Source organism: Crocodylus siamensis, chromosome 3 (assembly GCF_052110815.1).
Source record: "Crocodylus siamensis isolate JL-2025a chromosome 3, ASM5211081v1, whole genome shotgun sequence".
Classification (NCBI taxonomy): domain Eukaryota; kingdom Metazoa; phylum Chordata; order Crocodylia; family Crocodylidae; genus Crocodylus; species Crocodylus siamensis.
In genome coordinates, this window is record NC_143397.1 from 80,327,490 (window position 1) to 80,471,668 (window position 144,179).

Sequence of the window (144,179 nt, forward strand, 5' to 3'; positions counted from 1 at the left end):
GACATATTTCTGGCATTCTTCTATGTATGTTTGCTAAACTTGGAGTACCTGTGAGCTCAGTTGTTATTTTGTTGATTTCACTGTTGATTTCCGGAAAAGGGCACAAGTGCTCATGAAAACCAGAAAGTGTAAAAAAATTAAGGAAAAATGAGTAGATCTCAGTGATGGGCATGTTTTAAATTGGACAGATGCACCTTAAAATCAAATGTTGATCTTTCAGAAAATCTGAAATCCAAACTGGTTTCCAAAATTTAAGGTTTTTAATGTAGTTGTGTTGGCAACATAGTAGCAGAATGTTCTTATTAGGTTTGAAATACTATATTGTAATGATAAAACCTCAATTTTTAGCACATTATACTTATAAATAACTATTTAAGAAGCATAAGCTCAGTTATTTTACTTTTTGTTATTTGGTTTTTAGTGCAGTTCCAAAGCCTGAATTGCATCCATACAAGTCATATGGGAGCCAATTATGGTTCCACATGATGGAATTTCTGTGTTTTCAGTTTGCATTTTTAAAAACCTAGGAGACCACAGGCAAAAATCTACACTGAAAGAAAACATTAAGGGTGCAAAAGCAAGCACTCAGAAGTTGTGAAATGTCAGAATTAAGGTTTACTGTACAACATTATTTTGGCCTCCTTACAAGTATGCATCCTTATGCAATTTTCACTTAGGGGATTCCTTACTATTTCCTAACCTTTGGGTGCTTGACAGAGTGGCACCTTACAGACTAAATCAGAAAAGCCTAAGCTAACTGCCCTGCCTTTTGCCTGACTTCAAAGTAATACAGCTGAGTGCTTGCTTTTGCAATCTTAGGCCACATCCATGCATGCAGGCATGTGCAGTTTGTGGTGCCACAAACCTCCTTATGGCACAACAGACCTATTTGTGGCACCACAAACTGCACATGTTGCACATGAAGCCATGTGCAGCACTGCTAATTTGCAGTGCAGTGGCAAAATCTGCTACCTGGATTTCCTGGTAGCGAAAAAAAGACCCCAGAACAAAAAGCAGTGCAAAGCACTCAAAAATAGTGTGCACTGGGACACACACAGATACTGTTTTGAGTGCTTTGCACAGCTTTTTGTGCACGGAGTGGCTAGCTGGTATACAGTGTGCTTCAGTGCAAGGATTCCACACCCCCATTTCCACATGCTATTCCCCAGATGAGTGGAGTACAGGGTGCCTCAGAGCCTGCCAGCTACACGTGCTCCATGGTTGGAGGGGGGCGATACTTTAACTAAAGCAGCTCTGAGAGCTGCATCTCATGTATCAGCGTCCCCGTGGTTAAAAATTGTGGCGGAAGTGCTTGAACTTAAGCTCATTTGACTATTTTTAAGCACAGGGACGCTGATATGTGAGATGCGGGAGGCTGCTGGAGCCCAGTAATTGCCATGCTCCAACAGATTTGGTTAATCAAGTTTTCTCCAACGTGCTGGAATTCCAGCACATTGGAGAAGCCTCCATGCTTATGTATAGGTGCCCATAGAGCCCAGGCAGGAACCAGGAGGAGCTGGGCATGGACAGTTTGCCCAGAGCAGAACAATGTGTCCCACAACAAACAGCACGTGTAGGGGCATACACTGTGGCGCAAAACTGCTATTTGTGCCACTGCAAATGCACGCTCCTGCTCATTTGATCATGGCTTTAATGTTCTTTTAATGTATTCTTTTATATGTATATAATCAGAGCCATTCCTAGGGGTGTGCAGGGCCCCGGGCAGGATCCCGGGGGGTGGGGTCTATACTGCACTGACTGCAGGGACCCCCAGGGAAAAAGCCTGGCAAGGGCTGCTTCCCTCCTCCCTCCCCAGGCACATCCTGGCTAGGGTCCATACAAACCAGGGTGGGGGGTTAAACCCCTCAATCATACTAAGGGCCTGCCAGGGCCTAGCTACACCCATCCCCACCTCAGCTGGAGCAGGGAGGAGAGAAAAGCATGGAGGGCTTCTCTCCCAGCTTCCCTCCAGCCTTTTGGTCACTGCCAAAGGGAAGGGAGGGCTTGCTCTAGTGCCTCTGGCTTCTAGCCTGAGCCACTGCAGGCACGTGGCTGTATTTCTGAAATCCAAAAGTGAATGTCTGTTTACTTGCTTCTCAGTTCAGTCTACACAGTTTAGACTAACCTGCAAAGACTGAATCAATTCATCCTCAGGCTTTTTGAGTCTCTGTACTTAAACTGTGGTTGCATCTACTTGTGGTGGATGCATCTAACATACAGCAATAAATTTCAGCTGCTTTTGGGTGCAATGTCTACATGTGCATCCAGGAACCCAGCACTTTGAACTGTTGCAGAGTAGCCCTACTCTGGCAGAGGGTCTGGGGGTTCAGCCCCAGGCTCCAGGTGGCAAGCATTAGGCAGTGGAGGAACTGGCTGGGGCATGAGGGTGCTAAAGTGTGGGGCTAGGCAGCAGGCAGCCCGTGCACTGTAGCACTCTTGTGCCCCAGCCAGCTCCTGCCACCATCTACATGTACATTTTAGCACACATAATTACTCCACCATCCACCATAGGATAGTACTGTCGGAGACTATGGCAAAGTTAATTAATTTACTGCTTTCTAATAACAGTGCATGTGTAGATAGTGATGCTTTACTGTGGAGCTAATTAACCAACTCCACGGTAAAGTGCATGTGTAGATGCTCCCAGCAATAGTAGCTTGGTGACCAAGGTAGTAGTAAGCTAAAGCTCACAATAATTGTGCTTATCATAACTCTTATTTATGACTGCCACTCAAATTATTTTGTTCACAGAAGATACAACAACTCTTTGTACACTGTTTACAGATAGCTGTCCCTAAAAACAATGCCAGAACAATTCAGATTTTGGCCAAGGAATACTTTGAATTCTCATCTATGTGATTTATTTCTGCAGATTGCAATCAATAATTGTCCTGAGAAGTGTTATGCATATTATTGCAGTTTCTGAAAATTGGCTGTCCACCAGAAAGAGGCTAACTATAATATTATATTTGATAGTTAGTCATAACAAATCATTGTATGAATAGTGCATATGCACATGCATGTATGTTCCTTTCACAATTCAGGAAAACAGAGAAGGTGCTTTGTTTTAGATGCTTAAGAATCTAACCGCTGCAACTTAGAAATAGAATCAATAGTGGCTGACAGTATTTTAAATTTCTTTCGAATCACAGATACAGTTAATTTTAAAAACTGAGAAGAAATTTTCTCAGACCACCAGAAGCAGTATTTTTTCCCTCTGGAAATGTCATTTTAAAATGGAGAAGCATAGATCAAAGTAAAATTATTAGTAGGCTGAATTGCACTAAGAACAAACATCAACATTGAATTCAACTCAAAAAGTAGTGATTTATGTTATGACACACCCAATATTGAGATGGGCTGACAACAACAAATTTCTATTTTAACAGCTAACATCCTTCAACAGAAATGTGCTTTTTTTTAGTATTTTTGCAGTATAATACATAGATATAAATTTCACCCATAATTATGCCAAGATTTAAAAATGATTTTTTTTATTTCCTGTAATCTTTTTTTCTTTTCTGGGGCGATTATTGCACCTGTCCAGGGGATAAACCACTGTCCTTGCTGCCAGCTGTGCTTGTTATCTGATAGATGGCTTTTATTTGAAAATTTAAATCCCCCCTCAGTCTCCTCTTCTCCAGACAAAATAACCCTAGCTCTTTCAGCCTTTCTTTATAAGTCATGTTTCCCAGACTCTTTTGCAAGTAGTCCAGTAAACAGTGGCAATCTGTTGACATCTTTCTTGAAGTATGCAGCCCAAAGCTGGACAGGAGCGGCCTCACCGATGCCAAATAGAATGGAAGGCTCAATTCCCTTGATTTACAAGTGACACTCCTATTAATATAGCCCAATATGCTGGTGGCTTTTTTTGTATCAAGAGCATACTTTGGGCTCATTTTCAGCTTATAGTCTACTGTAACCCCTATGTCCTACAACCTAAACAATCATTGCCCAAATATGCATTTATATGTGCAATTATTTTGTCCCAAATTCAGGACTTTGAAAAGTACATACACAAAAGAATCTCCTAAAGCAGCAGTTCCCAAACTCTGACAGATTGCGCACCATCAGTTGAAAATGATACAACCTTAAGTATCACCAGCAAATTTTTCATACCACTGCGTACCACTGATAGGTTGTCTGTGTACCACGGGTAGTACGTGTACCTCAGATTGGGAACCACGGTCCTAAGGTGTTTTGGGAGAGAATGAGCTGTGCTACTCCTGCTCCTGTCCTTTCCCCCATTCTTTGCTCAGGTCTCCCCTGCTCTGTGCAAAGGTCTGGGGAGCAGCTCCTCCATCCACTCAGATGATGACTTCAGACCTCATTTCTTATTAGTAACACAGCTGAAGACAGGCAGGAGGAGGAGGGATAAGGAAGAGATGGGAAATGACAGACCCTGCCAACCACTCTCTAGCTCCTCTTGCTGGCAAGTGCTGGGAGAGCAAGTTCCCAGGGTGATTTTTCCTCTCTGGATAGCTTGCCCTGTGAATGTGAAGTAGGCCATATAGCATAACAATCTCCATAAAGCTACATTGCTTGATGGACATGACATCTTCTAGAGGCCTCAGTGCAGCAATATTAAAAATAGACAGCATTTGCTTGTGTTCATCTTAACAAGTGATCCAGATTGCTTTGTTGCAATGATCAGTCCTTATAATTATTTACCACTTTCCCAATCATTGTCAGTCATGATTTTATGGTTGTCTTTCAGGTCATTGAAAGAAAACAGAGTTGGGTCAAGAACAAGGACCTAGAAACAGACATACTCTATGATTTCCCAATGAAAATTATGTTATAAAACCTATCAGTTAGCTAGTGTTTACCTCATTTAATGTGACTTGTTAATTTTATATTGTTCTTGTTTCTAGATCCAAATGTTGTACAATGTCAATATCAAATGCTTTTAGAAGCCTTTTGCATCAACGCTAATATTTTTTTTTAATCAACAAAGCTTAAAAACCCATTTAGACTTAATTCTCATACTCCCATTCTTTATTAATTAGGTCCCATATTATGTATTTCATTACTTCTCTAGGCAGAAGGCATGGTAGGGTGAATCCTCAGAGATTAACTGGTTCAGAAAGATGGAAGCTTTCATAAACTACAGCCTACTTCATCAGATAAGCTAACTGCAGCATCTCAGGAATAAAATAAATAGTGGCCATTAGTAATTGAAATTCCTTTCATTTATTAAAAAAGTTAACCTGAGAAAGGAAAGGCTTAGATAACTGTTAGCGTGTCTGTGTAGGGTACCGTGGGCTCCCCTGGTTCTTCCCTGCCACGACTTTGATCTTGTTAAGAAAATGGGAAGAAAAGTGATGATATGAGGATTAGTACCTTCAGAAGGACCACGCTCGGTCTATTTTAATAATCTTAGTGCAGGGTTCATCGTCAGGTCAGTCCAGTCCGATCTTGCCTAAGTAACAGGGCTCCTTCCAGTGTTCCTGTTACAATAACCCACAGTGCTTAAATAAGCAACAGTGTTTTTTGCATCTGGAAATGGGAAAAAACCCCTCTCTGCTCTATTTTTCCCCATGTTACTAGGTCTCCTAGATGTCACCTGTACAGTACAAGAATTGTATATGTGATCATTTTAATCTCACTATTTATTGTTACATTTTTCTGCAAACACACATAGTTTAGCATTATTAAAATTAAAGGCTTCAAGTTTCAAATGCTATTTGATTAAAAAGAATTGATTTATTAAATGAAAAATATATGCAAAACTAAGTCTCTGAAGCACTCTGAAGTATATACACTTACAGAATTATGTATAACAAATTATTATATAACCCACAAAACAACAATTTCTTAACCAGCAAAATCATGACACTTATACAGCTAAGACATTTGCATTCAATAAAAAAATACTACATTATGATTCATAGCTATCTATATTAGTAGAAATACTCAGTTTTAAACTATTTAGCTACTGTCTTTTCAGTCAAACTTTGGTTTATTTCTTTTTTCTTTTGAAGACCTGTAAATTCATTGCCACGTCATTCTTGATAATCCTGTTTACCACAAATATTTCCAGTCAAGTGTAGAATGAGATCTACTTGTTGGAAATTATTTAAATTGAAAAACCAGAGAAGAAATAAATGTCTGAACAGCAGGAAGAAAACAATATCACCCTTCAACCACATAGCCATATGTATGCCTATATTTCAAAGAAATAAAGAACTGAATTAGTCATTTGGTCGAATAGATCACATTCACTTTTTAAATGCACTTTTCTGTTTTATTACAAGATCAAATCTTTTTGTCAAATGCACCACAATGAAACATAAAGCAGCTACTAAGCACATCTACATGTGTATATCAATGTGCTACAATAAACTCCAGTGTTTGTCGCACTAGAGTTTATTTACACATGCACCCACAACTGCAGCATATTGAGCTTGGTCATAGTAGTCCTGGCTGGCAAGAGGTCCAGGGGAGTAGCCTACCGGTCTGGGGCTGCTGCCCCTGTTTGAACATGCTGCAGAGTGGCTGGCTGGGGCATGAGGGTGCTTCAGTAGGGCTAGCCTGCAGGCAGTCCCCATACTGAAACACCCCCAGGCTCAAGCCAGCCGGGGCAACATCTACACATAAACTGCTTTAGAGTTTTTACTCAGCTGCAGGTTAGTACTTGTATTTTAAAGAGTATTTACAAGTACTATCCTGCACCAGAGTAAATTAATTTACTCCAGTTTAGTAGGGGCACATGTGTAGATGTGCAATGTTTACTGCACAACTAATTGTTCAAGTGCACAGTAAACATCTCGTGTAGATGCACCCATTGAGTAACACTCTGATCCTGCAAACACACATGCACAGTGTATTTTGACTACCAAGAATAGTCCCCTTGATTTCACTATTACTCCCAGCTGTAAAATTAAGCTAAAGTTTGTTTGCAGGCTAAAAGGGCCTAATCTGATGCCATTGATTTAAAAAGTTGCTAATGATTTGAAAAGTGACATAGCTTCTGATGAAAACTATTCAGTTCTTGCATTTTGTCTATACCTGTTGAAAGCAAATTTGGTAACAAACAAGAAATTCTATGAATGTTTTTAGAAGGCTCTTATTTCAGTCTATGTTTTTGATGTTTGCTCCAGGTACCCTCCAAGCTAGTTCAAGCCTCTGGAGCTGGCCACCAATCAGCTGATCGGAGGCAGTAATAGTTGAGGATGTTTCTGGTATTTGCCAGTGATTCGAAAATTCAGATCTTCATAGCTGGAGACTAAATGATATCTTAGTAGTATAAGCAGGAACAGAATCTATGAAAAGAGAAAAAGTATATTCATTCAAATTTCAGAACTATGATCATTCTTATGTTTCCATTTAATTTCAGTACTGAACTACAGAAATGAATGTTTTTTGTGCCAATTTAATAGATTCTACTGGTCTGTGCTAGACAGGACATCAGACGAAATGATCAATGCCTTTTTGTTTTTAACATTAAATATACGGACCTACTGAGTAACTGGGGTTTTCTGGGGTTTTCTGGTTTGTGTCAGTTTTACTTCATGAGATTAGTAGAAATAGGTAGAAACAATTATTTAAATATATATATTTTTGCAATTCACGTTTACAAAAAACAGTAGTGACTGTTTATTTATTTTTGCTTCTATTTATTCACTTACACTTGTGGCAAAAATCCAATGCCCGGGGCCCTATAACAATTTTTGAAGAATGCACTAAGAAACAAACCTATCTGCCAGTTACCAGACAAAATCAATAGCCCAGGAAAAACAAAAAAAACTTAATAGACTTCCTCACTAAAATTAGCAATCACAATCCTGTACTGTAATTCCCCAGCTTCATTCAAGACAAATAGCCTCAAATGAAAGGTGGTTTAGGTAGTAAGCAGAGCATACCAGATGCCATACTGAAACTACTGGGATGTGCTGAAATGTTCAGGAACAGACAGGGAATAAAACATGACTGCATACTGTTTCATACACATCTTCATGACCTATAAGGCCAGATTCTCAAATATCATCTCATATTTTCTCCCTTTTTTTCCCCTCTTTCTCCAGATTCACATTCTTGTTATTACTAAAGCCTGAACTGTATTCTTTTAGAATGATGATTACTCGTGAACATAAGGCTTATTCAATTATACTGTTCTTACTCTGTAGAAAAATAAAGCCCAGCATTAGAGCACAGGATGAAATTCAGTACATGGCCATTATGCTAGACCACTCTGGGCTAGAATCCAAACTATCCAGACTTGTGCAAGACATGGGCAACTGGTGCCTCTTGAGTCTGGGGGGGCACCCGCAGAAGCCACTGGGGGTATCAGCGGCAGGGGTGAAGCTGGTAAGCACCTGCAGACACTAGTGGCAGTGGCGGGGGCAAAGCTGGCAAGCATCTGCAGACGCCAGCCCTGTCGGGGGGGCACGTGCCCTCCTGTGCCCCACCCTGCCACCAGTTGCCTATGGTGCAAGGTATTAGGATCACTAAAGTTATGTGATGATCACAAAACCCAGTCATCTTTGGCACTTTGTTTCTTCTGTCTTTTGAAGGGCTGTTATCCAGCCACTATGATAAGCACCGTCCAACAAAATATGCATGGAATAAGGATATATCATAACAGTAACTCCACTGACCATTCATTGCTTCACATTTTCATTAAACTGAACAGAAACTTTTGGGTCCTCTGGTCCAGGGTGAATTTTACATTAGTTCCCTGAAATACCCAAATGCATGGAACACAAAAATAGATGTCTAACTTAGTAAACTGTGATATTTAAAAATAATGAATGACACTTCCTACAACATGTTCAGGTATTCTGTGTATACACTATGGCAGAAGCGATGTTTTGGAAACACAGTGATTTCAAAGCCTATTATTTTGGCATGTGGCATAAAAATGGCTGTATCGAGGCAAAAGTAGTTAGATATATCTTTGTATTCCACCTCAGTGTTGGAGGTATAGGGAGAAGGTCCTGCAGAAACTAAAAATAATTGGAGAAGTAATTAATACAACTTCCTGAGCAGGTAAACAACTTGGGAAAAAGCCTTCCCCAACCTGGGGCAATAACAATTCTTGCTTTGAACTGATTGAAGAAAGCTTCCAAACAATGAACTCCAAAGTGTACAATATGAACAGGTGCTCCAGGGACAATGTCATTTTTATTGGATCATCAGGTACAAAACTGTGACAGACTGGAAGAGTCAACTGACAAATTTGGGTAACATACTTGCCAGAAGTTCATGCAGATTATGGGTTATAATCAATATGATACCTTTTTTCTGTGCTGCTTTTGTCCTAAAACAAACTGTACCATGTTTGTTGAAAGTTGGTTTCTCACTGCTTAACACCATTGTCATTCCAAAGAGAACAGAATTCAGCCTCTGGGCTACAGTCAGATAGGCTAATAGGAGCACAAGTGTTGCTAGGAAGCAACAGCCCTAAACCCAAATGTATGTAAGTCCTGAACTGAAAAAGATGAAAGCTGGAAGCCTGAGGCTAGACCATGGTGCCCTTGTAGAGATCACAGAGGGTCAGGTATACAATGACCTGCACCAGGTTCTATTCAAGGTAAACGACAGACGTCCTTCCCTAGCCAAGGTAATATACTGCATGATTAAGGTGCCAAAGGCGCACACCACATGGGAGTGATAGGGCTAGCATCACATCCAGCTACCTTTGACTCCCTGCATAAATGAGCAAGAACCTGCCTACAACTGGCTGTGTAGGATCTGATTTTCAGAGTAAGTGCAAGGCACTCAAACTCACATTTCTGGATCTGCATCAAGATGCTTTAAGCACTCTGCCACTGTGGCCCAAGAGCCAGTAAGTTAAACTAACAAAGGGCAGTGGTCACAGAATGAAATGTTCCATATCTGTAATGTCTGCATGGCACAGAGACTGAGTATGGTAAATCAGAAGAAATCTAGTGTACAGATGCCACAGTATTAGCACTCTAAAAAAATATAAAGCAAGTACAGTGATTATTTACTCTATTCATATTCACATGTGGATGCTGAAAGTGCCATTCTAATTTTATTCATATTCTAAGAATTGAACTTCTGTTCTATTCATTAAAAGCATAACATGTTTTCTGATAGTGATCCAGAACAGTCAGGAACAGTATTTTGGCAGGAATTACTTTGTATAAAATCATATAGTAAATGATATATTTGCTATCATGATGGCAAAACCAGTGAACTGAGCCTGAAAACTTCTACCATGATATAACAAAGCAAAATTAGCATCATAGTTTTTGTTTGTCAAAACTAAGATTGGAATCTGGAGTGTTTTACTCTTTAGCATATATTTTCCTATTTATTTGTATTATCCATCTATATTTGTAATGCATCACAAATATACATACATTAAACTCTTTGAAGCATGGGCAGTCCCTTTAACGTGTATGCAGCATATAGTGTAATGCAGACCTACTCTCTAATAAGGATTTATTGGCACACCATAATAGGAATGACCAATATTGAATTTTGATCCCACAATTGAGTTTGTATATGTTTTTCAGATCCAGAACTCTGGTTCTGGCTTACAGTTTATCTGAACATACCTAAAAATGCAGCTTATTGTTTTGAAAAAAAGACACAAAAGTCTCATCTAATATAACATAGCACTTTAATCATTCTAAAAAACATTGTACGTCTTGTACTCTTAGTCTTGTTGCCACTTTTCATAAAAAATCATGGTATTGCTTGTTTCTATATATAAACAATGCACATTATCTTGATGCAGCCTGAAAAGCTTGTTGAAATCTATGTTTATACCAGAAATAATAAGAAATTTATTGGAAGTTTAGCACATACCTCTTTCCTTCAGATCTTCAATGTAGGTTTTCATAAATTCTTTCTCAAATTTTTCCCGATCACGTTCACTTTCTATTTCTTCAGTTTCTTGACATGGGATTGTCTCATAACGGTTATCCTTGAGGCTTATAAGTCTGCAGAGAAAGAAATATTAACATGAAGGGGTTATAACTTCTTAACATGAACTGATTGTAATTCATTTTCAAATGATTTATTGTAGTTTTTCTCCCTTTCCAAGTAATAATTTGAACTGATCTATGGAGAGGCATGGTATTTATTAACTTTTCTTGTTTCAAGTGGACCACCCAGCACCATCTACGAATGAATCAAAAGTCCTTTCAGTTTCATTGGCCAACAACAATGGTAATTTAGAAGCACCCAATTGGAGATGGAAGTGAAAGCATTAAAAATATAGGGTGCCAGTACACGAGCCTGGGCTGCTCCAAAATGCTATAATTACAGCATATCAGAGCAGACTTGCTTAACTGAGTCTGCTGAAGTGTGGCAATTACCATGCTCCAGCCAGCCTCCGTATCTTGTGTGTCAGTGTCCCCACTCTTTAAAATGCTGGCAGGGGCGCTTTAACTAAAGCTCATTCAACAAGCTTTAAAGCATCCCTGCTGCCATTTTGAAGCACAGGGATACTGATACATGAGCCACTCTAGGTATTTTAATTTAATTAGAGTCGCTCTAATTAAAGCATACTCCTCCCACATCTGTGGAGCATGTATAAAAAATTTTGCCCATATTGGCAATGAAATGTGTTTCAGGATCCATCAATTAAGGATCACATAAATATTCTAGATAATACTATTTTTACACACAATTTTTCATAATAAAATTTAGTATATTCATACAATGGTATTGCATGCAGAAGCAGTATTTTAGCTATTAGATGCGTCTGGACACACCACAATATCTGTACCTCTCTAATATAAGTCCCCACAACCATACATTTGCTACCAGAAATTGAACCCATCCTTCCTACGTTGCACAGAATTCTGGAATTGTACCAGAAGTCCTTTAATATGTAAACTTCCAAGCATCCATTGAAAGATATACAGCAATCACTGTATATCAAATTTTTGTAACCAATGCTTTGAAAGTGAAAACAATATGGTTGCACACAGCATTCTTACTAAAGCAATGCTATGTATGAATTATGTCTACAAAATTTTGAAATTCTTGACATAGGTTATCACTCCAAGACTGCTGACAGATGTTCAGTTAAAGGCGTGATGGGATCTAATCCACAATCCCAACAACTGCGCCTCCTGCCATTCTACACATGCATAGCAGGATATAGAATTTGGGGACTGGGGAATGAGACCCCAATCGTGCCCTACCTGCCAATACAGGAGGAACCTAGGATAATGATCCTGGGGTTTCTCTGCACTGGCAAAGATGGCCAATAATCAGCTGATCATCAGCTGGCTCCAGGGACCCTCCAGGTTAGTCCGAACCTCTGGAGCTGGCCACCAATCAGCTGATCAGAGGGCAGTATGGACACTACACCAGGGCTCATACGGTCCCCAGTCAGTCCCTGCCCAATATCAACCATCCAGGGCACTCGTGCTGTTCCTAGGAGTAGGCAGGTACTGCACCAGGGAACATTTGATCCCCAGTGCAGTCCCCATGCCACATGTTCATTTTAAGGTGCAATGAAAACCAGCCACAAAATTATTACATATTTTTTGTGTAATAAATTTGTGACTGATTTTATTTTTTATTGGACCTTTAATTCCCTGAATGTGTGGCTGCATCACTCTTTAAGACATGATTAATCACTTCAATACATCTTAAGTGCAATGTCTGCCAGGGGCCAAAAACAGCAAGAAGAAAATCAATCACTAAATTTACCACAACCTTGAAAAGAAAGTGTTGGTGAGACAATAAAATCTCCAGGGCAGAGCATACAAGGTAATTAGGAGTATGTCAAGCTGCTAGGTCTGCAGCTCATGTACACCTCTACAAGATAACTTTAAAACTAGCTAATTCAGGTTCTGCTAAAGGCATAGCTGTTTAGCACAGAACCCAGTGAGGGCAGATTGTGCGAGTATTTACTTTGCTTCGTATGTGAGTTTGGCAACCCGTAAGTCTAATATCACTACCCAACCTGCTGTCAGTGCAATGTAGATATACCATCACACAGTAGCATTCCTCAGTGGTAGGTAAAAATCAAGAACCCCGTGGACGCATCTACACAAGACAGGGACAGTACTATCTTATGGTGTTGAAAATAATTGTGCCTAAATGCACATTTAAACACTAAACCAGGAGTAAATTCTGTCTGGCAGCAGAGGGCCAGACTCTTGCCTGCCACCTAGCTCCACTCTTTGGGCACTCTCGTGCCCTGGCCAGCCCCTCTGCCACCCGATGCCATGACCCAGAGCCTGGGACTGACTCCCCTGTACCTGCCACCAGCCTGGGGCTGCTCCATCCCAGCTCAAACTACTTCGGGTCCTGGGTGCACGTGAAGATGCTGCACCCAGAAGCAGCTGACTCTGGTGGAAACTATGCCAGAGTTTATTGAGGCTCACTAATTGCACGTGTAAATATGCCCACTTTTACTTACTTTAAACCTGTGGTTGATTCATAAATAGCTGTGGGCATCTCAACCAACTCTTCACCGCTGACTACCAGCATACTGAGTTTTTTCATATTGATCAAAGCCTGTGGAAGATAAGTCAGCCTGTTCCTGTGCAGGAGAAGTGTTTGAAGTTGATCTAGCCTAAAGAAGCATAACAGAGGAAAAAGGTTCAAAAACAGTATATTTTTTTATAAACTTATTTTATTAGCCACATGTATCTTATTTAAACACCACCTGCTAATATCTTCTCCTACCATCATCTACTAGAAATAATAGGAAAATATTCACATAACCCATTTTCCTTTAGCTGTCATATATTTCAACAGTACTCTTCATTAACTTCAGTGGGAAGCTTCATGCATAGCCTGACAACAGAGATGAAATGTTAATAATATACCTGTGAAGAGAATTGAGACAAGTGCCCAAGACAGATGGTCAATCAGCACTTTTTTAGTGAGGGTATGGGCACACGATGCCATGTAAGGTAACATCATGTAAAACTTCCTTCTAACCATCTCACTCTCAGGAACTAATACCCTAACTAATACTAGTTCATGATTTTTGCCCCACTCAGTTTTATGCATGTGAAATATATATGAGCCATGCAGTTGCTTTCACTAATAATTAATACTATGGGGAATAAAAGAAAAAAGAAAACCTCATTGGCAATGTGTAGGGGGTGCACATGTGGTGCATGTGCACCCCCCGAGGTCAGTGGTGCACCCCCTGGAAGCGCCAGCTGCAAAACCAGAGGTGCCACTGGAAGTGCACTTCTGGTTTCACCTCCCCACCCTCCCCCCGAATGGCAATTGGCCACTGAGGGACAACCCCCCCAATCAGCAACCTGGTACCCCCCCCAGACTCAGGAGGCATCAGTCACCCATGCAAAACCTGTTCATGTGTTTCTCTTAAATTATCCCATTGAAGTTATTGTAAATGCCAATATCTTATAGATGAGGGAAGGTTCCTTCCTTTATTTTGTTTCCTTTGCCCTGACCTTTCTTTGATACAACAAGCATTTGGGGTAAATATTTGGAAATGAATGTATAGGGCAAAAAGTGTCAAAACCAAGGGTTTTTTCCTCTTAGAAGGTGTGCTGGTTCCACTGCTAAAACAGTGATATGATGCTATTGCATAGCAGGCTCATGTTCCTTTGAGTTCTAAAACAGCTGATAAGTGATGCTGCAGCACATTTACAGTTTTTGTGATTTTTATTATGGATCTTATTTTTGGTATTTTTTTTCTTAAAGCCTCAGAGGCTAGAATCAAAAGATTGCATCAAAATATCTGTTTTCATTACTACAAGCAGGGAGTTTCCATTTCTGTTGTTATTAAGCAAGCTTGAAGCAAGTGCATTCTAAAAGTTCAGAAGCCAGAAAGCAAAGAAAAAGAAAGGAACATTTATTTTTAAAGAGCAGCCTCCATGACTTTAACCCAATTGCCTGTTGTTGTTTTCTGAGGCTGTATTCATCATTTTAAAAGCTGGGGTGGCAATGCTACATTCAAAACAAAAAAAAAAGTTTGAGGAGCAGATAGAACAAAAGCATAAATTTGCCCAAACTGACAGAACACCAGGGATAAGTCTTAAAAAGGGGACTGCCCAGGCAAAAATGGGATATATGGTCACTCTTCCTAATACTAATGCATTTTCTGGGTGTAGAGTTCTGTTTTTGGGGTGTCTTTGCTCAACTCAATGGATAATCACTGTTTTTTATAAACTGTAGCCAACATATATTTGTTTTAGTGAAGCCTAAATAAAGTTCATTAACGCTACAGGAATTCAAAGTGGGTACATTTTGTCCTGAGGATAACAGACAATAACAGATGAATTCTCTCTCCAGCTAGCTAACACCTTTCAATAGAAAATTGTCAACTTACAATTTTTTAAGTTAACCAATATTTTTAAAATATGATTTTTCAGAGGCACTCACCTTTACATTGCATTTATTATGTTTGTGGGGTGAGAGAAAAGGATTGCGATTTTGTTTTTTGATCTTGCAATCTTTTTTTCTGCTTCCCTACTGATGGATATTAGGCTTTTCAGCCATTTAAAATTTGTTGCGACTTGTCCTTTATCCTCCTCTTTGGGGGGCTGCATACTTTCTTAGTTGCAATTTTGCTATACATGTAATAAGCTCCCTGTTATTGGTTCCAGGAAAAAAGTGAATGGAGCATCATGTAGGTGTGATGTCATACTGCTCATATATAAAACAGGAAGTACAACATGCTAACTGCACAGGTGCCAGAAAATTGAAAAAATGAAAGGTTTATTTCCTATAATATATTTCAGTAAAGGACATTTTCTGATGGGACATTTTTTCTATAATATCTTTCAGCAAGGGACATTTAAATATTGTGTTTCTTTCTTCACATCATTTCTTGTTCCTGGTTTTATCTATGAATGACAATGGAAAAAAAGATTACCTGTCTATATCTTGTGGGAGATCTTTCAGGTTGTTACTGCTCATATCCAACCACAGCAAGCTTGACATGCGGAGCACACAAATGGGAATAGATGGGAACTTGTTTGCTGAAACATCCACAAATGTGACTTGCTTCAAGTTACTTAGCTAGAAGGGAACAATGCAACATTTTAGTTACAGTTCATGGAATACCTTATGATAAAATTACTCTTTGAATAAATATTATGCTTCCCAGGCCACCTGAAAAAAAGCGAGGATTGCATTATATTTCTACTTTGCACTCAGGAAAGGGGAGGGATTGTCTCCTAGATCAACCTATGGAAACTAGAAAATTTTATGAAATGCTATTTCCCTTTTAAGTAAGCATGAAGTCTGGGAAAGCAGATATTAGAACCGGATATTGGCTCTGATCTTCCCCTAGATAGTACAGAAAACTACCAACCAGGTAATAAAACATAGTTCTGATAACTAATATAAACTAAATTGCTATTTTTAAAAGCACCACTGAGACTTTGTTTCCATTGACTTTAAATAGAGTTCTTTGACTAAAAATGTGTGTAATGTATTGAAAATGTATTACTAAGAGACCACTTAAAAAATGGATCCATACCAGTTCAAAGCAGCTGAGAATTTGGGCCAATATTTTTTAAAGTAAAACTGTATTCCAAACCAAATATGTAATAAAATGCACTAGAGCCTTTTATTTGAATACCTCTCAGAGGAACTGTATTTTTGTTTACATACTAAACTTCTAGTGCAACCACAAATATAAGTATACCCATAAAAGAAATAAATGTGTTAAATAAAGCACTCTGTGTACTGAATGAATTATTCACATTACTAATATTCATAAAACTAAGCAACTATCTTAAGTGATTGTTAAAGGATTAGAACTTAATACAAAAATAAATATTTTACTGTGAAAGCAATGTCTTTCAGTTTCTAAGCATGTATGTTTTAAAATTTAGAGAATTAAAACATCGAAATTCATTTCCAGATGGAATTGTGTGCCCATCAAAAGATAGGATCATGGCCTCTGGGGAGAGGTTGTCATCACGTACCATATACATGCATTCATTGAATGTGGAGATCACAGCACCTCTAATAAATGTAAGCAGCTTGAGCAGATACAAATGGCCAGAGGCATGATCTTTGCATTCTGTATATCTAGCCTTATGGTGGTGGACATTTCAAAGAGTAAAACTGGAAGCAAACTTTTGAAGAAGTTGTTCTCAAAGCAAGTAAATAGTCAATATCCTGTGCATACTTCTGTCAAAAAAAAGACAAATGGATCCCATGCAAGATCTGGTAGCAATGGAGTAAAAACACTGCCCCAAACAACCAGATGTCCACACAAAGGTTGCCAAAACCTTCCCAAGTAACAAGATCCCTCATCTCCCACCTCCAAGAAGTCCAAACTGGTATCACCCCTCTACAAGCTTTGAAGCACTTCTACCTTCTCAAGTGACTGCAACGCTGCAATAGGTCTGTAATGTTAATGCACAATGCTGTGAGAAACTGAAATTTCAGCACCAGTAGCCTAAAGTAAACAAGGAAACCTACACAACCAAAATGCTTTATTGAATTAAATATTAAAAGGAATATTAGTATACTATGTCTGTGTTTTATAAGTATGGCAATGTTTCCATTTATTATATGGTGTTGCATAAAGACCTTTTAAATTTTATTAAATTAAATATTTAAAGTGCATTTATAATCCCACAAAAATTTGAATTTGCCTCAGAAATCTGATGGATCACTGATCTTGATAAAAAAAACTTTGGTTCAGCACGCCACAAAATATATGAAATTCTGATTATACTGTGGAGACTACAAGCCCTCAGTGGACTTGCTTTTAGGGCAATATTTAATAAAATCTGTCTGGTTTCTACATTGTGCTCAACCCAAATAAAAAAAAATATTTAATCCGTCTCTGAAATGCCACCAGTAAACCCCTGGGGCATATGACACCTTGGAAATTATGGCATCTATGTATTATATTTACTGGAAGAAAGTCTGTCTATTTTATTTCCTTTTGATGGACTGATGGATTTTTGCACCTCCTGTAACATTTTGTTTTTAAACAAGTATAGTAACCTTATCATTTTACCTTAGCATTTATTTTTACCTAAGGCTTATTTTTGTTATTTTACTTTGTTATCTTACTTTGAATCAGTCAACATATAGGCTTTATGCAAGTTCCATTTTAAACACTACCTCTGTTTGACAGTCTAACTATCTGGAAACAGTTATTGTGGTCCTTAAGTTTAATCAACATTGTCATCTTTATTTGACAAACTACCCATATTGCTTCTTATCTTAATAATTTCACTTGTGAAAAAAATAATCTCTGTAGCATTCTGTAACTCCACTGCTTTTCTTTTCTCTCTGACAGTTAAAGTTTCAGTTGAGAGAGAAGGACGCCATGTCCCTGAATTGAATGAGTTCTTTGATTAATGGGTGTGTTTTGATTTCTGCTTTATTTTCATCATTGAATAGCGATTTGCTGATAAGGTCTGTTGCATGTGGTTTTAGCATGAGCAGCCCACTGCATAGCATCAGCAAATCTTAAGGTCTGAAATTATGTCAATATCTAGTCAAAGGCACAGTTATCTTCAAGTAAATACAACTATTCCATGGTAGAAATGGAGTCTGAGTGAACACAACTTATACCAGGAAATACCAAGAACTGAACCAGTCCTGTCCTTCTCTGTATCCAAAAAAAAAAAAAGGAAAGAGAGTGGAGGGGCAAGGTAATCTAACATAAGCAAAGCTCAGTTTTGCGAGAAAAACCTAGCTCCACTGAACTCAGTGGCCATTTTGCACTCTTGTCTTGAACAGAGCCATAATGTCTCCTGTACAGTGGAAGACTGGTACCTCAGTATCTTGCAGGAAGCCCTCAGCTACCTGCAGGAATGAGATATATCTGTATTATAGGGCTCTGCAAAGCTTTGGTTGCTGATTTGATTCAGAGGAGATTCAGCCCAATCTGGCAGCCAAATCTCTGAATCTGAATCAAATCAGGAGACCAATTAAAAGGTCTGAATTGATTTAAAGCCTCCAAATCAATTTGGAAAAGATTCAGAGAAGATTTGGAGATTCGGGCAGTCCCTGCTTGCTGCAACAGGGAGCTGGACTGGGACTCCATGCCAGTAAGTAGGGAGTGAGGGGTGTGGAAAAGACTTACCAGAAGAAACAGGGAGGTGGCATGATGCTGCACTGGAAGCCAAACATGGAAGAAGTGAAACCATGGTGGACAGAACTGCCGTGGATGAAGATCAAAGATAAAAAAAACAGCTGAGCAGTAAGGAGCCGAGAACAGCTCCTGCGTCTACATGGGCATGCTTTATAAGCGTGCCAGGGCTGATTGGTCAGCCAGATGCCTGGCGCCAGGATAAAAGACCCAGAAGAAGTCAGGGCAGGGGGACTGGAAGTGGAGTCCCCAGTTGGCCTGGAGGGCCAGAACTTGTGAGCAGTCCTGGCAACAGGACCTGGTGGGTACCCCAGGAAGGGGTCACCACAAGAACGCAGGGCCAGAGGGGGCCCAAGGATCTAATTACAGGGTTGACATGGACCAAAGAAGGCAGCAGGACCCAGCAGCAGCGGGATCTGGACATGACTGTCAGCAGACAGGTGCCAAGCCCAGAGGAGAGGCGACATGCCAGGGAACGGAATGGTGTTGAAGCCAGACGCTGTACAGGCAGAGAGAAAGGTGAGGGCCGTAGGAGACGCTCGGCATATAAACGTCATCACCAGCCTGCGGCCATAAGATCCCTAGAGACTGAGTGCCATGAAGGTTCAAAACATCAACCTTGATGACACAGGTGACAACATCGCGGTTTATGTTAGGCGGGGTGTAGGTGAGGCATAGCCCCACAAAGAAGGAACAGAGGGAATGACCAATGGAAGGCACCCGGGGAGGCAGAACCAAACATCTTCCTCCCAATTATAATCATCAAAGACATGGCAGATGAGGCCCCTGGGGAACCAACCTAAAGTCACCCCAATAATCAAGCTGTTCAGCCTGAACAGTCATGGCGAGAAAAACCCAGGCACGTGACGCCTGGGGAGAAAGACATGGGAGGTTTACAAGGTGGAAGGGGACCACTGGGGGAGCCCATCCCCTGCCTAGCATCCCAGGCCTAGCATCCCTGCACTTTAAAAAAAAAAAAAAAAAAAAAAAGCCCTGCACTCACTGGCTGCTACAGCAGCCATCAGGGCCTCTGGGGGCTTGTGGCAGAGCCCCCAGTGCAGTAAAGGGTAGTAGCAGGCAGCAGGGATCACACCTGGCAGGAGATGGTGAGTTCAGGGCAGGGCAGCCATTGATGGAGCTGGGAGAGCAGACGGGATGGAGCCTGTTCAATTTGGAGATTTGGCCAATTTAGTGGCAGGTGAATCTCTGAATCTGATTTGGCCAAATCAATTCAGGAAAGTGATTCGAATCACAGAATAAAATCGCTGTCCCCTGAATCGTCCAAATCCAAAGCAAATACTAGTCATTTTGCACAGTCCTTATTGCAAAAAGGACAATTCTGGTCAGAGCTTTTGCTTTAACCATTAAATTGTTGACTCACTTTATTTTCCAATTTCTTTTGCATGCATTTTTTTAGCTTTAAATGTAATTTTTTTTATCAACACAACAATGCTTTTCAGAAGAGTATTATATCTAAAAGAGACATGGGAGGCATTCCCTCAGAGCTGTCATTGTCTTTCATGCAAATATAGAAGAAGCATGCAGTGTCTCTCCTCATCAAAGAAGGCAAAGGAACATTTTCTACAAACCACAAGATATGTGCAAGTTCTTACCTAGGCAGTACAGTTCTAGTCATCAAAGAAGGAATATTTCACTGACCCCAAGAAGAATCTTAGCATCACAGACTTAAAAGGGGCTGTGAGGGTCATCTAGTCTAATCCTGTACAAAGGAGGTAGAATTCACTGTTCCTATACCACCCTAGACACATACCTATTCAGAACCCATCCTGAGCCTCCACTGAATTCAACTGGAGCAGTGCCTTTGAAAATTAAGCAACATTTATTCCAATGCCTAAATATGGATTAAGCTTTTTGTCTTTAAAAAATCATACGTCACTTAAAGAAGAATGTGAAATAGAATGAGTAATGGCTGATTCAAGAAGGAAACAAAAAGGTCAAATACCAAAATGTTTTGAAAAATGAGAAAACTAGCTGAATATAAAATACTTATTATTGTCGTACTACTGGGAGTTGACCTAGAGAAGAAAGAAAAATGACAGCAGGCCTAGATGGTTGCTTCTAATTCTTGTTGTTTTCTATTTGCAAAAATCATAACAGCATCCAGTAATTCCAGTCCCATTATGCTAGATTCTGTACATGATGCATAACATGGTGGTTTCCTTAATATGTATCAATTCTGATCTGTAGCTTTAGCAGGCCTTTCTCTTCCACTGAAGTCAATAGCAGAAATGCGACTGATACTATGAAATGTGCAAGCAAATAGTCTAAAGAAAACAAAATGGTAGATGCATTTTGATTGGCTTTACATGTTTTATTAATTCCTTGAACCCTGTCCGACTGCAGACCTTTAGGCTAGGGACAGACATTACACATAAACCAGTTTAAGTGATCAGAAACTAGTTTAAACCTATAACAGAACATAAGTTCAGTGTACATAAACCAGTTTCAAAATGACTGAACCTGGTTTAAGATAAACACGGTTGAATGTAGTTTATTCATTTCTTCCCTGGAAAAAGCAGACTTAGCTGATCTGGGTCAACTGGTTTATGCAATGTCTGCCCCAGACCCCTTCCTGGCCCCCAGCATCCCAGATGCTTTGTAGCCCTGGGCTGGGCTGGGCTCTCTGCTCCAGAAAGCAGGGTGGGCCCCACCCACTCCTTAGCTACAGCTCCAGCAGAGGCTGTAGGCAAAGCAGGGTCTACCTGGCTTCCCACTTCCCCTCCCTGCTCAAGCAGATATTTCCCCCTGCCTCCCTCCCATCTCCCACAGCACGGACGCCACCCTAGGCATGTGGTATGTTAGCTAATGCTGAGAGGTGCCTGTGTATGTGTGTCTCCAATTTCACTGGGACAGCCAGACAAAACAGTGTCTGCTTATGGGTTTTTGGAACTAATCAACAGGTCAGCTGGTAATGTCCATTTACCACTGATAATACCACTTCCATTTCTTCCCTGGAAAAAGCTATTTAAAAAGAGCTTGAATTAATGCGAGTGGCTTTTCTTTTGTTAACAGGCTGATAAATGCTGTTATCAGCCCCGTGCTGGCTCCCTCATCTGTCAGTTTTGCAGACCTGAAGAAGCAGGGAGAAGGAGATTGCAAAGCCCAGTATCATCAACAGATGCATGCACTGCATCTCCTCCCCTCCCCGCCCCAACCTTTGCTTCAAAGTGCTAGCAGGGGCCTGAGGTCTGACAACATTCCCACCCCTTGAGCAGCGAGCAGGTGAAAGCCTGGGATGGTACAGGCAAGATGGAGGTTTACACCCCTCCCTAATCAGAGCATCTTGTTGGGGCCTGGGCATGTCCCACCCCTCCCCCCTCAGCTCAATACTGTAAAAAGGAAGGGAGGTCTACTCTAATGCCCCCTCCTCTCCTTCCACCCCCACCCCCGGCTTCTAACCTGAGCCACTCCAACCTGAGCCTGAATTTCCTCAGTCCAGAGAGAATGTCTGTGCAGTTCAACCTAGGCAGGCAGACTAACGTGCAAAGATTGAATCAATTCAGGCTCAGAATTTCTGAATGTCTGTCCCTTTTCTTACTGTTCACATACAATTGAAGTGCTGGATGATAACAGCAGCAGCATTACTCTGCCTGTAAGTTGACTCCAACAAGGAACTGAAGCCAAATCAGTGAATCTTTCCACTGAAGTCACTGGTTTACTCATACCCTTAAAATTAAGCATGTGATTATGTTCTTTGCTGGACGGAGACTTCAAGTACCAGCATCCCAAATATCAATTCCTACTGATGAGATTTATATTAATTTTTTGTGGTGCTAGAAATCCAGCTATATGCAACCTTAACACACATCAGTGCAGATGGTAGGGCAGCATGGCACCTGGAATTAGACTATATGTCTTTGTGTATGCCTCTCTGAATGAGTTAGTCTACCAGATGCCACACTGTCCTGACTTCTACCTATCTTCAAACCAATATGGCTAACTACCTCTCTCTACATATGAATGCTGTTTGGTTGTTTTTCTTTCTCCAAATCTTGTAGCACAGGAACTCACATTAGGAGTAAAGGTTCAGCTATGCTAAAGTCAATGGAAAAGTTCTCATTGTATTAAATGGGCCCAGACATTCACTCCAGGTACCTAATCTTTATTAATTTTAATTAAAAACGATACTTAGAAGAGCCTTGTCAAAAGTGTAAGTACATTATTTAACCTCTCCTAGCAATATACTGGCAGGAAATGTTCTCTTTTTCAAAGATTTATTTTAAAATATATTCTCTTTCATTACCCAGAAAATGAATAATATGTTTACTTTTAAAATGAAGCAGTACAAAGACAATATTTTGTTATGCTCTCTCTTCTGACTGCAGCAGTTATTGAAGAAACACTTTTCTAGTGGTGAAAACTTAATAGTGATATAAACACACAAACAAAAATATTTTGACATGAACAAGCACTACATCCATTGAAGTTGTCATTCTGTTTGTTAAAAACGGTCATGTTAATTTTAGTTCCTCCTGAAACACAGAGAAAATAAATCAATGTTTGCCAAAGGGAGAGCAAAAACAATCAGAAGAGGGGGAAATTTTATTTTCAAGTTCCTATAAAAGAGTAGTATTAACAAAGAAGATGACAATGGGATAAAGAACAATAAAACACTGGATGACAGCTTTCTTTTATACTGGTAAGATAGTAACTATTCACTTGAGAATGAAAGATATCAAAGGCATTTTAAAGAGATAATATTGGCAGCACAAAATAATAGGAGCATAGTGTTGGAAGTCAAATAAAAATCAAGAAAAAATATGAGAAATAAATGTTAAGATAAAGCAGAAAGACAATAATCCTGTGGCTGTATATTGTTAAATAGCAATATTCAGTGACTGATATGATATAGACATAATCATTTTGTCTGATGGATACTGATGCAGTATAATGGCAATTGTTTACTGTACCACTATTGAATAATTGTATTCTCATTAACTAAGAAATCAGGCTTTTTGGATGCTTCAGCTAATCATATATCACCTTTTCTGTGTCTTTATATGTTACAGAATAACTCAGTAGTGTAACTGGAGGCCAAAGGGGTGGTAAAAGAGGTGCCAACCTAGACGGGGTACTAGAAGGGCAGCCCTACAGTGCCTGGCCATAGAAGCCAGTGCATGGACACAGCAAGAGCAGAGCGGGTCTTTTAATCTATTGATCAGGCAAAACTGATCACCCCTTTCCCTTTTTCTTCACTTTCCTCTTCCCCTTCCCCATCCTGCTTACTCGTGGGATATAGGGAGGTGAAAAGGAAAAAAGTGTGCATCTCAATGAAAACCTTTATTTTAGATACAGCAGTTATCAAAAAGGCAAACAAAACAATGCATAAATTAAGGATACATAACTAATGTGTTACAAAATAACACTAGAAATATAATTTCATAAAATAAATCAGTAGGCTAACTTGACTTGCAATACCATATCTTCTTCTGGACACATTGTCACAAAGGTTCAACAGAAATAGAGCAAGTCAAGAGTTGACCACAGATATGAGGAAAGAGGAATGGAAGACTTCCAATAGTTTTCTTGATTTTTTTGCATTGTAGTAGCATACAGAAGTTGATGATGAAAAAAGTCATGATGAAAAAAGTTGAAATGATTAAAAACATGCAGATGAGCAAGAGAAAAATAGCCAAAACAATGAACAATAAAAAGATGGTAAATTCTTCCTCATAATGCAAAAACAAGGCAACACCAAATAAAACCAAAACGCAATAAATTTAAATTCATAAAAGGATAAAGTTCACTTTTCTTTTCATACTTAGCCTGTAGAACTTGCTGCTGCAAGGCATGACTGAACCTAAGAACTAAGCTAGATTCAGAAAAAGACTTCACATTTATGTAGATACTGAACACATCCATAGGTACATTACATGGAATAAAACAAGCAAACATCCAACATTTATAAACCAACTGTTGCCTTTCTGGCATTAATGAGAAAAAACTTATTTTATGGGCTATTAATTTTATAATGGTGCACAACAGGGCAACATTCCCATGAAATATCTGGTAGTGTCCACAGTGGACACTTCTACACATGAATTAAGGCAATTTTCCTAATACACATTAAATTTAGTATCTCCAATGTGAGATACTAAACAAATGCCTTAATGCACAATAACAAATGTGCACAGTCTATAAGTGATGTATAATGCACAGGCACCTATTTTACTGAGCATCAGCATAATCGCATGGTTTTTATGTGATGCTTTAATGCACAGTAAAAAAAGCTACTGCACATTAAAGTGCACATGTAGACATGCCCAGTAAGAGCTAAGCTAACATGCCTCAAACAATCATGGGAAAGTAGGGTTGGAAGGGACCTCACAAGGTCTTCCCAAGGCAGGATCATTCATGACTAAACCATCACAGCCAAGGGTCTGTCCAATCTGCTCTTGAATATTTCCAGGGATGAAGTTCCAAAACTTTTCTAGGTAGCCTGTTCCCATGCTTGGCCACGCTCATTGTCAGAATGTTTCACCTAATCTCCAACCTAAATTTTCTCTGCTGCAGCTTCAGGTCATTGCTCCTAGCACTGTCCCCTGCAGCCATAAAGAAAAGCTCATGTCCATCCTCTCTACCCTTCGGGTATTTTAGGACTATATTCAAATCCTTCCTCCCACCCCCATATCTTTTATTTTCCAAACTAAATAATCTTAACTCTTTTAGCCTTTCCTCAGAAATCATACTTCCCAGGCTTCTAATCATTTGTGTTGCTCTCCAATCTGTTTAAATTTTTCTTGATGTGTGGGGTCCAAAGCTAGACACTGCTTCAGAAGAGGCCTCGCCAGTGCTGAATGGAGAGGAAGAATCACTTCCCTTAATTTTTAAGTGATGCTTCTTTTAGTACAACCTAGTATACTGTTGACCTTTCTTTGTAACAAGAGAACACTGTTGGCTCATATTCAGCTTATGTAATCCCCTGGTCCTTCTCTGCAGTACTCCAGCCTAGGCAGTCATTCCCCAGTCTGTAGATATATATGTTTAAATTCTGACTACTATGATCCCAGGTCTACATTCCTCAAAAATCTTTTAAGTCTCTTCTGGGGAAGACATAAATGTGATTAATTTTCAGTCTGAAACTTCCTATTAAATGCGACCCTGAACCAACAAGGAACATAAGCATTTTTAACAGCAACAAGATAAGTTCTATTAAAATAAATATGTTCAAATGTTGTATTTGATCAAAACTTCACAAAATAAAATCACATTTCATAGCGCTTAGTCCTTTATGAATTCCCATTGCCTTATTCCTTTCTGCAAAAAAAAGCAGCCAGAAAGAATGGTCAAAGATTCCTCACAACGGATGCAAAACTTCCTTCATGCAGTTTTAATATCAACAGAAACAAAAAGCAATTAAACTGTACATCATTGATTTTTGTCAGCCCTTGTTGTATAGGATAGCATCACTGCAGCCAGAACAGTAATTCTAGAAGTAGTGTGAATCCCCACATGCTTATTAGAACCATAAAATCATAAAAAATGAAGCCAAAAAGAACAACAGAAAGTTATCTATGTACCCTCTGCTCATGACAGGATCATCCCTATCTAAACCAGCCCAAAAAAATGTCTGTTTAACCTGCATTTAAAAACTTCCAATAAGGGAGATTCCATAACCTCTCTACCAATCTAGATGTTTAGCCATCTTCATAGCTAGAAAGGTCTTCCTGATATCTAACCTAAACTTCCATTGTCACTACCTAAGCCCATTTTTTTTTCAGTCTGTTCCCTCTGGACACAACAAACAATTTATCAACATCGTATTTATAACCACCTGTTCTGTATTTAAAAGCCGTTACCTAATCCCTCTCAACCTTCTGGTGACAGAATGATCCCAATTCTTCCAAACTTTTTTCATATATCTTGTTTTCTAAACCTCTAAGTGGTTTTTGCTGCTCTCCTCTGGACTCTTTCCAACTTGTCTCTATCTTTCTTGAAGTGTGGTGTCCAAAGTGGGCCACAGGACTCCAAGTAAGGCCTCACCAAAGACGAATGGAAACATTTCTTCCCATGACTTGTATGTGATACTCCTATCAATGCAGTCATTAACATTTTTACTGTCAGCATTCAAATCAATTGCTAAGCTCTCTACTCTTAAATTTAGAACCAGATTTTCAAAGAAGCTCATTTTCCACAGTCAAAGCCAGATTGTTAACTCCCACTTAGGCATATAAATTGAAAACAAGGGGATGATGTTCAGTAGTTCCTGTTGTTCCCATCCTCCAAAGGTGACACAAAGACTTGAATATTCTCTATGGAAAAATTCAGAAAACTTTGTAAAATCTGGCCAGTTATTTAGCTGTCTAAATAAGAGTTGTTAGGTACTGAGCTCTTTTGTAAAGCTGATCCTTAATATAAGCAACAACAACACTATGTTGTTATTATTATATTTGTATTTCAGAATCTCCCACAGGCCTCAACCAAAGTAAGGCCTTTGTTATTCCATGTGCCATACAACACATATTGAAGGACTCCTTTTCTCAAAGAGTTCACACCTTGAGTAGTTGAGACTAGGAAAATGAGGAGGGAAATGGGTACACAGAAAGGTGAAGTGACTTACCAAGGTTACACAGTAGGACAAAAGCAGAACTAGAAATAACATCCATCTAGCGCCATCTTTCTGTAGACCACTCTCTTTCCAACCTTATTCTTAATGGCCATTGTCAGCCTCTAAGCATTTCTTCGATAATATAATGCAATCATGGGAGAAGATTAAAATTACCTGTTTTCTAACCACCTCATTATTTCTTATTTTATTTAAATTATACTTCAGCTCCCCAACCCCATTTGTTCTGAATTGCCACCATATTAGATTTTTGAATCAAGTACACTTCCTTCTTAATTTTTTTACTGCCTCTGGCTATTATTTAAAGGAGTATTTTGCATTACATGATTAAGTGAGGTCTTGGTGCCAGCCTCTAAAGACAAAAATCTTTCATCTGTATTAAAAATAGTTTTAGGAAGCCATATTTACTTTTAACCGTCTTCCTGCTCTTTCTCAGAGACACAATCCAAGCATAAACCAACACTCCAATAAACACATACATGATGGAACAGAAGATTTTCACAACCTGTACTTCATGAAATAAAGGTAAGTACACTTGACTCTCCAATATCTAGCCTCTAATTAACTCCAGTAAAAATATCTGTATCAAGTCTAATATGCCACCTCTGGTAGTGGCCAGGGAGGGTAAAAAAAAAAAATCACCATCATCCCAACCAAATTTTGCAAATCTTTACTTGTGAACCAGGCCTTCCAGATCCCCACAATAATCTGTTTGCGCCCTGAAGCACATTTGGTTAACCTTATACTAATCTATATAACTATCAATGTTACTGTTCATAAAATTATCCAACCCTACGTAATATCCAGCCATTGGTTTGGCTCCATGACAAGCTGCAGCAGTGAATTTCACAGGTAACCTACATGATACATAAAGAAGTATTTCTTCATATTGGTTCTGAATTTACCAGCCATTAATTTTATAACATGAGATTCACCATGCTTTCCATATCACATCTGAAATATTACAGACACAGTCCAGTGAGCTAAAAGTGCTACCTTAGTAACAGGAATTGGAACTATTCTACCATATCCTTAAGCCTACTTCATCAAGCCATTTTATGTAGGATGTACCTCAGCCAAGCTGTCCACTACTAAGTCCCACTCCGACACCAAGGCCACTAACATTCATTTTAAGGCATGATGAGATCTGATTCCTGATCCCAACAGTCATGCTTCCAACCATGCCACACAATGCATGATGAGATGTGCAACTTTGAGATCAAGGACCAGATCCAAATCATGCCCTACTTGCTAGTGCAGGGGGAGCCCAGGATCAAGATCCCGGGCTCTCCCTGCACCATCAAGTAGAAAGCCAGGTGCCCAGTGAACCTGTGTGATCCCAGGATAAGATTGCCAAATCAGTGGATCTCAACCCCAGGACTGAGTGGAGACTGCTGAAGACTCCAGTACAGTCCTGCAGCTGGGACCATCGATCAGCTGATGAGTGGTCCCAGGCTTGGGAACACAGCACAGCAAGTCTGACACTCAGGTGCTGTCTCACAGCAAGAACTACCCATGAGCTGGTTGGTGGTCTCAGCCCTGGAACCACGCTAGAGCTTGTTTAAGACTCCAGTGTAGTCCCACAGCTGAAACCACCCATCAGCTGATTGGTGATCACAGCCCCAGGACTAAACAGGAGCAAGTTTCACCCTCTGGTGTGGTCCCAGCACATTGACCACACATTCAGTTTAAGATGAAATGGATAACAGCCTCAAATTATTACACATTTTGTGGAATAATTTTGTAGCTTATTCTCCATTTTAGCATGCCAGTAATTGCATGAAAGCCTGGCCAGGTCACTTCATTTTAATTGATAAATCATGTCTTAAGTCTCACATTTCCCACAGGCCAAAGAAAATGCAGATGCTGTGCTGTCTTGGTCTAATGGAAACACAGTATATGCCTGTGTCATTTGCAGACTGATAAAGCTGCAACCAAACTAATGCAGCCTCTATTCATGATATATGAAAAATTAGTCAACATCATTATACATTTCTGACAGCTATAAAGAGTCTAATTATGTAACTAGTCTGTAATTAGCAGATAACCTATTTGGATGCATCCAGATGTCCATGGCCATTTGGTTACCTGGGAACAACTAGCAGCGGACCACCTTGTGCCGCCAATAGCTGTCTCCAGGGAATGCCTGTGCCATGTGTGCGCTGGCACACGGCAAGTTACACCAGGTGGGGTAGGGAAGGCTGGGGGCAGCACTGGGTTGGTCCCAGCAGCCTTACCTGAGGTCCTGGGGAACTCCTGGGGCTGCAACAGCAGCAATCCTGCCGCACAGAGCCTGGCCAGTAGTGGAGTGCGGCGTCACTTTTATTCCACAAAATGTGGCCACATGTGCCATTCTGCTTGTTTCTCCATGGGTTTTATTGGCCCCTGTATATCCAGAGGTCAAAAAAAAACCAAACCCTGTGCAGCTCCCTTGCAGTATGGAGAACAACTGAAAGTGCAGTATGTGGCACCGCAGATGCGTCTGCAGTGCCACATGGCCATGCTTGTCTGGATGTGGCCTATGAATGTATTCAGTAATTAATTACATATATTATCCCAAATGAAGATCAGAATCCATTTGAGCCAGCTGTATTTGTTTCACTGTACTAGTTGGCCTGTATGGGTCAATGTGGACAGAGAGCTCTATTCCTTTGTTCTCCTCAGGACAAGAAAATTCAATATTCTCTTTCCCTTTTACAGTTTAGATAGAATCTGGCTCAGATTTTCTGGCTAGCATGAATGGAAACAATCTATGGTGGGATTTTCAAAAGTGAACTTACTCAACTTCTACTTCATTCAATGGGAGTTTTACTTCTCATTTCAAATAAAGCAGAAATAGGCCACTACTGAACCTAATTCACCAATCAAAACTTATCCTGAATTTATGCAATCACAAAAAGCTTTAAAATTATATCTACGTTTTTGTAAAAAATTAATTACATTCTAGCGTTCACATTATTCCATATTACTCAGTTCCTGGAAGCATATGGTCACTGCTGATTATTCTTTGATTATACTGTAATCACAGGAGTACTTCTGCAAGTACTTCTGTGCCATCTGATGCTATTTACAAATTCTGCTTGTGGAAGAAGATGCTATTTTTGTTGAATATTCAAGTTAAAGGTAAAGTAGAGGACATTAGTATCACAATATGAGGTACACAGAGATCAGTTTTCTATTAAAGTATAGCTATTATTAGCAACTCACTTGCTCTGGTAGAGAATGGAGTGTTTTTGAAGGGTGTCATACTAGTTATAGGACTTTTGAAGCACAGTGTCAAGAATAATATCAACTGGCACAGATTTTCCTACGTCTAACTACCTAATCCTCTTTCCTAACATAGTTCCATGCTCTTCCTTACTCTCTTGTCTTTTAAAATCACTAATAAGAACTCATGCAATGCTAATGCTTCCATGAATCTCCTGTGACACCTGACACCTTTGCACCTGCCCTTTCACTTTTCACACCCTCCTGCTAATGTCTGATATTGTATCTTACGCCAGTCTCACAAAGCAGCTGTTCCTTACATTGGATTGACAGCATTTTGGCAAACACTTTGAAACTTGGCATGAGCAATACAAGAATTTGCCCTATACAGAATTTCTAATCCTTGCAAGTGAACGTGAGAATTGAACAAACAAAGGCAAAATGAAATTCTCGCGAAGAGAAATGCAACAAAGGTAAGCAACCTCACCTTTCTAAAACTGCAAACATCCACACACAAATTCTGGTCTCACTGAAGTCAATAGGATGTCTGCCAGTGACTTCAATAGAACCAAGATTTCTTACATAGAAGTATTTTGCCATTGATTTTAATGGCAGCAGGATCAAGTCTTCATTAAAGTAAAAGCCAGGGAACATGGGTTCTGAACCTGTCTGTAAAAAAACAAGTTCAAATGGTTTTGCACTAATAAAATTAACAAACAAAAAACAAGCCCCGAGGAAAGAACTGAGGCAGAGAGGTCTGTGTGTGTTCCCTGAGTTGTGAAACCACCTATTGGCTTGAGCTCCCATTATCACATTAATGAGAGTTTTGACTGAATAAAGAGCATATGACACTGAATATGTAAGAAAAGAATCACATCATCTCCCATCTCAAATATAAGAATGAAAGATACCCCAAATAAAACACATCCCTGGGACAATATTTGAAGCCCTGCTGTTCCCACACTTGCACAGGGACTGAGTCTGTCAGCTGTCAAAATGTTGAGTAGTTCCCAACATATTGCTGTTGCTGTGACTTGCCAAGTCACAATGACAAAGCCAGACCTCAGGATACCTGAAACTCACTCTCATTGTTAATTGTTCACCCTTTATATTAAAATAACTAAAAAATCTTTGTAGATGCCACCTGCTAATGAATGTTCAGAGAGCTTCTTGGGCATATGTTCTGGATACAATTGTATCAGAATGTATAGAAAATAAACTCCATTTTCTTAGTATCAAGCGTGTCAGAAATGATCAGAATGTGATAACAGATGACTAATTAAAATATTTTTCAGTCAGCCATAAATAAAACAGAAAAACTGTATCAAATGTAGCTTCATATGTTCTTTTGGGCTTAAAAGCTCTTCAAGTTTGCACTTACTTACACTGGGATTTTATTTGGAGTCTCCCATACAATATTAATGCAAAACAAAATTACCACCTGACACTGAGATTATGCCATGCAAAATGACAAGAAAACATGATCCTCCTAACCTTCTGAACTCTGGAGGTTGGATGTTGTGTAATAAAAATCAGATGTATTAATATGTGGAAAACCCAGCCCACACTCAAAACTTGTATACATGTTAGAGCACATGTTGAAGACATATAGGCACACTATAATTCCTTATGCTGTTTCTAGCAGAATTTACTGGATAAATATATTCAAGATGCTCAGAAAGATATATGCACACATGTTCTGTGACATTTTGAGAAACTATTTCTGGCAAAATATACAAATGCTGAGAGCCGATCCTCTACCCCTTTCAGCTCACTTTGCATTGCTCACGCTAACCTGTTGGGGCAGTAGCAACTACAGAAATCGTTTACTGCATAACAAGCTCCAAACGTTACGGCATACCATTCCTTATTTTTTCATTTAGATTTTTGCTACCAAATCCAAAACATTCATGTGAACTGTTCTTAAATAGTATCATGAACCCTGTTATCTTTTGGGGGTTCACAGTGTGTCTTGAATTTCATTGTACTGATATGGCAGGTGTGATTTCACTGAAAAGCCAATGCTATCCTCCATCTATGGTATTGTTGTATAGATTACATTACGGTGGTGGTAACCATCAATCCTCCTGGACCATTGTGTATGCATGACAGCCACCCAGACCTTTGATGCATATGCCTAGGCAGGAATTTTTGGAGGAGTGTAAGCTGCCAAGACCTTCCATCCTCCCTTCAGGGCACTGAGACAGAATCCAAAGATCAGACTGAGTTTAGATGTTTAGTGCCTCCATGGCTGTAGCTGTATAAGTGTCTGGGAATTGAACCCAGATGTCTTATGTGGTAGACAAGGAGCCTACCACTGAACCACAGGGGACTCCAAGAGTACATTATGCTATCTGTATATATCTTTATTGTTTTGCTTATGGTTTGGTCAAGGGAAGAGAGTAGATGGAGCTCCTGGATCTCTCTTGCTCTTGTGACTCTAGGTCAAGAAGGCTTGCCACTCCCAGACACAGATGGATGGTGTTAGGTGCCAAGGTACTGTCTGAATGGAGAAATAAACTCCTTTGTAGCAAAGGTTTCTAAGAGGAATGGCCCAGCCACTCAAAGGCATGCTAGGTATCTCAGGGAAACCAGAACTTTTGACAATACTGATTGTGGAGGGGACTGGCTGGAAGGAACTAGGCAGTTATCTGTGGGATTGGAAGGGTCAGAAAGACTCCAGCAGTAGGGGTTGGCAAAAAATCAACAGGAAGGATGATTTCTAGTGGTGCTGGGAAGACTTTCAGGAATGCTTAGTTGTAACTAGATACAAGACTAAGGAACTTCTCTTGTTTTGCTTTTCTGTCTCCAAATCTATAGTCCATTTTGCTTGTGTAAACCTTTTATCCTACATAATCAATCTTTTTGTTGTTTGGCTCCATACTAATTGCCTGTGGAAAGAGTAATATTTCAGGCTCACCCTTTCCACCTAGAGGAAAACCTAAAAAATATATATATATTTCATAACCCATCACAGTGGCCACCTGAGGCTCTGTATTCCCCCCATTGTCGGACTTGTGACAGATGGTTCCTATCAAAGATGGGCTATACAAATGAAATTTAAAAAACAATAAACAACAACAGAAGTGCCTTTAAAGGTAATGGATATTATAAACCCAAGAATGTATTTACACTAGGAGGTCTTCACTGGTACAGGAATACCAGCATAATATACTAGCAAAATACTCCTAATGCAGACACTGCTATACTGATAAACCTGACCTCTATACTGTTATAGGAAAACCAACCATCTTCTCCACCTGACTCCAACCCTAATAATACAAAAAAAGCTACTCCTTATTTTTTATACAGCTTGACAATATGTGTTGTCTAGGTAAGCTTCTTAGTACATCTTTCTCTGGCCCAGTCAATGCGATCAAGCAACTGCAGTCAATGTAGCTACTAAGAACTGGCTATATTAATACAACACCATGTAAATTGTTTCTCATATAATTTACATTCAATTTCAGGTCAAATTTATGCTCATGGCAAGACATAGACACTTTTAATCCAGAAAAGGAGGCAAGTTTCACCTGAAAAGCTACAGAACTTCTTGATCAAAATATTATGTACTTGTTGTTAATGCTAGGTATGAATTGTTAGTTTTGATCCAACCTTAAAAGTAAATGCTTTTTCCATATGAAAAAAAATTGTTTTATGATTTTAATACCACTATCAAGATATAGTGCAAACAATATATTTGAAGGCAAAACAATGCAAAAAAAATCTGCTCTTCCTACACTAATAAGGAATCTTAAGCTTTTGCAATCATATCAGTAGCATTATTTTCACTAATTCTTTTGACTGAATACATAGTCTGCTTATAGCAGATTACCTTTAAAATCAATATGATAGAAACAAAACAAAATGTGAGATTAAAAAAACAAAAGTCACCTAAGAAACAATAAAAAGAACATTCCATAAGGGACAGGAGGTCAGTGTACTTCCTTTCCAAAGACAAGACACAAACAGCAGATGTAGATCCAGAAAAGGTACAGTAGCATGGACACCTTCCCTTTCAGTCCATGATGCAAAGGCAGCAGCAGTCAGAGACTATTTTAAGTCCATGAACTGGGTAAGAATTCCCCTCTTCCCTTCCCCTCTGTACTTATTGATGCTTCCCTCTCCCCTTCATTTCTCTTCCCTCTCCACACTCCCTTGCTCACTGCTGCCCCATGATGCATCCAGATGAGTGCGCATATGTGGTTTGTGACACCTCAGAGTTGTTTGCAGCAATGCAAACCACATGTGGTATATGTGCAAGTGCTTGCCACACTGCTAACTTTTAGTGTGGTGCCAAAATTTAACACCAGGATATCCCAGGGTCAAAAAAGGCTACAGAAAAAAAAAAGGTGGTGTGGCTCTGGTTGCCAGCCAGGCTCTGATCAGCCAGATCAGCACCACTAGTGCCCTGGGAGGCCCCAGGGCCCCAGGTAAGCCTGCTGGGGCTAATACAGATGCTAGCCTCAGCCTACCCTACGCCCCACCCCTAGACAGTTTGCCTTGCACCAAACCCCATGGGCAAGGGCATGCACAGTGGCAAAAAACAATGGCACAAATCTGTGCCACTGCTACTTTTGCTATGGCAAAAGCATATCCCTGCATATGGACATGTGCCCCCTGTGTCCAGCTGACCTCGGGGTGGGGGAGCCTTCACAACTGTTCCTGCTGCAGTTGAGGTCTGTGTCAAGTCAGGCTCAGCCAGGGACAGCAGTGGTGAGCAGGTTTCTCTTCCCTGCCCGGTCCCTCAGGGTGTTCCCCACCAGCCCAAGAGCAGGTTCAGGGAAGGAAACCCATATACTGCCACCACTATTGCTTCCCCTTGTTGAGCCTGGATTCACATACAGCCCAACTGGAGCAGGACAGGAACATCGCCTGCTGGAATTCACCATCCAGCACAAGGTGGCAAAGGCATGCAGTAAGGCAGCGGCCCTAGATTTCAGGAGGGCAGACTTCAACGAGCTAAGGAGGATAGTTGGAGAAGCGCTGAGGTCCCGGAGGGGAGGGGAGCCAGGTGTCCAAGGAGGGTGGTCGCTCCTTAAGGAGACGATCCTCCAAGCCCAAAGGAAGGTAATCCCAACGAGGATCAAAGGGAGCAGGAGAGCACACAAGCCTCTGTGGCTCACCAAAAGCATCCGGGAATGTCTCCTTGCTAAAAAGGAGGCTTACACCCAATGGAAAGAAGGGGCCATCACCAGGGAGGACTATTCTGTAGTTGCTCGGGGATGTAGGGGGGTAGTTAGGAAGGCCAAGGCAGAGATGGAACTGGGACTAGCTTCCCACAGTAAGGACAATAAGAAGTCCTTTTTTAAATACGTAGGGGGTAAAAAGGAGGCCCCTTGTAATGTGGGGCCCTTGCAGGACGCATTGGGAAATTTGGTCGTCACACCAGACGGCAAAGCTAACATGTTTAACGATTTCTTTGCCTCTGTCTTCCTAAGTAGGGACCAGAACAGCCACCTCCCTGCTGGGCCCCCCTCGGGCCCCGGGGAAGGCACACCTGGGCCACGGGTTAGCGAGGATTTAGTTAGGGAGCTTCTGAGGGGTTGGACGTATTCAAGTCAGCCGGCCCGGATGATCTCCACCCTAGAGTTCTAAAGGAACTGGCCGAGGTCATTGCAAGTCCCCTGGCACAACTTTATGAGCACTCGTGGTGCTCTGGAGAGGTACCGGAGGACTGGGAGAGGGCCAACGTGGTCCCCATCTTCAAAAAAGGCAGGAAGGAGGACCCGGGAAACTATAGGCCGGTTAGTCTTACCTCGATCCTAGGCAAGCTGTTTGAGAAAATTATGCTGGCACACATCCAGGAGGGGCCAGCAGGGGACTACATGCTTAGGGGCAACCAACATGGGTTCATCAGTGGCAGGTCCTGTCAGACCAACCTGGTGGCCTTTTACAATCAGATCACCAGATCATTAGACGCAGGGGTAGCAGTGGATATAATCTTCCTGGACTTCCGGAAGGCTTTTGACACTGTCTCTCACCCTGTTCTCATTAAAAAACTGGGGGGCTGTGGTGTAGACACCCACACAGTCAAATGGGTCGCCAACTGGCTGGAGGGCCGCACCCAGAGGGTGGTAGTGGATGGGTCCTTCTCAACCTGGAAGGACGTGGGCAGTGGGGTTCCGCACGGCTCGGTCCTCAGGCCCGCACTGTTCAACATCTTCATCAGTGATTTGGGTGAGGGGGTAAAAAGCACCCTGTTCAAATTTGCTGATGACACTAAGATGTGGGGGGACGTAGGCACACTGGAAGGATGCAACAGGCTACAATCAGACCTAGACAGGTTACAAGGGTGGGTGGACGAGAATAGGATGGGTTTCAACACAGACAAGTGCAAGGTGATGCACCTCGGGAGGAACAACCGGCACCATACCTACAGGTTAAGGAACTCCCCTCTTGCCAGCACAGAGGCGGAAAGGGATCTGGAGGTCATCATTGACTCCACGATGAACATGGGCCGGCAGTGTGGAGAGGCAGTTAGGAAGGCCAACCGCACCTTGGCATGCATCCACAGATGCATCTCGAGCAGGTCCAAAGAGGTGATCCTCCCCCTCTATGCAGCACTGGTCAGGCCGCAGCTGGAGTATTGCATCCAGTTCTGGGCGCCACACTTCAAGAGGGATGTGGACAGCATGGAGTGGTCCAGAGGAGGGCCACTCACATGATCAGGGGACAGCAGGGCCTATGAGGAGAGGCTACGGGACCTGAACCTGTTCAGCCTCCACAAGAGAAGGCTGAGTGGGGATCTTGTGGACTGTTATAAACTAGTCAGGGGGGATCAGCAGGCATTGGGGGAGTCACTGTTTCCCCGAGCACCGCCAGGAGTGACCAGGAATAACGGTCACAAGCTGGCAGAGGGTAGGTTTAGGTTAGATATCAGGAGGCGCTACTTCACAGTCAGGGTGGCTAGGGTCTGGAACCAGCTTCCAAGAGAAGTGGTGCTGGCCCCTACCCTGGGGGTGTTTAAGAGGAGGTTAGATGAACATCTTGCTGGGGTCATTTGACCCCAGTACTCTTTCCTGCCATGGCAGGGGGTCGGACTAGATGATCTGTTCAGGTCCCTTCCAATCCTAGAAACTATGAAACTATCTCTGGAGCCTCTCTCCCATGGCTGGGTCAACTGGGACAGTTGCAAGAGTGGGCAGGGGAGGGAGGAGATGAAAGAGGAAGCAAGGAGGGAGGGGAGAGGATGGGAGGAAAAATTATTACTAGATTGAAGGGCTTAAAAAGAATCCACCACTGCTGCTCCCACAGCATGGCCTACCTGCCTTAGAGGGGCCTGGAGCAGGTGTGCAACCACCCCTGCAGCACTGAGCACTGCTCCAAAATCCTGTAGCCAACCCTGACAAACAAGCCAAGTTGTAACAATGCAGCTGGGTGCCTGAGTCAGCTGTGACACAGGGGCAGTGGTAACATCCAACAACTGCACAGCTGCGATGGTAGTGTGTTTTTTCCACGCCCACCCAAGTCAGCACCTAGGACAGCTGCCTCAGTTGCCTTCCCCTAGTTACATTAGTGCAAACAAGTATTCTAAGACCGAAAAGAGTTTTGCAGTCACAACGTCAAGTCAGTGGTAATGTGACTTACTAACACTTAAGATGTTGCTTTCCAGGATATTTCACAGATTACTGATGATTTTAGGGAATTCAGAAGGCAGCTTGAAGAAGACAGTCTAAGTGATCTTCTTAGAGACTCTTCTTCATGCCCCAAAAGCAAAGGCTTATGGAAAATATCTGATTCTGGAAGTGAACTGATAGCCAGGTAAGTGGTATATGGCAGAAGGGTTTGGGTTTCAGTTTTATTCTACCTTCAGTCAGAGACAAAGCTATACAACTTGGATGGGCTCCATCTTAGCAGAAGCTAAACCAGTATTCCAGGGGGCAGGCTTCTAAATGATTAAACTATTTGCTAAACTAATGCCAAAAAGGAGGGTGGATAGAAGGAACATTTATTAACATCTACCATATAAGTAGGATACCAAAGGATGTGAAAAAACCAACTGCAATCTACTAAATCATGGTAATAAGTAAGGAGGAATTAAAAATGCTCATTTGTGACCACACATTTTAACCTAATTGGGATAAAACCTAGTGGGAAGATTCCATATGATTGCAATGTTATAAGTACTTATTATAACTTATTTGGGAAAGATCAAGTGGGAAAGGGAGAGGAAGAGTAGCACTCTACATAAAAAAAACATTACTTGTTTCCAAATCACTGACAATTCAGAAGCAAATGATCTTTAATGATATTTAATGCCTAGGGTTCAATGCCCAACCACCAAAAGCAGATATTTGTTACTGACCACCAAATCTACCTACAATACATAGAAAACTGTATAATTATGTGGGACTTCAGTCTGAATGACATACGCTGCCACAAGTGAAGATCCTTAAATTTCTAGAAATTAAAGATGACAATCTCCTTATTCAGAAAGTGCTGCATGCAATACAGGAGAAATATGTATTAGAACTCATCCTGACATTAAGAGGAACTAATCACAGAACTAAAAAATTAGTGGTCACTTATGTACAAGTAATCATGATTTGATTCTGTTCGTTAGATGCAAACAGAATAATGCCCAAACCAGTAATATATGGACTTGATGCTTTAAAAATTCACAAAGATTAATATAATTATGAGACAAATCAACTGGCATGATATGATAATTGGGAACTGTTTAAGAACATTTAACTAGATTCCCAAAAAGTCACAATCCTGTGATTGAGACATAAGGACAAATACCTAAAAAACCATCTGGCCTACAAGAAAGTGGAAGTAACTGTACATATTTTTAAAACAAAATATAACAGATGGAGAAAAAGGCCAGTAATGAATGCACATCAGAAACTAGGAATGGTATAAAGTTGAAAAGGGATACCAGGAGATGTTTATGGCCAACAGGCTTAAGAATAAGGAATGGGAGGGTTAGTAAATTAGGAACAAAAAGAATGAATCAGCTCAATATTAAATGAAAATTATACAATGGTCAATAGTAATGCAGAAAAGGAAGATGTGTTCATTGGTTATTTCTTTACTATGTTTGGGAGAAGGCCAAATGATACACTCATGTCCCACTTTCCATAGGAACAATAACAAAGAGGTTAAGCAGCAGCAATTAAAGCAGAAAAAATTTTAATCAGCAAGTCTAGCTAACTGGCAAAGTGTTTGGGAAAAGCTGGCCAGGATGCTCTCCCAGCTATTAATGTTGATTTTCATTTCAATCTTGGAACAGTAGGGAAGTTCCAGAAGACTGCAAGAGAGGTGAATATAGTCTCAGTTTTCAATAAGAGTGGGTGACCCATGTAACTATAGACCTGTCAGTTTGATATTGATCGTGGGCAAAATAATGGAATATGACACTCAAGAAGTAAAGAATTCAAGGATGGTAATAAAAATGAGACCAGCCCACATAGGTTTATGGAAAACTGAGCTTTTCGAGGTAATTAGATATCTTTTTTTTCCATCAGAATACAAGTCTAAGCAAATGAATAATGCTGATATAACAACTTCTGTAAAGCATGTGACTGATATCACACATAATTGTGATCAAGACACTAGGATACCTGATTCTTCAGATGAATTTTAAGATAGCTAAATGAAAGATCTCAAGCTAAAACTGTTAATGGGAAAACATCACTGAGCAGGGGTATTTAAGCAGGGACTGATTCTTGGTCCTTTACCATTTTTATCAGTGACTTGGATAAACACAAAATTATTCACAAATGACAAACTGGGGAATGGTAAATTCAATAAACTATCTAAATTTCACCCATCATAAGTAACTGCATTGATCTATTTGAGTTTCATTAACATCTTAATATTACACTTATATTTTTTTTTTCTATCTGAGGATCCAAATGTACTTTGAGAATATCATTTTGTCACTTACCACAGCATTCCTTTACAGCAGCCTGTTATTGGTGTTATTAACAGTAACACCGTAAATTTAATCACAACAATTTGAAAATATAATCTCAGATGCATCAGAGATGGTGACATAGACAAGTTACAAGTTTTCACTGTGCTGCAGAATGTGAGCCCTTTCAAGCCAGTCAGTCTAAAGGTAGCCAGTTTGTCTTCTCTGGGATGCAAGCGTTCGCCTTGTTTACAGTAACATATTAACATGCTTCCAGATTTCATTAAGATTATCTCTTGTAGTTGGAGTAAGAAAGAGAGGGAGAGATTATTAGCTTCTCAGCTGTAATAGAAAAAAAGTTGTTGCCCTGATATACCAGGATAACTGGAAATAAAAATTATGTGGAAAATTTCAGTAATCTTTCTCTTCCTCCAGCATGAATACTGGAACAAGATGGCAGGCCAAATTCTTGTTCATTATCTTGCTGTGTGGTGCTTTCCAAAACAAAGGGCCAGAACCTGGGCCTAGTACAGAGGAATGCTGCATCAGCAAAAGTCAAAAGGGTTAATTCTTTCTGCAGTTCTTCTGTAAGAGTTGTAGAGAAAAGGGGTGGAAAAGAAGTCGTAAAGGTCTGCTATATTAGTCTTCTGCCGTGTGTTTCCTTAGGAAACAGAAACTCAGTACATTAAGAGTACTTCAAAAAAGCCTTCAATCTAGTATCCCATGGTCACCTCTTGGCAAAACTGGCCAACTGCGGCCTCAGGTCCACCATGATCCGCTGGCTGGGGAATTGGCTCCATGGTTGGACCCAGAGCATGGTGGTTGATGGAAGTCAACCGTCATGGTGCCCTGTAACCAGTGGGGTCCCCCAAGGCTCTGTCCTTGGACCCATATTGTTCAACATCTTCATCAATGCTGTGGACATTGGAGTCAGAAGCAGACTGGCAAAGTTTGCCAATGACATCAATCTCTGGGGTAAAGCATCCACACCTGAGGAGAGGAGGGCAACCCAGGCTGACCTTGACAGGCTCATGAAATGGGCGGATGAGAACCTGATGGTGTTTAACACTGAAAAATTCAAGGTTCTCCACCTTGGGAGGAAAAACCTGCAGCACCCTTATAGACTCAGCAGTGCTACGCTGGCTAGCACTATGGATGAAAGGGACTTGGGGGTCATGATTGACCACAAGATGAACATGAGCCTTCAGCGTGATGCTGCAGCTAGTAAAGCAAACAAAATGCTGGCTTGCATCCATAGATGCTTCTCAAGTAAATCCCAGGACGTCATTCTCCCCTTGTACTTGGCCTTGGTGAGGCCACAGCTGGAGTACTGCATCCAGTTTTGGGCTCCACAATTCAAAAAGGATGTGGAGAAGCTTGAGCGAGTGAAGAGAAGAGCCACATGAATGATCAGAGGTCAGGAAAACAGACCTTACAATGACAGGCTGAGAGACATGGGACTCTTCAGCCTGGAAAAGCGCAGGCTCAGGGGTGATCTGATGGCCACCTATAAGTTTATGAGAGGTACTCACCAGGATCTGGGGGAACAATTGTTCACCAGAGCCCCCCAAGGGATGACTAGGTCGAATAGTTATAAACTCCTGCAAGACCATTTCAGGCTGGACATAAGGAAGAATTTCTTTACTGTCCGAGCCCCCAAGGTCTGGAATAGTCTACCATCGGAGGTGGTTCATGCACCTACACTGAACATCTTCAAGAGAAATTTGTAATATTTTTCTTGCTGGGATCCTATGACCCCAGCTGACTTCCTGCCCCTCAGGCAGGGGGCTGGACTCAATGATCTTCCAAGGTCCCTTCCAGCCCTAATGTCTATGAAATCTATGAAATTAAAACTCCTCAGAGGAGAATCTATGAAATCTATGAAGATGGGGCAGGGGGAAGAAGCAGGGAGAGAGGCTCTGTTATGATCTATGAAGGAGATAAAGCAGCACAACTGTTGTTCAGTAACCATGTACCAACAAAAATATGAATTCAGTATTTTGCCAGAATATTTGTAGCACATGTAAAAACATTACATTTTGCACAGGTCATCACACAAACAACCACTGCTAAACCTAGTCAGGAATTTTCATTCAGAGTTATTTTCTAATAGGAAATGTGATTCAGGAAAACTGATATAGTTGCACTGAATGGTCAATTTGGCTAAAAAAATACATGTTACATAACAAATCTGAAATAACTTTTTGGGTCAGTTTGAGTTGAACTGGAACATTAAATTTTCCTTAACTGGCTCAAAATGTTTCCTTTTATATTAGTAATGTGTACGTATATTTTGTTATTTGTTTTGTTTTGTTGTTTTTAAGTACATTGCCATATGGGTACTTTCAGCCACCTTATTTTCTATGGACTGAGCTCCCTGAAGTACTCTCTCTCCCATATGGCTACCAAACGATGTCAGAATCATGTTCTGGGTGCATAATGAAAAAAAAAAAAAAAAAAAAAATCAGTGAAAGTTTAGCCAGGGAGGCTAGCCCACAGGAAAGAAAGACAGTATCAAGTTCTGTAGTTGGATTATATCATCCATGATGTACCCAGAACCACAGGATCCACCTGATTAATCAAGCATCCTGGTCATCTAGATTTACACTATTTTGTGGCAAATATCCTCTGGGGACATCAGTCCATAGAAACAATGGAAGCCCATTCCAAACTACAACTCTTTTAAGACAAGAGAAATACAATGTAATGTTAATCTGACATGAAACTAATGATGTGGGTGTCTGCAATAAAAGTGAGAATTTTAGGAATATAGAAATATTTTACTGCAAAATGTAGAAAATGTTTTGTCATTTCTGAATTGATTTCTTAGGAATTTATACTTTGCAAGTAATAATTATAACAGCAGCAGTAACAACTTATTTTAGGATCAAGACTTGTTGAAATGGCAGAATCTATCAGAAATTCTGAACTTTGCTCAGCTATACTCGCTACTCTTTAAGGATTCCTACTACTCATACACTTAATGTCTATAACATAATGCATGGGCAAAAGGCAGCAGAATTAAGGGTGCATTATTTCTGACTTTTTTTACCTTTTGAATGGTGGAGTTTGCTACAATAATGTTATTTTATGAGAAGTCTTGAGTTGCTAGGGGAGGGGCTATAGAATATGGATCTAAAATAAAGGTCTGGAATTATTTCAATACACCATATTATAATTTATTTGGCTACCATACACCTCATCTTAGTGTGAAGTGGATTTGAGGAAAATTTACTTCACTGTATAAATATTCTATTATAATATATGACACATTGGCATAAATATAATGAACAAAATACTTAAATCAGCATATATTCTTAATGGGCCAAATCCTTAAAATATGGACACATCTGGAGCTTACACTATAGCTAATATAAGTAACTGATGCTCAGCAACTATTATGATTCGACTCCATAAAAAATACAGAAAACTCTTGATACATATCATCTTTCTGTTGACTTCATGTTTTGCTGACTTGATAAAATGTTGAGCCAATGAACAACCCTTCTCATTGTGTAATAATGCTGAACCTGGAAGCAAATGGCATATCTGCAAAAATGTAGGTACGCATCCTGAAGTGCCAGATAACAGCAGTTGTCCCCACGGACTTAGAAGCTGGATATCAAACAGGTGTTCTGGGAGTGTTCTATGCATAGAAACGTAGGTGGTTTGCATGCAGTTCCACTTTGGCGTAAAAATTGCCAGCAAGGATTTTGTGGCCTGCACAATTATTTCTCCTCTAATTCAGTCAGCTTATAACATTTCTTTTCTGCACGTTTTCAAAGATGTAGAATTTTGTCTTTAAGAAAGCCCTCAGTAAATTGCTAGAGAAGCTCAAAAAGTCTATTTTTTCTATACCTGTCATAAAAAATGGATAGAAAGAGAACAGGGAGACTGATTACTGAAGATGTAATTCAGTCTCAGAGTCCTGATGATCTCATAAACCTTTATGGTACCGTCAGAAATTCTTGACTGAATTACAGGCATGTTATCAATCTTCTTGAATCTATTATTGTATATGTTACTAGAATAATGACTAGGGAGATGCTATGTACAAAACCAAGATAAAATTAGACTTTGATCATTTCTGCTGTGTGGAAGTTTGCTTTTATTTCTTCAGGCAAGTTTTACAAGGGAATATATAGCCTATTTGCTTCAAGTCACACAATTCTTTAACCTTCCAAACAGGAATTTTTAAAGGTTTTGAAAGTCAAATGCAAGCTGAACTTTCTAAATCCTTTCATGAAAAATCTTTGGGAGAGTTATTTTCCTATTTTTTCTATTTTTTATTTTAATGCGCATTAATGAACAAGCCGGTGTTACTGCCTTCCTGCTACTATTAGGAGACTTTATCTAGCTACAGGGGAAAAAAAGCCCACAAACATATACCCCAGATAATTGTAGTCATACTGGGGTCATAATGTGTCACCAAGAAATAGCTCATTTCTCCACAGTGGTAGATTTCTGGCATAAATGTGTTCATCATGTTGAGGTACTGCATGAAGTTCAAAATTGTTCTTTTCCTTTCCCTAGCTCTCCTAGATTCCAAACACAGTTCATGTTATTGCAGTATTTTTCAATCACAAAGAAGCAGTTCCTGACAATTACCACCTCACACCTAACAAACAGATATCAGACACATTACATTAGTAAACATACTGTTACTACTGCTTTAAAAAGGTGCGGTTGTGAGCCACACAAGTTAAATATTCAGTGGACTTTGAAATTAACTAAAAAACCCAGGTATTTAGTTCTGTGTGTAGTTCCAAAAAACTGGCTTTGAACAGTTGGTTCAGACTACAGCTGTGCGAAGCCTCGGTATCTGATTCAATTCAGAGGAGAATCGACCCAATTCGGCGGCCGAATCTCCAAATCTGAATCAATAAGGAAACCCATTAAAAGGTCCAAATCGAATCAGAAGCCTCCAAATTAATTTGGAGAGATTCATAGATTTGGAAGGCTTGCAGGAAACAGAAACTGAGGTTATCTTCCATATATGGAAAAGGGTGAGAGTTGGGGAAAGACTGCTCTGATATTGACATCTGTAGCTGCCAGTGACTGTGATCTTTCTCTGAGTTCCCTTCCAATCACACTGCCCTGGGAGAGGGACTTAGAAACAACATATCAAGCTGCATCTGAAGTGATCTGTGCCTTTTGTGATCTATGTCTCTCTTGGAGCATCAGCATCTGAAAGGCTCTGGCTTCCTATCTAATCTCTTGCTAGCTAGTCTCTCTTCTTGTAAATTGCATCTAATCCTTTCCTACATAACTTTACCTACAAGCCCTATTGTTATCCCTATCCATTCCTTTCAAATTATTCTTCCCCCGAAATCCTCTAATTTGTCCTTGTTAGTCTGTCTTGATTCTTATCTCCACAAAAAGAAATCTGTGTTTTCCCAGACAGTGTGTCAACACTGTGCAGGAAAGCACAACATATAGTATACACAAACACACATTTTACAGCACACCAAACATTATGAAGCGTGCTGGAAAGGCAGGTGTCAGATCTTCTGGCAGGGGAGAGAGAGGGGGCAAAGGGAGAGCTGCAAAATCCCCCTGCCCCAAACATAGCTGCACCCTCTTTCCAGAAAGCAATGAGTCTTCTGCTGCTAGTGGAAGCAAGGAGGTGGTAGCAGTGCCTGCATCTGCACCACCATAACTAACACCATTTATCAGTAGCAGCATGACATTCTCCACCCCAATTTCAGTTTCTAGCATATGCCTTCCAGTGCCAGAGAAGGAGCTGGATCTAGAAGCACAGGAGCTCAGGGCCATAACAAAGGAAATTCTGGGGAAGGAGGCAGAATCTGAGTTTCTGCTCCACACCCCGCAAAGTTCCCCTAGAGGTAGGTATCCTTTCTCTGGAAGGCACTTCAAAGGAGGTTGTGGGAACAGGTGGATCAGCTCCTCCTATATTTGTGCCTTTGCCTGGTGAAGAGGGAGATAAGGCAGGATCCCCACACTCAACCCAGAAGCAGGTGGATAGTGTACTGTGGGATCATTTTGATGTGGCAAATGATCCCAAGTATGCTACCCGCTAGCACTGCCAAAGGCAGATCAGCCAGGGCAAGGATGTGAAACTCTGCCACCACAGCGATGCTGCTCCAACTCAGGAGGCAGCACCCCCTTGCCCTTGTTCCTCCTCAGCCTAGCACCAGTGGGAGCATGCCCAAAGGGAAGTCCCCCTCTTGCTCCAAAGCCCTCAGCCCCAAGAAGCAAAGGCAGGCTACCCTGGACCAGCGGGGGAAAGATGGAGACAAAGAGGGGCACATTCCAAAAGTGAGCGAGGTCACCCAGAACACTGGGGAAATGCTTGCTCTGGATGGCCAGCCATTCTCCTTTGTTGAGCATCCAAAGTTCAAGAGGCTCATGGCACTCGTGGACACATCCTACCATGTGCCCGCGTGCACAATCTTTAGCAGAACGGTGGTGCCCTCCCTGTATGAGGCATGAAGGGAGTACTGGAGGGAGGAGCTACAAAATGCAGGTCCACCTTTGCATTTCATCTCAGACATCTGGAGCAGCCAGGGTGGAGACCATGCCTACCTCTCCCTCACAGGACACTGGTGCAATCAGTCAGGCTGTTGGTGGGCTCTCCTTCAAGCAGAGGTGATGGATGGGTCCCACAGGGCAAGGGAGATCATGGTGGCCATGAACTGCATGGTGCAGGTGTGGCTCATTGGACAGGGCCAGCTCACCTGTGGGTTCATGATCACTGACAATGGGGCCAATATAGTCAAGGTAATACATAATGCCCACTCTGTTGGCATCCACTGTATGGCATACAAGTTGCATCATGTAGTCAGGGATGCCTTGGAGGGGAACAGGGCTCTGGGTTATGGTGCCATCACTACCAGCCAGCGTATTTCAAAATCCAGGAAGGTGGGCTACTTCCACTGGAGCATCAAGCAGGACTAGCATTCAAGCATTCATTCCACTCTGCCTTAATACATACAAGGGATATGAGTTTTTCTTTCAACAGTTTGAGGTGCACTTTTACAAAAACCCCTGCACCTATCTCCTTGAAATGTGGCAGGCTTCATGCCCTCAGAAGGGGCTACCTTCCCTGCTGTTTTCATCTGAATCTGCAAAAAAATGACAAAGTTATAGGTATTTTTGGGCATGTGTAGATGAAACAGGGGCCCTAAATTGAAGCAGTGGCTTTTAAAAAACACCACCTCAATTTAGGGCTGATTAAACCCCCCTATCATGCACATACCCTGCCTCTGCAGTGGGGAGGGGAGGATGAGCTGCTGGTGGGCAGAGCGGTCCCTGGGCTGTGGCAGGAAGGCTGGTTCTTCCCTCCACGGCAGCGATGCCCCTCCCCCGGCCACACCCGCCTGCAGGCACCCAGCTCATGCAGTCTTGGGGGGCACCACAGCCATGGACAGAAGCACCGGGCCCTTGTGCAGCTCAGGCAGGCAGACAGGCTCTGGAAGGGGGTGGGAGGCAGAGATCAGGCTCGCAGCTTTTCTTGGCCAGAGCCTGCTTTCGTGGTCTGCTGTCAGGCTGTCTGTGGGGCTTCCTGCAGAGCCGTAGAGCTGCATGGAGCCCGGTGCTTCAGAGGCCCAGTACACCAGGAATTCCTAATCCCAGGGCCTGCAGGATTGGGCCTCTGAAGCCCTGGAGATCCACTCTTTGCAGAGGCATGCCCTGGGAATCCCCTCACAAGGGATCCCTTGAGTATGCATATCATGCTGCTGCTCCCTAACTTGGGGTGCACCTCTGCAAATGGGGGAGGCCCTGGTTCCCCACTTGTAGGCACATACCCCAGGAATCCACAGTTTCATAGTAGCTAGGGTCAGGAGGGACCTGAACAGATCATCTAGCCTGACCCCCTGCCACAGGCAGGAATGAATGCTAGGTTCACAAGACCCCAGACAGGTGATCATCTAACCTCTGTTTTAATTTACCCAAGGTAGGGCGAGGACGTCTTCCCTAGGAAGTTGGTTCCAGATTCTGGCCACCCTGACTGTAAAATATTGCCTCCTGATCTCTAACCTAAACCTATTCTCTTATTCAGCTTATTACCATTGTTCCTTGTCACCCCAGGTGGTGCTGGAGAGAAAAGGGCTCTTCCTATTTGCTGTTGATCTCCCCTGATGAGTTTGTAGGCAGTCACCAGGTCCCCCCTCAGCCTCCTCTTGCCAAGGCTGAACAAGTTCAGGTCCCTCAGTCTCTCCTCATAGAGCCTGTCCTGCTGCCCTTTCCACCTCTGTGCTTTCAAGAGGAGAACTCCCCAGCCTGTATGTATGCTGCAGATTCCTTCTCCCAAGGTGCAGCACCCTGCATTTTTCTATGTTGAACCCCATCCTATTTTCATCTGCCCACTTTTGTAGTCTGTCTAAATCTAGTTGCAGCCTCTCTCTCCCTTCAAGTGTGCCCACCTCGCCTCACATCTTAGTGTCACCAGCAAACTTGGATAATGTGCTTTAAACTCCCTCGTCCAAGTCTCTGATGAAGATGTTAAACAGTGTGGGCCTGAGGACTGATCCCTGGGGGACCCCACTGTTCACATCTCACCAGAATCCACTAGCAGAGGATTAACTCTTGTGTGGATAATGCTGCTGTGCCCATCTCAGGACACATCTCTGCAAAAAGGGGAACCCTGAGTTCCTTCTTTGAAAACATGTGCCCCGGAAATCTCCCAGGAGAGGATTGCTCAGATACATGTAGCATGCTGTTATGCCCTGATTCAGGACACCCCAGGGGTTCCTCCATTTACAAACTGTCCTGCAAGACTGGGCCCCTGAAGCCCATGGAGTGGCAGGGGCCCTCATCCTGTAGTATAACAGGAGACATCTGTTTATGGCCACACTACTGTTTATGGTTTGGAAACTCACTATGGCTCTTCTAACAAATCAGCATCCCATAGAGAGGGAGGTACAAATTAGGATATGACTCAGATGCAGTTGTCAACAAAACACTTCTGCTCCAAGACAAGTATCCACTTACAACCTTCTCCTTCCCATCAATATTATGTAAAATCCATTTTGGCAACTTCCCTCTTTTATACCGCAGAGCCTGACTAGCATTTAGTACTTGCAAACTGACACTCAGCAGCTCAGTCCTGTTCTATTATTAAGCCATTTTCAGGGCATGTAGTTCCCACCAACTTTGTGCAAATTCCCTTTTGGCACGCTTCCTGCCTTTATGCACTAGACGCACATGAGCAGGATTTGGTTACTTCAGAACTGATACTCAGCCTTGGTCTTGTTCTACTACTGTTAAGCCATTGCAGTGACATTGGGTTGGATCAAATAAGGGATTTAGGTTCTGTAATGCTCAACTCACAGGTACTAGATCCCCAGTGTGGAAGAGAACCCTGAATTAGAGACCTAATGTCCCCATACAGGACATGGAAGGATTTAGGCACCTCAGAAATACAGTAGTGGTCCATAGAAAGACATTGGGACCTGCAATAGCAATATGTCCCGAGTTGGATGTTAATCTGGCTATTTGCTGCTGTACATACTGAAAAGAGATTTTGCTTTAAGACAGTATTTGCAAGTACAGGCAACACAGAGACTCACCACAACGAAGCTACCTCAAACTGGTGAAAAGGAAATGCATATCTACACTGGTCTGAGTGTAGTGTATTGCTGAGGCTGCAGGGAGGTGACTTGGGCCACCTGGGATCCAGAATCTAGAACCTGCTCCTGATAAGCACCAATAATTATTGTCCCAAAGGACTGAACAGGGCTCACACCTTTTAAAGTACAGCCAGAAAAAATGATGATGATCTCTATATTTTATACAACCGTCTAACAGTCGGCAATCATCTAGAAAGTGGGAGATTAGATTCAATTCTTGTCTCAACTTTATGGATTCAAGCCTACATATCTCACATCTGCCCAAACCACTGCGCAATAAAGTATTATTGGCAGCTCATGTTGAAGTTGGACCACCATATAGAAAGAAATGCAAGATTTATGGGATGAGAAGGAAAACAAGCAAATGGGATCCTGACACTTCAGCCAGTGTTTTGAGCTAGTTTCTTTTCCCCAGCTAGGCTTAGGTACGACCAGGTGCCTAGCTTTCAGGACATTTTTAGGTAAGAAAGGAGAGCCCCTAAGATGTTTAGACAACTCCAAAACTAAAAGGCTGCTAGACAGGGATTTTGAGGTATCGTGTATACAGATAGAAATGCAGCTTAGAGCTGTAACTCACCATGTTTTCTGCAAATCATTCTGACTTACATTACCCCAGACCAAATAGAAGTTCACTGTTGATTCCTGCAGAGAGAGGAATCCAGCTATGGGCTGGGAGCCTGCAGCCAGGTTCCCATAGCAATGGCACACACTCTCTGCTAGCTCTTGGTGTTTTCAGAATGAGATGGCGGAGGAAGACAACAAAGGTAACTTGTTTTGGGGGCTCCCCAGCTGGTGCTGAAGGGTGAGGTGGGTGAATCAGACCCCCCACACACTTTGGCGAGTCTCCGATACTCCCACCCCACCTTCCAGGGGGCCTGAAAAACCCCCAGACTGAACTCCCTCCATTCCCTTTTCCCCCTCCCATTCTTAGAATAGTGACAGGCTAGGAGCTCTGCAGACACAAGTTACAGAAGATGCTACATTTTGAAATGTCTTTATCTGATACCTCATGTAATGAAGGGTCAAATTTTCACCTGATCGGTCATTTCAAAGCTGTTTGCAGCCATACACTTGTGTGGCCACAGCTATACACTGCTTTCTGTGGCCAGATCAGGTGAAAATTGTCACTTTTGTGTGCACCAAACGTCCACCTAAGTCCTGTCTGAGTCAGTGAAGTCATCTTTTGAATCTGGTCCATGGCTACTAAAATGTATTGTTAAAGTATGCAAGTGGTAGTATTCTGGTGCATTAAGAGTCTGTAAGAAAATCTTACCGTGATATAATAAACATATCTTACAGATCAAATAATCCAGTTATACGAAATAAAGTTGGAAGTCTTACTTCAAATGGGAGCTCCGTTATTTCTAGATTTCCAGATAAATCCAGTTTTTCCAGATTCTCACAGTTTCCCAGTTCTGGAGGGATACTTTTCAAATTATTAAAACTCACATTGAGTTCCTTGAGTTTTTTTAAACACCCTGTTAAAATAAATAGCTAAAATCAGTAAAGCAAGAAACACAAAGGAACCTAGCAGCATAAAATGTATATTCAGCTTAGTAAGAATTGTAGCAGAGAAATAGCCATTCAGTAAGATATTTAGTGAGAAAAGAATTTGGTTGTGGTTTCAAAAACTATTATTTACAGAAACTATTATGGTCTCTTTCCTGAAAGATGTGGCATGCTCTTCACTACTAATGACTTCCTAAAGAGTCTGATCGTTTTATTGGTGTCAGTGACAAAATTTGTACATACCTCAATAGGAATTGGAGCAAGTGCAAAACCAGGTCCTTAGTAATTTTGGCAATTTTTAAAGAAGATAGAAAGCCTGCTTTTTGCCTGGAAGTTATAGTGACAATTATGACAGCTGTTACTTATCATGACTTATTTCTCTTATTCAAACTTACTGGAAGACATTTAGGAGCATGTCTATACAGCCTCTGCAATACACCAAGTAAAATGCTGCAGTAAAGCATCTCACTCTACCCCATATCCACATTGTGCCTGCTGTCCCAGGACCAATGCAATATAGGCAGGCTAGTGTGGCGCTGGAAGCATGCCAAACAGGTTTCTCGAAACCTTACTGTTGCACTGCCCACACAGGACTAAGATAGCTTCATTACATCAGTTTGGGGATACAGTGCATGTGAGATAGAGTAGCATGCCACACTATGGTGCTCCCTAGCATAATCCTGAAGAAGTATAGGCTTTTCCCAAGAAATGACTCCTGTTATAAAGGTTAGGGACAGAAGTTACACATAAACCAGTTTAAGTGATCAGAAACTGGTTTAAACCTGTAACAGAACAGAGCTTCAGTCCACATAAACCAATTTCAAAATGGTTGAAACTGGTTTAAAATAAACCTTGTTGAACATATACTGGGTGAAACCAGTTTATGAAACTTCTGTCCCAGACCATAGCAAACGTTATGCACTTCTGATGTAATCTTCACCAGTTTCCTTGGTGATCATGTCTGGATAAGAAAGATAAGGAGAATATGCCTTCAGCGGCACTGACAATACTTTTGGATATGTTCATTCACATTTTACTTCCTACTCAGCATGTAGTTATCATTTTACATAATCCTCAATAAAAAAGGGTTTTGAAACCCCATTAAAGCATACTTTATATTTTGACATGCTTGAAGAAAGAAGAATGTCATAGGGCTTAAACACACAGGGCACAGCTGCTCTTAAATGTATTCATAGCCTGGGCCGCATTTTAATAAGGCAAACTGTTTTGTAGAAAGTTTTCCTCCTGTATAATCACCAAGATGAGCTCCCCTCTTATTAGTGATCAAATACATCCCTGTAACAAATACAGCAATTTCTTACATGGAAAACCAATAATAAGAAAAATATCATCTCCTAAATGCAATTCAGCAGTTGGAAATAATGAGAAGAATGGCACCATGTTATCCACAAGTTCTCAGTCACTAAAGTGGAGGGAATTTAGTAAAAAAAAAAAGTTATCTAGAATCAGCACTAAACTCAACTCTAATTGCACTTTATCCTGTTAATAACTAGTTCGAAATTGTATGTATGCATTTTGAATGTGACCACATGGAAATCTAATGAATAAGTCCTCTATCTATAGTTTATCTCAAATTTTGATGAGGAATCTATTGTTTGAATCCTGAACTGGATGCAATGTGGTATTAATTTAACTTTTGGTTTAGTTTTTTATATTTGAAAAAGGAACATTTTAATAAAATATATCTATAAAGCAGAGATTCCCAAACCAGGGTGCCATGGCACTCAAGATAAACGCAAAGATTTCAAACAGGAATCCATAATGTTAAAACATTTTGACCTATTATGGTCTTTTGAGTTCTCTGAAACAGAAGGACTGCTCCATTATTTTTCTCAGTCAAAAAATGAGCGAAAACAAAGAGCTGGCATTTTCTGCCGGGTGCCCAAAAGGCGTGCTTTTAGATTCAAGGGGTGTCTGGAATCTAAAATGTTTTAGAACCACTGTTATAGAATATCAAAAGGGCTTAAAGTGATCCAATAATAATAAGATTACGTTAACGAACTGATACAAAGTCAGCTAAATGTACTTCTTAGAAACAGTTAGCATCGCAGCTGTTCATCCCCTGTATATCATCTCAAACCTAAAAAGGGACAAGGTATTTCATATATATCTATTTAGGCCAAGACAATAAGACCTTCCTCCATCAGACAAGAACCTACATATAGACTAAATCTTGAAATTCTCAATGGACGCTTTATTGCTATCTACTGTGCAACTATCATTAAGCAGAAGCCTAGGACAGAAGAACAATTCCACATATTTTTCCCAAGGAATTTCCACAGCATTTTCCTATTGGTGAAGGAGATTTGGAAGCTGAATATGATTACAAAAATCCACAGCCCCCAAAGCTTGTAAACATACAAAATTTCATAAAGACCACAAAGAGTTACCATGGAGAGGTCCATGCCACCTTACAGCATTGTTCAACTATGACCATTCTGCAGGATGCTTCCAAACTTGAGATAGCTCCAGATCCCTAAGTAAGACTAGGAGAAATACCCCAGTACAGAGAAAGACTACAGATCCCAAGAGGAGATAATACACCTGCCTCCATCTCACCCTGACTTAGCTCCCAGCTAATGAGCTCCATATCCTCAGTGAACTTTCAAGAAACAGGAGCTGAATGAGATGGTTCACACAGAAAACACACCTAATTCTGATTAAGTGGAATAACTTGTACTTCAGTTTAACTAATTCTTTTACATACACAGAACCCCTGCTGACTTCCAGGCACACAATAGACATTTTAGTTCAACTGGCAGGGATAGAAAATGACCACAGACACTGATCTGGTAGTGCAATATTATCCTACAAGATTCTTTCATCTGGTATAGGAAGATGATCGTAGTAGCTCAAGAGGGTTAACAAGCAAAGTTTTTATCTTTATTTCAGGTCCTCAAGCACATACAACAATATAATCTTGGGGTATCAATTGTAACATGATGTAAATAAATGACAATATTATTTACACCATTTACCATGTGTTGCATCTAAATTCACCTCATTAAAACAAAAATAAATCACTGAAGTGTGGATGTCTTGAGATGGGACAGATTCAGTGTGATGGGAAAGATTTCTGTTAATTTGAACCCAATTAATTCCTGGCTTTAAATGGAAGCAATTGCCATTTAAGTCAGAGAAGGACTGTGTTCATTTATACCAGGGATGAATTTACTAAACCTAGACGTTTCACTGAGCTAGTGTGGTATACAATGGATGTGGCTAGCACTCGCATTCACTCCCCAGCTCAAAGGATCATTATACCTGGGTCAACCAGAAGAAGTGTTTGGCCCAAGTCTGGCCATGCCCCTAACTTCCTATAGCCAGTTGGTAACCTGGCAGGCTGGATGGACTGGCTCTGTGGGTTGGATCTGGCCTGAAGGCCTGATATTTGTTTCCCCTGTATTAGGATATTTTTGCTATCTGGTCTCACGGTTTCTATCCCCAGTTCATCTCCACCAGGGCTGATGATTTATTCTGCAGGCCCACCCTAAGCAGAGTTAGATTACAAGATGCAAGGGCCCTGTCTGTATGAGTATTTCTTCCAACAGTGGAGCAGAAACCATGGGAGAACTAGTATGATAATTTAGCAGACATCTTCTAACAGTCTGAGTAGAAAAGGGAACGGCAATAGAGTAGTTAAGCTGTCTTGCTGTATTTGTGAATTATAACATACTAAGGCTGTACTCTTTCTTTTCCTGTTTCTAACTGATGAGCCAACATAGCTTATAACAGAAATTCTTGCTGTTTTTCTCAAACTGCACAATTTGCACATTATACTATTGAATTCTATCCCATTTCTATTACTCCAGTTCTCAAGGTCATTCAGTTTTCCTGTACAACATTCCAATTCTTCTCGGAATTGATGAGAGCTCCAATTTCCCTTCATTATCAACTTTCTGGTCAGCGCATTCTCTTTGTGCCCAGGTGATAAGAAAAATCATCAGTCCCAAAGTCAATCAACAAGAAACTCCACTAGTAAACGTATTCCAGCCTAATAGATCCATGCAATTTATTGCTATCTCCTCATTAGCCAGTTCCTTACTTGCCCTATAGTTCTTAAACTAATCCTTATCTTCTCCAGCTTTACATACATCAAACGTTTTTCTTTGGTCCAGACAGATGAGGTCTATCATATACACTTTGTGTTTTAAAAAAAAAATCAGTTAACTTAGCAAAGAAAGATCTCTAACTAGCCTGGCAAAATCCACTTTTGGTAAATTCATGTTGAATGTTATCCCATTTTCCATTTATCTCCACGTTGCTAATTATTCTTTCCTCCTAAACCCCAGGGCACTATCAAAGCTGTTGATAGCCTAAGCCGTGTTTTTCCCCTCCTCTTCTTAAATATAGACACTATGTTAACTGTTCTTCCTTCTCCTGGGTTTGATCAACCTTGTTGCTGTAAATAACAGTAGATCAGAAGGGATGATGTAAGGCCATAAAACGCCTAACCAAAATCCCACTGAAGGGAGACATACCTTCCCCAACAGTAGATCAGAAGGGATGATGTAAGGTCATAAAACACCTAACCAAAATCCCACTGAAAGCAGACATACTTTCCCTATTAAGTAATGTGCTTTCTATGGAAAAAGGTGAAACACAAAGGTCCCAAGCAGTTTTCAAGACCCCCTCCCCCCTATTTTATAGGTGTAATAGGCTGTACTGTCATGACAGGAACTACTGTTCTCAACAGGCTACTGGAAAAAGAGGAAGGAAGCAGAGGGGGAGCTGTGATTGCACACAAAGGAAAATCTTGGCTCAGAGAGAGAGAAAGAAGCAGCAGCTGGCAAGATGCAGGCTGAGACCCAGGAGCTGCAGTGAGGCTGACTCTGCAAGCCACAGCAGCAGGGCTCAGAAGGGGAGCCTGGGTACACACTACACAGTAATTCAGCACTCTGTCAGACTAAAGGCTGGCTTGAGAGCCCCCCGGAGTTAAGGGAGGGCTTAAGATTACTTCGGTGTCTTGCATCATGTTAATGTTTTCTATTTTTTATCTTGCTATCTGTCCCTAAAGGGTTTTATCTTTGAGTTATTGTTATTGTCTGTTACGTATATTCTAAACATATTTACTTTAATGTTTGCCCTCTTGTGTTTTTCCCAATTTCCTTAGCCCATTGGCCTGGGACCCTATCTCCCCAGAATCCCCTGTATAAATTTGAGAACCCTCCTTTTGACTCCTGTGCAGTTTCCAAGGTTTGAATCATAGGCAAAGTCCCAGCCACCTTCATTCATGCTCAGAGTTTACTGCACTATCAACTGTGCAGGACAGGTAGGACATCTTTACACATGCTCTGGGATGGGGGTGGAGGGAGCGCTTCAATTTGAGCAGCTGTCAGGAGCTTGTGGCGGTGGTGCTTTAACTAAACTTTAATGTTGAATGAGCTTTTAGTTAAAGTGCCCCGCCACCATTTTGAAGCACATGGATGGTGAATACACAAGTTGCAGAGGCTGCTGGGTGTACTAATTACTAATTAATTGAGTCTGCTCTAACACACTGTAATTACAGCACATTAGAGCAGGTGTCCTGCTCATCTGCAGGCACCCGTAAGGCTCCATATATGGGAACATATGCAATACTAGAGCATATAAGAACTTACTCTTAATCTCTACTCGGGGGCATCTTCCAGCTATGAAACAAATGCAGATGATCTCCATTTTCTTATTCATCCATACCAAGGACTGACCAATTATGGTGCAGCCAGTTTATGTAGCCAAGAGGAGATACTGCCTCTTTTACAACTGCATGGACATGGGTGCGGATGTAACCCCTTCCTCTTCCCCAGCCCCCAATCCTGCCAATAATATAAATGTTGCTAAAGCATAAATTAAAAGTAATAATAAAATTGCTGCTGGCACAGCTTTGTGGTTAACTACTCTTTATGAAGCTAGTGCAGAGTTTTCAGTTCTATAAAAAATGTAAATTAGAAAATGAAATGGCTAACATCTCTTTTGTGTTTTCCAAGCAGAGGCAGTTAAAGTGATAATGATATCCATAGCTTCTCTGGCAGTTTCATGTTTAAGAATATTTTATATTTAATTAGGAGCTGCAATACCACAGTTGTTGCCTAAGATCTTGTTTATTCCCATTTTGATATTTTAAAACTCATTATTAAAAAAATTAAAACCCATAATTAAACCCTGTAATTTTTAATTTTTAAGAGATAATGCAGTACCATAATGACTCAAATGCAACTTTACCATGTAGACAACCCTGCATTAGAGCCCTTAACAAGGGTTTCAGAGACTAGGAGGAAATGAAATTACAAAGCAGTTTTTTAATCACCTAAGGACATTATTTTTCAGTAATGTGCATCCACTGGCATAAACCTGGTTTCTGCATCAGTCTGATGTACTCAAGCCAAAATAACTGGACAAAGAAGCCTCTTTGTCATTAGCCCATTTAATGACAAATTGTCTTTTTTTCCCAGTCCTCTCTTCTCCACCAGTGATGCCAGCTTTGTTTCATTTGAAAGGAGATATTGAACCTGAAGTTTACTAATGACAATGCAAGTGTCAATACTGTATTGTTAGTTATTTCACTGCTAAGCAAAGCATGTAAAAAAGAGAGAAAGATTACAATCTTCTCCATCTAGCATTTTGGCATAAAGAGGATGGGTCACCATTTTTAAGTCATCATCAAGAAATTGATGCTTGATTAGTTATATTTTGTTACTGATCCACCCTCCATGTCTCCATTTCTAAAACATTAGATTTAAAATCAGAATACCAGTATCAATACTAATTGTAAATGGACAAATATACAAATTAAGTTATGATTCTTGGGACCTGCAGCCTGTTGTCAGAGGAGTACTGACAGCAGCGAGTTAAAAAGAAACCAAGAAACCAGCACAATGTGTTGGAGGGGAAGATGAAGATGCCCATATGGGCTGAAGGGCTAGAGATTAAGACCATCTACAGAAAGAAGCCTAATATGAAAGACCCCTTGTGAAGACTAGGGAAGAAATTAAAGGACAGCTATGAGGAGGGTCAATACTGTTTGGGAGGAATTTTGATGAATCAATACCCCACATAAAAAATTCACGTACCCATCATTTTTAGTGAGCAGAAAAGATAAAATACCAATGCACAACCAAAATAACTGCATTCTTTTGGAACAATACAGATTGCTTTGTTCTCAATTTGTCCTTTCATTTTAGTACTTTTATTTTAGATCTTTCATTCTCAGTAGAAGGGATCTACATGTGAAGGAGACTTCTGGATAAGGTTATCCTTATAAATCAGTGGTATATCCAAAATGAGTGAGAGCATGATGCTATACAAAGATGTTATTATCTGTCCCTGGAAATGATAGTTCAGAATCTCAGAAGTCTTTGCTGTTTCATCCACAGCAGCAAAAGTGCAAAGATCTCAACAAAGGTTACTGTACTAATAATCAGAAGTATATTTTATTGGTAATTCTCTGCACTGAGTCATTTGGAATGGTTTTAAATAAGGTTTAAAGCTCTCAAATACTGACATCCAAATGTACTCTCCATAATTATTTTACTAAAACCATATAGTCAACATGAGCTAGAAATGCAAGTCCTTAGTAGGCAGTGGACCAAGAGGTGTTTGGGGCCTACATCCCCCATGTAGCCCCACCATTGCTAACCAGAAGTTAACAGTTCCATTTCATTGCAACTTTCAAGGTTTCCAATTTTCTTTCTGTTCCATACTATAAGAGGAACCAAACCATTGAAATTATGTTAAAATATCCAGTTTCTGATGAACATCCAAGCTTTCCAATTCTGGAAGTTAACGTAGCCAACATGTTGGCCACAGATATGGGAGACACTCATTCATCTGCCTGAATCAGAGCAAAGTTTTTCAAAGTGATCAAGAATGAAACAGGGTGTACTGGGACTATGTTTCCCATATTCCTCAGGTCAGTATATAAACCTTCATTTCACTGGAAATGTAGCAAACAGCTTTAGACTCATCTTTTCTCTTTAAAATTATCTTAGTATATCAAAAGTTGCCTTAATGTGCATCACCAAGTTAACTTCCACTAGATCACTTGTAATCTAGTGAATATCTAAACTTTGGTTCAGGTCTGTATTAAAATTAAAGACACAGTACCCTGCAACCTTCAGCCGTCTCTCATCAATCTCTCAAGTATACTTTAGCTGTGTTATTTACTTATGTACTGTAGATTTGTAAACAGAAGCTAGAATGATAGATATCTGAACGCTTAACCTTTGCAGAACACTGACTGCTGATTTAGCACCCAATCTGCACTCCTTTCTTAGGCAAAGTTCCCAGGGTTGGACCCATGCAGAAAAATAACTTGGTGATTAATCAGTAAGATATGAGTAAAGCTAAAGAGATTCCATTAGCCTGAAACTATATCCAAAGCTTCAGATGCTTTTCAAATGCTTTTTATAAGATTTTTCTATTAAAATAACTGTATGCAAGCAATACATACTACTGCATCTATAGCACATAAAGTAAAATCAAACAAGTGTATAAACTTAGATGCTGTAACAAGGCCCCTAACCCATTACTGAGAAGGGGGAGCAAATCCTGGGGCCTACTGGCCAGATGCAGACTCTAGGGTGGAAAAGACTCAGTCAAACACTGACCACAGAGCAGGCAGTGACAGAAACATCAGGAGTTGGAACTTGCATAGAAACCCCTCAAGTCCCAGCAGCAAGGAGCATTCCCCAAGCTGTCCTAGCAAACCAAAGCAAAAACTACTTGCAGCAGCTCTGGGAGGCAGGTGACCACCAGAGGGTGGGGGCAGGGAGCCATAGAAACACCTGGCCAGAGCCAGAGGGAGGCAGTCTGGCCCCGCAAGCTGCAGGGGAAAGAGCTCCTACCCAAGAAAACTGCAAGGGAGTGCCTGGCAGACCAGTGAGCTGCAACACCCTGAGAGCCTACAGGAAGATATAACCCACAGGTGGGGTTTATGTTGGTACCCAGGGAGGGCTGGCTTGGGTGTTTGCTTACCTACCCTGATGCGAGTGGAAGGTTTTCCTTTTTTTTTTTAAAGAAATAGCATGATGTTTTCCTTTGGTTGATGTTTGTTGGCCCAGAATGGAAGGTTTATGTTAAGCAGCTGCTTGCTGCATCTTAAGTTATACTGGTGATTGTGGTAGGGACTGTGAGGGGTGTTTTTGGTGGTGCCATTAGTGCTCTAGGGGCACATGAATGGCATCAGCCCTGCTGGGGGCAGGCTCAAGGACTAACAATCAAGCAGAGCCTGGAGCCGGGCCACTCTTGGAGTGGCAGAGCCCAGATCTAGGCTGCGACTGGGGCCACAGAGCCCAGAGCCAGATGAAGACAAGGCCCAAGGAGGTTTGGGACAAGGCTAGGACCCAGAAGCCACATCCATAGGCCATAGGAGCTAGCCACTAGAAAGAGGAGGCTTAGGCCAGGAAGGCCTAGTACCAACAAGCATATATGGGTACCCCCTGAGACACATAATTAGCCCATGAGCCAGTGAGTGAGACCAGGGTTGGAAAGCCCTGGGGCAGTCTCCCTTCCTTCAAGACATAGTGGGTGAGCAAAGGGGAGAGTTCCCCAGAAGGGTGGAACAAGCTAGGGTTGAGCAACCACCAGGGGACATCATGACCACTTCATGGGACAAGCACCTTGTTACAGATGCTAATCTATATTTTTTTTAGATCAAAAGGAATCTTTTTATAATCTGACTAACACAAAGAGAGCTGCATTATTTACAGAGGGGAGTCTCTATTCCTGTATTCGAACTGAGCCATCTTAGCAAAGAAGGTGCTCATTCGTGTCTAGTTGTATTAATGGGAATCTTTCCAGTCTTTGGGCTAATATGTCAATTTAAGCTGGAGCCTTGTCTGGAAAATCAGGAATGCTTGCTGATAGTTCAGAACTATAATATTAATGGCCATCATCTGCCAAACTACACTACTGCAAATTCCTGTTTTTGATAAAATACATAAAAATTCCTGGGAGCAAGGACCCACCTTCAGATCTTCCTGCATTCAGGCAAGTCATAAGCCACATACAGACATCTAGTTTCTACCAGGAGAATTGTCTTCCTCTTGGTAGAAAATGGAAGTGTGTAGATATTCAAGCTCTCTCTGCTGGAGCAAAAATGGTCACTTCATGAGAAAAATAACCCAGCAACAACCAGAGTTCAGTTGCTCCCAGGAGAGCTTCCTTTGGGAGACTAAATGTCTACACATTTTCCCCTGGCTTAAGTCCTCTGGGGACTAGGAAGAGTGGAGCTGGGGTGGAAAGATTCTTGTGCCTTTCCAAAAGTAGGGTCACCCCCCTCTGAAGAAAACATGGGCCAGCTGCTCCCACCCTTCCTATAGACAGGAGAGGAGGAGTAGAGGAACCCTAGCTGTTTATCACCTGCTTTTCATACAAGAGTTCCTGGTGCAAGAAGCAGGCAGGGGCTTTGCCACACTTTGTTCACCTCCCAGGCACTAGGGGCACCAATACATTGTTCCTAATGCCTGCTCTAATGTGTTCTAATTACAGTGCATCAGAGCAGACTTGATTAATTGAATCTGCTGGAGTGTGCTAATTACCACACTCGAACAGCCTCGGTGTCGCATGTATTCAGTGCCTCTGTGCTTCAAAATGTTGAACCAGGGAGTGCTACAGGGGGTGCTGCAGCCACCCCAACATTTGCCATAGCCCTCCTCCCAGTGCCACTGCCACTTGCGCAAAGTGCGGCCCTGGCTCAACCCCTCTCCCCCCCCCCGCCAGGGAATCCCAGCGCCACCCCCACCCCACACGCAGATCTGTGGGCATGTGCCCCCCATGCCTTCCTAGGTTGCATGCTGCAGTGGAATCCACCCCCCTCCCCATGCCCCAAGAAGAGCTGCTCATGGCTTCATCCTGCGCCCTGCCCCAGCTGTGCAGCCACTGCCCCAGCCCCAGCCTTACTCCCTCTCTCACCATGGAGGCCTCAATCTGCCCCTCCCACTCCTATTCCCTCACAACAGGCTTAATAGCCAGACCCAGCTGCTCTCCATGCTGCTGAGCTGCGCTTCTGGCCACCTGCATGCCACGCTGTGGCTGCGTGCATGTACGGGGCATTTATCAGTGACGTTATCAGCTATATCAGTCAAAAAAAGCTGATTGCCAATGCTGTCAATTTTTCTTATATCAGTGTCAATCTGATATGGCACTGATGTGTCGGCACACCTCTAGTCATTAATTGTACTGTTCAACCCATTCACAATATCAATCTCCCAGATTGCTTTCAATAGTCACTGAGAGATCAATGCCAATTCTAGTAGACTCCTGGCCAATCCAGGAGGGTTGGCAACCCTGGTCAAGTGCCACTTCCTGATATCCTTTTCATTTAACTTCAACTCGTGGCAAGTGGAATATAAAAACAAAGGGAGCAAAAACACCAACAGAGTACAGCACCAAGGCCCTGCTCTGGTACAGGCCTTTAGCCTGGGTTCCTCTACAGTGTCCCCCACCCCAGAAGAACCATGAACAAAGTAGTTCTAACACTGTCCTAGGAAATGGAAGATAAAGGCTTTTATATGAAGCCTAAACCAATGTGTTTGTTGTAGAATAAGTTCTGAGAAGACTTACCGGGTTGAGTCAGGGAACATGGGTGAAATAACACCTAGTTTCTGGATCCCAGGCAGATTTTGGTGCAAGTTTCTCAGCCTTGGCAAAACTGAGACATCTGTACATGGATAGAACAACTATCAAGGTCCTAGGGAATTTAAGATCACAAATTGCTGCATATATGGAGCTTGGTCACCTCCAGAGCTAGGTGGCAACTGAGCAGAATGTTCCAGGAACTAACTTAGCACCCAATTTAGTCCAATAAAAAACTAAGTCCTTCATAGTATCTAGCACTAGGTGTGCCATGTACTAATATCCTTTATCAAGTCAGAAACCACTTGAACAAAGACACAAGAACAAAATTTGTTTTGAAAAGAAAGATGCAGCAACCTGCATGGAAGTTGGACAAAGGTGCATAGATCCCAGGAAGTCTGAGGCTGAAGGGGCATTACAGAAGTCACAGCATTTCTATGACTAGTTCTCCTAATACTTTAGCTTCACAAGGGTATAGCCTTCTCAGATTATTCTCAGGATGCAGATGATTAAGGCTCCATTCTCAGAGCCTCACATCCCGCAAGGCAGAACTGGCATACCGATTTTTTCACTACACATAAGGATTGTGTGGGACACGTGCATCCTCTATATATCCTCTCTGTGGGCCTTACATGGTTCAGATAGTCTTGCTTTGCTGTAGTGACCCTAGACCCTGTAAATTTATTCTTGTACAATGAGAACACACAGAGCCAGGCACCACTTAAAACACTAAATAGAACTTAGCTGTACACATGTGGTGCACAAACCTGAGTACCTGTATGTGGGGGCTGAACTTCACCACAGGAGTTGAGAAACTGCAGCTGCTATTCAGGCACTTAGCTCTTGATTCATTAAAGCACTTAAACCTATGCATAATTTCAGACAACTCCCACTAAGATCAATGGGACTATTCAAGTGTTAAGCCAAGGTAGGCAAAGTACTTAGCTGAATCAAGACTATATTTCATACATATAAACAAACCTTTGACACTTAATTTCAATCCTGTTTAGAAATAATTTAACACAGAGGACCAGAGGGATAGGTTCCACCTATGAGATGACTAAATGCATTCCTATTCTGCCCTGCCTCAGACCCTGAAAAATATGTCTGCTTTTCTAATACACCTTCATCACAGCCTTAAGACTAAGGGCGTGTGTAGATGAAACAGGGGCCCTAAATTGAAGTGACGGGCTTTCAAAAACACTGCTTCAATTTAGGACCCTTTCAGGTGCACAGACCTGAACTTAACTGCCCCTCCGATGGCAGGGAGGGCAGGACAAGCTGCTGGTGGGCAGAGTAGTCCCTGGGCTGGGCGGGCAAACTGATGCTTCCCTTCATGGCTGCAGCACCATCCCCACCCCCAGCAGCACCCATGCACAGGCACACTGGTCGGGCGATCCTGGGGGGCACCGCAGCCGTGGAGCAACTCAGGCAGGCAGGCTTTGGGCTGCTGCAAGGCTGCCTGCATGGGCTTCCTGCAGAGCCCCTGAGATGCATGGAGCCTGGTGCTTCGCTCCGCACCCCAAGTCATTTAAGGCACGTTACATCGCTGAATTTGCTGTAGTGGCTGGAATTACTGAGAATTATATACCACCAACACGTACAAACACCAACACCATTAAAGTGATACAAAAGCATTTAACCTATTTTAAAGGGTCGTGCCCCTCATTTCATCAACACATGGCCTATGGTATTCAAAAAGTGAGGAGGAGGAGCACTCGTCCACCTCGTGTCAGCTGTTATTCAGAGACTCAACCAAGGTGGACCACCAAGGGGAAGATCCAGAGGAGGTGTGGGAGAGTGATCGCACCCCTCTTTGGCTATTTAATGCGTGAACTCTCAGTACAGGGTATGGCCAGAACCCCTACTTTTGTACAGGCCAGTTTTATTCCAGAGCCCAGGGCATAAGCATTGCTACTGTCACACCTTTCCCTTGCTGCTGAATTGCCTTGCTGTTGGGGATAGGAAGGGACAGAAAGGGCAAATACCAACAGCATTCACCTTCATGTCTCTGGAATCATGCAAAAGGAAGGGCTCTGGCCAGACTAAGCCCCAATTAGTGGGTGACCTCAGAGCTCACTACTCATGCAGAGCTCTGGCAGGACCTTGTGCTGAGCAGGCAGCAAGCTCAGATTCTCATGTGCATGTGTGGCACAGCCAAAGTTGGGAGTTGCATGTCCCCTACCTCTTTTCTGGATCATTTACAGATGTCTAAGTAACACTTGGGAATAGGTGGGAATAGGATTTGGCCAACAGTGTTTGCACTCTTCTCTCTATGTTTTTCTTTTATTTAGATCAGCGTTTCTCAACCTGTGGGTTGCAACCCAAAAGTGGGTCACAAGAATATATGAAAAGGTTGTGAACCAACTTTAAAAATCGCTTCTCCTTTAAGGTGAAAAATGTGGGAAACTGTGGCTTTTTCCCTTGCAGGCTGGCAGAGTTCCAGCCTGCAAGGGGCTGCTTGGGGCTCCCCGTGACCCACACACACACACCCTGTCCCATACACCCATCCCCTGACCCATGCACTGGGGTGCTTGGGGGCAGGGAGGGACAACAGGTTGGGAGTGAGGGGTACTGGGTCGGGACTGGCTGATGTTTACAACTGGGTTCTGGTTTTAAAAAAAAAGAAAGAAAAAGAAAAAAGGGTGAGACCACTAATTTAGACCACCTTGATTTTGAAAAGCAATTTATTAAAATCATAACCTCAGATGCATGTGATTATCTCCCACTGCTTTCAGCGGGAGCTGTATAAAAATTATTGATGGCAGAATTGAGTTCAATGCATATATGGATTTTTCTTTTAAAAACTGGTTGGAAACGTATTTGAAACCTATCCTCTTTTCCCAAGATTGGCCTTCAAATAATTGCTCCAAAGAGAACAGATCATGCTAGGATTATTAGTTTCAAGTCTTTTGCTAGAAACAAATGTTACTTCTTTTCATAACTAGCTTTACTTTTAAGGACTAGTTTCTCAGTTAAAGTCCAGTAGTACAAGAAAATGAAGAAAAAAAATGGTCTTTAACTGCATCAAAGGGTCAAGTAGTATTCAATTTTTAGCATGGTACTTGGTAGTCTAGGAAAGCACGTCCTTAGTTAAATTGGGGGAACTAACATTTTCCATTCCTTTCACATTCCCTCAGACAGAATTTAATTTCAGAATATTTTTTTTCCCATTCTCCACTGCCTTCTGGTGGAATTCTTCAGCCAAATAAGACTAATGATCCATGTCAGTACTAAGGTCAAAGTACTGATTAAATAGTTAGTGTTTATTTTACATCTTTTAACTCCTGCTTCTGTTTTGTATATGATTTGTTTGAGTATTTAACTGCCGGGCACGCCATAAAATATATTTTTTCAAGTCAGCAAGCAATTATCTGTATAAAATGTAACATAAGAAAATAAATAAATAAAAAGCAACGGTTTTATTCTATCAAACAAAAGGTCAACATAGTAATTTCAAAGTACCATGACTCTAGATAAGAATATTAAAAGAACCAAGGGTCTGGGATAGATAGCTGCCAAGACAGAGGCTTTTTTTCCTACCCTGAATTAATATACTGACTACTTATATGCATTATGAATCATACGCAAGGAGTGAACCTAAGAAGGGATTGATGAATCTGAAACCATGAGTCTGTTACCAAAGGATACAGTATGAAGAGCAGACTACTAGAGTGGGAGAATGTGTTAGTGAAGGCTGGAGTAGCAGAGATTTTTCTTTTTCAAAGATACTACCAATTTCAACAATGATTCTTGTTTAAAGTGCAGTGAATCTCTCAGACAGGTTACGACTTAAAAAACTTAGAGAGATTACTATAAACAACAAAAGAACCAGGCAATTTTAGAATTTTAAAAAATGTACAATAATAAAAGCCAAAGTATGTAAGGGCTAAGGAATTAAAATCCCCTTTTAGGTTTTTTTGCCCACCCTCCATTTGCAGATCTATTTCCTAGTTAAGTAACATGAGTGGATTAAAAAGGAGTTTAATACAAAATTATGTATTACATGTTTTCTGGTAACTAATGTTTTTTAACACTTTTTGGAGCCGGAGAGGCATGAATTCACTGGTTTCAGGCTGCTTTATGAGATGTTGCTCATACTGTTGCTAACCTACCAAGAGACTTAAAATACTATCCATTTTTGAGCCAGACTCCCCAGTCATTTGAAAACAAACCATGACACAACAGAAGGCAATTTGGCTACCCTAACCTCTTAATAGATGAGCATCAATTTTTCCTGTATTTGGGCCATGTTTAACAGCAAAGTATCACATGCAATTCAGCAAATAACTTTAAAAAGATAAACCCCCAGAAAGTACAGTTTACTGGAAGAAGTACAAGATATTGTAGGTAGAGACCAGTATCAATAAGTAGTACATGTATGCCAACACAACACCATGCATTTGCACATTTTACCACCAAGAAGCTTAAATAGCTACATACAAATTAACATACCAATTTCAACTGGGAGATGCGTGATCTGGTTTTTTGATAATTCCAAGACTTTCAGCTCCTGAAACAAGGCAATGTAAGCTGGAATGGTTTGTATCTTTGTGTTATTTATATGCCATTCTTTCAGATGTGTCTGTTCTTTCAATGAATCTGGGAATTCCTGTAAATGAAATTAGATTACATAACTCAAGAGCATTGGGCCAATGTATGTAAATATATTCCTAAATAAAAGGAAGGATAATGCCTATGCCAGTACTTAATTTCTGTATTTCACACTGGTTGCCCTTTTAAGACTTTCTCTTTTAAGAAGAGTTTGTCATGGCCCAACCAGATATGATCAATTTCCAAACCACTGGCTGGCGCGTCCTTTCCTGCACAGAATCCTTAACTAGTTAACAGCAACAGTCAGCTTGTTTGACCACTCCTGTTCAGACATTTTCAAATTGTCTTTCGTGGTATTTTTTGCAATGGGCTTGATTAACGGGATTGCAGTGCATAATACAGAATCATTTTTTGTTTTATAGCAACAAGATGATAAGCATTTTGTTTGCAAATATTGCAGTGGAATTAAAAATTAGCATGTGAACAGATTTCCAGAGAACTGCAGAAAGGTCATCACTTATGATCCTTTGTCCTTTCCTTTTAGCAAACTCAGGTAGCTCACATTGATCTCAGATGGATTTGTCCATGCAAACACTGTTGAAATTGAAGAGGACCTTCATATGGAAGGTTTGGATGCTATCATACCCAGCCAAATGGAAAATGTGATTTCGCTTTCCAGAACTTCCGAAATTTGGAGAAGCTGCTTGGTGATTCTTACAATGCAATCGACAGGACCTGCCCAGGATACAGTGGTGATCAATGGTTGATTGGAGGAAGTGATGATTTTAAACTGGGAGAGATTAGGGGTTATTTCTTCAGCTAACAACAGCTATTTACTGAGAATGCTGCCATCATAAAATGTAAGTGTTCTCCAAAATCCACTGCATGGGGAGGGAGGAGGAGGGGCCTGGCCACACACCCCCTCTCTGAGCTCAGCACTAGAATGGAAGGGAAGGCTGCTCTAACACCCTCCCTTCCTGTCCTGCCAGGGCCTGGCCACACCCCCCTGAATTCACTGGAAGGGAAGGGAGGGCTGCTCTAACACATCCTGGCTTTTAGCTTGAGCCCCTGCCCAATGAAGCCATGTGTCTTCATTTCTTCAGTCCAGATGTGGATTTAGATGTTTTGCTTCAGGCATTCAGACTTGAACATTTTGCCATACTAAAAACATGTACTTAGCATGTTATACTGTTAATTAAAGTTTCCATATTAACCTCAATGTTGAGCTATTTCTGTTTTGAATTCAAAAAAGTCTAGTTGGAGACCCCAATTCAACAAAGCATGCCCTTTTCCAGGACAACATCCTGGGTATAATTTTCAGCAGTACCAACATTCTATTTCCTAAACCACTTTGGGCATCTTTACACGTGCTCCGGGGATTGGGGGACAGGCACTTTAATTACAGTAGTTCCAAGGGCCACTCTAATTAAAGCACCTGCAACATCTTGTGCATTCAGTGTCCTGTGCTTCAAAATGGTGACGGGTGCTTTAACTAAAGCTCATCGAATGAGCTTTAGTAAAAGAAGTGTCCCCACTGCCATTTTAAAGTGTGGGAACATTGAACACACAAGATGTGGAGGCCGCTGGAGTGTGCTAATTAGCATGCTCTGATCCGCTGTAATTACAATGTGTCAGAATAGCATCCCCGCACATTTATAGGCACCCTTACATTCCTAAGTGTGACTTAAGCACACTTAGGAGCTGAAGTCCCATTGACTGTCTGGAAAATGTGATTCAGGCTCCTAAGTCACTTAGCTACTTTTTGAAAATTTTACTGCATGTCTTTCTTTTAGCTCCAGACAGGTTAGAACATTAAGATTGAATCCCTTTACTTACACAGGTTCATCCATGCCATTTAGTGAGTGCAGCTTTTAGCACGTACACACAGAGAAGAGGAGGAGGAGGGGGAGGCAGGTAAAATGAAATAGGATTTAGTCCTTTCAGTTTCTAAACAGGGCTCTAGTTAGAAACAATCCTTGTCTTATCTTCACAGGTACCTTTTCACCCCAGATATCCAAAATTACTCCCAATACATGAGGATGAATTTGATTTTGAGGTAATTTTTGAAACTCCATTGAGTTTAATCCATGTCTTTCAGGCTGGCTAAATTATGGGGATTGCACCATTTTAAAGCCTTTAAAAACAGATTAAATTTGTTCTGATAATTGGGTGACAGTTTTGAGCCATACATCTTGGTTTGAACTATGCAACCCTTAAACATTTCCCTAACAAAATTCAATTGATAAAAATAAAGGTTGGAGAATTTTCAACTCCACTTAATAAAGTAACATATAATTTAGCAATCTTCCTCCTAAACTTTATATCACTCTGCACCAGTAACATCTGGAATAAATAATCTATCTGATGTGGTATTATCTTCTCTACAAGACTAATTCTGCCTCTTAAAATGAGATTTAATAGCTTCCACCTATGCTCCCTGTATAAAATTATTTTTAAAGAAAAAAAAACGTTAACATAGTAAAAATAACTTTCTCAGTGCAGTGGCCACAATTACAACTTGTATACAAGATTAAGAAATTTAGCTTTCCTTTAGATTCAATAATTTCCCTAAAATATTAACAAGGTCACATATTTCAAAAGTTTCCTACCAATTAAGCATTAAGAATAGTGCCACTTCTCTGCAGCTAAGTTATACATCTTAACCTAGATAAGAATATTGAAACGGAGAAATTGAAATGCTGGGCATGTTGCTAGAGTTTGCTTGTTCTGGGTTTTTTCCTTTTTATTTCCTTTTGGCAAGGAATGACAATGTTGTTTTAATTCCATGATTTTATATACATAGAAATGTGTATGTAATTCTTCCCCCTCCTGCTCCCTGCCTTTTCTTTTTGATAAGGATCATTTTGGGGGTTTTTTCTTCATTTTCTCCACTAGGTGTATGTTACATTGTGATCCATCTTATATATTTGTCAGTTTATGGCAGTTAAAAGAAAATAAAATGTCTGAATTGCCTCAGGGCTGGTAATGAGAAATCTTTCCAGCTTCCTATGGAGGTGGTTCCCCCCCTCCTCCAACATTATGTGCTGTACATTTTTCTGTTGCAAAAATAAATCTTAATGGTTCAAACTAGTACTGCTTTTTCTTCAGCTCTTTTTTGATTTCCTCCCCACCCCACACACACACTTTATGAGATACATTGAGACTTAACTTCAAGTGATGGAGGAACACACAGATGTACCAGACCAAGAGAAGCTCGGAAAAAGGAACTGTGACTAAAGAAACAAGCATTTGGGTGCCCCAGTGTTTAGGCAGCATTAGAGTGATGGTGTGGCCATGATGGTCCAGGAACTATGTGAGAGGCAAGGTTTTCTTAAGATAACATCTTGTATAGGATTACCTGCATAGTTGGGATGGAGTTAGATGAGTTTCTGAAAGCAAGACATGCTTCTTCAGGCCTGAGGAGTAAAAGCCAGCACAATATAATAAAAACCAGTTGAAAAGGGGGGAAATTTCCAGGGGTAGTAGACAAATAGTTAACAGAAGAAAAGTTGATTTCTAGGAGATCAAGGTCTATCAAAAGGGAGATGAGTTATTCTCATCTTTCATACATGGGAAGAATTTAGGAATCAGGTAGGGTATAATATGCCATAAAGACAATATCAGTGTTAAGTCCTTGGTTCTTAAGTGTCAAGCCAGCATATGAATTTTTGTTCCCAAGTTTGCCTTTTAAAGGTATTTGTTAGATTTTCATTGAACATGAGGTGGTGTCTCTGTCTTAATGGTGTCTCTCTGCCCTTTATATTTTTTTTCTGTGAGTTCATTCTGGTATGTAGTCATTGTTTATTTTCACCCACATAGTTGTGACAATGGCATTTGCTGCACTGGATCAGATATAGCACATTTTGAGAGAGGCATGTATAGGCTTTATGGATTCTGTGAGATGGTTGTGAGGTGTGTTGATTGCTGATCTCCAGCAGTAGAGATGTGTTGAGAGGTAAAGCATTTCTTGCTGAGGCAAGGCTGCGTTCCACTTGACGTCTGTTGGATAATTTGCTTCTGATGAGGAGTTGGGCAAGGTTAAGGGGTTGCTTGAAAGCCAGGAGCAGAGAGGCTGGGAATACTTCTCTCAAGCTCTGATCTTGTTTAATTAGTTGTTTACTAATTCTTCTGATCAGTTCCAGTGTGGGGCAGTAGGTGACCACCAAGGTTGTGTGATCACAGTGGGGTTTCTTTTTGTATTGTAGCAGGGTATTTGGATGATATATGGTTTCTTTTCCTACTGGAGTGTCTTTGTTGTATAAAAACAGATGAGGTTATTTGGGTAAATCCAATATCTTTTATTAGCCCAACTCAAATAGTTAGAAAAATTATTCTTAGCAAGCTTTCAGGCACAAACACCCTTTGTCCAGCTGAAGAAGCATTTGCAGATGGTCTGTGCTTTTCCTGAATGGGGTGGTAAAGCAGCCAGAGGCCAGTAGTATGGAAGAAAGTCAGTCAGTTAAAATGCAAATTGAGGTGGTCAGTAGGTGAGAGACAGGTGGCGGGGGGAGGAGGAATGAAAGTGGCTGTAGTCAGAGGATGAGACACAGGAGGGTGGTGGGGAAAGGAATAAGAATAGCTGGTAAAAAGTGGAAGTCAGATGTTAGGCAGGTTATAATGTGTTATAAATCCAATGTCTATATTTAGTTCGTGATTTTTTGTATCCACTAGATTGATAAAGTAAAGTTCATAGGCTTATCTGTGGAATGATTTCCAGCTGCCCATGGTGTGGAGGAAGTGACAGTTGTTGAAAGTGAAATTATTGTGGTTGGAGATGAAGAGAATGATACGTGCAACATGGTGTTGCAAACCTGAGTGTGCTCCAGTGTTCTTGTAGATATTTCAGACTGGCAGCTGTGCCTTCATGATGTTGGATGTTAGGGTACCGACTGATAACTTCCATGTCTGCAAGTATGGCCTTCTTGGGGAAGTGGCTGACGTTCTTGATTCCATTGAAAGAGTCTGTGATATCTTGTAGAAAATTTGCTCTTTGACTGACAAGTGGTTTCAGGACAGTTTCTATGTATCCCAGAAACACTCAGTGCAGGTACCACAGTTGAATATGATGAGTCTGCTAGGGTTACCCCATGTATAGATCTTTGGGAGCATATCGAAAGTTCCTGGCGTGGGAGAATGGGGAACAAGTGGAAGTAGTTTTTTTCCTGAAGCTCATGTGGGAAGGATTTGATGACATTTTCCAGTTCCAAAGCAAATTCTAGTGTGGGATCTTCCCCAAATTCTTCATAGTATTTTGGTGTCAGAGACTCATCTGTTGGCTTCATTAATGTATTTGTGATGGTTGATGAGGACTATAACTCTACTTTGTAATCAAACCAGTGGACAATTTTGTTTTTGAATCTTAGGAAAGGCATAGCTTTCCTCTCTGAGGGAGAGAGGTCATTGTGGTTCTGGGAACAAAAATTCATAAACTGGCATGACACTAAGACCCAAGGACTTAACATTTAACTAAGGGCTTAACCAAGAACTGATATTGGTTGCATGGTACATTATAACCTACCTGATTCCTGAATTCTTCCCACACATGAGATGAGAATTACCCTCCTCCTTTTTTATAGGCCTTGATCCAGGAAGCCACATAAAGAGTTTTAATGAGTTGTTGTGTGCCAGGTCAGTACCCCGTCCCCTTCCTGCTGCTGCCACAAATACTCACCAAAACTTCCTATGTGGGATGGAGCCATAGAGGATGGACAGCAGTGTTCAGGAGTGAGACAGGTGGGCGAAGCCAGGATCACAGGGTTGCCCCTGCCCCGGGGTGGGGGCAGGTGGGCTGCCTAGTTGCTAGGTCCCGGAAGCTGGCCAGGAGTGAGGGGAAGGAGATGGGAGGAGAAGACAGGAGGGCACGTGTAGAGTTTGCCCAGGCCTGCTGGCCCAGTCCTGGCCAGCACACCCAATTTACTGGCAGTGCTGATCCTGCTGCAACCACACAGGTACTGGTAAGCTCCACTCGCCTCCAGCAATAGCTCCTCCTCATGCTCCTGCTATGCCACTCCAGTCCAGGAAGGAGCTTCAGCTGGCCAGCTTCTGTCCCAGCATGCCAGTCTCCAGCTCCAACTCCCAGCTGCCTTCCACCCATTCTGCCTGCCCAGTGTGGCCACACTGGTAAGCTGTTGTCACAGGGTGGGGACCCAGGAGTGGCCATGATCTCTCCTGGCACCCCCTACCGAGCCAAGTGGGTGTCCATGCACCCTTGTTATCTCGCCCGCCACGACTTTGATGGTGAAAGTATTATAAGGGAGGCTGCCTTTTACCCCCTTGGACATGGTACCCCCTGGGCGTACTCCCGCCGGTACCCTGTATGCCGCTGATTCTGGGTACTCCTGTCACCAGGCTACGCGTGACTCCTACCACCCCTTATACCACGTCCCAAGCCTCTCAGGTGTCCCAGACATTGTTAGGTCTAAACGCTCACCCTTCTGAGCCCTCGCCCTCTTGGGGGCTCCTCTCCGCTCTAAACGCTCACCCTTCTCAGCGCATGCTCGCCCCCATCTGGGGCTTCTCCCAATTGGGGCTCAGGTGGCCTCGGCCTTACCTGGCCCCAGACCTCCTTCTCGGGTCCTATGCCCTACTGGGGCTTTCCCCAATTGGGCTCAGGCGGCCTTGACCTTACCTGGCCCCCAGACCCCTTCTCTAGGTCTTGCGCCCACTGGACTTCTCACAATGGGGCTCAGGTGGCCTCAGCCTTACCTGGCCCCAAACCCACCTTCTCAGGTTTTATGCCCCACTGGGGCTTCTCCCAATAATCGCCCACACTGGGGCCGAGGTCGGGACACCCCAGAGTGCAGCGCCAGGAACCCCCTCTACTGCTGGGGAGCTCCTATGAGGCCTCCTCCACCCCTACAGCCTCGCCCGCTCCTCCAGTCTTCTCCCAACAGAAGCTGCTAAGGCCACCAGGCTTCTTTCCTCTGCTGGCTTCCACAGAGCTCCTACTTCCTCAGCAGCCAGAGGGGAACTGCCTATGGCCTCAGCCTGCGCTGTTTATATAGGCCAGGCCCTGCCCCCTTCTGGTCAGCTGACCAGACTGGTTGCCCCAGCAACCTGCACCCGTGCTGCCCTGGTGACTGGCAGCTGAGCCCATATTACTGTTGCCAGTAGCTGGCACCTTAGTGCCCTGCTACAGCTGTGCTTGCAGGCCAGGGCCAGGCCAGCAGGTGCAGGGCAGGAGCTCAGCACAGGCTGCCCCAGGTGGGACTTGGCATCACGCAGAGCACCATGGAGGCAGCTTTGGGCTGGATCCAGTCAATTGGTGGGTACCTCCATGGGCCGGATCCATGCTGCAGGCAGTATTTAGCTCACCCCTGGTTAGGGTAATAAGCAAGAATTGGGAAAATTAGGTTTAAATCTTTTCTTCCACTAGTTTTGTTTTTTCATTTCTTTCCACCTCGTACATATTCTCTTAATATTTGTGATTCCTAGTTGACCAAAGTGAACACTGAGGATGAAATCTTAAACTGGGACAAATCCAATAGCAAAACTCCTATAGATTTTACAGGGGGTAGGATTTTCACCCTGAATGAAAAGATTATCAGGCAAGATCTTTTTCCTCATTACATGTTATAATCTCTCTCCCACACACAGTTCAAACCACCAGTCTCCTTCATAACTGATGAAATAATAAATGAGGTTTAGATACGTAATAAACTTAGGTATCAATTCCATTGTCTGGGATCAATCAGCAAGGCTTAGAACATTTTCATTTATCTGTCCTTATGGACTAAAGGTTGCTTTATTAGCCATAGGATATTTTTGCATATTCTAATTTAATAGATTTCATAAACATTAGGGCTGGAAGGGACCTCAGAAGATCATCGAGTCCATCCCCCCACCCGAAGGGTAGGAAGTCAGCTAATGCTATGATGTGGCCAAATTCAAATGTGATTTCAACATAATTGGACCCACCTCTACCATGTCTGAATTTGCCTGCCCTCCATTAATTGTCTAGACTTCTATGTTTCCCCTGCCTAAACTTCCTATAGTTTACCAAGTGTTAATATTTACCAGACAAACAAGCTAATATTGTGTGACAGTATGCTATTTTTCAGCATTTTTCCTTTTTCAATGCATTTGTCTGTGCTGCTAAAACATAAATTGATGTGATATTTCACTTGGTTTACAAACTAGTTAGTGATGGATACTGAAATTTACACAGGCTTTCTTTGCTTTACTCTCTGATTCCCTGGTGTTCTTTTGTAATCTTCAGTCAGCACACTGAAACTGGCAGGCTGCTGATAAATTACTCCGTGAAGACTGGCACTTGGAAAATAACCAGTCTTTGCCTTAAACGGCAAAACAATATCACAAACTCTGATTTTTTTTTTGTTTTTTTTGGGGGGGGGCCATTTAAAAGCAATAAATACCCAAATTCACTCACTGTTAATTTTAGTACCTTTAATTAGGAGAAGGATCCACTTACCAGACATGAGCTTGTATAAGCACTCTGAATCAGAACAGTCAACTTTTTTGAGAAGCCTTTCTGATTGATCCCATTAAATTAAACCAAAACCCTAAATCTAAACATTCCCCTTAACCTTGAGAAAGTTTGAAACTTGCTCCAAACTTTGAGTCAGACCCCATCTAACCAAATCAGACATTTCACAATCTCAGGCATACTCTAGGGATAAAAAGTGATGATGTAAAAACGGTGTGCGTTTTATCTGTTCACCATGGTGATTTCGTTTAAAGAAATGTTTCCTATTGTGACAGATAACTCATTGTCACTAGCAAGTGAGAATAATAAATGGAAGTACTCTCTCTCTGAGCCAAAGAGACAATGAGCAAACAAAAGTAGGGAAATAATTGTAACAAATTATTTATTCTGGGAAGTTCATCTCTTTCTTCTGTTCAAATGGGAGGTCAATATTTTCTTATGAATAATACTTAGACGGTAGCTCATTTGCAAATTGCCAGCAATTTGTAGGGCACACTTGACACTGAAGCTGCTTTTACTGGGCACGTACTATAGATACGTAAGTCCACAATCTCAGTTGCTGTAAAGCAGAATAGACAGCATCTCTTTCTGTTCCTTTTCTAGAAGAGCATAACTAATTTCCATTATTAATATTGACAGTCACAATTTCAAAATTTACTTTTCTTCAATATTTTTTTAATTCATTTAAAAGTTGCTGATTCCACTAACCTTCTTGGCAATAAACTTCCTTCATTAGTTATTCACAGAAAGCAAACAGTCACAGGGCATGAACAGAGTCAAAGAAAAATCATTAAAATATTCACTTGAATATTCATAGCATTACTTTTGGCTGTCTTCATCCAGTTCTAATAGAAAGTGCTACCTCTGAAGAATTTACTAAATTCAAGTTGTATGTTTATGGTAAGTTTCAAAGAATCTCACCTGAGTGTTTTCTTAACTGACTGACATTCTCTGCAAGGCAACTGATACAAGCATGTGTTGTAATAGTCTAAATGACCTATGCAACTCTCTTTCATTAGGCTTCACTTGAGAGTTTTTTTTTAAAAGGAAGAGAAGGCATTTTTTCACGTCTGCAGATTGAGCCCAAATTTGAGCTTGTGAGTAGTATCGTAAAAGCAGTACATCATTCTACTGTTGATCAATTGCAAGAGTTTCACATACATCTTTCTACCTAGTCCAGACCCTCTGGTGCATAAGTGGCTTTTGTTCTGTTCTTGTAACCAAAAAAAAAGCTTGTTGAGCTTGGCTTGTAGAGAAACATCATATTAAATGGGACTAACTATGCACATACAGCCTCCTTGCTTAACGTCATAATTACGTTCCTGAAAAATGTGACTTTAAGTGAAACAACGTTAAGTGAATCCGATTACTTCACAGTAGTTACCTACTAGCAGGTGGCAGCCAAACAATGTTATAACCAAACATTGCACGACTTTAAACAAGTATTTGCTGTAATAGATCAGTGACATAATAACAAACCAGCATTAACCAGGACAACGTTAAGTGAGGAGTACCTGCATGCTACTGGAGGTACATAATGGAGGAGGTGGTTCTTTAGGTGTGAATCCACTCCAGGGGACTCAGCTGGCCTAGTACTGCCCCTTTAGTTAAAGTGGCAGCAGCCTCCATAGTGTAAATACAACCTAGAGACTGGTGTCTGGGCGCGAGATGGGTGAGTGGGGCCAGGATCATGGGGCAGGGTTGCAGAGCACTGTGAGGTGTGGGGGGGGAGCCCTGCCTGGGTGCTAGGTCCTTGAAGCTGGCCGGGGTGAGGGGAGGGAGGAAGGGTCAGGGGCGCACACAGAAGAGTATGCCCAGGTGGTGCGGTCTGAGGCTATCTTCACAGTGCTCTGCATGGGGCCCAAGCCCTGATTGCAACAGGCTGTGCTGCACTCCAGCCCATGCCCACCAGCCTGGCCCAAGCCAATGCAGATAGCTTACTGATAGGGCTGCTCCCAGTGTGCTGCTGAGGTTCCCTCACCTCCAGCGGCAGTTCCTGTTCCTGCTGCACTCCTCTAAGCCAGGAGAAAGTTTCAGCCAGGCAGCTCTTGCCCCAGTGCACAGAGCTCTGGCTCCAGCTCCCAGCCACTTCAGTGCTGCACTGCCTGCCCTTGCCAACTGTAAAGGAGCAGCTATCAGGAAGACATACTAATAAGATTCCTATAAGAGTGCACAGGTAACCTTAGATCTGGTATTTTCTAACTTTTCTAACTTTCAAGTGCTTGCCATGGCAATCTCCCTATTCCTTTAATATATTTCGGTTTCAATGATGTGTAAAACTAAGAAGCAGTTATTCATCAACTCCTTGTTGTGCACAGTGACATCCTATGGACATATTTGTAAGCAGTGCCATAGCAAGGGTGGGGGAGTGGGGTAACTTCCCTGGGTGCCAAAGCAAAGGGGTACCAACAGACACTGCCCAGCCAGGGCAGGTTCTGGGACAGAACTACGAGTGGCTTGTCTGGAGAGGTGGGGGCGGTGTGGGGATGGGGGGGGAGGGCAGTTCCCACCGCTGCATGCGCTCCCGGGCAAGGACTGGGGGGGTGTCCCCCGGATCTATACACCAAAATTCCTTGACGCAGTACTGTCTGTGAGGCTCACTGCATATGTAAACAGATACTTCCACATACAAACTGACAGCATGCACATAAATAATTTTTTTTGCATTTTCAATTACATAATCTGTACAAACTAATGCATGTTTACATCTGGGCACTACTTTGTAGAGGGGGCATAAGTACAGTGAGTTTTGACAATGTAGCCCTATAAATTATTCTAGGTCCTGATGGCTGTACCAGGATTTGAAAGCAGCAGATGAGATGAAAGGATATAGAGTGAGCTGGTATAATCTTTATGATCACCACTGTCTATCTTTAAAAATATATATTTTAGTAATAGAACAGAAAATTAACTCTTTCCTAGAGGACATGAGCATTGCTGAGCAGATCTTCAATTCACAATATTAAAATAAGTTTTCTCTGTCAGTGTCCCAATTCTTTTAAATACTTGTGGGTATTTTTGCAGACAAAAAGCATGGATCACAGATTAATTTACAATAAAGCAAGCAAACAATTATTCTTAGTTTATGTCAAAGTTATCCCTCCAAGTACATGTTAATGAATTCTGTGATTAGAGTTCAAATAATTCCTTTGACATAGGTAAATATAATTTAACCATCTACAGATAGGCAACAAGGCACAGACAGATTAAGCGGCTAACCCCAATCTCATGTATCAAGTCAATGTCTAAGGTAGAAAAAGAACCAAATGCTTGATTCTTCAATCTTTTTTCAAAGGACTGATTAACACAAATACAAATACCACTATACAGATATTATTCTAAAATTCATAGTTCCCCTGGGTTTAATATTTTTGGGGCAGGGGTGACATGTAGGGGGTGCACACAAGTGCACGTGCACCCCCTGCAAAAAGGTGCTAGTCGCCACCCCATCGCCAGTCCATGATCTCCCCTGGCTGCTACCACGGCTGCTGGCAGCGCCTGTGGGTGGTCACCGGCCCATGGTCAGCGCTCACCACCCCCGTTACCACCAACAATGCTGGTGGCATCTGCGGGAGCTCACCACTGCCGCTCCCGCCACCACAGCTATGCCCCCCCAGCTGCCAGAGACATGCACCTTTCATGTTTTGGGGTGTCAGACTGGAACAATGCTGAAACAAAGATGAGCAAGGATGTGTGAGACATTCTGCATTTTTGCTTCTTTTGAAAAGCTATATTAATGAAAAGGTACAAAAAAAACTGATTTTATGGACATTACAAGTAAACAGAGATGTTTTAATTTTTCAACTTTCTATTCTACTGTATACTAAATACATGGGGGGGCTCTTTTGTTTTGTTTTGTTTTTTGGGTTGTTTTTTTTCAAACACCATCCAGTGTCTTACTGGTCTCCTCTCATTTCTAAGTTTTATAACTGTGTGTCAATTAGGGGTGCCCCAATAGAGATTTTTTTGTGCCGATTTTTAACAAGCCATATCGGCCAATACTGATCTGATTGCAATATGTAGCCGAGCAGCTTGGAGAGCCAAGGGGTGGAAGGAGGGAAGGGGCATGGCGGGGGGCAGACTGAAGCCCCTGCAGTGAGCGAGGGAGTGGAACTGGGACAGGTGCTACCCAGCCAGCATGGGATGGAGCCATGAGCAGCTCATCCAGGGGGGCATGAAGAGCGGGGCATGGGGAGTGGGCTGTAGCTTCTGCCACTGCATGCACCCCAGAGGATCATGAAGGGTGTGCCCCTGGATCTGCACACATGACAAGGGCAGGCTGCACCAAGCTCTCCCCAGTGAGGGGCTGGGCCAGGCTGAGCTTGGGGCAGACAATGGCAGCACTGGGAGGGTGCTATGGGAGGGGGGGCTTCAGCCACCCCAAAATTTGCCATAGTTCCCCTCCCCATCACCACCACCCACCCCCAGCACAGCCCGACCCAGCCCCCTGCTGGGAAGAGCTCAGCGCTGCCCTGGCCCCATCCAACACCAGCAACCTGCCCACACCCCACATGTAGGGGCACCACGGGTGCATGCCCCCCGTGCCCTCCCAGAGTGTGCACAGCATTGGGAGCCACCCCCACCAATGCCCCCCGATGAGCTGCCTGTGGCTCCATCTCATGCCCCACCCCAGCTGTGCAGTGCCTGCTCCTGCCCCAGCCCCACTCCCTCCCTCACAACGGGGGCCTTAATCTTCCACCCCCCGCATACCCCTTCCCCACAGACTTACCAGCTGGACCTAGCTGCTCTCTAAGCTGCTGAGCTGTGCTCCTGGCTACCTACATGCTGTGCTGTGGCTACACACATGCATGGGACATTTATCAGTGACATTATTGGCCACCTCAGCCAAAAAAAGCCGATTGCTGATACTGTCAATTTCTCTTATATCGGTCCCAACCTGATATGGGATTAATGTATCGGTGTACTTCCAATGTCAATGAAAAAAGACCAAAACATTTGGAATAACCTCCATGAAATATTTTGACCATTTTTTAAAAGCAGCTCTACCATACAACAACAACAAGGAATTGAAACTCCTTTATATTTGTGGATTGGATTTAATTAGAATCTGCTTTGCCTAAAAATCTTTTCATTGTCTGTAAGCAATTTAAGAGCATTCCAAATGTTTTTCATAAGAGTTGTCAGTGATCAAGATTAATTTTCTTATGCCTGCTTTATGTACTTACAAGCATCTGATTGATTTAATAACATACACCTCAAAATAACTGTTTTTTTCTATTAGCCCTTGGCAGGAGAAATGGTTTCTCTCTCAATCTAAGGAGCTTGATAAATTGCTGTTTTCTGAATTTATACACACACACAGACAGAATTACTGCTGGTTGTGAAAGTAGGACACACTACACCATATCAGTTTCAGATCTCAAAATTGGCAGTGCATAAGAAGTTTGGAAGCTGATACCCATACCTCTCTTGCAAAGAACACTGTCACTTCAGCGATGGGCATTAGTAGAGGAAGTGGACTCTGGACTAGAGATGACTGGGAATGTGACACACTGTTCTGAAAAATTCTGCCAAAGTTATTTTAATTCTGAAACAGATCAAATATATTTTTTGGAAATGTACTATTAAATGAAAATTTGTTCTGATGGAACTTTTTTACTTTCACTCTTATTTACAAATGATGCATCTCATTTCCAAAAGTCATTTTGAAATGAAATATTCTATCTTTTTTTTTTACTTTTGCCTTAAAATGTTTCATTTCACTTTGTTGTAAAAGAAGCTTAATCAAATTCAACATGTTCTCAAAACAAAAATAACTTTAAATATTTTTCAAGAAAAATTTCAGACCAGCTCTGTTTCACATCTTACTTCTAAGCTGGTGTCTCACAGAAAGCCGTGTCAAGTACTGTTTCCACCAGGCCATTACTGGTTAGTAGTGCTACTGATTTAGTTTTAAGCAAACAGAACAAAGTGGTATCTACACTCTTAAGCCAAGCAAGCAGATTTCTGGGTATGAAAAGACATGAACAAGCTAACAAAGGTGTTGTTATCATCTCGTAATCTTAGGACAATCAATAAGGGCCCCTCTACTCATGCAGGTAAAGGCCCAATGGGATCTAATGCATGATCCACACAATTGCACGGCCTACCATGCCACACGTGCATGGCAGGAGGTGCAATTACAGGACACTGCACCTTATAGTTGGTGCATGGGGAACCCGGGATCACAATCTTGGATCCCTCCTGCACTAGCTCCTGCTGCTGCAAGCCCCACAACTAATGGGCTCACAGTGGGGGGCAGCATGGGGAATGCTGCCCCCACTGCAAGCCCCACAGCTGACATAGGTTTGCTGGGTGTGGGGCTCATAGCAGGGGCTGCAGGAGAACATTGCTGGTGGTGCTGTGATCCTCACACTTCAAGAAGCTTGCAGTGGGGAAAGTATTGCCCCTTCTGTGAGCCTTGTGAGGTGTGGGGCCGACAGCGGCAGCAGCCTTCTCCCTGCTGCCCCCTACTGCCAGCCTCACAGCCAATGGTGCTGCTCTCACTGCAAGTACTGCAGCCAGTGAGGCTGGGGGGGGGCAGTGTTGTGCCCACTGTGAGGCCTGCAGCCGATGAGGCTCACAACAAGGACAGTGCTGGGAACTGCCACCACCACAAGCCTTGTCAGCTTTTGGGCTATCAGCAGGTGGTGCATCCCTGTGGTTGGGAGCTGATGAGGCTCCCAGCCACAGGGGAGCACTTGGTCCCTCATTCAATTAATGGCATGATTAGAACATGCTACAAACTTATTACACTTTTGTGGTGGAATAACTTTGTAGCTTATTGCTTGTTTTATCACCACACTCATTGGTTGAATGTGTAGGTGAGTCACAACAGTATGATGAACTGGTTAATTATCATGCCTTAAGCGTTATGTGTAGAGGGGGGCTGAGATACTGATGTGGATACTGGGCACTCTCTTACAGTATTACAGTTGTTTATAACTGGTTTTCAGAGGTGAATGTTATACACGTTAGTACAGAATTGAAAATGAATACATTTTAAAATTAAAATTATAATGACTTCTTTCTAGAAGGAAAAAAACGAATGCTATTGTCAAGACTAATGCAGCTGAAAACTGTCCACAGTAGGCTAGATCATCAGGGTTTGCAGTGCTATGCTCATCAGCCAAATACTGCAGAAAGACGATCAGACTAAACTTACCGTCCAGTGCTCACCAGAAAGTTGAAAAATATATTTGCTTCTTTCTTTGTCTGCTGCATCTGACAAAGCACGCTTCTTACGGAGCTGAGAGTTCTTTTCCATTTTATCCAAAATCTCCATACTGGTATCTACAAAACCATTCTTTAAGTATTTGGATTGTGGAATTCCTTTCTCTCTGCATTCTAGCATGAAGTTCCATTCTTCCTTTATCCTGAAATTGTACAAAGGAAAAGTTCCTGTGAATCTATTAAAATAAGAGAGTACAAAAGCTTGAAGTCCTTGCTGCTATTCTTATATACTTACTGGATGAATCTTAAAATGTATGCTTATGGGCCGTATTAAAAGTGTCTGGCCTGAGAACTGTGCTTGGGTTTGTAAGGCTAAATGGTAACGTTAAGCAGGATCTTTTATGCACATGACAGTACAATCTGGCCCAGGAAATATGCACGTGAAGTTCCTGATCCAGGAAATAATTTGAACAGATTCATACTCAACAAATTACAAATGTATGAATATAATGAACACCTTAAATGTCCCTGAAAATATGTCCAAGTTTTGCAACTGCAGATACATATATTTTACTGACTGTGGGAATAGTTAGAATTGGGTCATATTCTTCTGGACATTTTTTATTCAAGTGAAGAGATTGGGTTCATCAAAAAGACAGAAGGGGTGTCTTTTGAAATTGTCAGGTACTGCATCTTGCTGGGATCCTATGATCCCTGCTGACTTCCTGCGCCTGGGGCAGGGGGCTGGACTCGATGATCCTCCAGGGTTCCTTCCAGCCCGAATGTCTATAAAATCTAAAACATGAAGATGGAAGTCAAATTTGTCTCATGCCTGCTAATTTCAATTTGAATATTAATTTGGACACATCTATATGAGAAAGTTGAGTATCATGTTTAAAAGTGACTTCAAGTTATAGTGATGCAATTTCTTATATAGATGAGCCTTTCTATAAACCCCAGACATCACTTGCAGAACAAGGAGCAAACAATGTGAAATTGAGATTTAGGGAAGAGAGGTCACAAAGGCTGTACTAAGAAAATCTAGGAAATACCACTTTAATACACTGTAAGAAAAATAGATTCTAGACACCTACATGTTGTTTCTAATTTTTTTCTAGCAGTGAGTGAAGCTAATTAACTATAAAAGCTTTTTTTGGTTTTGTTGTGCAAGAGGTGGGTGGGAGTTGAAGTGTGCAGAGAAAAGTAAAATAAATCCCAGAAGGGAAAAAAAGGGAAAGAACAAGAAAAATAAGATCTGAACCATTAAAAGGAGGGAGACTTTCTGAAATCCTAGATTTAGAGCTTCGCTTTAGATGCTACTGCTATGTTCGTGCCTCATACCACCATAGAATTACTTCATTCTCTGCCACCAAAATAAAAACTTCATTGGACTACTCTTCCTGCTTTACTCAGGTGTCCAAGGAAGTGGTCAACTGCTTCACTTTTAGCTGGTGAAATTCCAGAAATGGGACTAAATCCCACAATCAGAGATTAGGATCATCATTCCTAGCTCAGGAGCAAGCCACAAGGTCTTGGCAATATACCTCCCTGCTAGTCCTTACTCCCAGCTCAGGTATAGTTCCAAGGCTATGCAGTAAAAACCTGAAAAGTAGAAGATTTAGCTCTAACTCCTTACACTGCGATGAGAATGAAAGTATTAATGAAATAGGAATTATTGTTTTCTATCACTTTTACTGATACAATGTGAAAAATACAAATCCAGACAGACAACAGTAGATTGTTAGACAAGTAAAATTAAATTTAAATAAAGAAAATCCAAACCACTGTTAATATAATCACTGAAAAATATCAGCAAACTGGTTTCTGAACTCAGAAGAATGGTAAATACAATCGTTACACATTTAGTGAGAAAATAAGCATGCATATAAGAACAAAGAAAAAAAAAACTGACACAGAAGGTTAATGCCAGTTTCTGAGATTTTGTTCTTTTGAGTCACTAAAAATGATCTCATGTTCACCAGATTAAGGACCTCACTCAGACATTTCATATGGCTGGAGAGTAAATAAATATAGGGGCAACAAACATGTCTGATTTTGTACAATATGTATCAGAATAAAGACGTGATATATTCCAAGGGCTGATTTTCTAATCACTTGCAACCATTGCTTCTATCCTGAGGGGTGTATTGCAAATGAATCAATATGAGCCTTCCTGGCCTAGAAAAATGACATATAAATCAGTGGTTGGTTAGTTTATTCAGCATGCTCTTCTAATCTTATGCCAAGGGGGAAAAGCTCAGGGACCTTTGGTAGATAAACTGGTATACATCATTAAGTGTAGGGATCGATTGGCAATTTGTATGCTACAGGTGAGATCAGACCAAGGGGATCTTTCCAAGTAGGTTCATCATTCAACTTTAACTAGTCAATTTTAAAGTGTAGAATTGCCACTATTTCTTAAACAATGTTTAGGAAAATGGACTAAAAATTAGTATCCTTGTGATCAGTAGATCTAACTTTGTCTCTGGTTGCCATCCTCATATAAAAATGATTCTGTATTATGACATCTCTTATAAAAAGCTATTGTGTGCGCCTTTAGAAAAGAAAAGGAGCCTCTATATGAATGGGAAAATGATGCAGGAAAATCTTTATTTCCTTCTTTTACAAGCCTGTTTGGCACATCCAATCCTCTCTAAAACTGTTAACAATTCCCTGAAGCATGGATAACTTCTATGTGTGGCACATGGCAGACCAGGGAAGGGATAGGCAGCACAGCAGCAGAAAGGACAGGAAGGCAAAAGCAGAGCAAGCAGATTGGCCAGGGAGCACAAGGCAGAAAGGAGAAAGCAGAGCAGCAGATCCAGCAGGGGTAAGGTGTTGGAGTAGTGCTTACGGAGGGTACAGGGTCAAAAGGTTGCCCCCACTGTTTTAAAGTAAAAGAGTTTCCAGTCTGAAAAGTCTGTATTCCTTTAAAGGCCCTTGAAATTTCAGGACCACAATTTCATCAAGGACAGACAGCTAAGTGGGTCACAGGATGACAAACCTGAAATTCCCAATGTTACTTTATATCAACTTATTATTATCCAGAAGCAAGATATTTATTTTTTCTGCACTCCCTAACTGAATGCTTTACATTTGTTTTAAAGAAATGACTGTCATTTTAATGGTTCTAGAGAACCAGCCTGGTCATCCTTGAGGCTGATACAGTTGCACGTAGAACATGAAAAGGGGAATATTTCTTTTGGGCAATGAAGTTGTCCAAGAGTGATCAAACACTTAAACATGTGCTTATCTTCAAACTTATAAGGATTTTGCTTGACTTCAATGAAGGGAGATTTTGTATTTAAGTACCCTGATGAAGCAGGCTTTAAAAGGTATATGCAGACTACTACAGCAAGCAGGGTTGGAGTAACACTTTAGTGGGCCCTAGGCAAACACATTCATGAACCCTACTTAATACTGTATATTTATATGACTTTTTTTTCACTCAGTAATTATAACATGTAAAATAAGCACAGCTGGGTCCCTTCTTCACTTAGGGCTCTAGGCACGTGCCTAATTTGCCTATGCATTAATCCAGCCCTAACAGCAAGTATTATTTCTGTTACACTGCTATAACCTCACTGGGCACATCCAAATGAGCCCACACATGCCTCTTGTGGCATCTCAAACAGAGACGCCGCAAGAGGCACACTGGGAACAAAAAAATGTTCCCTGTACTACATATTTGAAGTGCCACCTCTAAATTTGATACCTGGAAATCCAGGTATCAGAAAATAACCCGTGGAAAAAAAGTGGGGCAGGTGGGTCCTCCTGAGGTAAACTAGTGGTGGGTCCTCCAGAGACACTCTGGTATCTGGCCAGAGCATCTCTACCATGCTTCAGTTGCCCCAGCACGCACCCTTTGCATGCAGGGCAAACAGAAGTGCAGCAAGGCAGCGACAGGACCCGGCCCTGGGTGCTGTCCAAGGCAAGCAGGGACAGGGGTGGGAGGGTGCATTCGGGGAGGGGTGGATGTAGGGCATCTGGGGATGGGGGTGGGGGTGGTGTAGGGGGATGTCAGGATTGGGGGGGCCACCACACCCATCCTCTGCCCCCACTCCCTGCAGCACCCCCACACCCCACCCCCACATCCCCACACCCTCTCCTGCAAACCCCACACCCCAAACCCCACACCTTCAAATCCCAAACCACCCCCACACACCCCTCCTGCAAACCCCACACCACCCACCCACACACTTCACACCCACCCATACCTCTTCCCACCCCACTCTTGCAAACCTCACATCCCCCCATCACACCCCTAGTGTGCCGGGCTACTAGACAGGATGAGGCCTGCTGGAAGGATCTTAGGCTGCAAAGGCAGCTCTCCCCACATCCTGGTTTGTGAAGGGGACAGGGGGAGCTCTAATTTTTCTATGATAAGAAAGCCAACAGCAAACATAAAAGCATACAGATATTTAGAATTTACTTTATTGTGATTATAGAGACACTGGTAGGGTTCCAAATTGCTTTAAAATTGTAAATACAGCAATAAAACATGGCCCAATTGATATCTCTCACTCTCTCTCATGCTCTCTCTCTCGTGGTCTTTTGTTTTAATTGTGCAAGAATATGGATGTTGGAGTATTTTAAAGAGTGAATTTGGGACTTTTTATCAGAGAATTTGTAGTTTTTAAATAGGGAACACCGGGATTCCTGATAGTGGGGCAAGTGGCAAGACCCAGGCAGAGAGGCTTGCTCAGGGCTGGCATCTGGGACCCAGCTGGAGGGCAAATGAGGTAGCAGACCTTCTGGCTATTTGGGGCCAGGAGGATATGCTTTGGTTGTTCAAAGCAGGCCACCACACTGAGAACATCTTCCAGGGGACAGCTGCCCAGATGACAGGACAGGGGCACACATGGCAGCAGTGCCGCACAAATGCCAACTGTGCAGCCACAACCCACTGGCAGCTGTCCCAGAGACACAGACACCTCTTCTGCGCCCATGTGGTCCCTGTCTGGGTCTGGGAGGTGCGCAGCCTTGGGACCACATGCTATCACAGGTGGCAGCAGGTCATATCCAGGCAACAGCCCCCACTGCCAGACCACTGCAGTGGGTAGAGGGTGCAGGGAACTCTAGGTTAGGGCTGCTTCAGCAATCCAGCTGGCATAAGGGGCTAGTGTCCTCAGATACCAACTGGCCAGGCCCCAGAATCTCCTATTTGTATCTTCCAAGTTAACATGGGCCCCCAGAAGTTCCTGAGAAGCTCTTGCCAGGGCAGCTTTTTATACTGCTGGGGCTAGCACAGGGCAGGTTTGAATAATGTTGGGCCAGCACAGAAACAGCACAGATTCTGAATATTTAAATGTTATGGTTCTAGTTATTTCTGATTTCACTTTCAGTAAAAAACTGAGCCTTCCCCAAACATATTAATTATTCTGATGTCCTTATAGGGAGGAAAGGTTAAACATATAAAATATTTTATTTTCCTTATTCAGATGTGAAGGTTTGATATAGCTGCTTTTTTAGATTCTCTAGTCATGTCAGTTCTTAGAATGAAGCTTATACAAAGAATTGCTGAAAAATAAAATTCAACTATTTTATACTTTAAAGCAATGAAGAAGAAGAATCTACTTGAAAGAAGACTGTGACTAATTACATCTTCAGAGTCAATAAGAAATTCAGAATTATTACTGAGAAGATACTACTGGTTTTCTCCAAAAGTTTTAACAGCTAATATTTCCTCAGCATTATATGAATCCAGTTAATTGGATGGATAGGGGGTCTTTAAGGAGAAAACAAGTGTTTTAGGCAGAGGTGTATTTCATTAGATCATACTCTTTTCTCAGAATCAGTACTGAAAAAATAACCCAGCATATACTTGTGGGGATTTCATTTCTTGGATGAGATTTAGAACTGGAACCCTGACCACTTTGGGTTATTAAAAGATCACAAGGGTAAATCTGTTGATCTTGGCTAAATTCCAGCTTAAAGATTGCTTACTAACAAGTTTCCTCCCCTAGTTTAAATAAGAATTGTTATTTCATCTTCTTTTCCCATGGTTCTCCTTTCTTGTGCAGATTTGCAGCTGAGGAACAGTTGTCACCTTGGAGCCCCCAGGTGCATGCATTTGTGCAAATTACATGCTGCATAAGATCCATCAGTCCAAACGCACAACCTTTGTTTTGGCAGTAGGCAGTGCTGCATTGCAGCAGTTTTTCAAGTATCCATAGCATGCTATATGGCTGAACATTAGTTTGATGGCTTGGGCAGTCTTAACTTTTAAGCATTTAAAAGTGAGCAAATGCCAATGAGAATTTTTTTAATGGTATAGCATATTGTCCATCCAACAGGTAGAGCCTGCTGGAATCTTTTGGGATAAGAGATATCAAGTTGTAAACTTTCCCCCTCATCCCTACCAAAGATAGCAAACAGCAAGAGAGTAGGGCTGCGTGAAGCTTCGGTCACTGATTCAATTCAGCAGAGATTTGGCCTGATTCGGTGGCCAAATTTCCAAACCTGAATGGAATCAGGAGACCCTTTAATCTGTCTGAATCAAATCGGAACCCTCTGATTCGGGCACAGACACAGCTTTAAATTTCATAGACATCAGGGCTGGAAGGGACCTTGGGAGATCATCGAGTCCAGCCCCCTGCCCAAAGGGCAGGAAGTCAGCTGGGGTCATAGGATCCCAGCAAGATAAGCATCCAATTTACTCTTGAAGGTGTTCAATGTAGTGTTTGAACCACCTCCGCTGGCAGACTGTTCCAGACCTTGGGGGCTCAGACAGTAAAGAAATTCTTCCTTATGTCCAGCCTGAAACGGTCTTGCAGGAGTTTGTGACCGTTCGACCTCGTCATCCCTTGGGGCGCTCTGGTGAACAAACGTTCCCCCAGATCCTGGTGGTCACCCCTGATAAACTTATAGGTGGCCATCAGATCACCCCTGAGCCTGCGCTTTTCCAGGCTAAAGAGTCCCATGGCTCTCAGCCTGTCATCGTAAGATCTGTTTTCCTGACCTCTGATCATGCACGTGGCTCTCCTCTGGACTCTCTCAAGCTTCTCCACATCCTTTTTGAATTGTGGAGCCCAAAACTGGATGCAGTACTCCAGCTGCGGCCTCACCAAGGCTGAGTACAAGGGGAGAATGACGTCCCGGGATTTGCTCGAGAAGCATCTATGGATGCACGCCAGCGTTTTGGTCGCTTTACTAGCCGCAGCATCGCATTGGAGGCTCATGTTCATCTTGTGGTCAATGATGACCCCCAAGTCTCTTTCTTCTGTAGTGCTATCCAATGTAGCACTGCCGAGCCTATAAGGGTGCTGCAGGTTTTTCCTCCCAAGGTGGAGAACCTTGCATTTTTCGGTGTTAAACACCATGAGGTTCTCATCTGCCCATTTGCTGAGCTTGTCCAGGTCAGCCTAGATCACCCGCCTGTCCTCTGGCATGGATGCTTTGCCCCAAAGTTTGGTGTCATCGGCAAACTTGGCCAGTCCACTCCTGACTCCAATGTCCACATCATTAAAGAAGATGTTGAACAGTATCGGTCCCAGGACAGAGCCTTGAGGGACCCCACTGGTTACAGGGCACCACAATGAGTGACTGCCATCAATCACAACCCTCTGGGTCCGACCACGGAGCCAATTTCCCTGCCAGTGGATCGTGGTGGAGCCAAGGCCACAACTGGCCAGTTTGGCCAAGAGGTGATCATGGGATACCAGATCAAAAGCTTTTCTGAAGTCAAGATATATGATATCAACCTCTTCTCCCTTGTCCAGGTGATAGGTCACCTGGTCATAGAAGGAAATGAGATTGGTCAAACAAAACCTACCGGCAACAAACCCATGCTGGCTATCCCTTAGAATGTTAGCCTGGGCCAGTCCATCAAGGATGGCCTCCTTAATAAACTTTTCTAGGATCTTCCCCAGGATAGAAGTCAGGCTAATGGGCCTGTAGTTAGCCGGATCCACTCTCCTCCCTTTTTTAAAGATCAGCACCACATTGGCCTTCTTCCAGTCTTCAGGCACTACACCAGAGTGCCAGGATTTTTCAAAGATCCGTGCCAGGGGCTGGGCTATGACGCTCGCCAGCTCCTTGAGTACCCTGGGGTGCAGATTGTCAGGGCCGGCTGACTTGAAGGTATCCAGCTTCTCAAGGTGTTCCTTCATGAGGTCAGCATTTATGGAGGGTAGGGAATCCCCCTCACCCAGATTTCCCTGTCCCATAGCAGGCATGGGCATCCCGTGTGACTGATGAAAGACTGACGCAAAGTACCTATTTAATAGGTTGGCTTTTTCCTGGGCATCAGTTGCCCCATCTGGTTTAGCAGGGGTCCAACATTGCCCTTGCTTTTCCTCTGGCTCCCCACATATCTGAAAAAGGACTTTTTGTTGTCCTTGATGCCTGAAGCTAGTTGGAGTTCAGTTGCAGCCTTGGCTTTCCTGGTTTGCTCCCTGCAGGACCGGACCAGTGCAGAGTAATCCTCCTTGGAGGTGAATCCTGTCCTCCATCCTTTGTAGGCTTTCCTTTTTAGCCACAGGAGGTCCGCTAGGTCCCTGGAGAGCCAGGGGGGCTGCTGTGCCTTCTTGCTGCCTTCCCTCCATGTTGGGATAGATTTAGCTTGTGCATTGAGGATCGCTTCCTTGAGAAACAACCACTCTTCTTGAACTCCCATCTCCCTGGGGTCATGGTCCCTGAGGGCCTGACTGACTAGCCTCTTGAGCTTGTCAAAGTCGGCTTTTCTGAAGTCAAGGACTTCTGTGTTGCTGACTGACTTGCCAGCTTTACGGTGGATGGTGAAGGTGATCAGCTCGTGGTCGCTGTCACCCAGCTTCCCATCGATCACTAGGTCACCGATTAGGTCGTCCTCCATAGCCAGTACCAGGTCGAGCAGCGCTTTGCCTCTCGTTGGCCCATAGACTTCTTGAGTCAGGTAGAGGTCATCCACGCACGAGAGAAAGCTTTGCGACCGCTCGGATTTTGCTGAGTGATCTTCCCAGGAGATGTCCAGGTAATTGAAGTCACCCATGACAACCAAGGTCCTGGAGCAAGCGGCCTCAGTCAGTTCCCGGGCGAACTCTTGGTCAAGCTCAGGACTTTGATTGGGAGGTCTGTAGTAGACTCCCACCATTGTGTCCCCTGTGCCGTATTCCCCACGAATTTTTACCCAGAGGGTCTCTAGCTGTCCATGCCGGTTGCCAACATCAGCTTGCAGGGACATGTAGCTTTCCTTGACATAGAGAGCTACACCCCCGCCCCTTTTGTCAACACGATCCCTCCTGTACAGGGTATAGCCCTCTATACCCGTGGTCCAGTCATGGGTGGAGTCCCACCAGGTCTCCGTTATCCCAATGACATCATATTTCTTTGCACTGAGCAGGAGGATGAGCTTGTCCTGCTTGTTTCCCAGGCTCCTGGCATTAGTGTACAGGCAGGCAAGTGTGCCCTTGGGGGCTCTTGCCTTGCCCACAAATTGTGCCAGGGCTGGGGCAGGGGTGGTCTCCCTTAAGTGCGTTGGTCCGCTGGCTTTGCAAGGGTCGCTCTGCAGGCTAGTAGTGGCAGTAGTCCCCCCATCCCCCAGCGGGCTTAGTTTAAAGCCCGGTGGAGCAGGTCAGCCAGCCTGGCTGAGAACAGCCTCCTCCCCAGGGGAGAGAGGTGGAGGCCATCTCTTCCCAGCAGCTCGCTGCCTCTCTCGCCAAAGAGCGGGCTGTTGTCATGGAAGCCAAAGCCTTCCCGATGACACCAGCGCTGCAGTCTTTGGTTGACTGCATGGATCCTCCTCTCCCTCCTCAGCCCATAGCCCGAGACTGGGAGGATGGACGAAAACACCACCTGAGCTCCCAGACCCCTAAGCCCTGCTCCCAACTCCCTGTAGCGCCTCATGACCTGGCTGGGGGTGCTCCGAGCCGTGTCATTGGTGCCCACATGAATAAGGAGCATGGGGTAGTGGTCTGTGGGCCAGAGGAGCTGCGGGATCCTCTCCGCAATGTTTTTTCTATGTACCTCAAAGTGCCAGGCAACTCATCAATGCTGCGATGCTGGGAGGAGCATGGAGGTGGAGGGGCACTGTGCTCAATGGTGAGCCTGGAAGTGGACATACTTCCAGTCCACTTCTGGATCTGCCAGGGAGTGCCCTGGGCCTCTCCCCCCCACACACTCCCCGGCTTGGCCATGGTGGGGAATGCTGGGTGCCCCCCCCCAGACCCAGGAAGCACCGGGTGCCTAGATGGTGGCGGGGGAGCCCTGCGCACTCCCCAGTGGACATGGAAGTGGACCAGATGTTCTTCTGGTCCATTTCCAGGTCTGCTGCCCAGCCCCCGTGCTCCTGTGGGATGCTCCATCTGCCCCAGTATGGCAGCATTCACAAGCCACCTGCTACCTTGAGGCAAGTAGAAAAAACATTTTAAAAAGCTGTGTCTATGTCTGAATCTTTCTGAATTGACTCAGAGAGATTAAAGGGTCTCCTAATTCGATTCAGAGATTTAGCAACCAAATTAGGCCGAATCTCCACCAAATTGAATCAGGGACCAAAGCTTTGCACAGCCCTAGTGATTATCTCTTTATTTAGACATCAGCACAGCATTAACCCAAGCCCATTCCCTCTGGGATATATTAGCTGCAACTCTAGTCTCTAGAATGTTTATACTCTTCCATATCCATGCTGTAAACATAGACTACTTTACTTCCTTCTAACTTGCAATTTAAAACAAAATTGAAAATGTAGTGTTCACTCATCTGATGGGATGAGGAATCGTGAATACCAAAAAAAATGCTTAACTTTTGAAAAAAGTTATGGTGATACTGGGGGCAAAATATGAAGCTACCTACTGGTTTAAGTGCTCCAGGATTCAGGTATTCAAAAGTTTTCCTTAGGTAATGCCACCCATCTTCATTTCTAGAGCCGCTTCACATAGATCTTTCTGCCCAAATACAAAGAAATACTATCATATAATTTTGAAGCGTCTTGGCAAACATATGGAGTCTTGCTAAGGATACTGAAAGTAATTTTCTTTCCATTCCTTGAATCCTCTCCCTAAAGCAAAGAATTTTCATAAAATAAAGCTTTGCTATAACCGAGGTTCTCTCACCACAGTGAAACAAGTAGTCTATCCAAACCAGACAAGTTCAAAATCTACATTTGAGTTGGTCACATTAAATAAAACAACAAATCTTTCCTTTCGCTGAGTGTAATAACTATCCTTCCTTCCTTTTATACTCAGCACCTCATATCCTTTGTTTGCAGAGCACAGCTACATGGGAGCATAACCACTCTGTTGCTATAGAGCTACAGGTCTGAATCTTGAACTGAAAACCACTGAGGATCACTTGAACCTGAGGTGAATGGGTTTCCCACTTTAACTGTCATATTTTTACATGTATAACTTCAGAGAGGCACAGAGTTAATTCTGCCCAAATGAATCCAATGACCAACAACTCAGATAGCTTGGGGAAGGTTTCCTCTTAGTACAATCTGAAATTTCAAGGGAGTACAAATGGAGAAATATCTTATTTATAACATAGTAAGAATATTGCTGAATCTTCACAAGTTTTTTTTTTTGTCTCTACCCAAGCAAAACTCCCTTGACCTCACTGTGAGCTTTTTGCAAGTGAGGATCACATAATTTAGCTGCATATTAGCACTTTAACTCCCAATGAGACTTACAAGGAGCTGGTCTTGAGACCATTTATGAGCTGTAGCTTGCTAGGGAAAACAGAGAGGGAAGTTGGAAAAGGAATTCAATGTGTCTGCCCCACCAGAGGCCTTATAATATATAAATCATTAAACAGTACCATTATAAATGAAAAGACTATGATATAATCCAATCTATCCCCCTGCCAAAATAGGTTTTTGCCTTAAAAGTACTTTTTTTTCCTAGTGCTTTGTCCAGCCTAATGTTAAACATCCTGAATTATAGGAATTTCACCACTTTCCCAGTAATACAGTTGGTCACTCACATCTTTTCCCTCATTCAACATGAGGTCTATGATTATACATAACTAGGGTGGCCATATTTCTTGAATCTTAAAACAGAACGGGACCCCTCATCCCCAGTGCTCAGTCTCCAGCCTCATCAGGTCTTTCTGAGCTCCAGTTTAAGCAAAGTGTGCCAGTGAAGCTGCTAGTTTATAAAATGAATGTTTTTGCCCTGCACTATACTGCCAGGAACGGGAAATATGGGGCCAAGAGGGAAGAGAGCAAGCAAAAGGAAACATGGCTCAGCGAAGTGGATGCAACTTTGGAGGACGCAGTGCCCTTGGTTCCATCTCTGTCCCCAGCTGAACAGAAACTATCCCACTCTTGTTCATCCATTTTATCCAATTAATGTTAAATGCAAGATGCAGAAAAGCCACCCAGAGCAAGGGCCAGAACTCCTCCACCTCTTGGTCTCTCCTTCACTGTTGTTCTCTAAAGTATGTGCCAGGGCAATTCTATTCTCCCTAGAGCCTATGAGCATAACAGTACATCTGTCTGAGTCTGTTTGGAAGTGAGGTACATGGCAAGCACTGCTATGCAAGTGCAAACAGAATCCAAACTGTGCGTAAGCACCAAAAATAGTACTTGTATCACTATGTAAGTGCCACTTAGGTGCAAAAAAGTGAAATAGGATTTAGCCCTAAATTTGTAATCCATACAAAAAGGTGGCGGCTTACATTAGGCATTTAGGCATCCGAGTTAAAAAGTCTTTACCTATACTTGAAAGTTCTTCGGAAAGGTGCAAAATAATTTCCAGCCTCTGAAGACATCACAACAAATGAAAGAAATCACTTCCAATCTGACCCTTCCAAGCCAAAGCCCCAGTGACTGCTACAGACATGCTACAAGGACATTGACTCATGTGAAGCAGCCTTAGGAAAGTCAAATGCAGGTGGCTGATTGATTGCAATAAACAGTGAAATCTAAAAGCTGAATTTGGCCATACAAAAAATACATATATCTAGTGATAATGTGATGTCCTTCCTCGGTTGCACAGGAATTAAGTATGCAAGAAACCCAGCAAATTATACTTCCTAGCATAGTAAAAGCAATGGAATCTGGTGCAGTACCATGGGACAAAATATTATATGCAACTTGTAGGCTACAAGAAAAAATAAAACCCATATGAATGTAGGAAGTGTACTTGTCAATTATTACAGAAGACGATGGAAAACACCTAATGGTACAGAAAAGAGAGAAGAGGGCTAAGAAATCTCATTGATGAATGAAAATACTGTGCAAAAATGATTAGACAGAATAGCCCACCCAGCGCCACTACTTTAGCTGAATAAGATAACGATAAACAACCACAGATGGCAACAAGAGGGAGAGACTGTTGTTGTTGCTGGAAGATGACTCATGGGACAGGTCTGTGTCTTGCCCTAATCAACTGGCAAAAAGCGAGGGAGCTAAATTTAACTGCATTACAGCAGGAAAAACCTACCCCTTTCTATATTAAGGTGCCCTCTTTTCTGTGCTATTGAATTTCTGTACTACATGCCATTTCTAGTTTGCTTCTGTACCTGTTTATATCAGAAAATGATCTGTAGTTAGGGAGGTTTAGAAAACTGACATTAAACACCACTGAGTCATATATGACAGTGTATCCCAAACTGTGGGGCACACCCCCTTTGGGGGTACAAAATGTCCCTGGCAGGGGTTTGTGCAAATCTCAGTGGCAATCAGTGGCACCCTTTACTTTGCTCCCCCTGCCCCCACTTTTCCTGGATGCCACTTACCACCAGTAAAGGAATCAGATGCAATCAGCAGTAGGGAGACCTGGTTGCTGAAGGAGGGGGCACAAGAGTGCTTGGCTTTACTAGAGTAGGTCCTAAACGCAGCAGTCTGGAAAATGCTGAAATAAAGTATAGCAGAGAGGACTGTTCTGAGGTAACTGTTTGGTCTGTCTTCTCCTGTATTATTAGGTCTTTGCTACACATTAACAATGAGCCACAGAAATGTTGATCAGTGTTAGTGCTAGCTTGAGCATGGAGCAGTCACATGTTCAGGCCAGCAGGGGCCTGGAAGAGTGAAAGGTAAAAATACACTTCCCCCTCCTATTCTGGACTCCCCGCTGACCCCTACCCCGCTTACTTGTGGCTGCCTGTGCTGCCCATCCCAGGGGAGCAGGCAGGGAAAGCCTGCCTGCCCAGCCCCTGCCACCATGGCTGGGCTGATGCTCCTCGCCAGACTGAACCTGATCCATAGAACAACAGCAGTGGCAGCAGTGGTGAGGCAGGCACGTTAACCCTTCTCTGCCTGCTCGCCTGGGATAGACAGCATGGGCAGCCACAAAGTGGGACTGGCGGGGTATACCAGGATCTGGGATGCTAGGGAGAGTGGGGGGCAGGAGACCCAATCAGGACAGCGGTGGGGTGGGGGAGCAGGTGGGATGTGTATACAAAGGTATAGCCTAGAGTCTAGGGATTCCAATTGCCATCCTATCCTTTTAGCAAGGGCACCATTTACCTTTGTGCCTTGCAGTAGAGAAATTGTTTTCATAGATTCACAGATGTTTGGGTCAAAAGGGACCTCGTAGATCACTGAGTCTGACCTCCTGCCCTGGGCAGGAAAGAGCACTGGGGTTAGATGACCCCAGGCAGGTGCATGTCTAGCCTCCTCTTAAAGACCCCCAACGTGGGTAGGGGAGAGCACCAAATCTGCTCTCCATCAATTTATGGCCATTGTTCCTAGTTACTCTAAGGGGTGCCGTGGTAAACAGAGCACTCTTTTCTATTCTCTCTTTCCTTCCACTAAGCTAAAAAAGAACCAATAAAAGTACTTAAGCACTACATCTCCAACACTGTCAAACCAATATAATATTTCACAGCCTCTAATGGGGACGAACACAAAGAAACTGAAAGACAGTTTAAAGAAACAATTAATAAAGAATAATAAAGCAATAGTATGATCAGTAGGTGTGAGTATTATAATAAGACCTTTTGTTTTGCATTTTGGTTGAGACAAGAGAAGGCTCTTCAGATAATTCCTTTGTTCTGCTTTCTTTTTCGTTTTCATGGAACTCTGGAACACCCTAGCTGTATGTATATTTTATTCCCTTTTGTTTCTGCTGTCCACATGGCAAAATACCACAAAGTATTTCCTATGATTGAATTTCACAGGTATATTTTCATAATGATTGCATAATAAATACAATACTTTTACATTACACTTTCCATGAGCAAGAACAAATGACAGAAAAAGCAATTCTAATTTTTTAATTAAATCTGTGCAACAGACAAGCAAAATATCTCATTAGCAAATCACAGGTTATAGAAAGCAATGACAAATAAGACTATGTAATATAAATATAGCTGATGATCTGTTATAGTCATTGGAGGGGAGGTAACAAATAGCTTCAACAAATCAAAACCAATCAAACTAAAATGGTTTGCTGTGGATCATTTGACTATACTTTGTACACAACGAAAAGAACAAACATGTCAATAGATTTGGTTAAATATAAAATTAGAAAGTTAGCTTACTTCTCTAATGAGCTTTTTTCTAATCTTTCCTTCTCTTTCTTTTGCCGCTCTTTGTGCTTCTTTACTCGAATTTCCCACAAGCCTCTTACGGCAGAGAAGTCAAATATTATCACCTGATGCCCCATATTGCTGACATTAAGCTTCTCCTGCAAGAACAAATGATCATTAAAACTTCATCATGAGAAGGGAAGAAAGAATGAACACAAGTAATGAAATGTACTGGTCCAGTTCCTTACATTTTAGTTGGAAAAAAAATAAACAAAGTAATAAGAAATATTAACTCTTGCCTATACAACATCTATACAACTCTGTTTTGGGATTTATACCAGTCTCCTGTCACTGTATTACCTGAGCACGTGTTAACAAGAGTTAAAAGATTATTTGACTTCATGGAGTCTCCTGCACTTATCCCTTTTCAGAGTAAAAAATCTGTCCTTTACCCCCAAATATGAACCCAATTAAGTGTCTTCCAACAAAAGGAACTTTGAGATGGTTTTTATCAATAATCATTATCATCATTTATATTTATAAAATGCATATAAATCCTGAATGATCCTAAAGCATTTAATATACTTGGATTCCCTTTCTATTAACTTTAATGCATGCAACAAATTCTATTTCAGGTGAATAGACCCATTCCAATCAATGAAATTACTTCTATGGGTCAAGGCTTATCATGGGAAGGAGAGTTAAAGCAGTGGTATCTGGGACAGCAGCAATTTGAACTGGGAAAGAGCAGTTTATGCCAGGACTGCTCCACCTAGGGCTCCGGGTAGCGGCAGCAGCAGCAGGAGGGGCTGGCTGGGAAACAAGGGTGCTGAAAGTGTGGAGCTGTGTGGCTAGGCAGCAGGCAAGATCCTAGCCTCCAACTAGCTGGGCTGGTTGGGAAAAATTTACACCCATGGTCAGCATCTACATGTGTGTTTAATCACAGTAAATTAGAAGATTGAACTGTCCCCAACATTATTATTTTACTGTGGCTTAAATTAGCATACTGAACCCTAATAGCATCGCACATGTAGACAGTAGTATTTTACTCCTGTGCTAATTAGTCTATTCCACAGTAAAGTGCATGTGTAGATGCAGCTACTGAGTGCTATTCCAATCCCCTTCCTCTGCCTGAACTTCTGCTCTGTTTTCTGCTTCCTGTCCTGTGCTCCCTGCTCAATCCGCTGCTCTGCTTCCTGCTCTATCTGCAGCTGTGATCCCCGTTTTCTCCCCAGTCTGCTGTGTGTCACACACCAAAACTGCCTGTGCCACTTGTAGCACATGTGCCACAGGTTGGCTAACTTTGGGTTAAAAGGTCAGTCTCTAATACCCAGAAATATCTTAATCTATTGCTGAGGTACAAATACGAATTTGTGAAATGTAGCAATTGTTTAGTAGAATACAGCAATACCTTTGAACAGATTGAGACTTCATTTTGGAAAAATATTTAGTCATGTGCTTACCCTGATGAATTTGAGCTGAAGTCAGGAAGCATGCTGTATTAGATTATAACTACAGAAACAGTCAGTTATTATCTGCAGCCTTTTCCTGGTGAAGTCAGTGGCACACTTCCCATTGCCTTTAACAGGAACTGTGTTGGAACCTGGACATGAGTGTTAACACTTCAAACCTTGCAAAAAAGCACTGTGGGATATTTAATGACCACAAGGGGGTGAAGACCTTGGTTTTACATCTTATTAAACAGACAGTACATCCAAGAGCATAGTGCCTCTTAGCACTGTTCTGGCGCACTAGGTCAGTACTGTCAAAGAAGGAAGCAAACTGCCTACTAAATCACTAACACAAGTAGAGCCATAAATCTGGGTAAAACTAGTAAAACTATTCACTCTTGCTTGGAGTCATTGCTGGAGATGTAATCATCCTGACTTGATTTTTATCATGAAATGCAGCTAATCTATCTATGGAGGGCTTTTGTTATGCTTACTTGTTCATAAAATGGTTCACTGAGCCAATATGAGGCAATCTTATAAAACTGAAATCTGAAAGCCTTTTAAAAATAATTGCTTCCACCAAGATAAAAACTGCTGTTTCTTCCCCTTTTTTAAGTTCACTTGAGATTTCATTAGATGCCACTTTTATTACACTGTTCGTTAGTAAAATAAAAAAAAAAGACTTGAGCTGTCAATTGGCTGTTGAAAAAATAACTAGCCCTTTATCTCAGTAAGTATTTTCAAGCTTTTGGTGATTAATTTTCCCCAACTTCTGACTCTCACCATTGTTTCCAAGTCTCCAATTTTTCCTTGGGGGCCACTTACTATTTGTCCTTCAGTTAGAACTCTTAGGGGAAATGTTCCCTGCCTCCTATTTTTCCATTTATTTGTGCTTTTTCTTAATATTTTTTCCTCTTAACCTACAAAATCTCTCTCTGATAGAAAACGTATAAAATACAATAATCAGTGGTTTATCAAGTGAAATATCCTGGTCTGCCCTGCTAAAACTATTAGGAATTATCAGTATGTATTCTGAAAGGATATATCCCTGTTCACACTCCTTACTTGTTATGCCAGTAACAGATGTCCTACATACTACTATGAAAATGAAGGACACTCTTAATGCTAACATATGGATAGGTCAAATGTTTTCTATGCCAGTTTTTGGATGATTGTATGAACACCAGTTTTACTGATCATAAAGCAGCGTCTGTTGTTTATTTATATTTATGTGTGTTAACAGAAAAGCATCAAATAGTTCCCAGCATCTCTTCAACCAACTGCTGATAACAACAGAGTCAAAACCCCTTTAGTAGCAAAATAATGAAAACAATAGCCTTCCTTCTCTATGGAAAGTTTTGTCTATAATCAGATGCAATGCCTTAACACTTACTTGACTATCAATTTATAGTAGGCTGTTTGCTGCTTAAGAGACAATCTTTTCCTTTCCTGTACTAGTAGGGGGGCTGGACTAGGTTAAGGAGCTTCACTTGAGCAAGGTGGCAAGACTCATTACCTCCAGTGGCTGAGCAACAGCAGAGTCCTTCCAGAAAGTCTAATCTCTCTTAATGAGCCAAACTTTAAAGACTGTGGAAACTGTCACTTGAGCATGAAAATTTAAAATAGGAAGCATAGCTCCAGAGAGATCAAATAGTTCTACCTTCATTCACTCCCAAGCACTAAACTCTATGCTGGAAAAAGAAGTCTGTGGAGCATTAATTTATGCTCTGGAAAGTGCAGGAATGTATGGTACCAAGCACCCTCCTGCTTTGGGCCCCCTCAACTCACTTACTCCCAACAGTCATCCCCTTGGCCTCATTCCATCTGCACATACCTTCCTACATCACAAAATCAGAATTGATCATTACCTGGTTACAGTCTCAGCTCTCTACCCATCTCAGTACCTTCCTCATCCTCAGTATTTTCTCTTGTCCCTTCATCATGCAATTCATAGAGTCATAGGGTTAGATGAAACCTCGAGAGTGATCTAGTCCAGCTCCTTGACAAAATTTGTTAAAAACAACAAATTCTTCATTTCAGACAGACACGCCTCTTTGAAAAATCTCCAGTTATTTCCCAGCTTTCCTGGGCAGGTTGTTAAATTGTACCGCTGTTCTTACAGGCAGAATTTTTTTCCTAATTTCTTCCAAATCTGCTGCTTTGCTGCAGTTTAAACCTGATGTCACATGCCCTGCCCTTTGTGGCAGGGGAGAACAATCTTGAAATAATAATAACAATAATGAAAATATGTCTCATCTTGTGTGGGTTTTCACTGTTCTTTTCCCATTAAACCGAGGTCCTGGCCAGAGAAGCATATATTTGTCATACCTGCAAAATTTTACTTAATAACTGTATTGAGTTTGCAGCTGAATACCATCTTCCTTGGATGACATCTGCTTCTGAATTATATTGTAGATCATCAGTGTACCTTTCTCAGATGATGCATTGTTATAATGTTCATTCAGTCTTATGATGTATTAGTGAGATAGATCATGAAAGCAAGGCTTTTGGTACTATACCATAATGAAATCACAGTGCCTTCCAGGGAAGAAAGGGTTTAGGACCATAAAGGAAAAGTAAAGGCATGATTTACAATAGCATTACCTGCGGACAAAGCAGCTCTGTAGACAGGGTTCTTTGGTAGCTGATAATTTCATGCCCTATTATACCCCTACCCAGATAATTTAGTAGGTCTTAATCAATATCCTTAGATGTAACAAATTGTGTTAAATTCATCCCTGGTGCATCTCCATTGACTTCAGTAGAGTTAGTTCAGGAAAGAAGCTGACTCATTAAGTAAAATCCATGGTTGTTTTTCAAAACTTTATATAACCTTCTCCTGATTTTCAGGAGGACATTGAATGAGGACTGTACTTCAAAGAGATGTGCATGATTTTTAAATACTCAAGTTGAGACATCCTGTCAGCTCCAGTATAAAATTATGTAAGATTTTGAAAGTGCCATTATAAACATTTATTTACAAAATGATGTCATGTTTGCAGGCCATAGAAATTGAATTTCTGGGATTTTCATTCTTTCTGCTTTTGTTGTTTTCATATTTGTGTTCCAGATATAATAGGAATTAAATTAATCTTTTCTGTTTTGTTTTATTTTTCCTCTAGACATTTTTTAACTGAAGACAGCTGCAGTCCTTCTCATGGCCTACAATGGCCCTTCAAGCAACCTGCCACTGGGCGCATGTATGTGTGCGCCAGACTGCACAGCTGTTATTTGTTAAGCAAGTACTAAATAACTGATTAGTAACTGATATTACCGAGCAGTCTGGACACCGCACTGGTCTTTTCCCATACTACTGCACAGTAGCAACAAGCTGCTGCACAGTAGCACTGGCATCACAGTTCATGCCCACCAAAGCTATGATGCTGTAGCAACAAGCTACAGCAATGCAGCTCATCACTGTGTTGACATAATGCCTTGTGTAGATGTGCCCTCTGTTTCCCTTTTAGCTCCCAGAATCAGCCATTCACATCTAGAATCTCTAAACCAATATTCCCCTTCTTTTGGGGTGAAGCAGAGTTTCACAGTTCTTCTCCTTAGGGCTATGTTTCCAGGACCCATAGGCCCTATTAGGCCCCCTGTCCCCCACCTCCAAACCTGCTTTATGCCCCAATTCTGCCCAAGCTCCCCCCCCACCGTTAGTCCCCCAAGCTAGCCCCCAGTTTATTCAGAGGGGTAATAATTTGTGGCTGGAATATTTCAACAATCCATTAGTAGCCACCACAACCCCTTTTCAGTGCACCATTGAATGAATCAAGGAGAAAGTAACAACTTGGTCCCAGGAAGAAGAAAGTAGAGAGATATACTGTGCAACTGAAGGTCCTCTGAAGCGGTACACAGAAGAATGGAGAGATGTGTAAGCATATTTCTTACTCCTGTGATACGTGTGTACTCCAAGACACAATTAGACCCTACATAATTAAAGATTGGTATACCATGTTTTTTCTAAAGGACTAGCCAGCATAGCTTTCTTTGTGGTTAAAGTCAGAAATTAATCTCTTTGCATTTTTCAAACTGAATCCTAAACCCCTTAATCATAGAATCATAGAATAGAAAGTTAGGGTTGGAAGGGACCTCAGGAGGTCATCTAGTCCAACCCCTGCTCAAAGCAGGACCACCCCCAACTAGATCATCCCAGACAAAACTTCGTTTAGCTGGGTTTTGAAAACCTCCAAGGAAGGAGCTTCTACCACCTCTCTGGGTAACCTGTGCCAGTGTTTTACTACCTTCCTAGTGAGAAAATTCTTCCTAATATCTAACCTAACCTTTTCTTGCTGCAGCTTGAGACTGTTGCTTCTTGTTCTGTCATCTTCTACCACTGAAAACAATCTAGCTCCATCCTCTTTCGAACCCCCATTCAGGTAGTTGAAGACTGCTATTAAATCCCCCCTCAGTCTTCTCTTCTGTGGACTAAATAAGCCCTGTTCCCTCAATCTTTCCTCATAAGTCATGTCCCCAGCCCCCTCACCATTTTTGTTGCCCTCCTCTGAACTCTCTCCAATTTCTCCACATCCTTTCTGTAGTGAGGGGCCCAAAACTGAACACAGTACTCCAGATGTGCCCTCACTAGTGCTGAATAGAGGGGAGTAATCACTTCCCTTGACCTACTGGCAACACACCTACCAATACAGCCCAGTATGCCATTAGCCCTCTTGGCAACAAGGGTATACTGTTGGCTAATATTCAGCTTATTGTCCACTGTAACCCCCAGATCTTTTTCTGTAGAGCTGCTGCCCAGCCAGTCAGCCCCCAGCCTATACTGTGACATAGGATTGTTCTTTCCCAAGTCCTGAATTTGCTGAGGATGCACTCTATGCCATCTTTGAGGTCATTAAGGAAGACATTTAACAAAACCAGCCCCATGACCAACCCCTGGGGCACTCCACTTGATACCGGCTGCCAACTAGACATCGAGCCATTGATTACTACTCTCTGAGCCCGATGCTCAGACCTTACAGTCTTTTCATCCAGCCCATACTTCCTTAGCTTGCCTGTGAGAATGCTGTGGGAGACCGTATCAAAAGCCTTGCTAATATCAACATACACCACGTCCACCGGCTTCCCTGCATCCACAGAACCAATCACCTGTAATGAGTCAAATCACTTTTGAATCTTAGATGAATAATAAAATCCACATTATTAAAGTATACATTTATTTAAAAGATAGAGTTGATGTAAATGACTTAACTATATAAACCATTGGGTACCTGTACAGAAGTCAGGAAGCTGCTCCGATGCGCTGTAATTACAATTACAGTGCATTGGAGAGTGGCAATTAACACGCTCCAACCATCCTCCATATTTCATGCATCAGTGCTCCAAGAGCTACTCTAGTTAAAGTGCCTCCCCTCCACCACATGCCCTCAAAGCACATGTAAAAATACCCATTGTTTTTAAATCATGGCTAAAATAAAAAGAACACATCTTCTTTTAACTTATCCATTATACAGTAAATTAGTGCTATTTTAAGCATAAGTAAGAACAAAAACATTCAGATACTTGTATGTGCAAACTGGGCTTGACTCCCATATAATTTTCTAATTTGTCTATCCTCTCAGTACAATGTTTAAGTGACAGTTTTCATTAATCAGTTCATAGTCTAGTAAAAAATAACTAATCTCATAAACAAGATTCCCTTTATCACTATATTTTGCACATTCTGATTCTCAGACAGTTTTTTACAGGGTTATTCATTAATTAGGTCTTTAATTATGGATTAATTAGCAGTTGAATTACAGTATTCCTTACAGTTTCTCAACTCTTGTAACACTAATATGTTTGCCATCAAGCTTGATAAATGTTACAAATGTAAGGGAATTTATTTCAGTTCCATCCCCTGACACTTCAATGAACTGACAAATTATTCAAAGTGATATTTTCTTCTGCAATGCAACTGAGGAAACATCTTACTGTTTTTATATATGTAATTTCTTACTCTTACTTCATGAATTCTACTAAGGAGATGACTAGTTTTCATAAATATTGAGAGACACCTGGTATACTTGAAGCAGAGTATAGAAGGAAACAAAATAGAAAAATAAGGCTGAATATTTTAAGGATGATTTTATTATGGATACCTTAACTAAAATATATCTTTTGATTAAATAAAAAAAAACTTTAACATTAAGGCAACAGATGTCTCAGGTCTATTTTATGCCATCACTTTTTAACCAGAACACTGACTTAACCCCAAATTGCTTCAAGAGGATGGATCTTATTCTCAAGTCTGTCCATATTCTATTTAATGCAGGACCTAAGAATAGGCGTCACATTTTGGGGCCACCCAGAGTCCAATTTAGTCCCTTTTTAAAGGTTGCAACATCTTAAATTTTGTCCTAAGTTCCCCATGGCTCTACATTCATGGATAAGATTAACCCCGCTCTCTTTTCACCTTGCCCTGAGAGTGTAAAATAAAATGCCTATGTCAGACTTCTGAATCAGGCCTCATATCCTTTTTAGTTACTGTAACTGCAAAGGATACTTTAGATATCTGATTGAACATCATGGCAGCTGTTTGCTTTTAGCCAGCTCCTGGGCATTTAGATATTATGATGATAAAAATCAGCAAAAGCAACAAGAACAGACAGAATATATACGTTAGAGAGAGCTCTGCTCCAAATTACAGCAGATACAATACCTAAATTATGCCACTCAATCCCCTAGAGCCCACTGCATTACTTGAAATGAGGGTGGAATGGGTTCCACTAAAACCTCTGTTTTAGCTATAGCCTCCCCAAGAACACTCCCAATGTCTTGGGGGGTGAAGTGTAGTGTTGGCATGGTACTGACCATGTCAGTTTTATGCTGTCATAAGAGCTTCCCCAATAAGAGCAGCTTTCTTCCCTTCATGCTGTCTGAGAGGTTCAAAGGGGATGAAGCTATTGGTTAGGATTTGTCCCACTGATGAGATCAGTGATAGATAAGTGTTATCATTCATTAGTGATCTTCTCAGGAATGCTGTTAGCTGCTTCTGAGGTTCAGAGAACGTGGGCATGTCTACACATGATATTAACGCTATGCAATAAACTCTGCCACAGTTTGTACTGGAGTTTTTTGCTCCTGGGTGCAGCATTTACACATGCACCCAGGTCTGCAACACATTCAGCTGGGGCTATGCCACCCCGGCTCACAGGGAACCTGGGGTGTCAGCCTCCCAGCCCAGAGCTGCTCCAACCCAGCTCAATGTGCTGTGGAGAGGCTGGCTGAGGGACAAGTGTGCTACAGTGCAGGGCTAGCCAGCCCTGGTCATCAGCCCCAGTCATTATCCACACATGTGTTGCAGAAGAGTAAATATCCCCACTATAGGATAGGTATTGGTTGCAGACATATTGGTCTAAGGACATAGGCAGACAAGGTTCTTTGGGTAAATCAGATATACTCGTGTCAGGCAGTACTATCCTATGGCAGAGTTAATTAATTTACTCTGGCCTTATAACGCCACATGTATCACAGTGATGTTTTACTCTAGAGCTAATTAGGCAACACTGCAGTAAGCATCTTGTGTAGATGCATCCCCCATATTTGTGGGGTGGGGAAAAGCCTTTTAGCATAAAGTAATCAACAAGAGATGGACACGACATAAATAATAGTAGAAATAACAATAAAGACAACATTTGACTTGAAATTATATGTTTTGTTCACAAAGATTTAGCTGGTTAGATTTCCTCTACCTGTTTTAGATTAGCTCTAAGTGGCCTTCAGAGGCTGAAGTTTTATAACTCTTTTTAAATTCTACTCTAAATTTTGACAGACAACAAAGATAAATGACCAATCTCTCCAACAATTTTTTTTTTTGCTGAAAATCATTTTCACACCAACATATGTCCTTGAGATGTAATAGCAAGCGTTTATTACAATGGAGTCACAGAGTGAGCAGACAGCCAGTGTCTTACAAGCTTTCCTAATATATAAAAAAATACAACATATTGGGCTGAATTTGTCACAAGTGTAAATCTACTGAGGTCACTGGAATTATACTTGGGATGAGTTTAGCAACTATCTTTAAAGTATAGAACAGATATATCTCTTAGGATGTAATGCCCTGTATTTCCGTTATTTTTTCTCATATACATTGGCACATAAGTCTTTCATAGTTCAGCAGCACCAATGAAGACCTGATGACATCTTTTCACTCCTACTTCCCTCCCTGACCCCACATATCCAATGAAACTCAATAATCAACAAAATCACCACTTACCTATAACTAAAGAACACTAGAGTCCAGAGCTCCCACGTATAGACTATGGTTATTTAATTGGGGACTCTGAGGTTGTTTACAGCAGCAACATAATTCGTAGTGAGCCAAATCTGTTTGAAACCCACAACGTGACTAGCCTTCCAGATGTACTAATATGCTATATTTGTAAAGTGATAACATGATCTGTGGTCTGAGAGCAAAGACGTGCATGACAAATTATCTATACAGCATGACTCAGCAGTGTGAGATACAGCAGTGTTAACAGGACAGACTCTTATTTGCACTATGAAGAGAGTGATAAAGCTGATGTTATTGGGACCTATAACCTAGGATTATTTAAACCAAATACTGGGTGTATAGTTTCCACTACTATCAGTGCTTGAAAGTCAATATTTTTGTTGGTTATTATAATGCATATAGTGTCTATGGACCAGAAGCACATTGTTTCCATAGAAAAGAAAGAGACATAGAAAACCTTTGCAAAATTTAAGACAACTTGCAATCATCTCTCTATGTGAATTCATAGTGCCTTTATAAGTTTTACTAAACTGTAGTAAAAAACCATTTTGCTATGATTCTGGTTACAAAGTTATTTCAGAATGGTTGGTCTGAAAAAAAGCTTCTTTTTGCTAACAAAGCAAAAGATTTTGATTAAAGTCTTTCTAGTTCATATCTAAAGAGACTGAATGGTAAATTACAAAAGAGGGACAACCAAAATACAATCACTGAATTGTGGATTTCAGCATGAATAAGTTCAGATTCAAGTTCCTAGTATTAGGTCCACTCTTAGGCTAGGTACAGACATTACATTTACCATATGGTAAGCATGCAGAAAGCACTCTAGGGCCATAACCAAACAGATGTTCACTGCACATAGAGCACCTTAAAAATGGCAGATCCTAATATAAGATAACCATGGATGAATGTAGTTTAGTGCACTTTACCGAACCAGATCGCATTGCAACTCAAGTTAGGTTGCAGTCCCACAGCATCCCAAGATCCCACCACAGAGCAGTGTGGTAGCTTCATCCAGTACATGACTGGATAGGTGGTGGCAGCAGTGCTCACCCCCAGAGCTCCACAGCTTCACAAAAACAAGGGCTCCAGCCAGCCCCTGTCCTGATCAGCTGGTGAGCTCAGAGCTCACTGCTCACATGGAGCTTCAAGCTCAGAGCTCTCTGCATATACACAGCACAGCCAAGTGGGGGGAGGGGGCATACCCCTCTTGCCTCATTCTTGGATCTGCTATTGTGACTGCCAGAGCTGCTCTGTTGATGTGGCTACTATAGCCACCACATTGGCATAGTTCTGGAAACTGGGGACTGAACACCACCAGCACTCATCTCCCAAACTCCTTGTATGCTACCAAATTCAGGGTCTTCAGTAACTGTTATCCACTAAAATAGGCAGCAAGGCAAAAACAGAGTGAGTGGCGGCAGCAGTCACCCCCTGGGTTCTGGAACTGTACTAACACAGCAGCAGCTCTAGAAGCAGTGTCAACAAGCTACCACCCCATTGCCAGAGGTGGATCATCTGGCCCAGGAGACGTGGGCCAAATGACCTAGACATCCCTGGACTAGATGAGGCCCCTTCCAATGCTATAATTCTAGCAATGAGGAGTAAAAGGCTATGCCTATATTTTGAGTAGAGTATTCCAGTTGGGCTGTTCCTGAGCTCACCAAACCCACTGTTTAAACAGAAATTCTCCAAACCTGTAAGGATGCCAGTTATAAGGCTTCTTGCATTATGGGCTGTGTAAGTTGAGGTCAGCCTCACCCAGTTCACTAAGCAGGGCCAGTTGAGCCCCAGCCCCCTCCCCCTGATTGTTTCTGGTGCTCTTTTCAAGGAATTCCTGCAGCACCTTGGCCCTGATGTGCAACATACTGGCTTCAGTCCTTGAGTAGCTCCTGCCTCTGACTTCCCTGGTTCCTGCCCTAGTACCCCTGACCACATAGCCAGCCCTTTGGACATTGGGCTCCAGTTTGACCTAAGCTCACTTCCTGATCCATGATTCCTGTAAACCCTCTGGTGTGCTGTTTGAATTCCAGTTTGTCTGCAGCTAACCTGACCCTGGTTAGTCCCCTGGCTTGGTGCTTGGCTCCTGACTTCTGACCCTCTGGCTTGTAAGTCAGATCTGCCTTTTGTTGCTCCAAACTGTGGCTGACCTCTGCAACTTCCAGTCCACCCCAGCTCTAGCCACTAAGCATGGCATCCCTATGGGCTTTGACACCTATGAAGGCTGTCTGAGGCCTCTCTTTGCACACACTCTCATGTGCTCAGTTTTTGAGGGTACTTGAGAATAGCTGCTGAGGACAATCATAGAACAGCCTCACTAGCTGACTTTCAGATTTGGACTGGCTATGTGAGCACCAGCTGATGAGGTGTGCTTGGAGATGATCTAGCTGGGACTCACTGCCACTGATGTAGACTTGCCACAAAAGACTAAAGAACTAACTCAGCAATTGGAGGAAGAGATAACTGTAATAGAAAGAGAGGTTGTGAAGCAGACAAGAGCCCACCAGCAGCCCAATATCTCTTCCTGTGAATTTGTATGGTACGTTGCAGAATGTGTTCCCAAACTTCACCTTTGATCACAATGAAATAGTTTTTAATTATTATAAACAACAAATTGCCACCACTCTGATTTGTCTCCAAGGCAATGAGCTCCTATGCATCCAGCTGTTGATCTTACCTTAGAATTGGGAAAGGTGGGAGATCTTGTGCCATTTATGTTTCAGCTAAATAAGTATTGAACTGGGCCTCATCGGTAGACTGCTGCCACTTTAGTTGGTATCATCTTCCTGGCTTCAGCAAGTGATGTATATAAAAGTTGAGTAATTTGGGGAAAAGGAGTGAGCCTCCAGAAGGAGGAGGAGCTAGAAATGGAGGAACAGGCACCCAGTACAATGCTCCAAGGATTTGGATTATTTCAGTAAACTATAAGACACGACTGTTGACATTGATAAATGATAATGCCCAGATTTTTTTATAGCATTTTTCATCCCTAGATCTCAAAGCATTTTACAAAGGAGATCAGTATTATTATCCCTATTTTTACAGATGAGGAAATTGGTTGTTTAAATCATCAACCCACCTGTATTGGCACTGAATCAATAAATTCCAGAAATTTTGGCAATTAATAATCCAAAGTGAACTTTTAATATCTGAAAGACTGTCGACTAAGGATTTAGTACCCAAAGTTATTTAAAAAAAATAACTTCTACAGGAATGTCTAGTTGCTTCCCTACCTTCACAGATCCAGTTAAGCTATCCAAAATTAAGCCACAGCTCAAGGGAGTTTTTAAAAAAATGCATTCATACAGACAGCCTCCAGTCACTAGCTCTGAATACACTCTGCTGACCTACTGCTATAACAAACACAATACAAGTTAACAATTAATGGTTCACAGAAAAAGGAACAATCCAGCCACTGAGTAAACAATGCCAAATACTAGCCCCCTGGACAAAACAAATCCCTACTTCCATATCCCTCATCTGTTCAGACATGAATAAATTCCTGAAAATATTCTGTTTTCTGGCAATCTCTAGAAAACCACAGGCATTAAGAGTAAGTCCCTGAATAAGATGAGGTCCAGAATCTCTCTGGGGCTCTACCACTGCTAGAAATAGGCTATTAGTCTAGATGCAGCTCTCATATATTACTACCTGATTAAAACAGGTTTATGAGTCCCAATAGTTAAAACACCAGAGAATATCAGTGCCCTTCTACACCAGAATTCTCATTGCTGTTACCAGCAGTGGAGATGCTTTAATGGGAGACTTCTCTAAAGCCATTTGCTTTTTATGGGAAGCCCTTCGGTGATCCCTTTCCCACAAAAGTTTACCAGAAGCTTTTCCTGTAAAAAGACAGACACAGGATCAGGCTGCACAAAGAACTAGCTGCATAGATTTTCTACTTCTTAAGCAAAATGTGCAGTCCTGACCCAAGAAGAATTTCGACTTATTGCTGTATATTCACAGCAGTCCAGTGGCCTTCAAGAGCTACCTTAAACAAGCTTAGGGATAACTGGAATGACATTACAGTGTTTATGTCCCAAAACAAGTCATGCCAACAAAACTGATTTTTTCTTAAAAAGGTATCAATGCCCTTCTTAATCGTATGGATCAACCCTTCCTTATATAGCCCTGTGGGTGAGGGAAAGATCCCACAATGAATTTTTGGCTGAGCTCCAGCTCTAGGACAGCTGCTCTAAAATGCATTTGGAGCATGTCTGCAAAAGCGTATGCAGACCCGATCTATTACTGAGATCATTAAAAACAAACAAACAAAAAAAAACAAATCACACCCTCTAGCTGAGAAAGGTATGCTGACCAAACCCTAACATGGATGTGCCTATGCTTACAAAACAGTGCTTCTGTAAGCTTAGCTCAGGAGTAGGCAATTATTTTGGGCAGAGGGTCGCTTACCGAGTTTTGGCAAGCTGTCAAGGGCCGCATGCATAGCCCCGCCCATTGACAGGTGTCCCTCCCCTCCCGTCACCATCTTGGGACAGGAAGTCCCGCTCCCTAACCCCTGACTTTTACCACCAGAAGTCCCTCCCCTTGCCCTTAAAAGTACTCCTTTCAGCAAGGGGTTTTGCTATCTCAGAAGCAGAAAAATACCAAATTATATTCTAAAAAGCAAGCATCTAAAACATTCATTAACTTAATTTCAAAAAATATTTTGGCCCTGGTTTACATGTGTTTATATAGTGTACATAGAGTCGATTGCATAATTGCTTAAAATGAAGTCTTATGATTATATATTGTGGAGGGGTGGGTATAGGTTTGTGGGGGGCTGTGGGTACATGGGATGAGGGAGCATGTAGAGGTATGTGTGGATATGTGGCGAGTGTGTAGGTATCGGGTTTGTGGGGGGATGTGTGGGGAGGGTGGCTGGGATGTGTGAGGGGGTGTGGGTGTGGGGGTCTGTGTGTCTGGCAGTGCAAGAAAGGTGTGGATGCATGTATATGGTGAGGTGTGAGTGTGGGACTCACCCTACAAACACACTCTGCCCCTTCCTGCACACACACACACACACACACACACACACACACACACATACTCTGCCACCGCCTGCATACACACACTACTCCTGCGTGCACACACACACACACACACACACACACACACACACTGCCCCTGGGCACACACACTGCTGGGTTCCTGCCTCCTGCTGCCAGCTCCCCCTGGGTCCTACTGCCCCTGGCTCCTGTTGTCTTTGAAAGGCAATCAGGAGCAGATAAATATTTTCAATTTTTTTTTTACGCGTCCTGCAGACCAGATAGAATGGCCTGGTGGGCTGCATCCAGCCCACAGGCCAAATTTCGCCACCCCGGCTTAGCTCATCCCTTCCAGTGTGAGGGTAGTTTTAAGTAATAAACTATGCTATGCTATGACTACTAGGGGGCTCTGTTATACTTGCATAACTGTCCGGGCAAAGCCCCATTTTGTATAGATGACAGAGTAGATTTGCACCTCATAGACTGACTAAATCAAAGAATATAGCATAAGTTTTTGTAAAAATCATTTTGTATAGACAACCTTTAGCAACCCCAGCTCCCAAACAGTTCTCAGGGTGTGGACACACCTACATGTGGAGCCATTTCAAAAGGGGAGATGAGTCTCTTACACCCAAGAGCACAGAACCAAGTATACATTAACAGTTAGGTCTAGACAAACTGGGAATGACACAAATGTAAGCGAAACAGCTGCAACTTTTACACAGCTTCATCCAGGGTTAAAGCTGGAGCAGTTTTGTTAAAGGCATATCATTCCCAGCTTGTCCACATGTAAGTGTGAAAATGTGACTGCTGCTGCCACTCAGCTGTTACCCTTTTGAAATGGATCCAAATGTAAATGTCCACACGCTCAGAATAAACAATTCAAAGGGGGTCACAAGAGAAGGAAAGAGTAAGTTGTTTGCAATGGCATTTAAAATGTCTTGGAGGTAAATTTGGTGTTATTGAAAATATTCTTTAGGAGATGCCCTACCTGTAACGTGCATTCGCTATAGTCTGTAAATCACCAACGAAAAACCTGCTGAGAGTTCCTGGTTTTGCCAATGCTTTAAAGAAGAAGAATAGCATTTTAATAGATATTTCTGCAAGACACTGCAGACTTTGCAAATCTTTTTGTTCAGGGAACACTGCTGTGACTGCACAAGTCGTATCCAGGAGTTTGCTAACAAAATTATAAGGAACCCATAGTCAGCACTATACAAATAAATGCTAATACCAGCTGACTGGTCTTCCATATGAAAGATGCATACAGATGTAAATCTGAAGTAAAGCCCCATACTCACCTCAGGGCCCTTCTAGAATTGCTTCCAGTTGCATCTGATTTTACATGATTCACTTCACTCAGTCTCTAAGCTGAATATTGGGCATGTTATCTGTCAACTGATCTCTTTTTAGACTTCATTGTGTAACAAATCAAACATGCAAAAGGCCATTGTGGCACTTAATAGAATTAAGATTTATTTATGTTGCATCTCACTTGCTAATAACTGCTGCTTGAAAGAGGAAGGCACACTGGTGGGAGATAAACTCAGCTGACAACTTCATAATGATCTCATAAAATTAAGTGAAAAGCAGAGAGCCCTTGATGGAGATCAAGGCAGTGAAACAGCAAAACTTCCTTCCAGGAGTGCGTAACTTCATGAAGGCCAAATGCACTGGAATGAAGGATATTCTCTAAATAAGATTAAAATTGGAGGAGAAACAGGATAGAGGGCAAAACTCAGCTTTCTCTTGCACTACATTTTTCTGTCAAGACCACAGGAATGCTATAGAAGAGTAAACAGATCATTGGCCTTTCTAGTGCAACATTCTGCCAGTGGCAGACGGTTCAGCCATTAGGTTTAAGGGAGAGATATGCTTTGTCAACCCTGAAGAGAGCACATTCCAACACAGATTCCCAGAAGTGATCACTTTATGCCCCGTAGCATTCCACTTTAACAAACTATAGAAATTCAAAGAAATTACTCTACTCTGAACCATCTAAGAAGCAAGACACAGATATAACAGAGACTGATGTCATTACATCCTTCTTGCTGACCTGCTTTTTTGCAAAAACACAGAAGTGCTTGTACTTAACAATAAAATAAACAGTGCCATCTACTGACTAAATATTAATAACAAATTCACATATATATCAGTATTATAGCCTCTTCTGCCTTTAACAATATTGTTGCACCATGATGAAAGCATGTATCCACTTTCTCTCTCTCTTTTCCCACCCCCTTTCCCTCTCTGTCACACACGTCCTTAAACATCCTCTTTTCCCCTACACATGGAGTTATGCTATTGGGATACATAATGTATATAGATGAAAGCTTCTATGTGGCAATAGTATCTTGTATACAAGTGTTTGCTTTTCTATTAGCAGTCTATTTTGTCAGAAGCATTCTGGGTGGGTCACAAATGGGAAACAAGCAGTCATAAAATGAAAAAAATATGTGAATTCTTGCTACTCTTTAATCCATAAGTGATTTAATTTTTTTTTTTTCAATTGTTGGGTTAATGTTACTGAGCTGAAGAACCTCCCATTAATCAGTCCTGGATATTCAAAAAGCCTATCCCTTGCCTTTTGATAGGTCCAGCATTCTTTTCTGTGGGTACACATAGACATGCCAAGAATAATCTCTGTTTAGAAGTCTTTGTCACAACAAAAGATAAGGGAAGATAAAGGAAGGATCAGCTTTTGCAGGACCTAAGAGGCAAGGACAATAAATTCAAACTTGATGCAGTCAAGGAGTGGAGCCACTGAGGAGTTCAAAGAGATGGGCAAGGATGATGATCCTAGCTTTTCATAAAAATAGAAGAGGGTTGTTAACGTTGTCAGGTCACTCAGAGAGGAAGAGGTTACAATGACATCAGGAAATAAACAGCTTAACAGAGCCAGATACCTTACAGAACTTGTTTTCACTGGAAGAAGACATGTTCTTACTTCATGTTAGCTAGCACAGTAATTTACACAAGATAAATCATTATTAAAGACAAGGTCCCTATCATTTTAGCACCAGTTAGAAGGTTGATCTTAACAATTCTAGATCACATAACCTTTACCTCAAGCTTCTAACACGTGTGAAAATTAAAAGCTGTCTTGTCTGCACTACAAATTAACCTTGTTAAACCCCATATGATTTTCCCTTGTGAAGAAAAATGCTCAGCTCCATCCGAAAACATATAAATCACCCTCTCAGTTGCAGGGGTTAAACTCACTGGGTGCCCAAAGACAAGTTTATCCCTAGCGTAACTTGTTTGTCTGATATTTTTGACCCAAAAGTTTTATAAACCAAGTCTCTGACTTACTATTCTGTATAATGGTGCCTTTAGGTCTCACTGTAAGTCAGCAAGCAATCCAAGTACAATATTTTTGCCACGCTGCTGATCATAGCTTTAAGAAGCAGAGAACAATTGAAAACTAAGTTTTACTCCATTCTTTTTAAAAGTATGAACAGAAGAATAGGCAATATCCCACCAGAGCAACAGCTAGATAAATACAGCAAAGAGCTTAGCGTGAAAGTTTTCAGCTTAATGACTTATTTATTAGATTAAATTAAGTTGACATTAGCATGACCAAATAAATGTGTCAGCAAGTACTCAGGTAAATATGGTAGGCTGAAGCATTGTATGCAGAAGAGGGTAAACAGTCAAGGACCATTCCCAGGCTGGAATGATATGGAAGAGGTTTTACCAAATTAGGGTAAAAAATAAAGTTGGATCTAGGGTTGTAATGAAAAAAAAACAAAACAATGAACTACGCATAGGTACAAGTTTTATAGGCAAGTGTTCACCATTGCTCTAGAGCTGTCAGCATCACTGTTTTTGCAGTGCTTCTCTGCTTTACATACTACAGGTAGAGAGCAAAAAGAAACATACCACAAAGAGTGCAGCATGGGACCTGATCATATCAACATCAAGAGGCAGTGCCATGGTTCCCTATATAATTATTGACACCATTACTGTTAGAGGTTACAAGTACTGTTTTTAAAAGATTTTAATTTGAAAGGAAGAATAAACAAATGTGAGGCTGTCAGTTTTTTCAGTAGGTTTGCCTTTCATTTTTTTTACTGCATCGTGCTAATATATAGTGTAGAAGAAGAGAAGTAAAAAAACACAAGGATGGAAGGGGAGGGCTGGAGGTGAATGAATATGAATTTTAATGTTATGAACCTCCTCAATGTGCAGTATGTTAGCAGTAATGTTGATAATGTAATTTAGTCTAAAATGGTCACTCATTTTCTTCTCCACTTAACTCATGAAGCCAATTATCAGAAGAGGGACACCACCAAACCAAACATTTTTATAGCAAATGAAGTATAACATCTAGCATAAGCCTACCAGATACCCCATTTTCCTAGTAGTTCACCAAAGGGACTATTTTTCATTATCATTATAGTTTCAGGCATCTGGGCTTTGTGTCAGTGTCAATCGTAACAATTAAAGGTGCCATAACTATAAAACACATTCTTTCAGTCTGTCAGGCAAATATTACAAGTGGGGGCAGTGGCACTTACAAAAGGTAATTACAGGTGGAGACAGTGCTGTTCATCACACAAGATGATGAACTGTGTGAAAGAATGAAGAAATGCTATTCAAGTAAGGAATAGCTGTGCAATACACAGAGATTAAACAATAACTTTTAAATAAATTAACCCGGAAGAATGTGATGATTAAAAAAATATCAGTGTAAACGGTACTAAGTGTTTAATTTGTTGAAATGGGTTGTCTCATTAGGACTGACATTCATCATTCTGATTTGAAAAGGGAAGTTTTAATACGTCAAGCCTCTAGTGCAGTTTTAATAAGATAGTTAAAAGTTTATAGATCTGTGTGCTGGGAAATGTCTAAAGTGGAGAATTTTTAATATGGCAAAATAAACTCTTGGTCAGGGGTTCAGATGAAATTAATATGAGCAACAAAGGAAATAATTTTCAGTGGGTTTTTAGCATTGTTCTATATCAGTATGGTTAGTTACAGAGAGGTAGTTACAGTTAAACTGCAAATGCGCACCAGGGTGATCAGAACTTAAGACCATTAGTACTAAAAACACATGGCAAAGTAGCATGGCAATCTAGATTCTTTGCATCATTAGAAAGGTTTGCATCTTCTTTGTGAGCCAGTTCCTTGCACATATCTGTAAGTTAAGAGGAAGTTCCCTTTTATGGTGAAGAACTCTGACTTTTCATAGCTGAGCTGAGGCTATGCTATGCATTCTTACTATACATTTAAAGACTATAAGGTGCTCGGCTATTATGCTAATGAGGATCATAAAAATACCTCAAGCAATCAGAGACAGTATCTAGTCTGTATCATGCTGCTGAGCATTGTAGGGAACAGTATCCCTCAGAGGCTCTTGCAAGATGCAGTTGGAAGGTAAGACTAGGGTCGCTGAGTTCAGTCTCCTGCTACTACATCATATGTAATTCCTTTAATAAATTTCTGAAGCTCCATCTTATAACTAATTTGGTTTTTGCCCCATTGCTCCTACTGGAATGCTGTTCCAAAACCTCACAGCTCTGATTGTTAGGAACCTTCTTACAATTTCAAGATTAAATTTATTTGTAGCCAAGTTTATATTGGAGCTGGTTGTTTTGTTGTGCAGAGGCTCATGTTACACAATCCTGATCAGTTACAACTCAGACACTGAATGAAGTTAGACCTGTCAGATGCCTTGGCTGTGAGTGATTACCAAACACCACATGACATCAGGAGCAAAACCAGCTCAGAAGATACCAAAAATGGAAAAATGGAGCCTTTAGAAGCTCCATTAGAATTGAAACTCCCAGGAAACCCAAGGGGGGACTAAGAATTTTAAACAGTGCTTCACTCTATACCTGAAAAAAAGGTGCCAGCAAAAAAGGAAACAGAAAATAGCCTTATTGCTGACATCGGCTGATTCTGAAGCACTTCATGTTTTTAAGTTTACAGTTGACTCAGGCAGTAGAGACAGACTATGAAATGGTAATACAGTAATTTGGGTACTACACTACTCCACATAAAAATGAAACCCACAAGCAATATACTTTTAAATACAAAAACACCAAAATAAATTGAAAACAAAGAAAATATTGTTAATGATCTAAAAGCAAAAGAGTCTTTGCAATTTTGGAGAGTTGAATTGCTGAAAGAAAATGGATTCTGACGGGGACCTGGTACAAAACGTAAGAGAGAAAGACACTACTGACAGACCCAAAATTAACCTCTGTGAAAGCAGTTAAAATTTGCCAATCAAAGGTAGTCTGGTTAAGACAACCTTGGGACAGATGGATAGATGACCTAGGTGGTTCCTTTCAGACCTCAACTCTGTAAATCACCCAATCCATACTGAAGATTATAGAGATGGATGGAGTTCTGGCACTGCAATTGAGTAGGCTACATCTTTTCCAGGTTGGGTAAGAGGTACCAAGGAAGTCTAAGATAGGCAATAACTACAGTAAGTTGGCATGGTTGATGCTGATGTCTCCAGGGAGATTCACAGGTCCGGTTAACATTACAAGACACTGCAGTTCCTAGATTTTTATATATATTGAAATTACGTATTAACTTTGATTGTTAAGTTTTACTATTGTTACTTTTTGGCTGGCAAAGAAAAATATGGGGGGTGCATAGGAATATTGAACTGGATTGGATCATCTGGATCTTTGAGTTTGATACCCTTTCATAGCAGGCAACTAGATAATAATGGATCATTCATAAGGTCCCATTCTGGCCCTTTCCACACACTGCAGCCACAAAGCAAGCCCTGAAGTTCCACAACAAACTGAGGAGCTTTCATTAAAAAAAAAAGTCACAGGAAATGAGCAGGGGAGATCAGAACACTCCCAATATCTTGTTAAAGACACCTGGAAACACCAATGCCTTGTAAAAGACTGTTGGAACCGGTTGTTACATTATGCAGAGGCTCAAATAGCATAGCACTCACGAGTTAAAATTCAGAGGCTGAGTGGAACTGAGCTATGACCAAGTCCTTGTCTCTGAGGAATGTGTGAACAATATAGACATCTCTAAGGGCCAGTGCCTTCTTGGTTGTCCCTTACTTGAGAGAAATACTCATTGGAGGTTGTTGAAGTAGTGGGCCAGAGACAAAGTCCATCTTTTCCTCACCCACCCTCTCTGGAGAGGACTGATGGGTCAAGCTATACCTATGTTCAATGACAGAGGGCTTGAATAGCATATGTAGTGGACTAGGGGGTCTTACTCTTCTACAAATATTATGGAGTACAAGCCAAAATTTACATGTTTGTCCATCACAACCTCTAGGATTCAAATACACTCACAGTTGTGTGCACAAATTAGAGTTCACTGCTTACTTCAGGCTTGCACTGAGACCACAAGCAAGAGTACCTTTTTAATGTCCTTCCCCAGAAATGTCTACTGCTAGAAATGTTGCTGGGAGAGGAAACAGTACAGGCATTCAGCCTCCAACCACCCCCTGGGCTGTTCCACTCTTCTTGTTCTTGGCCGGGAGTTGAGCAGCAGGGAAAGATTCCCCTTGTGTTCCCAAACTGGGGACATTCAGGTTTGGGAAACAGGTGGGGATCTTTCCTTACCATGCCACTCCCCTCCTGTAGATCAGACTGGGAAGGAAATCGAGCAGCACACCAAAGTCCTCAGCCCATTCTCCAAACCAGCAGAGCAGTAGCAACTTTGAAGAACTGACCATGGATGGATGCAGGGGCAAATCAAGAGGGTGTGCACTGATAACTTGTATCCCTCCTTTGATTCCTGGCCCACTCAAAATGTAAAACCAATTGCCAGGCAGCAGCAGCAGCATTTCATTTCATAGACATCAGGGCTGGAAGGGACCTCAGGAGATCATCGAGTCCAGCCCCCTGCCCAAACCAGCAGAGCAGTAGCAACTGTGCCAGGCTGTGCTGAGAAAGTCACTTGACTTCATGGCTCATTATAATCTGCCTGATCTCTTCTAAACTCTTCATTCCACAAGTGTCAGTGACCCATTCTTTTTACTGGTCTTGATATTCCACCAATCAAGCTACCCTTTGTTCTGCAATTCTGCAGTCTGTTAGCTGCTCCTGGTAATAAAGCTCCTTTTTCACAGCCCCGCAAAATTTTTTTAACTCATTCCAATGAAATTATATTTATTTTTATTTTAATCTTAAATGGAATAACATAGCCCTAGTCCCTTAGCATATTAGTTAAGATTCTAGTTTATTTTTACCTGGAGAAAGATGTGTGTTATTTTATATGTAGGCGTACCATATTTCCAGTTCCAAAAAAAGAGGACACCTATCAGGGGGATACTTCACTCCCAACCCAGAGCCCCCTGGTGCTTCAAATGCCCAGCACTCCCAATTTACAGGGGCCCCCCCATCCCTACTTCTGTCCCTCACTCCCAACCCACAGCCCCCTGGTACTGCCAGTGTCCTACACTCCTGACCCACAGCCCCCCACCACCCTGGTGCACCTTACATCCAAGCCACAGCACCCCAGTCCTGCTGGTGTCCCTCACTCCTGACCTGCAGCCCCCTGCTCCCCCCAGCCCTGCCAGAGGGGGCCCCAGTTGCCCCCATCCCACCCATACCAGAGCACAGCAGCTCTGACTCATGAAGGTGGCAGAAGAGAAAGTCGGGCCTTTGTGTGTGCTGGAAGGAGAAGGAGAGGAGGCCTGTGGCACCCTCCACCCTGGTATGGGACTCCCACTCTGCACTAGGTGGTCTGGCCATGCCCAGCCCAAGCAGCATCTCTGAGCTGCCCCACCCCTGCGAGCATGGACACCAGCCTTGGTGCCACCAGCCTGGCCACAGACCTCCCCACTGGCCCTGGAAGGGCCCCTCTGCCCTGCCACCCTCTTCCCCCACTGGAGGGGCAAGTGCCTCGTCCAAGTCCTGCCACAGTCCCAGGGCCCAGACAGCTTCCCCCAACACCAGCAGGTGGGTGTACACACACACACACACACAGATATGGACAGCCCCTAAGCCCTGGCTCTCCAACCCCGCTTCCCATAGACTTACCTGCATCCCACTGCTGAGGCTGCTCCCATGACCCTGTCTGGCTGCATGCTGGCCACATGCGCATGCATGGGCACACACACATGGTGTCCCCTGCCTCCAACTGCCCTTCCCCTGCTCCCACCAGTGGAGCAGAGAAAAATCCCAGACATTTGTTCAGATTTCAATAAACTGCCCAGACAGATGGGCAGACCCAAAAAGAAGACACATCAAGGAAAACCTGGACATATGGTAACCCTATTTATATGTGATGCTGCACCTCACCATCTGCACCCTCCTTTTCAGATTTCTGTATCTGCCCATAGGTGGATGAATGCATGATAGAAAGGTATTATGGGAGACTATTTACCAGGCTCTCAAGTGGTATAAATAAAAAATATCCTCATTAACATTGTACCAAGTTACACTATTTGAAAATCTCATCTCATAGGCCTCTTTCTCTCAAGAGTAGGAGTTCTGATATCAGTGAAATAGGAATGAATCACTTTTTCTCATGACTGTACACCAAGCATCTACTATAATACAACATACTAATATACTTGCTTCCCTGAAATCAGATTCTATCTTTAGCAATTGAACTATGGCTTCTTCTGGTTCTGGCATAACAATTTAAGTGGTGAAAACACATGCAAAATTATATGAGCTTGTCCAACCCCCATAAGTTGCCCCAGGGCTAGCAATAAGATCTGACCAAGGGAAAACTGCGTTCATTCAGAAGCAAACCTCTTTGAACTTTACAGCATGCAAGCCTATACAAATTGGTTCTCATACAAAAAATCATTAATCCCTTTTTAATCAAACTTGGAAGAGTTCACACAGCTCTAAAGCTCAGGATATTTATGTGGAGGAGCTGATAACTGCTATCACTGCTTCCTCATTGACTCTTCACTGGCAGCTTCACACTTCTTGCAGTTCTGAGAGCATTGATTTAAAATGCCCTGTAAAGCTTCCAGCTCAATTTAACACCAAGAAGCTGAAAAGAAAGGGTGTGGGGGGATGGGAACTATGCAAAGAAAGTGTTACACAGCAGCTTACAGTTTGAAAATGTTTTCTTACTATGTTCAGAAAGAAACTTGTACCCCATCCATTTATTTTTGTTTCAGATCAAAACAAGGAAGCAAGGAACCACCCCAGGAAACATGTAAATGCCCAAAGCTAAATTTTAGTAAACAACAATTTATATCTAAACATGCAGGGCTACATTTTCAATAGCTTGCACGTCACTTTGCATAATGCTCACACATCTTTGTGCGTACGCAAAGAAATGATTGAGTTTTTCAAAGGCCACAATAATTACTGTGTCTGCACTAGGGAAAATGTGCAAAAATTTGGTTCAGCTTGTTCTAGGATTAGCTGACACTGAACTTAAAATACCAAAACAGCTGTGCTCCATCTAAACTAGAGCTCCCACCACTCCTAACATTGGTAGATATGGACCATTGCCAGCAACATTTAGAAAATGTGCAAACTCTTCTCACATATGGAAGCATCCAGTCCTGACAACTATTGTGTATCTCTGCTGTAATTTATTCCAGTACAAAATAAGTTTGTATCTTTATCACAGGTAGGCCATGAGCCCTCTTCCCCAGAGGGTCTTTTCTGTCCTGAAACATGGCAATACTTGTAAAACTTTTGCCAAATAAAAATTAAGTACTGCTGCCATTCTGACCAGGACACCTACTTTGTAGTCATGTACAGAATTAGGCTTCAAGCCTTGCTTTGCACTGGTAAAGCCCATCTTAGGGGTTTGCATTAAATTGATTAAACTACATTCAACTGAAATTTCTGTCAAGTAATACATTTTATGCTACAGCTTCTTCCATATAGCCAGCCTCTTATGTTTACATGGAGTCATAGGGCACCTATACAAGTCCAATGAAGTTGCTGTAACATGCTGTAATTACAGTGTGTTGGAGCATACCCGAGTCTGCTAGAGTGTGGTAATTATTGTCCTCTAGCAGACTCCCACATCGTGTGTATTGATGTCCCTGCACTGAAAAATGATGGCGGGGTGCTTTAACTAAAGCTCGTCTGACAAGCTTTAGTTAAAGTGCCACCACCTCCATTTTTCAGCATTGGGATGCTGATACACGTGACACTCTAGGTGCTTTAATTAGAGCACCTCTTGAAGCCACTCTAATTAAAGCATCCATGCTCCCACAGGACATGTATAAACAACCATTTAGCTTCAGCAGGATCTGCAATAAGAGCAATGGTCTGTCTGACTGGAGCAGTTAGTAAGGTCATGTCTAAGAAGTGGCCATGACCACTACTTTGAGAACTAGAAGGTTATGAACATAAAATAGCCTAGGTTCAATTTAAACATGCTAAAATTGACTTAGCCAAGGTTCTTTATCCTAAATAATATTTGATAAGTTGTATCTGAAAATCAGGAATGTTCCATCATTTTTCCCCCTGCAATTATTTTCATCTCTGAGCTTTTCTCCTCAATATCTCCTGGATTTTATAAAAGATATGGGGTCTGACTACTTACACAAGTGTATATTAGAGGCAACGCCACTAAAACCAAGGGAATTGCCTACAACTATCTCTCTACAACCAGGGGAGCACTGGGGCAGTACACACCGATAGTAGCCACAGCTCGATTCTGCTGTTGCACATTTTCTCAGATGAGCTCTAGTGCAGATACGTGGTGGGAGAGGAGCAGATGGGTGATAATTGACTTTCAATTGCTTATTGACTGACCTGCTATGGAGAAAAGCTGAGATAACTGAGACTGTATATAAAGCACTGTTTGGAAAGTTGCTTCAAGATTTCAATGTGGATTTTGTTAAACAAGTGGTAGCGGTCAGTAAATAAAAGAGACTGCTGGTGGGATACCACAGTTATTTTCATCAGTTGGGAGCAACTGAGGCAGATGTATAATGAGCAAGAGGCTTTCTGCTAGTTTAGAAATTCTGCAAACACCATCTTTACCCCTCTGGCAACCTACTTGATTAACCTTTTATTATCTGAAGTGAAAAGATTTCCTTCATTTTTTAGTCAGATGTAATTGCTTTATGAAGACTTTCTCAGCTGCTGGAATTTTATCAACTGAATTTTACCTGTTTGAAGAAGTTATTTCTCCTTTCCCCACTCCTCTCCTCAATCTGCAACTTTCATTCTTCTTTGCAATTAAGCTAAGCTCTCTTTCTCCTTTAGATTTATTTTTGCTCCGGCTCTGTTCTCTCACATAATTAAAGTAGGATTGGGAGCTGGTAAGAGACTTTTATTGGTTGAACGTTAAGAGTTGTCTTTAAAATATTACCTTTATTCCTTTTCATCCTGGCTCTCTTCTCTAACATTATTAAAGTAGAACTGGGACTTGGTAAGAGACTTTTTTATTGATTGAATGATAAGAGGTGCCTTTAAAATATTACGGTTATTCCTCATACTAGTTTTATAAATCCAGTTTCCTTTATTAAATTAAGGGCAAGAAAAAGGTCATCCAAACAACTGGACAAATATGGCTGTTTGGGGAGTACAGCCATGCCTAAGATATTTTGAATTTCCCCTGGAGACCATTAATGAAACAAATGTCTTTTCAGATGCAGCCTCATGCACCTTTTTATTGGCCTCACACACAGTAAGTTAATGCATTAAGTTATAATTAGAAAAACTGCATCAGCACCAATCTTTCAACCATACAAACTATGAAACTATTGCTAGGTGAATAATTCATAATAAATAATTTTGATTAATTTTACCTTTCTTCTGTTTTGCTAACAGCGTGTGAGCAAACTTTATTTTTCTTGCATTTGTTAAAACATTATTCGCTCCTTGACTTTTGGTCTTACCCCATTTCTGGGCACCTTATGGGCCACTCAAGTTGCTCTATATGTTTATACTACCAAATTTAGATGACTGAATTTTCTAAAGTTGCAATTTTGACGCAAATGTATATGACAAGTGAAGGGTCTACAATTATTTCTTGGTAGCAATGAAACATTCTCACTTTCTGCAGGCCTTTAGGACCTTCTTAGAAAGCGCGCAACAAGGGCATGTTCAACCACTCAAACTAATTCCTATGAGTAAACGTCAGAAAGGCATTTGCTTGGCTCTAAATGAGGCTTTCAAAAAGTCTTTTATTTAAGAGGTCGGCTCCTGAGATTGCTGCGAACAGAACCTCTACTTGCCTCAGTTAAAACAAATAGGAAGTGGGAAATGGTCGTTAGATGCTGCATCTTGAAATACGAGGATTTTACTCTGCATTATGACATGAACTTGCTCTTGATGATGAAAGACAAAGGATGGGTCCAGATTTTTCTATAGTCAGCTTTAAAGCTGCTGCAAGATTTTAATTATTTTTCAATTACTTTGTTCATATCTGTTCTTTTACCAGTGTCTCTAGTCAGAGAGACTCAAATGTCTTCTTCATATTCTTGCTGAATTGATGCTAGTATGGAGCAGGTATGATTTCCCTTACCATGATGTACTGGAACGATTTACTTAAAAAGACTTTAGAACTGGGGAGAAATAGATCTTAGAACTTTGGTTGACCAAAACAGGAGGAAAATAGGGTGGTCAGTTGCTATCCTGGTTCCAGTCTGTATTTAATACAATGGCACAGGTGTCCAAAGGCTCAAATCATCAACACCCTCTTCTTAAAGGAACACTTCATATAGTTATTTACTAAAGAAGTGTTTCTTACTGTCTGTCTAGCCCCATGAATTTCAATACATCTGAGAGAACATCTTTATATATGGTTGTCAGATGATGACAGCACAGAGATTTACGACACTTGAAAGGCTATGATTTATAGGTATAACACTTAAAAAAAATATCACAGGCAAGAAGTTAAATAGATACAGCTGCAAAACTGGAAGAACTTGTATCCTAGGCAGTTTCTGTGCATGTCTAAAATATTTCACTAGAAGATGCTGTGACTTGAATGAACCAAAATCTGCTCTGCTGTGGCTATGTAGAGAATTGGCTTTAGAAAACAAGGCAGAAGATGCATAAGCTATCCTTCACATTAACATAAACAGGATCTAAAACTGTTGGTTGCAAGCAAGCTTCATGCAAACATTAAGAACAGGAAACTTAATGTTTCAGGAAGCGTCTTGGCTAGAACTGGAAATTGAAATATTAGTTCACCAAGCACTGTCAGAGGGTCACTGTTAGTAGCCCTGCATTTCCTTTCAATGGTTTGCAATATTACCATCTCAAGACCAAACAAATAATGAATTGGGACCCCAAAATTTAATAGTTTTTAAGCCAAAGTTGGGGCTGTAGTTTCTGCACTGTCTAGGTGTATAGTCAATACTTCTGATTTCATTCCCCCCACCTCCTGAAAGCAAGATCCTTTTGTTTTTTAAATAAGAGATGCAGTTATGGTATATCAGCAGCTGGGACCTGACCTGTGAAGGAAAAACCCCAAATATCATGAGACTTGTGATAAAGGAACAGGAGGTTGGAAACTATGGGTATGTAAGCAGCTGATGCTAGTAAATTGCATGACTCCAAGTCAAAGAATCAGAGGCTTGCTACCTATTTAAAGGTTTACAAATTAAATGATAGTGAGATTAGGAGGCACTCAAGCTGCCTTTTATCTTCTGAATGGGCAATGTTAGAAGCTATTCGCACCTCCTTTTAAATTCCTTGTGCTACTGATTGCCCAGAAGAAATGCATTCCAATAGCTCGTGTTTTTAATAGAACTACAAAATGTGCATGTTCACCAGTAAAAGGACTCCTTGTTTCACTTATCCTTTCAGATGAACAGCAGATTCTCCGAATACTTTCCATGAGCCCTAAATGGAAGCCAATATAATATATCTGGCTACCTACACTATTAATGTTCTATTTTCTGGTGTGATAGTCAACTAAAGAAGTTCTCCTAGTCTTTGTGCTTATAAGCAAACTGTAGTTATTGTCATTTTGTCTTCTATTTTCTATGGGGAAAAAACCTGCAAAATTTAACAGTGATATTTCTATCAGCTTGTCGAACAACTCCACAGAACTAGAGAGCTTTCTGCTCTAGGTTTATTCAAGATGTAAAAGTAGAGACATTCACTCCAATTCTCAGCCTATTCCACGAATCTTAAAATGTCAGCTCTAAAATCTTTTCAACTATTTCCATTGTGTGTGGTCTATACTAAAATACCTAGGAGGAAAAACTATTGGGGGGGGGTTGTTTTAAATAAAAAGGGGTACATGCAGCAAATCAAACAAATTCTAAATAGGTAATACCTTTTCTATCTTTGTCACGCTACCAAAAAGCTAAACAAAAAGTCCCACCCCCACTCTTGGGTACAGTACAATGAAGAAGACTAGTGTCTAATGGAAAGAGCCCATAGGCATGCTACTAGAGAAAAAAAAAACATAAGGTGACTTTTCTTATGATGGACACTCTAGAAGACAGACTTGTACAAAATGTAATATTTTGTCCTGTGTCATGTATATGTAATAGTCAATGCATTACTGTGCCCTGTCTTTATATCTTGGAAAGGGTAGTTTCTTTGTATCACCACTTCTGGTGGTTTAACTTGAAATGTATAACTTTGTTTAGATTATTCTTTTGAAGAATATAAAGATGTTCCATTAATTACTCTCATACACATATCTGACCTATCTGTTGAAACAGACTGGATGATTAGTCATGTATTTTTATGAAATGTACTTGTTTTAGCTGCTTCAATTTTAGTAATGCAATAATTACAACTGAGGCTAAGCCCACAACATTCCTCCATGCCCTTCCTTAAGCCATATATAATTTATTAGAAGCTAAATTTTTAAGGGGTCTTTTACTATTTCATATAATAGCTATTCTTTAAACTATGGTGTAAGAGTGGCTAATGTTTTTCCTACAGACTCTTAAACCTGGTTAAAATTGATCCTAATAGAACTGTGCCTGTGACTGACACAGTCCTCCTTGACCTTACTATCTATGTACTTTGGTAGATTTGGAGTTACTGCAATCTGTCCAAGAATGGCTTTAATACATTAGAATTAGGCACAGAACCAGGAGGTTGTATTTTTAAATGAAAAGTAATGAAACAAATCTCTGTTGCTATGCAATAGAATTTACTAAGTGTACAGTCTGTCTTTATTTCCAGAAAAGCAACGGCAAAAATAGTCACAAAAACCTGTAAGTTCAAGCCTGCTACACTGCTGTTCTCATAACTAAATTATCTCTCTGATGTAATGGCTCAACAAATCTCCTATAGCATCTACTAATAAGGGGTGGCTGAGGGCTTTGCATAATTATGATTTATAATACAGTAGCAGCTGGTGTGGGTTGAGGTCCCAATAAGCTAGGCAATGTACTTAAAAAGAAAGAGATGGTCCCTTCTGTGGGAGGATTACAATCTAGAACAAACAAGATAGAGACAGGTGAGGAAAAACTATTATTCCCAATTAAAGCTGGAGAGATGATGCACAAAGATGGAGTGACCTAGCTAAGGACACTGATTTACAAAGTGCCTTCAGCACATCTTAACAATAAGAGAATCCTCTTCTAGGGGCTCTGCAACCCACAAAGGCTGGTTCTTGTGCCTAGCCCAGGACTACCATAAATGACAGTTACTCTGTGAAGAGGAAGAAGGGTCTTTGAGAAAACATTGATTCCTGTCTTCCTAAAATATTTCATTTTCACAAAAGGCAAGGAAGTTTGTGGTCAGTATCTTTTATTGGATCAACTGCATGGTTGAGAGAGATTTTATATGAGCTTTCCAAGTTACTGTTTTGATGGTCCCCTCAAGATCCAGCTCATGTTATTCTGTGTCTATCCACTTCGGCTCCTCTTGTATTAACTAGCCAAACTTTATTTGGTTACTACTTGCAGTACAGCATAACCATCATCAATTGTACTTTCATCAAAAATAGAACAGAAATTGTGAAGTGAATCTGAAAATGTATTCCCACTCTCTCTACTGTAGTTCCCTTTCTAGTTTCTAATCTCATTACCACCGAAGATACCATCTAAGTAGGTTAATAGACTGCTGCTGTGGAGCACTGAGAATCAGTCTAAGCAATCAGTCCAGAATTCAGAGCAGTCAAGTGAAACTTTAATTTAAAGATGGAGCCTGAATCAAAATGCTCAGTCTCAACACCTCTGCACTCTGGGAAAGTCTGGATACACAGCCATACTTTGGGGATCAGCTCTGAACGCTTCTGCACAGTAAACAATGTGGAGTGCTCGTTTATCACAAAGTCTATGCACAATGGATATAGCTGTTCTGCATTTTAATTCATTAATGCCAGATTAAAATCTTTTCAGGTAGGGGAGCTGCCTGGGGCATCCATATGAGCTCCTTCATATGCAGAGGACATAGTTATTTCGACCCAGATCCTCAAAGGTATTTGAGTGCCCAACCCCTTGGACACTTTTACACATTCTCCAACATGTTCTAATCAGAATGGTCCAGACTGCTGCAGTGTCTCATATATTCAGCATCCCCGCATTTCAAAATGGCACTGGGGGGCACTTTAACTAAAGTTCATCAAACAAAGTTTAATTAAAAGCCTGCCACCATTTTGAAATGCAGGACACTGAATACATGAGACTCTGCAGGCATTTTAATTAAGGCAGCTCCTGAAAGCCACTCTAATTCAAATGCCTTCCCCCTAGCATGTACATAGGTGCTCATCATAGGGGGTGGAAGGCCAGAGCTAAAGGGCCTCAGCCCCACCAAATGCAGGACCATGGACTCTGGGTGGATGCAGCAGGGGTGGGGAGGGGTGTGCACGCAGCCAGGATCACAGCCTGGCATGTGGATCACTAGCAGCACATCAGGCAAGTACCAGTCTACTCTGAAGAGGAAGGGGCTTGGGGGTAGATAGAGGCCCCACATTGAGGAAGGGCATGGGGTACAGGCAGGGGCTGGGGTGAATGGGGCCCTGGTCTGGATGGGTGGTGGGACAGTCAGAGCCCAGGCAGCTCATCCAAGGGTGCCAGGGGAATCCCACTGCTGTGCACAACCTGGTGGAGGCCTAGGGAGCACGTGCCCCCCGATCTGTGCATGGAGCAGAGGCAGCTGCTAGTGCACCCTGGTCTTTGCTCCCTGCTGCAGCTGCCACCCCTGGGCTGTACCATGTCCCCTGCCTGCCTAGTGGTGGGACACACATGGCACTGCACTGTTCCTGGGGTAGCTGCAGCAGGGAACAAAGCCCAGCACACAGCAGCAGCCACCTCTGCCCTGTGCACAGATGGGGGGCATAGGCCCCCCAGGCCTCCACTGAGGTGCATGCAGTGGAAGGAGCCGCCTTCCCCCCCAGCGCCTAGGGTCTGATTGTCCCATGGTCTGGCCCAGCCGGGGCCCCATTCACCACAACCCCATTCCCTCCCTCACCACTGGGGCCTCAATCTTCCCCCTCAAAGCCCTTCCCCTCCTCCTTCCGCTTCCCCCACAGACTTACCTGCTGGGTGGTTGGGGGTGCCCACATGTATGCGCACACACACTCAGCCCCCGCAAATAATTTTTTCTCCCTCCACCTATGGTGCTCATTGATTTCAATGGTGAGAACATAAGAACTGCCATTTACTGGGCAGACAGGAGCAAAGAAAGGATGCTGAAAGGGAGAGTGAACAAGGTAGGACCAGGGCATTTTCCACTGTTCCTCTCCCACTTGCAGCCGCCAGCATTTAAGATCTAGGAAGTTCCGATTCAAATGCTGTACCCTTAACTTTATGCTCAGTAGCTACTGATGCACCTTTTCTCCAAGAATTTGTCCAAACCCTTTTAGAATCTAGTTAAGCTATCAGTTTCCACAACATCTTGTGGCAATGAGTTCCACATTTTAATTATATACTGTGTGGGGGAAAAAACTTCCTTTTGTTAGTTTTAAACTTACTACCTACTAGCTTGACTTTATGATCCCTAGTTCTTGTACTGAAAGAGGTCATCAATCCCTATTTACTTCTCTTTACCATTTAGCATTTTGTAAACTTTTATCAAGTCTCCCCTCAAGCATCTCTCTTCTTGCTTGAAGAGGTCTATCCTCTTTCATCTCTCCTCATAATGTGAAACCCCCTCCATACCAATAATCATCCTTGTTGCTCTTTTCTGTACCTTCTATAGTTCTTTATCCTTCTGCAGTGCTGGGGACCAAACCTGGGCACAGTATTCAAGGTGTGGATCTACCATGGATTTTTAAAGGGACATAATAATAGTTTCTGGTTTGTTTACAGTTCCTTTCTTAATAATTCCTAACATTTTGTTTGCCACTACTGAGCTGATGTTTTTAGTGAACTGTCCACAATGACTTCCAGATCGCTTTCCTGTGTGGTACTTAGGTGAATAAATTCTTTGTGAATCTGGGGCTATATAAGTTCATTTACAGATGTTGAATGGCACAAGGCTTTGTAACAGAAAAGAAATGCATTACCATCTGAGAAAAACAAGAGTTTTGCTCAAATAAACCCAAATATTACCGTAATTCCTGACAAAAGCTCTGATGCTTCCCAACTGCAGGAGCAGCATAAGGATGGTATAATCATTGCTCTGCTCCCACCCAAGCCTTTGGGCACTGGGGAGGCAGTCACATAGGAGCTGAACCTGCATGGTACTACAGAAGCCATGGTCTGTGAGGTCAGGTAGCCTTCATGATACTGCAAAGAACTGAAGAAACCATAGTGGCCCTCCAACCAATGCCAGAGACTACACCAGCTCCAAACTAGCCAAAATTTAATTGATACAAAAGTTTGACCCCTGTATTGTGCTTCTTGGAAGACCAACATAGAACAAGTGCTGATCAGATAGCATCTTATATGTGAGGAAAAGCGAAAGAAACTCTCTACTGCAACAGCTTCTCAGTGCACCACAAGCCATAAATTTGAAGGAGCTAAGACTACAGCTGCAGGGCCTTTTAATATGAGTGGCATGGGAGTGTGGAAGCACTATATAAAATCAAATCTGATAGGGATTTTTTTTTTCTGGTATAGCTATACTGGCAAAGCATTTTAAGTGTAGATAAGTCCTAATTCTGAAATACCTTATTTCCTTTTCTGTATGAGAATACCTTCTGCTGGCATAAAACACCTTTATATCACTATAACTGTGCTCACACTGGTGGAGGAAAGGATTACATATTTTATCTTTTCTGGTAGAGGTAAGAGTAAGACTTTCGTGCATGGACAAGCCAAGAGAGAGAAAGTAGTTTTTTTCCTGGTATAATTGTCTACATTAGGGTTTTGATACTCCTAATGAATATTACTTTTGCCAGCAAAAAATTTAGATGTAGACAAAGAGACAGAAGATACAACATACTGTACAGTCTTACCTTTGTTCCTTTTCGTTAGCAAAAGCAAAGGATAGTAATTTGCCTTTAACTCTGAATCAAATGCCTGAGGTTTTTTTAATCTACAGTGCGATTTTGTTGTATTATAATTACTTGAAAACAAGCTCTTGATGGAAGGAGTGATCTTTAAGAACTGGGTCAGGAGAGATTCTGATCCGCTTTCCCATCTTGTGTGCTTGCTATGGATTGGAAGGAAATGCCTGCTGTGCACAGCTGGAACTGGTGCCAAGGCACTGCCTTGTAGGACAGCTACGTTGACAAGTTCTGTTTTTTTCCTATATGTTTCAACCAAATAAAAAAGGTTTGTGCCAGCTTTGCCATTTTGATGACACCCTGGTGATCATTTGCTGGGTAAGGTGTTTCTTTACAAACAGTTACAATTTTTTTTTTGTTTATATGACAATATTGTAACACAGAATATGACACTTGTCTTAAGTGATCAAACTTTTAAAAGCCACAGTCAGCCTAAACTAGAACTACTGATGTCAAGTTGTCACAGAAGTAGCTGGCTTGGCCTTTGCCGACAGAAAATTCTTGTGCTTTCCTAAAGTCACACTATTTTTTCTAATTGGAGAGAAGCCCTGGTCCCCCACTGAGGGTGGGGGAATCCACGCTAAAGCTTTGTAAGTTGTATTACTTAAAAGTTAGCCCTTGGAGCTAGATAGAGACATTCAAAAAGCCTGAGGTAAAATCAATCTAAGTTATGCTGTTTTCTGTAAGTTGCATAGTTTAGATGGATAGTGAACAAAACACACATTCATTCCTGGAGGGAGCAAATCTTAGGCTAGGATCCACCATTTTTAAGCCAGTCTGTGTGCACCAAACTTCTGTTCTGTTATGGGTATAGACTGGTTTTGCGTGCTGAACTTCTGTTCTCTTAAAATTATATAACAGTTTCCAATCACTTACACTGGTAAGAGTGTAATATCTGTACCTGGCTTTAGGTACTACCCTTCCCTACCTTCTTTCTGACTCACCAACCACCTCTTTTCCATATTAATATAGTGCATAGTATAGTACATGAATATAGCCCTCCCCCTCAATACACACCTCCCCTTAGCATGAATGCATTTATGTCAGTATAAAGGGGCTTGGTACCTACATAGGTATTCCCACAGAAATGCTTTACAAGTAGATGCCATTATTGCTGTATAACTAGATCCACAGCAGGCATTATAATCTGCAAAATTATTTGATAAAACAACACATACACACCAAACCAAAACAGAACAGATATACCAATACACATTTCAAATGACTACAAGCCTTAAGGGCCTGACAGACCTTGCAAACATAACTCCTGCCCTAACTAGAATCTTTTCCAGAGCCAAGGGCTTTGTTCATTATATGAAGTTAGGGAAAGTATTTACTATGGAATTAAAAGTCAACAGTGTCAATTGATTTGTTCTAATGTACTGGTTCTGGGGTTTACCTAATGCTATCCTTTACTGAATACAGCTGCCTCATTTGGACTAATATTAAATGCCTTGTTCTGGTCCATGAGATTTTGATTTTGGGGCTAGAGGTGCACTCAGAAAAATCTGATACATAGAAACATGGTCCCATATCACTAATTGAAAGGGGCACCAGTGCAAAATATGCAGGAAGGTTAAAAAATGGAACATGTTTCTAATTTTAAAACAGTATTTTACACAATTTTAGAGGTGCACCAATACATCAGTCCGAATCATATTGGCTGATATTTTTTCAGAAATGGCTGATGTGGCCAATAAATGCCCTGTGCATGCACAGCCACACACAGCATGTAGGTCGCAAGGAGCAGCAGCCCAGCAGCTGGAGAGAGTTGCATTCAGCTGGTAAGTCTGTTGTGGGGGAAGGGGGGAGGGATGGAGAAGGGGCATGTGGGGGGCAGATCAAGGCCCTGTGGTGAGGGAGGGGAGGATTGGGTCAGGGGCTGGGGCTGCCCAGCCAGGGGTGACAGGATGTGGGATGGACCCATAAGCAGCTCATCTGGGGGTCACAGTGGGGAGGGTGGCTCTCCAGCTGTTGTGCACACCCCAGGAGGGCACAGGGGGCATGTTCCCCATGATCTGCACGCGGGATGAGGGTGGGCTGCCACTGTGGGCTGGGACCAGGGGCTGCGTCGGGCTCTTCCCAGCAGAGGGGGGACTGGGCCAGGCTGCGCTTGGGGCAGGCAGCAGCAGCGCTGGGAGGGTGAGGTTAGGGGGCTATGGCAAATTTTAGGGTGGCTGCAGCCCCCCCAATTAGTCCCCCTCTCAACACTGCCACTGCCTGCCCTGAAGCAGCAGCCAGGCCCCCAACTGAGAAAGAGCCTGGTGCAGCCCTGGCAGCCCCAGGCCTGCCCTCACCCCTTGTGCAGATCTGGGGGCATACATGCCCCCACATGCCCTCCCAGAGTGCACACAGCAGTGGGACCTTCCACTCCTCCCCACACATCCCAGACAAGCCACAGCGGCTCCCATGCCTGCACCCCACCCTAGCAGTGCAGTGCCTGCCCTTGCCCCAGCCCCTCCCTCCCTCACTGAAGGACCCTCCATCTGCCCCCACCCCCCATGCCTTTTCCCCTTCCCCACACAGCAGACTTAGCAGCTGGACGCTGCTCTCCAAGCTGCCTGGCTGCATGTATCGAAATCAGACTGGTATCAGCTGATATGGCTCGCTAAAAATCAGCCATATAATATTGGCTCAAAAAATCTCTATCGGTGCACCCCTATCCACAGCAGAAACATTTATTCAATTGCCTGATGCAGCCTATGATTTCTTGTTCTTATTCTTCGCAATACAAAATTAATATAAAATCACATCTGACTTTTATATTTCACTCTTACACTGGGTACTTACGGAGAACTTCAGAAACTGAAGCAGATTCCAAGTTCAAAGTTGGCTTTGGCTAATTTGATTATATAAACTAATAAAAATGTCTTTCCTTTTAGTGATGACTTAACTTTAAAAGGTTTCCCACATACATTACTGTAGCATGTAACATAAGATGGTAAATAGAAACGTGCTACAAGGTTCCCTGCTAGACGTACAGAAGAGGCAATATTTTACCAGTAAAACCTATTTGAAGCAGCCCTCTGTTATTTTCCTGAAGCAAAAAGAGAAGGAGCTCTGCAGTAGATACTATTTGTTGATTGTTAGCACTGAGGGGAAGAAACAGCTGTTTCAGCAGGTGTCTTGAGTTGTATAAAGCTCAGCAGGTTTCAGCAGGTGTTTTGGTGGGGGGGAAACACCCTTTATTCTGAATCTTTCTAGCTACTTGAGTCTTCTGCAGAAGCCAATTAAAAGTATTGTTCCGGTGAGAAAGATTGATTAACAAGTCTTAGTATGTAGAGTTGAAGTAAAATTGTCCTTCAGAAGGTAGACGTTAAATAAATGTATGGGCAAGGTAGTCTTGGGAATTAACCTGTGAGTTTGGGAAAACTGCACTATTACAACCAAGAGAGCTCTCAAAAGTCATCTGTCAATTAGCTATTTATCATGACACATAATCAAGTTCTACTTAGAGCAATATGAAAATCAGGTTTGTAGTTGGCAGCCATAATACCTGCCTGCATAAATTTAATACAAGAGCTTGTGATCTTTAGGAATGAAGTCCACAGCTGACTGAATGAAACTAGTTTCCTGATGTCTAGCTAAGTGATGCTATAGCAAAAGTGGCTAACACTGTACTGGCAAGTATTGATTACCTGTCAGTGAAATGATTCTAGCCCCTCAGTCCTGGGGGATGGATTTCATGAGAGTCTGTAATAAAGTGATTACAATGGGCACAGGAGCACCTCATTTCTGGACAGTACTTGGTGCTTATCTCATGTGTAAACCCAGCTGAAATCCAGACTAGGCATTCCTATCCCTGCATCTGCCTTGCCCAGTTCAGTAGCCATGCTAAGAGCACACCTAAAGCATACATGCCAGGTCAAATCCACACAAAAAAATAATAGAGCCTGCACCTGCATATTGTACAGCTGCAGTAGCAGGGGCCACTGCTGGTCCCTTTCCTCCAGTAACCTAGTAGTTGATGCAGGAAACCCAGATGCCATTTCCCTTCATCTAAAGGAATTCAAATCCTCATTGCCAACTTCCAATGAAGTGCCCTAAGCAAGACTGAGGTTCTTCTATGGGGAAGTGACACTCCCCATCACACCTCTCGAAGCTTTTCCGCAGTGCAGAGAAGAGTTCAAGATTTACTGGGCCAGAAAGAAAACCAGAGTGGTCTATAAACTATTAGTAAAAGCAGTCACCTGCAAGGCAGGAGCCTGGGAGCCCAGACCTCATTCCAAGGGCCATTTATCCATTTAATTCCATTACTAGTGCATGTGAAATGCACAAACAGCCTCTGGAACAAGGGTCAGAACCTCGGATTCCTCCTTTCCCCGTCAAGGGCCCTACTCACTCCGTGCTATGTTCCCATTTGCTCCCTCCTTCTGCCTTCATGCAAAGTTGCAGGTCCACCTCGGGGAAGCACTTCAAGCACCGTTACTGACACTTGTAGAAGAGAGTCATTTGGGGATGTAGCTAAAGCACAGCAGGTCTTGTAAAAAACGCAATTCCATCTCAGTATCCTGCCGTGTTCAGCCCTACCTAAGTGCCTGCTTCTGTTTCTATAGATCAGGACTGTCCAACTGGTGGCCTGCAGACTACATAAGGCCCACAGAGGGTTAACACTTGATCCCCCAGGCTTCTGCCAACCTACTGCTGTCCCTATTATCCAGCTGCAGCAACAGCTGGAGTCTCCATAGCCTGAGGTAGCCCATGGCCTAAGCCAGTGCAGCCTATGGGGTGCAGCCTATGGGCCATTGGCCACTTGGCTTTGACAGCCCTGCTATCGGTGGTGATATGACTGCTTTCATCTTCTTTCTCTCTCTCCACTTTAAAGTGGCTCCAGTCTTTTTGGTGCCCCCTTTCTGTTTTGATAAGCCTGCCATCATTCCTTCTCTTTTGCCCAGCATCGGTACTCATCGCCTGTATTGTACCCCAGCTTCTGTGTCCTCTCTGCAGCACCAGAATATGTTTCATTTCTGCCAAACTCCTGTAGCCGTGCTGTTCCAGAGTTTTTCCAGGAAATATTTTAGCTTTGACCAAAAAAAAGGAATTTTTTTGGATGGAAGGAAAGTATTATGGGTTTATTTTGGGGGGGGGGGTTGTTTTGGGGGTTTTTTTACCTCCTCTAGTCACAGACCAGATCTCCATCCCTCTTAATCCTAAATGAATCCCCAAGCTTTGTTGCTTGGCCATCCACAACAAGAAAGACCTTATCAACCAAGCTGTACAATGGAGTCTCTGACAGCTCTTTCACCATAAGAGCAAGGCTGGTGGTTGGAAAACAAACAAAGAGATTACATTTAAAACTCTGTGCTAGGAAAGCAGCACTACAGTAATAGAGATTACACTTCAGACTTGAGAGTCCTGCAGAGAAGGGGAAACAGATTAGATTTTATTTCATAGCTTGTGGCCTTTTTTCTCCTTCATCCAAAACATCATCTCTCCTTTGCCCTGACAGCTTCTGTTGTTTTTCATTATTATTTAATCCTATGTTTCAACTGTGGTTTCAGAAGAAAGTTCAGAGTTGCCTTTGTTTTTCACAATTTGACACGTTCTAGTACAGTGAGTAACAGCTAACAACACTGACTCACACATTCAAGCAACTGCACTGCCCCTTTTCTGCCCTTGTATTTACAGTGCAAACATAATTCTTCACTATGCTCCAGTGGCAAATGGAAAGTGCAGCATGGCCCCTTCTATAACGTTCCTGGAACTGCCTGCAACATAGCTATATTGGAAATTAGCTTTCCCCAGTGTGACAAGATAAACTATTAATTACTGAGTTTGGCTAGAAAGTTTCATTAGCATAAGCAATGTTCGTTGTCCCCCACTCTTCCCCCAATAATGTAGCTATGCCAGTAAAAGCCCAGGTTAGATGCAATTATACCAGCAAAAATGTTGCTCTATAAAGAGGGTATCATTTACAGGAGAAGAACACTAGGACAGGGGTCAGCAATCTGCAGTCCAGATACAGCCTACTGAGTGATTTAATCTGGCCTGCAAAGCCAGAACGGTGGTGGCCATTCTGTAGCAGGGGAAGCAGAAGCAGAGGATGACCCATCTGCTAACCTACCTTTTAAAAGGTTGCCAATCCCTGGACTAAGTGATTTATCAGAAGGGCTGTATTCATCAACCCTTTGGCTTCATATAACAGTAATGAATCCAAGTAAGCCTAATACATGTCATGCATGCTCCAACTTAATGATCCAGCTCAGGAGTGGCCCCAGGTGATATGCAAGTCATTGGACCTAAATTCTGAGGCTCTGGTCTTCGATTCCTGAAACTGGAACAGAGAAATACTGAGTTCTGTACTGAATACAATGTTCTGAGGCCACTGCAACATTTTTTTTTTTACTGAATTAAATAGGAAAACAAACATGACAAGCAGTATTGACCTGCCTGGCCTTTTTGATATGTTCTAAACCCGAAATCTACACATAGTTTGGTTTTCCGGTTTCACGTTCCTCCCTTAATATTCATGTTTCAGTGTGCAGCAGGTTTTTTAGTTACCCAGTGCAAAATTCCAATGTAGACAGTCTGAGGACAGCTGCAAAGTTTTCCCACCTCAGGAATTGGCAGTTGAGGCTTTCTGGCATACTGAAATGAACTGAAGATAGTTTGGGGTTTTGATACTGGGAAGAGGCTACAGGACATCTTTCCTCTTTGCTACACTCAGGGGAAAAGATAATTTGATAGCAATCAGTCAGCTCCCTCCTTTCCATCAAGCCTGACCCATGCCCAATATTCAATAAAAAGATCAACAGTGACAGTTAGCACTGTCAATATTTAGATTGTCATAATTACGTTCCACATAGAGCAAGGCAGGAAATTGATTCCCCGTTTTAGAAAAGACTGATTTTTTTTTAAGATCTATCTATCCTGGATATGGTCAAACCATGAACCTTTAGAACATTTTTCAAAAAGCACATGCACTCAACAGCCTCATGGGCAGGACACTCACTTAAATCATATTTAACTCCCTGATTTGTATTAGGCAGAAACTCGAACCTTGACTTCCCACAGCCCAAGTGAATGGCTTCACCATCAAGCTTTTTCTCTTGTTTTGGCTCAAGGAACCCTTCTTGACACAAGTTTTATCAGTACTGACCAGAGCTGTCCCTAGGGGTGTGTGGGTCCCAGGGGCGGGTGAGCAGCAGGCAGGGGTGGCAAGCAGCCAGACTGGCAGCAAGTGGCGGCAGCAGAGCCGGTGGCTCTCAGCAGTAGTGGTGTGTAGCAGCCATGGTGGGGCCTCTATGGCACTGACTGCAGAGGCCCCCAAAATGTGGGGCCTGGGGTGGTCACCCCGATTTACCCCCCTGCACCCTCCCCCAGGGGTGGCCCTTGTACTAACACATTCCCACCAAATGTCATGTCAACAGATGAACATTTTCCAGTGAAAAATCCTTTTGTCAAAATTTCCAATCAGTTGCCTCCCAGACTTCATGAATGGGTACCATTTCTGTCCCCAGCTGCCTGTTTGCATTCACAGATATTTCGCATGGCATAAAAGCAGATTTTTTTGCATCCCCAGAGAACTTCTTTCTTTTTTAAATCAACACTTGGAGCTTGTGAACATGACAGACCTTACTGGAATATCTATTCAAGTATAGTTATACCAGTATATTTCAGAATAAAAGCATTCATATACTCTTATACAAGTAGTAGTAGGGAACCATCAATCCTTCCAAATCATCATATATGCATGAGAAGTTCCCCAGACAATTGACACATATACCTAGGCAGGAGTGGAGGCTGCCCAGACCTCCCATCCCCTTCTGACCATCGAGACAGAATCCAAAGGCCAGGCTGAGTCCAGACATTCAGTACCATGATGGCTGTAGTTATGTGCACACCTAGGAGTCCAGCCTGGGTCTCCCACATGGCAATCAAGGATTCTACCATTGAACTACAACAGCAGGTTCTTATACCGATGTAACTATAATTGTAAGACAAGTCTGTAAGGCAGGGGTACTCAATGGGCAGATCCTGCCCATGGCATTGTGTCATCCAGCCCACAGGGAACCCCACCCCCTGGCTGCCAAACATGCAGACCTGTGGGCAGCCTCAGGCCAGGTGGGCAGCACCGTAAGGAGAAGAACATAACTGATAGTGGAAAAAAATTCTAGGGGAACCCTATAATCTCACCTGCTGACATGTTAGCAGCTAGATTTCCCTGTCATGTTAATGTTCAAATAAACCTCTCAAGGTAGCAAACAAAGTGACAGGGTAGATGGAATGGAACAGATGTGACAAACAAATATGAATGGCTCGTTGAGAGGCTTAACTCAGATAAAATGAGATATCATTCTAGCCCTTTGATCTGAAGAGCAAAGGGTTATGGACTATTCCCTAAAGCTGTTAATACTGCGGAGTGTCAACCACTAATGAAGAGTCAGATCAGCATATCATGGAATAACTCAATCACAGTACAGTGCAGCCAAAACTGTCACTTGCCCCTACTTGGTCAGGCAAGCTGACCCCTCCACTTCCTCCCCTCCCCCCAGCTTATGACATTGCAAATCCAGATGTAAAAACTCACTCCTTCCCCTGCCCCCACCAATCTGCAAACATAAGCAAATGAGGTGAGAGCCAATAGAGCAAGGAAAGGAAATAGTAAAGGGGGGGCAGGCAGTGGCCACTCAGTGGCAGGAGGGCAGGCAGTGGGGGAAATGATGAGGGGCAGGCCATAGGAGAGTCAGGCAATCTAGTTGAGGGGTTTGTACCACAACACTGATGTGCTAATGTCAGGCAGAATTAAGATTTTTCTCTTATGGTCCTTCAGAAAAAAAAGTCACAGAGTACTTTTAGAAAATATAGGACTGAGAGGAAACATGCATGTTAAGAATATCAGAGAGCAAAGACATGGAGAAAGAAAAGGAATTGGAAGGCTGGAACAGAAAAGGCAGAGAAGGGGGAAAAAATACCAGAAAGGAATAACTCATTTAATCAAGGAAGTTTAATCCTTTGAAACTTGGAGTTAATGGTCAAACTAAGCAATGAACAGCATAACTAGAGCCCTGAATACAGACAGGTAGCTCTGACATACCTCTACAGACCTATCCTCTCTCATAACTGTCCTTGTCCTTTAAAAGTTCACAAGTACAGAAGCAGTAGCAGCCCAATGGAGAACCCAGTTGGCAAGGAAAGGCTGTGAGCTCTGTGGGTCTTTTCTTCCTCTGTGGGTGTTCAGGGACTATCCCAATCAGTAGAAGATCCAGAAACAAGGCTAAAGGGTGCACCCCACACACACACGCACTTTGTCTGTGCCACACATATGCAATGAGCTCTTAGCTCATAGCGGATTGGTGCAGGGTCTGGCTGGAGTCCCGGCTTTCACAAGGCTCCAGAGCCTAGGAGGTGAATGCTGCTGCTGTTTACCATCTCCACCCCACTTCCCTCTCCACCAAATTCAGCAGAAGGGGAAAGTAGGGGTATAGAAGGATCCTGGCCAAGCAGCTACACCAGGGTAAGACCCAAGTGTAGCCTGCTTGACAGGTGTCTACTTCCCACTGTTTCTATATCTCTCCTACCACGACTTGCTGCTATTGAAACAGCTGTTAGGAGGTGGTACCTGATGAGCCAAGATTCATGAAAATGACGTGAGTCCCAATAACTGCAAGTCTCCTGTTGGGCTCCACTTACCTTATACCCCACCCCTTTCCACTCAGGTGCTGTCAGTGCCTGGTGTGGGCACCTGGTCACATTAGGCATCCAGCTTTGCTTGTTATGCAGACAGGTCCACAATACAGAGAAACAAATACACAACTATAACTCAGATGATGTTATTCATGCCTGCCTCCAGCCTCTTGTTAGCCCTGCAGTGTACCTCTGTTGCTTTGCCTGAGGTGACTGGGGCTCATCAGGGTTCCCCCCTCTTCTGTGAGCCATATCCAAGTGGGTGGGCCTGTCCTAGGCAAGGCCCTATGGGTACTTGGGGGGCACCGGTACCATGAACCCCCATGTGGCCCCTATATGCACCTGACCTTTGTCAGCTAAGGGATGGCCAGGGCTCCTCATGGAGAACTGACAGCTCTGTGCCCCTTACCTGGATCTTGGGTTCTGGTAGGGAGATGTGGCATAGGCCAGTGTGTGTGCCAGCATTCCCCCTTCATCTGAGCCTAGCACTCTTTTATAGCAGAAGTCCTGTGTTGGCTTGAGCCAACCTGGACGCCTGCTTGGCTCCACATGGTGTTCAGAGCTTCAGAGGAACTCATCAGCTCCTACACCTTTGGCTCGGCCCTAGAAAGCACTGTCTGCTGTTGCTGCATGCTTGGCTGGTGGAGCTCTGTGTTTGTGTATACTGTGGCTCTGGCTCTCCCTCCAGCCTGAGAAAGGGACCAACTGTGAGCTCACTGCCTGCGCAGCACACTGGTGGTCATCACCCTAGTG

General features: G+C 42.1%; 1 protein-coding gene across 1 annotated transcript; it reads right to left on the reverse strand.

The window, feature by feature from the left end:
- Nucleotides 1-5,594: 5,594 nt before the first annotated feature.
- LRRC2 (leucine rich repeat containing 2) lies at nucleotides 5,595-108,653 on the reverse strand. Its single transcript, XM_090038574.1, has 9 exons — nucleotides 108,550-108,653; nucleotides 98,896-99,041; nucleotides 83,486-83,696; nucleotides 67,776-67,932; nucleotides 51,579-51,715; nucleotides 15,797-15,942; nucleotides 13,358-13,513; nucleotides 10,783-10,916; nucleotides 5,595-7,265 (listed from the first exon to the last, which is right to left on the reverse strand). Exons 2-9 carry the CDS (start codon nucleotides 99,018-99,020, stop codon nucleotides 7,216-7,218), a joined length of 1,116 nt encoding a protein of 371 aa, XP_089894700.1. The 5' UTR covers nucleotides 99,021-99,041; nucleotides 108,550-108,653; the 3' UTR covers nucleotides 5,595-7,215.
- Between the last annotated feature and the right edge of the window lie 35,526 nt (nucleotides 108,654-144,179).

What these genes read in the sequence shown, in the direction of transcription:
- LRRC2 (XM_090038574.1), bottom strand. Translation starts at nt 99,020, where the DNA reads ATGGGGCATCAGGTGATAATATTTGACTTCTCTGCCGTAAGAGGCTTG. An exon ending in GAAAAAAGCTCATTAGAGAA is followed by an intron (nt 83,697 to 98,895) that starts GTAAGCTAACTT and finishes GTACAATTTCAG; the next exon opens with GATAAAGGAAGAATGGAACT. An exon ending in CTCCCACAAGATATAGACAG is followed by an intron (nt 13,514 to 15,796) that starts GTAATCTTTTTT and finishes ATGCTTCTTTAG; the next exon opens with GCTAGATCAACTTCAAACAC.